The 103,595-nt window shown below is 50.4% G+C and overlaps 4 protein-coding genes, 1 long non-coding RNA gene and 1 pseudogene across 29 annotated transcripts; 5 read left to right on the plus strand and 1 right to left on the minus strand.

Annotated features, from left to right (window-relative positions):
- The first annotated feature begins 30,663 nt into the window (after positions 1–30,663).
- On the plus strand, positions 30,664–57,122 carry ASIC1 (acid sensing ion channel subunit 1). 16 transcript variants are annotated; one of them, XM_077952911.1, is made up of 13 exons: positions 30,664–31,210; positions 32,054–32,431; positions 33,057–33,252; positions 50,169–50,261; positions 50,412–50,562; positions 51,199–51,326; positions 51,620–51,776; positions 52,123–52,179; positions 53,396–53,549; positions 53,990–54,081; positions 54,607–54,686; positions 54,765–54,869; positions 55,051–57,122. In XM_077952911.1, exons 2-13 carry the CDS (start codon positions 32,070–32,072, stop codon positions 55,153–55,155), a joined length of 1,680 nt encoding a protein of 559 aa, XP_077809037.1. In that variant the 5' UTR covers positions 30,664–31,210; positions 32,054–32,069; the 3' UTR covers positions 55,156–57,122.
- Positions 57,123–58,387: 1,265 nt separating this feature from the next.
- On the plus strand, positions 58,388–73,605 carry SMARCD1 (SWI/SNF related, matrix associated, actin dependent regulator of chromatin, subfamily d, member 1). Of its 4 annotated transcripts, XM_001111275.5 has the most exons (13): positions 58,388–58,721; positions 59,343–59,530; positions 59,819–59,861; positions 59,951–60,073; positions 60,558–60,680; positions 61,721–61,837; positions 63,110–63,211; positions 63,468–63,629; positions 63,720–63,817; positions 67,385–67,520; positions 69,802–69,924; positions 71,658–71,759; positions 71,890–73,605. In XM_001111275.5, the coding sequence occupies exons 1-13, from the start codon at positions 58,545–58,547 to the stop codon at positions 71,941–71,943; spliced, it is 1,548 nt and encodes a 515-aa protein (XP_001111275.4). In that variant the 5' UTR covers positions 58,388–58,544; the 3' UTR covers positions 71,944–73,605. The 4 variants fall into 4 exon arrangements, with proteins under 4 accessions (XP_001111275.4, XP_001111207.4, XP_001111166.4 ...); XM_001111207.5 differs by lacking the exon at positions 69,802–69,924; XM_001111166.5 differs by lacking the exon at positions 60,558–60,680.
- A 502-nt stretch (positions 73,606–74,107) lies between these two features.
- On the minus strand, positions 74,108–79,079 carry LOC144332870 (uncharacterized). The gene is made up of 2 exons (XR_013401066.1): positions 75,553–79,079; positions 74,108–74,215 (listed from the first exon to the last, which is right to left on the minus strand). It is a non-coding gene; the product is annotated as an uncharacterized LOC144332870 (long non-coding RNA).
- GPD1 (glycerol-3-phosphate dehydrogenase 1) lies at positions 77,462–84,749 on the plus strand. Of its 2 annotated transcripts, none has more exons than XM_077954173.1 (8): positions 77,462–77,545; positions 78,005–78,182; positions 78,975–79,115; positions 79,710–79,848; positions 80,225–80,337; positions 80,980–81,213; positions 81,437–81,543; positions 82,856–84,749. In XM_077954173.1, the coding sequence occupies exons 1-8, from the start codon at positions 77,505–77,507 to the stop codon at positions 82,950–82,952; spliced, it is 1,050 nt and encodes a 349-aa protein (XP_077810299.1). In that variant the 5' UTR covers positions 77,462–77,504; the 3' UTR covers positions 82,953–84,749. The 2 variants fall into 2 exon arrangements, with proteins under 2 accessions (XP_077810299.1, XP_077810300.1); XM_077954174.1 differs by having other exon boundaries at positions 79,044–79,115.
- Positions 84,750–85,544: 795 nt separating this feature from the next.
- COX14 (cytochrome c oxidase assembly factor COX14) lies at positions 85,545–95,115 on the plus strand. Of its 6 annotated transcripts, none has more exons than XM_077952273.1 (3): positions 85,642–85,738; positions 93,122–93,181; positions 94,688–95,115. In XM_077952273.1, the coding sequence occupies exon 3, from the start codon at positions 94,696–94,698 to the stop codon at positions 94,867–94,869; it is 174 nt and encodes a 57-aa protein (XP_077808399.1). In that variant the 5' UTR covers positions 85,642–85,738; positions 93,122–93,181; positions 94,688–94,695; the 3' UTR covers positions 94,870–95,115.
- Positions 95,116–95,540: 425 nt separating this feature from the next.
- Positions 95,541–96,496, plus strand: LOC712263 (developmental pluripotency-associated protein 3; annotated as a pseudogene).
- The last annotated feature ends 7,099 nt before the right edge of the window (positions 96,497–103,595 follow it).

The raw sequence follows: 103,595 nt of genomic DNA on the forward strand, positions 1-103,595 counted from the left end.
GACTTTTATTTGACACATATTAAGTGAGCCCACATCATCACAGGCACTCCACTGGGAATCGGAAAAATAAATATGGTATGGTCTCTGCTGTCCAGTAGCTACGAATGGAGGCGATAGCTCGAGGAAACAAAAATAAATACAAAATGAAAATAAAATACTATAATTCCATTTAATAAACGTTATTTAGAACTTGGCATTGTGCTAGCACAGGAGCTTTCATGCTTTTTAAAAAATCTGGACCCACAGTGAGAAATACATTTTACATTACAACCGGGTAATGAAAACTCTGCTCATCCTTACTATATGCAACGTACTCAGAACTTACTACTCAACAACGTATGGCTACCCGCAATTTGGAAAAATACTGGCTGGAGCATACGAGAAGCGCTGTGGTTTAAAGGAAAGAGCACTTAGTGTCACATTGGTCCTTAAGCAAAAAAAAAAAAAAAAAAAAGAAAGAAAGATCACAGATTTGGAGGAAGGAGATTAGGGAGATATTGGTCAAGAGATATAAAATTTCGGTTAGAGGAAAATTTAGATCTATTGTACAACACGGTGACTGTGGTTAATAACAATGTATAATACATTTGAAAAATTGCTAACAGTAGATCTTAAATGCTCTAACCACACACCCCAAAAAAGTATGTGAGGTAATGGGTATGTTAATTTGCTTGATTTAGTCATTCCACAGCGTATACATATATCAAAACATCACCATAAATATATAAAATTGTATTTTATCAAAAAACACATCACAAATTTTGTAACCCAAAAACTTGACTCCACTTTTATTTTAGAGACAGGGTCTGTCTTACTCTGTCACCCAGGCTGGAGTGCAGTGGCACAATCATAGCTCACTGCAAATACGAACTCCTAGGCTCAAGGGATCCTCCCTTATACCTAGGACTACAGGCACATGCTCAAGGTAATTCTGTTTGCTTGTTTATCTTTTGTACAGAAGGATCTCACTATATTGTCTAGACTAGTCTTGAGCTCCTGGCCTTAGGTGATCCTTCCACCTGAGCCTCCCAAAGCACTGGGATTACAGGCACTAGCACTCTACCTGGCCTTGAACAATAGCAGGCATTCCACTGACCCACCCATATTATCACTTTTTAATGCTTCTGTACTTCACTACCTCCAAGTATAAAATAGAAATAATAATCCCATCTCTATCTCACAGGTTTATTCCCAGATCAACTGAAACACAGTGTGGTACATTATCGAAGTTTATACCTGGTAAATTGTAATGCAGATTATTATTAATATTATTATGAAAGGGATGAAGAAAGAAAATATGAACTGTAATTTGTTATCCCATTTAATCCTCCTAACAACCTTTCAAGGTCAGGAGCATTCATTGATTGCATTAGCCTGTGCCTCCTTAGATACCTATAATACAATGAAATAAGTACTAGGACAAAGACATGTATAAAGTGCTTTAGGAACACAGACAAGGAAGCAATTAATCCTATCTGGGGAGTGGGAGTGTTAAAAAAGCCTAGGGAGACTTGATATCTGAGCTGGGTCTTGAAGTGTGAATAGGAATTTACAGGAGAGAAGGGAGTGGAAAATTACTAGCAATAGGAAGATCACGTGACCTCTGAAGAATGAGGCAAGCATATATTTAATAAATACACAAGGCCAGGCGCGGTGGCTCATGCCTGTAATCCTGGCACTTTGGGAGGCTGAGGCGGGTGGATCATGAGGTCAGGAGTTTGAGACCAGCCTGGCCAACATAGTGAAATCCCATCTCTACTAAAAATACAAAAATTAGCCAGGTGTGGTGGCAGATACCTGTAATCCCAGCTACTTGGGAGGCTGAGGCAGGAAAATCGTTTGAACCCGGGAGGCAGAGGTTGCAGTGAGCCGAGATCGCGCCATTGCACTTCAGCCAGGGCAACAGGGTGTGACTCTGTCTCAAATCAATCAATCAATCAATCAATCAATACACAAGAAAGCATTTATGAAGGTTTAGGCTGCGAAGGAACATTTACTTCAACTTTCAGGTGATGTTGAGGGTTCAGTGAGTATGATGCTTCTTGAGTAGCTTTGGCCTGATAATGAAAAGGAGAGACTGGCAAAGTAGGATGAGACCACACTAGGAAGGGATTGGACTTGATCCTGTAATAGACACAGTGACAAGACAATGGGACTTAGACTGACTTAACTGATTTGTCTTTGGATAGAACATACACTAAAATGGCAAGCAGGATTGTCTGGAAAGGGGAAAATGTAAAGGTAGACTATTTAGGCCAGTGGCAGTGGGGATGACAAGGAGGGGACAGGTGGGAAAGATATTTAGTAAATCAATCAATGAAATGAAATGGATGTATTAAATGATCGGACCTCAGGGGTGAGAGAGAGAAGCATGGGAGTGTAGAATGCCTCAGCTTTCCCTCTTTTCCTTACACCTCAATTACTGAGTGAAACTCCTAAGTACTGATCTCTTGTGTGTGCCCACTTTTCTCCTTCCTCCTGTCACCACCCTTGCCCAATTTGGTAGTCCAACCCCAATGAAACTGTTCGCCCTCCCTTGCATTCTTTACTCTTCAAGTGATCTTTTAAAAATGCAATTATGGGCCGGGCGCAGTGGCTCACTCCTGTAATCCCAGCACTTTGGGAGGCCGAGGCGGGCAGATCACGAGGTCAGGAGATCGAGACCATCCTGGCTAACACGGTGAAACCCCGTCTCTACTAAAACTTCAAAAAATGAGCCGGGAGTGGTGGCGGGTGCCTGTAGTCCCAGCTACTCAGGAGGCTGAGGCAGGAGAATGCTGTGAATCCAGGACGCGGAGCTTGCAGTGAGCCGAGATTGCACCACTGCACTCCAGCCTGGGCGACAGAGCAAGACTCTGACTCAAAAAAAAAAAAAAAAAAGCAATTTTGGCTGGGCGAGGTGGCTCACGCCTATAATCCCAGCACTTTGGGAGGCCGAGGCCTGCGGATCTCCTGTGGTCAGGAGTTCGAGACCAGCCTGGCCAACATGGTGAAAACCCATCTCTACTAAAAATACAAAAAAATTAGCCGGGCGTGCTGGCAGGCGCCTGTAATCCCAGCTACTTGGGAGGCTGAAGCAGGAGAATTGGTTGAACCTGGGAGGCAGAGGTCGCAGTGAGCTGAGATCGTGCCATTGCACCCCAGCCTGGGTGACAGAGCAAGACTCTGTCTCAAAAAATAAAAATAAAAATGCAATTATGGCTGGGCACAGTGGCTCACACTTGTAATCTCAGCACTTTGGGAGGCCAGGGCAGGCAGATCACCTGAGGTCAGGAGTTCAAGACCAGCCTGGCTAACATGGCAAAACCCTGTCTCTACTAACAACACAAAAGTTAGGCCGGACACGGTGGCTCATGCTTGTATTCCCAGCACTTTGGGAGGCCGAGGTGGGTGGATCACGAGGTCAAGAGATTGAGACCATCCTGGCCAACATGGTAAAACCCTGTCTGTACTAAAATACAAAAAATTATCCTGGCGTGGCGGCGTGTGCCTGTAGTCCCAGCTACTCGCGAGGCTGAGGCAGAAGAATTGCTTGAACCTGGGTGGCAAAGGTTGCAGTAACCCGAGATCGTGCCACTGCACTCCAGCCTGGGCAACAGAGTGAGATTTCGTCTCAAAAAAAAAAAAATTAAAAATTAAAGTGCAATTCTACCACAGAAATGATAATTATGTGAAGTAATGCATAGCTTAATTAATGAGCTAGATTTGGCCAGACATGCTGTGGCTCACGCCTGTAATCCCAGTGCTTTGGGAGGCTGAGATGACAGGATCACTAGAGGCCAGGAGTTCAAGACCATCCTGGGCAATATATTGAGACCTCCTCACTACAAAAAACTGAAAAATTAGGCTCCTGTGCCTATGGAGTAGCCATTCATTTATTCCTTTACTTTCTTAATAAACTTGCTTTCATTTAAAACAAACAAACTAGCTGAATGTAGTGGGCTTGCCTGTAGTCCAGCTACTTGGAAGCCTGAGGCAGGAAGATCATTTGAGTCCAGGGGTTCAAGGCTGCAGTGAGCTATGATTGTACCACTGCACTTCAGCCTGAGTGACATAGCAAGATCTTGTCTCAAAAAAAAGAAAGAAAGAAAAGGAAAAGAAAAAGAAGCTATATTTAATCATTCCATAATATATATACAGGCCGGGCACACACGGTAGCTCATGCCTATAATCACTTTGGGAGGTTGAGGAGGGTGGATCACTTAAGGCCAGGAGTTTGAGAACAGCCTGGCCAATATGGTGAAGCCCTGTCTCTACTAAAAATACAAAAATTAGTCAGGCGTGGTAGCACATGCCTATAATCCCAGCTACTCGGGAGGCTGAGGCAGGAGAATTGCTTGAACTCGGAAGGCAGAGGTTGCAGTAACCCGCGATCGCGCCACTGCACTCCAGACTGGGCGACAGAGTGAGACTCTGTCTCAGAAACAAAACAAAACAAAAACCATAATATATACACATTATACTTCAAAACATCATGTTGTACATGATAAATACATACAATTTTATGTCTTTTTTTTTTTTTTTTTTTGAGATGGAGTTTTGCTCTTTCGCCCAGGCTGGAGTGCAATGGCGCGATCTCTGCTCACTGCAACCTCCGCCTCCCAGGTTCAAGAGATTCTCCTGCCTCAGCCTCCAGAGTAGCTGGGATTTCAGGCACCCGCCACCATGCCCGGCTACTTTTTCTATTTTTAGTAGAGATGGGCTTTCGCCACATTGGCCAGGCTGGTCTCAAACTTGGTGACCTCAGGTGATCCATCTGCCTTGACCTTCCAAAGTGCTAGGATTACAGACGACACTGCGTCCAGCCAATTTTTAAAAATAAACTTGAAAAAAAAATGTTTAAAGTAAAAATGTTATTCTAATCATATATCTCCCTTACTTAAAATCCTTAATGACTTCAACTTGCCTTTTAATAAAGACCAAAATTCTGCTGTGCTCAGTGGCTCATGCCTGTGATCCCAACACTTTGGGAGGCCGAGGCGGGCGGATCATTTGAGGTCAGGAGATCGAGACCATCCTGGCTAACACCGTGAAACCCCGTCTCTACTAAAAAATACAAAAAAAACTAGCCGGGCGAGGTGGCGGGCGCCTGTAGTCCCAGCTACTAGGGAGGCTGAGGCAGGAGAATGGCGTAAACCTGGGAGGCGGAGCTTGCAGTGAGCTGAGATCCGGCCACTGCACTCCAGCCTGGGTGACAGAGCGAGACTCCGTCTCAAAAATAAATAAATAAATAAATAAAAATAAATAATAACAATAATAATACCTATTTCCTGGGGTTGTCAAGAGAAATAAATGAGTTATCCTTATAAAACATTTAGCATAGTTCCTGGCCCACCCTAAGCACTCTGCAGTGCCTATTTTCTCTACTAGACTATGAACTTCCAGAGAAGAAGGGATGGTACTCCTTCCATGTACTAGTCTTGCTTTTGCAGCTCCAATAAATAGCTGTGTAATGGAGGTGAGTTAAGTTCAGTAGGACGGTGTCCCAAATAATGGATGGGGGTTGGAGACGTTGTCTCTCTTACACCTCCCTCTCCCCCAAATACCACCCACCCTTCCAATTCCTCTCAATCTCCTTCCCTGCTGCACCCGCAGCAAAGGAAAAGGTGAGTGTGTGTGGCATCTGGGGGCGGGGTCGCGGGTTCCTAACTCCCTTTCTTCCCAAACTGTAGCCCCCAGGGTAGGGAGGGATCCTGGGGCTGCACTTGTAACCGAAGAAGCTTGAGAGCTTTGAGAGCTGGTGCCAGAAAGCTTGGGTTCGACTCCCGGCTCTGCCACTTAGGAGAGGTGCACTCTCAGGTTATTTAATCTCTCGCGTCTGGCGAGACCGGCGCTCTGGGTGCTTCCGAGGTGCGGGAGAGGTCAGGCTGGAACGCGCCTGTTATCCCGTGCGGGGACAGCAAGCGGGGGCGCCCCCCTCCCACCTGCTCCCCAGCGCCCTGGCACCAATGATGGGGTTGGTGCTAATAGGTGTTTGCGGGTGACCTCCCGAGGGCGCCAGTGCCCCACCGGCCCCCACCTCCCTAGGGGCGGCCGCCTGATCCGATGTCCTGACTGTCATCGTTGATCCCTGGACGCGGGCGTCCCGGGGCAGAGAGGCTCGGTTTGGTCCCTGGCTGCCACCCGTCTGGCCACAGCCCGATGCATGTCTTCATTCGCTGGGTTCCGCCTCCCATGGCCTTCTCACTTGCCTTCTGGAGGTCTGGCTCCCTACCTCCCATCCGGGATTATCGTTCCCCTGTGAATTACACCAAGAAGCTTTGAGCCCTTCTGCTTTCCAGGCTGTGCGCTAAGCCCAGGGTCGGGGATGGGGCGACGGGGAGTGCAAGGCCAGGGCCTGCAGCGCAGAGTGCGGAAGTTGGGACTGTGTTCTGGGGGTCTAGGGAGGGCGGGCCCACCTCTGGCTGGGACTCAAGACTGTCAAAGAAGAGACCTCTGAGTTGAGCTTTGAAGGATGAATAGGACCCCAACAGGCAGGAAGCTGGGGACTGAAGTTGGCAGGAAGTGCTGAGAGAAATGGGGAAGTCAGTCCAGCCTGACTGGAGTGAAAGGATCTTTTGGTTGGGGGGCGGGTAAGGCTGGAAGGACTTTTTTTTTTTTTTTTTTTTTTTTTTTGAGACAGAGTCTCGCTCTGTTGCCCAGCCTGGAGTGCAGTGGCGAGATCTCAGTTTTCTGGAACCTCCACCTCCCAGGTTCAAGCAATTTTCCCACCTCAGCCTCCTGAGTAGTTGAGATTACAGGCGCGCACCATCATGCCCAGCTAATTTTTGTATTTTTAGTAGAAATGGACTTTCACCATGTTGACCAGGTTGGTCTCGAACTCCTGACCTCAGGTGATCCTCCCACCTCAGCCTCCCAAAGTGCTGGGATTACAGGCCTGAGCCACCACAGCCCACCAGCTGGAAGGACTTTTGAGAGCAGAGCTGAGGTACCTTGAATGCCAGGCCAGATAAATTCAGTGTAATTCCTGAGGCGCTAGTGAGCCATTGAAGGTTTTCTTCCTATTTCTCTAAGAGAAGCGGTAAGCATAGTGGGTAGACACACAGGTCTGGAGTCATTTTGGCCCTGGGTGAAGGTCTACTTCCACCACTTATGACCTGTGTAGTGGGCAACTTAACTTCTCTGTCCCTCCATTTCCACATCTATTAAATGGGGGATGACAATAATAGTGTAAAGCACTGTTGGGAGCAATAAATGAGAGAGTGTTTGCAAACCTCTTAGCATAGTGTCTGCCACATTGTAACTCCATGAGTATTACTTATAATTATTTTGCATCCCTCTGTCTTCCTCTCTGTAGAAAGTAAAAAGTTCCTCTTCAAAGTTTTGCTTCTTGTTAAAAAAATAAATCATAAGTGTTAGAAATAATAGTTTCTTTTAAAGACTAACTTCCTTTAAGCCTCCTTACTTTATGGTAATAACTCTTTGTTGGGCCCTATCCTATCCAATGTAGCTGTTAAACATGCTCACAGGCATATAGTACATTCTATGTCCTTGTACTTTAACCAAAATATTTGTGCTGGATGTGCTCACAGGCAGGTACCAGCTCGTAGCCTATGCCCCTTCCCTATTTGGCATAAGCAACTTCCTCTTTTCCTTTATCCTTCCATTACTTTCACCTATTTAGAAAAGTTTTAAACTGTTAGACAATCAGGTTTTAAATTGTGCAGTCTGGCTCCAGCCAATGGAGACAGGACACAGTAGCAGGAAAAAACTGCGTAAGGAATAAAAATTGCTTCCCTCCTTTGTTCAAATGTGCTCTCGCCATTGTTCCATCTGCGATGAGCACCCTTTCTGCAGAAAGTAAAAATGGCTTTGCTAAGAGACTTAAATTTATGTTTAAGTGCTATTTCTTTGTGGCACCAGGGAACAAGCATTTTATTTCTAAATAAGCATTTACATATAACACTCTCTGTTTCTTTCCTCTTTCTTTTGATGTTCTCTCTCTCTCTCATCAAAAAAAAAACAAAAACAAAAAAACAAAAACAATGTTTCCCTGCCCCATGCCTAGGAATCACCCTCTCACACTCAATAAAGTATTGAACTAAATCAAACTGTAATAGACAAAGCAAGACTCTGTTTCAAAAAATACAAAACAAAACAAACCACCGACAAAACAACAATAACAACAAAACTCTAATAGGAACAAATAGAAACAAGTCCCCCTTTAGAAACACACCTGTGTCTCTCCTGGGTGTCCAGGCTCTGGGGAGCCCTGCTTGGAGGAGGGGGTGTAGTTACTGACATGCTGAACTCATCTCTGCTGAAGTCCAACCTCTTTAAGAACAGAGACCGCCGGGAGCGATGGCTTACGCGTGTAGTCCCAACAATTTATGAGGCCGAGGCAGGTGGATCACCTGAGGTCGGGAGTTTGAGACCAGCCTGTCCAACATGGAGAAACCCTGTCTCCACTAAAAATACAAAATTAGCTGGGGGTGGTGGTGCATGCCTGTAATCCCAGCTACTCAGGAGGCTGAGGCAGGAGAATCTCTTGCACCCAGGAGGCAGAGGTTGCGGTGAGCTGAGATTGCGCCATTGCACTCCAGCCTGAGCAGCAAGAGCAAAACTCCATCTCAAAAGAGAAAATAAAATAAAATAACAAAAATAGAGACCATAGGCCAGGCATGGTGGCTCACACCTGTTATTTCAGCACTTTGGGAGGCCAAGGTGGGCAGATTACCTGAGGTCAGGAGCTCGAGACCAGCCTGGCCAACATGGCGAAACTCCGTCTCTACTAAAAACACAAAAATTAGCTGGGCCTGGTGGCATAAGCCTGTAATCCTAGCTACTCAGGAGGCTGAGGCAGAAAAATCACTTGAACCTGGGGGGCGGAGGTTGCAGTGAGCCGAGATCCCCCACTGCACTTCAGCCTGGATGACAGAGCAAGACTCCGTCTCAAAAAAAAACAAAAAACAAAAAAACCAGAGACGGTAGCTTATTCACCCCAGCCTGTCCCCTGCCTAACAATGTGTCTGATTCACAGTAAGTCCCTGTTCTACACCAGTGCTTCTCAAACCTTAGCATGCATCAGAATCCCCTGGAGAGCTTGGTAACATACAGATTACTGGGGCCCATCATGGAGTTCCTCATTCCATCTGTCTTCCATGGGCCCCTAGGAATTTCAAACGCATTCCTAGATGATGCTGATGCTGCAGATCTGGGAACCACATTTGGAACCACCGCTCTATAACAACAGGTTGAATGGCTGTATGTAAGACGGTAAAGTGGCCTCACCGACCCCTTCCCAAACTCAGCTGGTCATCAGCATTGAAAATACAGGTCCAAAGCTGAGGTGTAGGACTAAGGGATTTTCCAAAAATCATCTTCCCAGGTGTTGTGTGCAAATAGGTTTGGCATTCTACTGCCACACACAGTCCTGTACTCTGCCCACCTCAGCTAACTCCTGCCTCAAGCAAAGGCCACTGCCTGTCTGCACTTTATTCAGGACACACCTTGCTGCTCTGGGTTCAAGATGGCTGGAACTATAGAGGAATGGGCAGCCAAGAGTGACAGGAAAGTAGCTGGTTCTAAAAAGCAGACCAGAGATTTATATAAATTGTAACAAGTGCCACTTCTAACTGTTAACTCTGAAAGACAAGCTAGGAGTTAGTTCTCCCCAGTCTGACCTGGAGTCAAATTCAGCTTTCTTCCTATTCAACTTCTCTCCGTTTCTGAGTTACACTCTGCTTCTCTTACCTCCAGTGTGAAATGAAAATAACATAACCTACTTCACAGGGTTGAGCTGAAGATTACATAAGAGGTTATGGGGCCAGGCACGGTGGCTCACGCCTATAATCCCAGCACTTTGGGAGGCCAAGGCAGGCAGATCACCTGAGGTTGGGGGTTCGAGACCAGCCTGACCAACATGGAGAACTCCTGTCTCGACTAAAAATACAAAATTAGCCAGGCATGGTAGCACATTCCTGTAATCCCAGTTACTCAGGAGACTGAGGCAGGAGAATCACTTGAACCCATGAGGCGGAGGTTGCAGTGAGCTGAGATCATGGCACTGCACTCAGGAGAATTGCTTGAGCCTGGGAGGCAGAGGTTGCAGTGAGCTGAGATTGCGCCACTGCCCTCCAGCTTGGGCGACAGAGCGAGACTCCATCTCAAATAAATAAATACATAAATAAACAAATAAAAAATAGCAAAGTGACTGGGGAAAGGAACTTGGCATCCATAACCTTTTTTTTCTTTTCTTTTCTTTTTTTTTTTTTGAGACGGAGTCTTGCTCCATCGCCCAGGCTGTGGTGCGATCTCAGCTCACCGCAACCTCCGCCTCCCGGGTTCAAGCGATTCTCCAGCCTCAGCCTATCAAGTAGCTGGGATTACAGGCATGCGCCACCACGCCCAGCTAATTTTTGTATTTTTAGTAGAGATGGGGTTTCATGATGTTGACCAGGCTGGTCTCAAACTCCTGACCTCATGATTCACCCGCCTCAGCCTCCCAAAGTGCTGGGATTATAGGCATGAGCCACCACACCCAGCCGTCACTTTGCTATTTACCAAAACTTCCATACATATTTAATTGGGTTTTCACAACAGTCATGAGGAGTAAGAAAGACATTATGATTCAGTCTCATTTTGCCATTGAGAAAGCTGAGTCTCAGACAGGTAAAGTGACTTGCCTAGACGGGTGGATCACCTGAGGTCAGGAGTTCGAGACCAGCCTGACCAACATGGTGAAACTCCGTCTCTACTAAAAATACAAAATTAGCTGGGCATGAGGGCGGGCACCTGTAATCCCAGCTACTTGGGAGGCTGAGGCAAGAGAATCGCTTGAAACTGGGAGGCGGAGGTTGCAGTGAGTCAAGGTCCTGCCACTGCACTCCAGCCTGGGCAACAGAGCAAGACTCTGTCTCAAAAAAAAAAAAAAATTACTTGCCTAGAGGTTAAATGACTCTTTTTTTTTTGGACAGAGTCTTACTCTGTTGCTCAGGCTGGAGTGCAGTGGCGCAATCTCAGCTCACTGCAATCTCCGCCTCCTGGGTTCAAGTGATTTTCCTGCCTCAGCCTCTTGAGTAACTGGGATTACAGGCGCCCACCACTACGCCCAGCTAATTTTTTGTATTTTTAGTAGAGATGGGGTTTCACCATGTTGGCCAGGCTTGTCTCAAACTCCTAACCTTGTGATTCGCCCGCCTCAGCCTCCCAAAGTGCTGGCATTACAGGCGTGAGCCACTGCGCCCAGCCGAGGTTAAATAACTCTTAACCTAGAGGTTAAATGACCTGCACAGTCTGGGTATGTAGGGGAAGGGGCTTTAAGCAGAGCTGGTTGCTCCTCTCCACTCATCCCTGTATTTGTTCTTTTGACATCTCCTTCCATAGGTCATTTTTTTATGGGCATATCTTACCTGAATCTAAGTGGTAAGGAAATAAGGTGAGGGTTCCCTGCCCCTATTGGAGACAGCCCTGTTCTGCTGCCCCCTCCTCCGAGCCCTGTCTGCTTCCTCCCTATTTAAGCCCCTGTGGTCCCTTTGACAAACATCTATCTTGAATTCAAATTCTGGCGCAACTTCTGTAGCTGTGTGAATTTTATCAGGTCTCTTCCTCTTTCTAGGCCTCATCTGTGACATAAGAAGAATATAGATCTGTGGTTCCCAAACTGTAGTAACCTTGGAGTGAACATGAGAGACTCAACCCCTGGCCTCCACAAAGACTGAGTAGCCCATCTGTGTGTAACTGACTGTGTAACTGTGTGATTGCTGGGAGATGAGATCCAAATGAGCTTTCATGATGCGATCCAGAACTCAATCATTCTATATTTTCTCAGTCAAAAGATAACAAAAGTACAACTATTCCCATATGGTCATGGTCAGGGAAATTTTTTTGGAAATAGCAAGGTTAGGCTGGGTTCTGTAAGTTACCTAGAATAATAAAAAATAAAAAATAAAAAAAAAATTTAAAAGGTTGGGCCAGGCATGGTGGCTCACGTCTGTAATCCGAGCGCTTTCAGAGGCTGAGGCAGGAGGATTGCTTGAGGCCAGGTGTTCCATGGCAACATAGTGAGACCCCAACACTGCAAAAAAAAAAAAAAAATTAAAATTATTATTATGAATTATTATTATTGAGACAGAGTCTTGCTCTGTCACCCAGGTTGAAGTGCAATGGCGGTATCTCAGCTCACTGCAACCCCTGCCTCCCGGGTTCAAGTGATTCTCCTGCCTCAGCCTCCTGAGGAGCTCAGATTACAGGCGAGTGCTACCATGCCCAGCAAATTTTGTGTTTTTAGTAGAGATGGGTTTTACCATGTTGACCAAGCTGGTCTGGAACTCCTCAGCTCAAGCGATCCGCCTGCCTCAGCCTCCCAAAGTGCTGGGATTACAGGAGTGAGCCACTGCTCCCCACTTAAGTTAAAAAAATAAAAGAATAAAAAGGTTGGAAGCCTCTGGTGTACTCTCTAAAGGCCTTATCAGCCACATGGGAGAAAGGGCTTTGGGCCACCAGGGGGCGCTGCAGCCCTTGTGCAACGTGGAAGCTGAGGCCCATGGTGAACAGGCTACTCTAAAGGGAGAGAGAGGTGGGGTCAAGGTTCATGGCCCAGGCTGTGTAGACCACAGTTGAGACCTGTTAGACCTAAGCACTCTGTAAGAGAGGTGTTGCTCCAGAGCTGGAGGAGGTAAGGGGCCCCAGGTGGGGTGACCTGTCCTAGGTCGGAAGCACTGGACTCACACCTGCATGGGGGCCCCTGTGGCAGCCGGTGGTCATTCCTGTCTGGTTGAACCTTGGAGGCATAGAAACAGAGAATTTCTCAAATTCCACTTCAGCTGTCCTCAGACAAGAAGGGACTATGAGGAGGAAAGTTTCCTAACAGGGCACGATGACCATCCCAAGTAAGTGGCTTCCCATGAACTTCGCAAGTGCAGGGAATGGATGGAGACCTATGGAGTCAGGGAAGCTGTTCTGAAGGTGGAGCTGGGGACAATCAGAGGAGAGAAGGAAGATCATGCCAGGCAGGAAGGTCTGTCTAGAAAGGTAATAATTCTGAGATCTTTGCTGACATGCAGGGCCTGCGTTGCCCAGCAGTAGAAGGCAGCAGCTTACTGCCAGAAGGGAGGACTGGGACACAGAACCCTCCTTCCATTCCCTTCCCTCCCCTGCTGAACCCTGGGCAGAGCTCCACCCAGCTCTGCTGCTCCAGCCAGGACTTTCTCCCTGGGAGGGGCCAGAGAGCCTCAAAGGGAAAAGGCAGCTCACACCTACCCACTGCCAGAGGCTGAGGCCTTCTCCACTCATAAACCGTTAGGATCCAGAAAACTTTCTGGCCCAACCCGAAGATACACTCAGACAGAGGGATGCCCACCATGATGGGGCACAGGGACTCTACCGTCCCCTGGGAGAGACAGACAGACACACACACACACAAACACACACACACACATATACACACGCTCAGGGCTGATTTTAGCAGAACAAATGAAGTAGGATCCAGGGCCTCTGGCCTCCCAGCTTCTCAGGCCAGAGCACTGGATTCTGCCTGCCTCACTCTTCTCTAGAGGTGCCACCCTTCCCCTTCCCAGCCAAGCCCCACTCATCTGCTCTTCCCTTCTCATGGACCCCAGCTGACTCTGAGCTGCTAATTCTTTCCCACAACCCCTCTGCCCTATCTGCCCCTCCACCCCTTGCCTGGGCTCTGGGCACAATCCCTGTCCCTCAGGCTGAGTGCCTCCCAGGACTCTTTCTCCCACCCTCCCACACCTCTGATTCTCCTACAATGCCTGTCTGAGGTTTGCCAAGTGAGTGCTTCTCAGCAGAGAAGGCCATAAGGAGAGGCAGGCAAAAGAGCAGGGCCATTCATGTTGGCAAGGCTTCCTGGGTGGCAGAGGACAGCGGGACAGGCAGGCAGGCCAGCCACTCTGGAGAGGGTGCACACACACAACCTACCCCCTTCTCAATAGGACAGTCCCCCAAGCTTGGAATTTTGGCTCCAGCATCCACCCCCACACGCCCACACACACCCAGCCTCCTCTGTTTCTCCAGGGCCCCAGGGCCTGCTTCCTTACTGCCTACCAAGCTTTTCCCATCTGCTTTCCCTGGGAAACCCTCAGTCAGGGAACGCAGAGGAACTGACTTCCTCCAAATTCGAAGTATCTTCCAGCCTTCTAGAGACAGGCCATATGAAACCTGGTGCGGCTGCCCCATTTACAGCCCGAGCCCTGCTCCTCCCTCCTATCTCGTTCCTCCTGCTCCCCCGTGCCTCCCTCCTGCCTCTGTGAAGCCTTCAAGGCTGGGAGGGAGGTCAGAATGGAGCCCATCCTGGCAAAATGAGAAAAGATTAGAGCAATACATTTGCTGTCAATGGCAATAAGCCTGCCTGAGCAGGGGAGGAGGAATATTTGATTTCAGACTCTCCGGGGGTCTTGATGGAAGAGCACTGGCAGCCTGCAGCCCCAAGCCTGACAGAGTGAGGAGGGCTGGTCCCAGGCCCTGCCACCTGGGGACCCTGGTGTCCCAACCCTCCCATTTCTATATCGACCCCATCCTCCGCTGTCACCAGCAGGACCCAAGCTCCCTCCTCCTCCCCTCCCCTCCTTTCTCCCTCTCGACTGCCACACTTGTTTCCCCGCAGCAGTTTTTCTAGCCAGTGCAGGGTGATGGAGCAGAAGGAACACTGCTCTGGGGGCTGGAGAGGAGGCCTGGGTTCTAACCCCCCTACTGCTTCCAAGTGCAGAGATTTTGTGCAAGTCACTGAGCCTCTCTAAGCCTTGGGTCAGTGCGGGCGAGGGACAGAACAAAGGCATTCAGCATCCCTAGACCCTAGCGGATGCTCAGCCACTCGCTGCTTCACTGGTCTTGGGCAACATCATTTAACCTCTCTGAGCTCTGGTGTATTCATCTATAAAATGTGGGTGACTCAAATATAAGGCCTGCGTCCTAAGGTGATAGTGAGTATCAACAAAACCGGAGATAGGAAAGTTGTAAACAATTGTGCCGAAAGCATTGTCCTGTTACAAGACAATGGGATTCCTGGTGTGTTCCCTGGCTGAAGGCTGGGCCTGGACATGGCTCCACAGGGTTCCTTCTTGTCTTAAGATCCCAGTTCTGGGCCCTGCCCTCCCAAAGTGGGGTGAGGGCACAGTCTGTCTAGGAAAGGAGATAAGGCAATTTCTTGGACAAACAATCCTGAACTGAGAGGAGTAGCTGTCAACTCTCCTCAGACCAATGCGGAATGACATTCTGGAAGGGGAGGTTTGAGAGTTAGTTGGTCAATAGTATCTCCCTCCTAACTCCTCCTACCCTCATGTCCCCCTGTGAATGGTGCCCCCCGGAGTGGTGAAGGGTGGCAGGCCTGCCTGGATGCAGAACGAGACAACTTCCACCCAGCCTCCAGTGAGTGGACATCTCCATCAGGGAGAGGAGACAGTGGAGGGAGGCTAGGGGATGGATTAATATTTATTACCAGGCTGCCATGTGCCAAGCGCCATGCAGATATAGGAAGTGTTTTCATATATCTGGCCCATACTACAGCCTGAGAAGTAGGTATAGTTGATGTGGCCATTGAATAATTGCCCGTTGTTACCAGCTGGAAGGAACTGAGACACAGGTTGGATGGACCCCATCACTCCACATTGCCTCCTATTGGAGCAGAGGGTTGGAGGCCTCAGCCCCAGGCCTGTCTCCCCATGCCTGAGCTAGAAACTGGACAGATCTTTAAATTGCTCTAAACCACAGTTTTCTCATCTGTTAAAGAGGATGGCACAGAGAATGCTCTGGAAAGTATAGAGTCATGCACAAACTTACAATGCATTATACCTTCATATGCTTCTTTTCTGGTTCCAACCTCATCTCTCACTGCTCTCCTGCTTGGCCTTCCCTTTGGCTAGATCTCCTCACTTCATTTTTCACATGAACCATCAGGCTGACTCATGTCTTCCCCTTCCTCGTCTGCCTATCCAGATCTCTTTGATTCCCTGGATTTGAGGTCCCCTCCTCCATGAAGCCTTCCCTCCCACTCTGACACACAGTGGCAGTAAGCATAGGCTTTCTTGACTTACCATTCACTTTTTTTTTTTTTTTTGAGACAGAGTCTCGCTCTGTTGCCCAGGCTGGAGTGCAGTGGCATGATCTCGGCTCACTGCAGCCTCCACCTCCTGGTTTCAAGTGATTTTCCTGTCTCAGCCTTCCAAGTAGCTGGGATTACAGGCACCTGCCACCATGCCTGGCTAATTTTTTTGTATTTTTGGTAGACACGGTTTTCACCACGTTGTCCAGGCTGGTCTCAAACTCCTGACTTTAAGTAATCTGCCTGCCTTGGCCTCCCAAAGTGCTGGGATCACAGGCATAAGCCACTTTTCATGAATGTGTTTTAATCTCTTAACTAGAGTCCCCAGCTGATTCTCTGAGGGCACAGACTATGTCTTTTGCCTCTTCATAACCTTGGGGCTTACATAACTGGCACATATTAGATACTAGGATGAAGTTTGCAGCTAGTGATGATGATTGTGGTCATGATGCTCATGATAGAATCCATATTTGAGTATGAAGTAGTGGTGGTGATGGCTGTGATGGCAGTTTTGTTGGTGAGTTTGAGAGCATGGTAGTGTTGGGAGTGGTGATGGTGATACTGATGATGTGAATTTGAAGATAGCCGTGGTGATGGTGGCTGTATTAGTTACCTATTGCTGCATAACAAATCACCCCCAAAACTTAGGAGCTCAAAACAACATATATTTATTGCCTCATAGTTCACATAGGTTAGAAATTGGAGCATGGCTTAGGGCTGGGTGCCTCTGGCTCAGGGGCTCTCACAAAGCTGCTACCAAGGTGTCAGCAGGGGCTGCAGCCTCATCTGTTGTCTCAACTGGAAGCAGCCTTCTTCCAAGTTCACACACATGATTATTGGCAGGATTCAGTTCATTTGAGGCTCTTGGACCTTGATGAGTGTTGGCCTGGGGTCTTCCTCAGTTCCTTGCCATGTGGGCTTCTCCATGGGGTAGCTGACAACATGGCAGCTGACTTTCCTCAGTGCAAGTGAGAGAGTAACCAAGACGGAAGCCACAGTGTTTTTGTAGCCTAATCATGAAGTGACATCCCATCACCTCTGCTGAAGTCTATTCACTAGAAGTGAGTCATTAAATACAACCCACACTCAAAGGGATAGGATTGCATGAATACAATGCAATGAAGGGCATGAATGCCAGGAGGCAGGGGTCACTGGGAGCCATCTTAGAGGCTGCCTACCACAATGGCGATGGTGGTGATAACGACAGTAGAGAAGTTGGAGAGTGGTGATTAGATCAGGGATGCTAGGGTATTTGAGAGTGAAAGCATTGGTGGCCTATTAGAATTGAAAAGTGGTTCCTTCACACTGGATCTGAGCAGGGTATTCAGTTGGCCCGAGCCAGATGTACAAGACCCACTTTCCCCCATAATGTTCTAGTCCCATTCTAGGTCCAGGCCCACATCCATTCCCCTAGAGTCCTCGCTACCCATTGCTTTCTCTGCCAACCACTCTCACTCCAGGCTGCTCTTCTCCTTTACACAATTAATGAGCTAAGTAATGGCCAAATGGAGAGCAATTATCTCCAGTAGTCCAAGGGGGGATGGGGAAAGGGTGGTCAGAGGCCCAGAGGGGATGAAGAGGTGCTGCCAGTTTTGGGGCTGGACTGTGGTTCTTTCAACTTGGATAAAGCCATCTACCCTATTCTATACTGAACCCCATGTCCTTGGTCTACCATGACGCTGTAGACACCACCCACCCCACCATCACTTTATCTTCCCTCTCTCAGTCCTTCACATGGGGTTTAGATCAGAGCTTCCCTGAGCCCAAGGGAGCCCATCCACTCTAGCTCCAGCCTCTATCTCCTACCTCTAATCTCTCCCTACTTCTGATGATCTACTATTTCTTGAAATTCCCCAACACCCTTGCTGTTTTTGTTGTTGTTGTTGTTGTTTGTTTTTTGAGACAGAGTCTTGCTGTGTTGCCCAGGCTGGGGCTGGAGTGTAGTGGTGTGATCTTGGCTCACTGCAACCTTCGCCTCCTGGATTCAAGCGATTCTTCTGCCTCAGCCTCCCAAGTAGCTGGGATTACAGGGACCCACCACCACGCCCAGCTAATTTTTGTATTTTTGGTAGAAACAGGGTTTCACCATGTTGGCCAAGCTGGTCTCAAACTCCTGACCTCAAACGATCTGCCTGCCTCAGCCTCCCAAAGTGCTGGGATTACAGGCATGAGCCATTGGGCCTGGCCCACCCCTGTTTTTGATAAGCACAGAAAGCGGTCATCTTTTCTTTTCTTTTCCTTTTTTTTTTTTTTTTAGATGGAGTTTCGCTCTTCTTGCCCAGGCTGGAGTGCAGTGTTGCAATCTTGGCTGTCCGCAACCTCTGCCCCCAGGGTTCTAGCAATTCTCCTACCTGAGCCTCCTGACTAGCTGGGATTACAGGCACCCGCCACCATGCCTGGCTAATTTTTTTGTATTTTTACTAGAGACGGGTTTTACCACGTTGGCTAGGTTGGTCTCCAACTCCCGACCTCAGGAGATTCGCCTGCCTCGGCCTCCCAAAGTGCAGGGATTACAGGTGTGAGCCACCATGCACAGCCAGGGCTCATCTTTTCTGAAGGCTTATCCCTGCAATGATCACCACGAGCCCCTAATAAGACCCCAGTGCCAGGGCTTTTAGGCCTGGCAAGCCATAATAAGGACTAATTATGTAGAAAAATCTCTTCAGGCAGCCAGGTGATAATGGGTAATACGGGGGCCAAGTTCTCTTGCAGTAGAGTCACCGGGGGAAAAGATATTAGACAAGGAGTCAAGAGAACAGGATTCTAATCCCAGTTTTGTCACTAATCATGCCTGTGATGCTCTCTGGCCTCAGTATCCTTGTCTGTTAAATGATAAAGGTGAAAGATGGATTAGACCATTTCTTTCTATCTTTTTTTTTTTTTTTAGATGTAGTCTCGCTCTGTCACCCAGGCTGGAGTGCACTGGTGTGATCTCGGCTCACTGCAAGCTCCACCTCCCGGGTTCACACCATTCTCCTGCCTCAGCCTCCCAAGTAGCTGGGACTACAGGCGCCCGCCACCACGCCCGGCTAATTTTTTGTATTTTTGGTAGAGACGGGGTTTCACCATGTTAGCCAGGATGGTCTCAGTCTCCTGACCTCATGATCCGCCCACCTTGGCCTCCCAAAGTGATGGGATTACAGGCATGAGCCACTGCGCCCGGCCTGGATTAGACCATTTCTAAAGACCCTGCCAGTTCCATAAACACATGCCTGTAATCCCAGCTACTCAGGAGGCTGAGGTGAGAGGATCTCTTGAGCCCAGGAGTTCAAGTCCAGCCTGGGCAACATAGAGAGACCCTGTCTCAAATACATACATAAATAAAGGGAGGAAGGAAAAAAGGTTAATACTTACATAGATAACCTTGCAATTTATACCAATTTTTTGTTTGTTTGTTTTGTTTTTGAGATGGAGACTCGCTCTGTTGCCCAGGCTGGAGTGCAGTGGTGCGATCTTGGCTCACTGCAGCCTCTACCTCCCAAGTTCAAGTGATTCTCCTGCCTCAGCCTCCTGAGTAGCAGGAATTTACAGGCATGCACTACCACACCCGGCTAATTTTTGTATTTTTAATAGAGACAGGGTTTTACCATGTTGGTCAGGCTGGTCTCAAACTCCTGACCTCAGGTGATCCTCCTCCCTCAGCCTCCCAAAGTGCTAGGATTATAGGCATGAACCACCGTGCCTGGCTAAAAATTTTAAGACAAATATTATACTAGAAAAAAAAAATAGATCGGGCACGATGGCTCATGCCTAAAATCCCAACACTTTACGAAGCCAAGGCAGGCAGATCACTTGAGCTCAGGAGTTCAAGACCAGCCTAGACAACAGGGCGAAAGCCCGTCTCTACAAAAAATACAAAAATTAACCAGGTGTGGTGGCATGTGCTCGTAGTTCCAGCTACTCAGGAGGCTGAGATGAAAGGATCACCTGAGTCTGGCAGGTTGAGGCTGCAGTGAACCATGATTGTGCCCCTGCACTCCAGCCTGTGTGTCAGTGTGAGATTCTATCTCACAAGGAAAAAAAGGAAAAAAGAAAGAAAAAGAAAAAAAAAAATAAACTTCTATTATTCTACTTCCCAGGAAAAGGGTGGAGGTTAAGCAGAAGGTGCTAGCTACACTAGAAGGCTGAGGGCCACATGGTTGAGACAGTAGTTTCTGTTTGCAAAGGAGAGTCAAGCCTAGTCACAATAGGGTGCCTTTTTGTCTGTGCATTGTAGGAACCTAGGGCCACCCCAACCTTCTTTTTCTGTGCCTGGCCAGGCCCCAGGTACATGAACTTACAATTGCCAGCTTCCCCTCACACTCATCAATGCGTCTAGTCAGCCACCATCTGCAATTCCCCCTCAGATATCCCTTTGTTTCATCAACTGCTAAGACCAACAGCCCAGGTGTGTCCCAGGAGACATCCTAACACACCCAGATGGTTCCCACCTAGCTCAGGCCTTCACCACCTTCCTCCTGGGCCTCTGTAACTATTCCCTTGCCTCCCACCCTCTTGGCCTAAGGGACATTCCTCCCCTCCTGTTTTTCTCACATGTCTTTGGTCAATCTTTCTCAGGTCCCTTTGTCTTTCAGCCTGTTACCTGCCTCCCCTTTCTGTTTACCCCTTAAATTTGGATGAAGCCCTGATGGTTTCCTCCTTGACCATCTATGTAATAGTAACATAACAAAAGTGGAAACAACTAGGACTTAATGGCGCTTATAAGGTACAAAGGACTTCACATGTGTTTTCATTTGATTCTATGAGGTAAGCTATTATCCCCCATTTAATAGAAGTCAATGTTGCCTTCATGGAGTGTCTGAAAACTGTCATTTCCTTTTTATTTCCATTGCCACTGCCCTAATTCGAGCTCTTAATACCGCGTCTTAGACCCTTGCTTCAGCACCCTAGCTGACAATATTGTAGGTCTTAGCGGTTGATGAGAAGGAAGGGATGTAGTTCCAGTTAACCAATTGACCAAGGGCTTTTGACTTAAGTGAACCAGACCAGGCTCCACTCAGAACAGTGGTTACGTGGTGGGCTGTGCTGTAAAGATAAGGTACTCAAAACTAGAATTATTTGGAGAAAAGATTAGGGTCACATGCACACAAAACTAAAACCTATGATTGGTCTGAGCATAAAGAGGACAATTTCTGATGAAATAGGTGAAGAGCTGCATAATGAACTCCCTGAGAGTCTCCTTGGAAGCCCCACCCTGCCAGGATTTGTGTGCCCGGTTCCCAAACCATCTCCAATCAACCCCTTCTGCAGCCTCAGCCTGTTGGAGAAGGTAAACCTGTACTCCCTAGTTTAAGTCACAAAAAAGTCCTATCTCTGAAAAGAAAAAAGAATAAAAATAAAGAACGTAATATTAGAAATATTAAACAGAGAGGGCCGGGCGCGGTGGCTCACGCCTGTAATCCCAGCACTTTGGGAGGCTGAGGCAGGTGGATCACGAGGTCAGGAGTTCAAGACCAGCCTGGCCAATATGGTGAAACCCTGTCTCTACTTAAAATACAAAAATTAGCTGGGCGTGGAGGTGTGCACCTATAATCCCAAGTACTCTGGAGGCTGAGGCAGGAGAATTGCTTGAACCCAGGAGGTGGAGGTTGCAGTGGGCTGAGATCACGCCACTGCACTCCAGCCTGGGTGACAGGGTGAGACTTCATCTCAAAAAAAAAAAAAAAGAAAAAGAAAGAAAGAAAAGAAAAGAAATATTAAACAGATAAATTTAAATTCATAGTGGGTGGGGTGGATTTTTTTGCAATAATTGTATGTTTTGTAAAGCTTATAAGCAAAACTGACACAGGAGGATTGCTTGAGGCCAGGAGTTTGGGCAATATAGCAAGACCTGTATTGCTCGATTAACCTGTACTGACCGACCTGTATCGGGCAATACAGCAAGACTAACTTGGGCAATACAGCAAGACCTGGTCTCTACAAAACACACTAAAATTAGCCAAGAGTAGTGGCACACGTCTGTAACGCTAGCTACTTGGAAGGCTGAGGAGGAAGAGGAGGATGGCTTGAGCCCAGGAGCTTGAGGCTGCAGTGAACTATGATTGTGCCACTGCACTCCAGACAGGGCAACAGAGTAAGATCCTGTCTCTGAAAAAAAAAGAAGAGGCCGGGCACGGTGGCTCACACCTGTAATCCCAGCACTTTGGGAGGCCGAGGTGGGCGGATCACAAGGTCAGGAGATCGAGACCACAGTGAAACCCCGTCTCTATTAAAAATACAAAAAATTAGCCGGGCACAGTGGCGGGCACCTGTAGTCCCAGCTACTCAGGAGGCTGAGGCAGAAGAACGGCGTGAACCCGTGAGGTGGAGCTTGCAGTGAGCCGAGATTGCGCCACTGCACTCCAGCCTGGGGCACAGAGCAAGACTCTGTCTCAAAAAAAAAAAAAAAGAAAGAAAGAAAAAAAAAAAAGAAGAAAGAAAATAAAAACAGATAAATTTATGAAGAGTTTGATGTTTGATTTCATTTGCAATCAGTGTTTAAATATTTGAGGAAACATAACCTGGTAAATTTGTGAGTTTTTGATTTACTGGTTGTATAAATAGTATGGGAGTATTTGGGGAATATTACTTGAATAGAGATTAATAAATTGGACATCAAAGTACAAAAAGTAAATATTTTTTCCATACCCAAAAGCACCTGGGATGTTAAAGAATTTATCCTAAGCTTCCTGTCTCTGATTTCTGGGTCTTCAATTGATCCCCATTCTGTTGTTTGCATCTCTGTGACTCTATTTCCTTATCTATAAAATGGGATGATACTGCCTAAGAAGGTGGCTGTGAGGATTTAATAACTCCTTCTGAAGCACTTACTACAATGCCCGCACATACTTGCTATATAAATGTTGGCTGTCTTTATTTTATCCCAATATTACCTTGATTATGCCACCTCCTGCTCAAAACCCTTTAATTACTCTCCAGTGACCCCAGGGCAAATCCAAGTTCCTTTCACTTATGTCCTAACTTCTTCCTGCTTCCCAGCCTTGGCCCTCACTATTTATTCCCTGCCACCTCCAGCCCACCAGACAGATTAAATTCCTCCCTATGCTTCACCTGGTCCCCCATCATCATCATTTCTTTCATACTATTCCTCCACCTGAAATGCCTTGCCTCCCTCCCATGCCATTATGGCCAGTGCAAACTCCTATTATCCTTCAAAACCCATCTCAAATACTACTTCTTCCAATATGCTTTCATGGTCATCTCCAACTCTCTCCTGCCTCTGAACTCTTTATTAGTACCTCTTTCCCGGCAAGCATAACATTCTTTACTGCATCAGAGCCAGTCACCTACGTGTCTGGTCATCCCTGCTGACCCATAAGCTCCTTGAAGGCAGGACCCACTTCTGATTGATCTTGGGAAACACTAGGCTGCCTGGCCCAAGGCCTGGCATGTAATAGGTGCTCAGCTAACAGATGGTGGATTCTACTAGCTCTGGGTAGTTGTGTCATCTAAGCAGAAACAGCAGGAACCTGCAGGTTTCCCAGGCCACCCTCACTGACCTGTGTAGACTACGAGGGCACAGAAAACCAAGGAAGCCAGCAGTCTGCACATGCAGGGTCCACCGAGCAGATGGCAAGAAGACGGCAGAGCCAGATTCCAGCAGCATGTGGAGCTGTGTGTGCTCAGCTCATCAACATTCTCCCAGACATTTAGCCCCTCAGTCAGTCAACATTTATTTTATTTTATTTTATTTTTTGGTCTATTCTGTGCCAGGCACTGTGTGAGGTGCAGCAGACACCAGCCTGGTGTCAGTTCCCAAAGAGGTATGCCTATGTGCCCAGAGCTCCTGCGTGTGCACATACATGTACCCACGTGCACGCCCCACACGGCCTCGAGTTCCAGCTCCCGACAAGCTGAGCCGCCTGTGAGCCGAGGCTGAGAGGGCTGCCTATTACCCTGTTTCCAAACAACTCCCCTTTCTGCGCCAGCGCCGCTGCCTCTCCCGTCTGTTTGCCCCTCGCCGCCTCCTTCCTCTGTTGGGGCTGCCGCTGATGATGAAATTTGGCTTGCAACACCCTCTTCCTCCCCTTCCTGCAGGCCTGGGAGAGGATTAAGCCGCTGGAGTCTGAAATCGGAAAGATCCCAGCTTCTGCTCCCCAGCACCTCCCCTCGCCCCCTCCCCCTCCCCGCCCATGCAAAACCAGAAAATTAATCTCCCCTTCTGCCTGTGATATGGCGGGCTGCATTACAAGCTGGGCGTCGAGATAAAGCGGGGAGCCGCGGGACGACGGCCCAGTGCCGGGGCCCCGGGTGGGGCCGGCCAGGGAGATAAGGGCCTCCCAGCCCCATGAATTATTCACCGGCGCTGCCTCCTCCGGCTCAGCGGCCGCCCTGGGCGCTGAGATTGCGCCTTCCAGAGGGGCCTGGGTAGGGTGGGAGGGGGGTCCGTGGGGAAGGATAGCAGGCTATAGAGGGGTCTTCCTATGGGGGATGGGGAGAGAGGAAGACCGTACTTAGCTGGGGGACAACTCAGAGACACAAGCGCTTTGAAGAGCCAACTGATGCAGGGGAAGAAGGTGTCCCCAGGCCTTGGGAAGCCCAGACTCAGCCAGAACCTCCGCAGATGTGCTCCTTATTTTACAACTCATTAAACGCTATTGAGAGGCTACAATTGCCAGACTCAGGCCAGGTCCCAGCACCCCAGAGCTAGAGAGCCAGTCCCACCTGAGGGCGCCCTCAATACAATGCACCTACCGAATGGGGGCTGTGTTTGGACCTGGGCGCATTCCACTCACAGGGTCTGTCTCAGCCACATTCCTCCCCCCTCCCCTCCTCTGGTAGTCAAGACAGCCGCTGCTTGCTCTGGGGGAGCACCCCGACTTGAGGGGGTACAAGAGGAGGAGAGAGGACAGATCTGCTCCCAGGCCAGCCAGAGCTCCCCAAACAGAGAAGCCAGGGCAGGTGGTATAGGGGGAAAGTGGTGGTGTAGGGGGAAAGTGGGGGTCAATGCTAGGATAGGGAGATAACCAGGGAAGTTTCCTGCGAGAGGAAATAACCCCAGGCACTATGTGAACCTTTTGTTTCTCTCCTTTCTTGCTTGTTCTCAAAGACCCAGAATTTGAAAGCAGGGAAGGACCTTAACAGTCTCTTCCCTATCTCGAAGTCTCTATCTTTCCGCCTTCTCCCTACCTTCTCTCTTCTCTCTCCTCTCAATCTCTGTCTCCAATCCTCCCTCTCACTGCATATTGTGTGTCCATCTGCCCTTTGAAGTTCTGCCTTGGCCCCGATGTCTCCACCTCTCTTCTCACTGTATATTCTCTCTCTCTCTCTCACTGTATATTCTCTCTCTCTCTCTCTGTATATTCTCTCTCTCTCTCTTTCTCTGTATTTTCTCTCTCTCTCTCTTTGAGATGCAGTCTCGCTCTGTCTCCCAGGCTGGAGTGCAGTGGCACCATCTCGGCTCACTGCAAACCCCGCTTCCCGGGTTCAAGCAGTTCTCCCTGCCTTGGCCTCCTGAGTAGCTGGGATTACAGGTGCCCACTACCATGCCTGGTTAATTTTTGTATTTTAAGTAGAGATGGGGTTTCGCCATGTTGGCCAATTCCTGCCCTCAAGTGATCCACCTGCCTTAGCCTCCCAAAATGCTTGGATTACAGGCATGAGCCACTGTGCCCAGCCTATTGTCTCTTTAATGATCCCTCCCTTCTGAAGTATTGACTCCCCCAAATGATATGTTGACACACAAATTGTAATGTGTCATAGAGGGAAGGTGGCTATCTGCTGTACCCCACCCCCCTAACTGGGGAGAAAAAAGAAGGGTTCAACATGGTCCTGGATGTTCAGACAAACTGCTGAGACCCAGACAGAGGCAGCAGTATGGGAAGAGAGCCCCCCAGAGATGCACTGGCACAAGAAAGAGAGCCTGAGACACCTAGAGAGCCAGGAATGAGAGGTGCTGGGGGACAGTGAGGACCAGAGGTCACTCCTTCAGGATTGCAGAGGCAGACACCTGCCTGACAGGCAACCTGGAACTCGTGGACTCCTGTAGCAGATACAGAGCCCCATGTTCATGAACCAGTGGACAAGGCACATTTGTTGAGACCCATATTCAAGTTGGAGAGGGAAAGGTGATGAATAGGAGAGGAAGAAGAGATGGAGAGTGAAGAGGGGGCTAGATTAGAAGGAGGAAGTGGGGAGGAGGGAAGGGTGAGTCCCAGAAGGATGGAGAAGACAGAGACTTGAGTGGGAAAAGGGAGAAAAGTTGAGTGGAGGAGAGAGGAGATTAGAGAGAGGAATGAGAGAAAAGAGACAGGATAGCATAGGGCGGGGAGAAAGGGTGAGAATAGCAGATAAGTGTGGGAGTGGGGTAAGAGGAGCATTTGGACCAGTAAAAAGAGAAAGCAGTGGAGAAGATGAGGGTTATTGGTGGAAGGGGGGGGCCCGCAACGTTGAATGTGGAGGGTGGGGGAGGCTGTGTTGCTGGGTCCCGTCAGCCTTAGGTCCCCAGCCCCTTCCCAATGCGTGCTAATTAACTCCTTAATTGTCTCTGCATTTGCTGAGCTGGCAGATGAAGTGCATGCAGACAGATTGGGGCGCGTGTGATTTCACGCACGGGGGAGCGGAGAAGAGCTGCCTGGAAATCCCAGAGGGCCTTGTCCCCCCCTTTACCCTCCCTCTTCACCCATCTCTGAGAGGCTGGAGGGCGCTTCTGCACCTAGAGCAGATGGGGCCATCTGCAAGGGAAGCATCCATGGGGAATTTGCCCCCATCAGCCTTTCAGGGATGATCATAATGCTTGCCACTATTGATGGAACACCCCCTACTGTTTTCAAGACACACATTGTTTCAACAGCATGGGCATTAGCTGGGTTTTATGGTTTCTGGAGAAAAGTGAGACTCAGGCTAGGTTACTTGCCCAGGACCACACAGCACTAGTGTGACAGCTGAGATTTGAACCCAGGTGAGCACAAGGCCAAAGTCCTAAGTGGGTCCTGGCTAGATGCCTCCAGCCAGCAGAGGGAGGAATATCTTCAGGCCTATTTCCCTCTCAGTCCCTGGTGGGGATAAAGGGTACTGAGGTCTAAGGACCGCAGGGGCCAGAGAAAATGAAGCATGGAGAAGAAGCTGGGAGGATGCTGAAGGAGCCAGTATCCTCTGTCAGGACTTGGACAAGGGGTGGGTGGGCCAGAGAAGCAGAAAGAAGTAATGAGACACTAATCACAGCCCTTGGATCCCTCAAGTGTTATCTTACTGAGGCCCTGCCAACATCAACTTCCTCTTTTCCTCATCCCTGTCCCACAAACCCCTGTCAGAGTGACTGCCCCCCTGCCTCTCCCTGCTGGCAGCCCTGGCTCAGCCCTCTATTTCACTCCCGGCCCTTGCACTAGAGTCACTGCTCAACATGTTTGTCTCTCTTTTCACACTGGGATATTTTGAGGGCAAGAACTCCGCCAGTCCTCACCATGTCCACAGGGCCAATCTTGGGGCTTCATCCAGGAAAAGCCGCGGTGAAGGTTTGCTGTGATGTACAGGGTAAGGATGAGGGGATATGCATGTGCAAGGATCCATCACTTCTCAAATGAAGAAGCAGCAACAGCATGAGGGATTTAGGTTGTATGTAAGAAAGAACTTCCTAAGACTGGGGCCTGTGACGCTATGAAACCATAATTCAGACCCATAGGTTCTGAAGAGCAAGGTTGCTCAAGATTGGCTACATGTTAAAGGCCTCAAAAAATTGGGCAATTGGCCAGGCACAGTGGCTCACGCCTGTGATCCCAGCACTTTGGGAGGCCAAGGTGGGTGGATGAGCTGAGGTTGGGAGTTCGAGACCAGCCTGGCCTACATGGTGAAACCGCAACTCTACAAAAGATACAAAAAAATTAGCCGGGCATGGTGGCGTGCACCTGTAATACCAGCTACTCGGGAGGCTGAGGCAGAAGAACCTCTTGAACCGGGAAGGCAGAGGTTGCGGGAAGTGCAGTGAGCCGAGATCGTGCCATTGCACTCCAGCCTGGGCGACAGGGTGAGACTCTGTCTTAAAAAAAAAAAAAACACAGTTGGGTGATCTGGGCCCCAGCCCCAGAGATTCTGATTTCATTGGTCTAAAGTGGAGCTATGGCATTGCAGTGTTTGTTTGTTTGTTTGTTTGTTTTTTGAGACCGAGTCTCGCTCTGTTGTCCAGGCTGGAGTGCAGTGGCACTATCTCTGATCACTGCAACCTCTGTCTCCTGGGTTCAAGCGCTTCTCCTGCCTCAGCCTCCTGAGTAGCTGGGATTATGGGTGCGTGCCACCACGCCTGACTAATTTTTGTATTTTCTGTTGAGATGGGGTTTCACCACATTGGTCAGGTTGGTCTCCTGACCTAAGTGATTCACCAGCCCCGGCCTCCCAAAGTGCTGGGATTCCGGTCTCCCAAAGTGCTGGGATTGCAGGCGTGAGCCACCACACCTGGCCGGCATTGTAGTTTTATCTTATTATTTTTATTTTTTGAAATCGAGTTTCGCTCTTGTGCTCCGGCTAGAGTGCAATAGCACAATCTCGGCTCACTGTAACTTCTGTCTTTCGGGTTCAAACAATTCTCCTGCCTCAGCCTCCTGAGTAGCTGGGATTACAGGTGCCTGCCACCACGCCCAGCTAGTTTTTGCATTTTTACTAGAGACGGGTTTCACCATGTTGGCCAGGCTGGTCTCAAACTCCTGACCTCAGGTGATCCACCCTCCTCAGCCTCCCAAAGTGCTGGGATTACAGGAGTGAGCCACCGCGCCCAGCTGGCATTTTTAAAGCTCCCCAGGTGATTCAGATGTGCAGCCTGGGTTAAGAACCAGTGCCTTAGATTCTGCCCTGGTTTGGCTGCACTGGTGGTTTTACCACTGGATCCAAATGCTACTGCTATTGATAGTTATTTACTTATTGGGGGATTTACTAGGTACATGCCAATGTACTAAGCATTTTCCATGCATTAGCTCACGTAATCCTCAAAAATATCCTGTGAAATATCTCTGCCTTACAGATGAGGAATATTATCTCTGCCTTACAGATGAGGAAACCGAGGCCCAGAGAAGTCAAGGGACCTGCCTATGCTAATGAATGGCAGGGCCAGGTCTGGAAGCTGATTCTCCTGATTCATACCTTCTGTCTTCCCCCAGACTCCTCCTGAGGCTGCTCCTTGGCCTCAATCAGTCCTCGCCTGCCTCCACCTCACCTCATCACCTTCCCTCCACCCCCGCTGCTCCCTCAGTAACATTCCAGGTGACTGAAGCAATTTGCAGCCATTTGAAGAGGCTCCACGTGTCAGTCAGCCTGCGAGCGTGGGGAGGTGGGGAAATTACAGATGCTCCAAGATGGTGTTCCCCTCCCCCTGAGGATATTTGGAATTCAGGAATCAGACTCTGCCTGATGCTTCCTCAGGTCTCTGGGACCCTCCCAGGTGATTTCCCACTCCCAAATGCCCCCACGAGTTGATTCTAAGTATCTGGGAGAGGGCTGCCACCCAGTGGCTGCCCGGGGGCATGGCAACCTTCCAGCACTGCCTGGTTCCGCTGAACAGCTCCCCAACCAAAGACCTGAATCCAAGATCCTCTCTTCCTTTTGGCAGCTCCGTGTCCAGTCCCCTAGTAAATGGATCTCGACCTCCCTCCTCCACAGTCTTAAGTCCACCCTCCCACTAGGGATCTCCAGACCCCTTCTCTGGTTTCCTACATGTCTACTACTCCCAACGCCTCACAACTTCTCATCCAACTTCTTTCCAATGTGCCATCCCCTTCTCATTACAGGTTCTTTCTTCCAACTTAAAGCCCGGCACCATGTCCTAGGAATACACCTCTCACTGTCCTTCTCCCAGAGTCGCACCAGCCTGCAAGTAGAGCAAAGGAGCCACTAGAGACAGGATTCTGGTCCCCCGCACCCTCCTCCTCATCATCTGACACCATCAGACCTCAACAGCCTCTGTGCTAAGAGCCCCTAATGAGCATCAGCAAATTAACAACTTCCCCTTGATTGCTCCTTCTCTGTTAATTGGATAGGGAGGGCCCCCCAAGGCCTCTCAGAGAAGAGGAGGGAGGCAGGGAAGGAGAAAGGTGAGAGCCACAGGAGCAGTCCCCAGGCCTGGGTTCTCTGCTGAGACTTCTGCTCCATCCCTGAGCATAGCTCCCTGTTCCAACCCTTCCTCACCCTGTCCCCCTCACTCCCTTTGCCCCCTTCCTTCTGTCCAAATTCCCTTGACCTCTGGCTATTTTTCCTTCCTTTTCTCTGCTCCTTCTTTGGAGATTTGGCAGTAAGGGGTTGCGACGATGCCCCCCACAAGCCCAAAGCTACAAGGATGGGATCTAAGTGGTCAAGGCTGCGTGTTGGCTGACATATGTGCACGTGTATATATGTCACATGTAGGTGGGGAGCAGGGATAAAAGCAGGTGAGTGCTTGCCATGTGGATCAGGCCCCCGGGATACGTGGACATCTGTTGGTGGGGGGTGTGGTTGTGAATGGTGTGCTGTGACTCTGGTCGGTATGTGTGTCTGTCTCCATATGGGCTAAGTGCTTGAATTAGTCAAGTGTGACTCGGAGTGTGTGTGTGTGTGTGTGTGTGTGTGTACGAGCGTGTGTGCCACCAGAGGAAGCAGCAGCAAGAGGCAAGAGCATCGATCCGAAGGAGACAGCGCGGGGAGGGGGACGCTAGGGGCAGACACCCTCCCTCCTGCGCGCACACACGCGCGCGCGCACACACACCACACACCGAGTCACACACACAAGCCATAGGGCCTCGCAGGCAGGGAGACGGCTCCGGGACTGGAGAGAGGCAGCTCCGCCGAAAGCTGCCGCGAGGAGGGGCGAGGCTGCGCGGGGAGTCCTGGGTCCCGCTCCCCGGTCCGGAGCCCCGCGTGCACACCGGCCCAGGGACAGCCTCGCAGACACTCGTAGGCGCGCACGCGCACCCTCTTCCCTCCCCCTCCCCTCCCCCTCCCCTCCCGCCGCCTCCCGGCCGGACGATGGATCCCTGCAGATCCCAGGGCTGAGAGCACAGCGCACCGCGCCGAGCCCGGGCGGACCGAGCCGAGGCGAGCGAGAGAGCGAGCTAGCGCGCGCGGGCGGGCGGACAGATCGGAGCCGAGCGGGGCCGGGCGGGCCGCTCCCTGCAGGGCTCTGCGCGGCGTGCCGCGGCGGCCCCGGGCTCCGGCCCCGGGCCATGAGCTCCTCCGCGACTCGGCGCTGAGCCCGCGACCGGTCCAGCGCCCCAGGACCCGCCGCCGGCTGCCGGCTTCCCGAAGCCCCCTCAGGTGGGTTTCCGATCCCCCTGCCTTTGGCTGCGGGGCTCCTCGGCACCCCGAAGCCAGGACTCTCCTCCCTCTGGATTTCCCTTGCTGCTGGGGCGGCTCGGTGGCTGGGGAGGGGGGCGGGGGCCGAGCAGGGGATCTGACTGCGACGAGAAGCTGGACTGGGGGGGGGGTGCGTCCGGGGCGGGGACAGCTCGCTGTCATAGGGAACCGCGCCCCCCCTCCATACATCCACCTCGGGCAGCCCGCCACCCCCCACTCCCAACATACACACACACAGCCTGCTCTTATTTCAGAACTGGAGACACCCGCAGGTGAGGACTCAGGCTGGGCCCCTCCCCAGAGGTAGCCACCTCCCTGGGGGTTTTTTGGCCCCAGTTTAGCTCTTAGGACCACAGCCCCGTCCTGTGAATACCCATGAGCAGGAGAGGAGCTCCTTACCCCGGGGTCAGCCCATCTGGGCCAGTTTTCATCTCCAGGATGGGGTGGACATTCTTGTCCCAGAGTGACCCCACATCTGGAGGGAACTCCTGCGCCTGCCTATGGGTGCATCAGGACTTCCCCGTCAATCTTGGATGACTGTATCTGGGGTCTCCCCGGGCCTGGGAAGCTTCTCTGGGAGAGCATTCTCTTGGCCTGACCTGACCCCCTGTTCCTGTGTATTTGGAGGAACCCTGGATGTGTCCCTTGGTCAGCCACCTCTGGGCTTGCCAAGCAGGGAAGTCTTCTGCCTGAGGAGTGGTGACCTCTGGAGATGAGGATTGTGGATGGGCACATGTGGAGGGGGGGCCCCATGTGTACTTCCATCCCAGGACAATGACAGACTGTCCCTCTCCCCTCCCCCAGAATCCCCTCAACAAGGATGGAACTGAAGGCCGAGGAGGAGGAGGTGGGTGGCGTCCAGCCGGTGAGCATCCAGGCCTTCGCCAGCAGCTCCACGCTGCACGGCCTGGCCCACATCTTCTCCTACGAGCGGCTGTCTCTGAAGCGGGCATTGTGGGCCCTGTGCTTCCTGGGCTCGCTGGCTGTGCTGCTGTGTGTGTGCACGGAGCGTGTGCAGTACTACTTCCACTACCACCATGTCACCAAGCTCGACGAGGTGGCTGCCTCTCAGCTTACTTTCCCTGCTGTCACGCTGTGCAACCTCAACGAGTTCCGCTTTAGCCAAGTCTCCAAGAATGACCTGTATCATGCCGGGGAGCTTCTGGCCCTGCTCAACAACAGGTGGGTGGCTCCCACCCTCCCTCAGCTCTGCTCCTGGAGTTGTGTGAGTTCCAGTCAGGGTGTCTGCCTCCCTAACCCACCATAGAGGCCAGTCAAGCCTGCCCTTTAACCCACCCCCACCCCGAAACCTGCCACTCACAGCAGAGGAGTTAGGGTGCTGCTGAGCACCCAATTAAGGACACCTAGCCTCTGATCCCAGCATAGTCCAGAACAGCTTGACCCCTACCCAGCCTGAGATATGAGACATTGTCACCCTCTCTGGAGTGAGCTTTACCCTTATTCTGGCCACTCTGTCTTGACCTTCTCGTCAGCTGGCGGATGGGCACAGACCATCTTTAAAGGGTAGAGACTATAGTATAAAAGCCACAGTCCCTGCCTTGTCTCTCTGCCCACCTTATCCATGCTTCCTTTCACCCATATACTGGGATGCCCTGCCCCTGGGCAGCCACTACAGATCCTTCTGTCATTTCAGACCCATGTGGTAGATCCTCTGCATGCCCAGCTCTCCTTCCTTGCCTATACCTGGGCCTGATCCCCAGGGCTGGAGGCTGCCCCCATCACCCAAGTTGGGTGTGGGACACTGATGGCTGTACTGACCCGTGTGCCACTCACCCCCGGGCCCCAGGTATGAGATACCAGACACACAGATGGCAGACGAAAAGCAGCTGGAGATATTGCAGGACAAAGCCAACTTCCGCAGCTTCAAACCCAAACCCTTCAACATGCGTGAGTTCTATGACCGAGCTGGGCACGACATTCGAGACATGCTGCTGTCCTGCCACTTCCGGGGAGAGGTCTGTAGCGCTGAAGACTTCAAGGTGGTGAGTCCCCTGGTGTGGGGAGTGAGTCAGCCTGGCCCACAGAGGAGGAGGAGGAGACAAGGAGCAGGCTGGGCCTCTCCAGGTGCTTGCTACTCTGGGAGAGGAAGTTGTGTGTCCTGGGGTTTGCTTCTGGTAGAAGGGGAGTTTGTTCAGCATAGGGACACATTTACACTCACTGAGGGCCTGAGTCTCAGCCTTGCAGCCATGATGGCAGGAAAGAGAGCCTACAGTGCACAACACACACATATATGCACAAACGTGGCCTGACATAGCCACAAACCCACCAAGCTTACCTTCTAGGCCACAGGTGTCAGAGCTGAGCAGAGAGGTGGGTAAGCTACAGCCTTGTTACTTATAGTGAGGTCCAGGACCATCATTTGGGAGCTTGAAAGGAATGCAGGACTTTGCCACCCCACTTCCCAGACCTACTGAACCAGAATCTGCATCTAATAAGATCCTCAGGTGATTGGAGTGTACACTAAAGTTTGAGAAGCACCGTGAAGGACAAGTAAGGGAAACCTTCTCTTAAATAGCCTGACAGTAACTCCCTCTGTGCCATCTGCACCCCATACATAGACACATACACTGGTTAGGTTCCCTGCTTACCAGGAAGAGCCACAGAGCCAGGGTCTGAGGAAAGGAAGGCCATCAGGACACCCAGTCATGGCTGCCCTGGAGGCTTCCTTTGCATCTTAAAATGGAGATACCCCACAGATGTGGCTGCCTCAGGCCAGCACCTCAGGGAGGGTGTAGGGAAACTGATTTTGGCATCTGATGTGCTGGGCGACCCTGGGCAAGTCACACAGATTCCTGAGGGTTAAGACCTGGACCCGGATGGCAAAGAGACCAGAGGCTCTGGAGCCGTGTAGAAACAATAACACCAAATGAATGGACAATGTTCATAACTCCTTCACGTGCTTTCTAGGCTCCCCTCAATTGCCTTGATACATAATCACGTTAGCTCTATTTTACAAATGCATGAACTGAGACACAGAAAGGCAGAATGATTTACCTAAGCTCACACAGTTAGTGACAGGTGACAGGTTCAGGATTAGAACTCATGTCTCCTTAAGCTGAAAATGTCCTTTACTCTTTTAATTAATATTATGGACCCTGGAGTTATTGTGTCCACTTCACATTCTTTTCCAGGACCCTTTTCTCTCCATGCCTACTCAGCTCTCAGATCCTCTCCCTTTTTCCTGCCCATTTTCTCCCTGTTTGCTTGCTTCCTCCTGCAGTATGGGAACATGAACTGTATTTGTGCAGAAAGGATGGCACCATGGTCACGTTTAGTGTTTCTTGCTGTGCAAGACTTCCCAGTCTCTTTAAGCCTTGCTCTGCAGACCAGTTTCATGGGCCTTTGTCAATCCTGCTGGACAAAGTTTACCTGATCGCACTTTTTACTGAGCCAAGCTGATGGGGAGCTTAGCCAAGATGTAAGAACCACTTCCTTCCCTCTCTTACTTCTTCATAGCAGGAGAGTCTTGGATTCCCCAGAGCTCGAGACCAGAGGGTTCCCAGTCTCACAAGTGATGCTCCCAAGAGTAATAGGACTGTAGGTGAAGGTGGAAGCAAAAGTCAGAGCCCCCTGTCTCCAACACACCCAACATACAAGCAGGAGGGACCCCTGAGAAAGATGGAGAAAATGTATTTGTTTGAGTGGTTTGTAGTGTTGAATGAGGGAGGGAAGTGCTTGGCTCAATCTGAGGAGGTGCTAAGATATAAATCTGGGCACAGTTAGTCCATAGAAAGTGTTCAGTTGAGGCTCCATCTGTCCATCATGTCCAGAAAGATTCCAAGTGGTGATGCTAAGATAACGTTTGGTCAATAATGGAGATGTTGAGATGTGATTGGTCCATGCCGTCTGAGGGGACCATTCTAAGTAGTCAGATGGAGATGTGATTGGCTCACAAAGTTCTGGAGCAGTCTGAGTTGTTCCTCTTACTCTGGGGGAGAGACACACAGGCTAGCACCCTGCAGCCCCAGCTGTGCCCCTTCTTGCTTCTGGGTTGTCAGGGAAGACCAGGTTTTTGCTGTTTTGCAGCCCGTATCAAAGACCTGACCCTGAATTTTGCTGGACCCGAAACTCTCACCCCTCCCTCTGCTCTCTTTAGTTGATTTCATTGCCAGCCCCTCTCCATGTCAAGAGCTCTACCCATAGGGATGTTCCCACACAGATGGGCATCTGGCCGGAGTCCATGTCTGACACCTCCCCACTGGAGAAGGGCCTGGCAGGCTCTCTCCTCCAGCTCCCCAGTCCTAAGGGCTCCCACACTCCTTGCCTGATGCTCCACCCTCTCCCTTCTCTCCTCAGTCTTGTGATTAACATCCTTGACATTCTCTGCTAGGCTCAGAGGAGTGTTGGGAGTGTGTCTCCAGCCCTGGGCAGATGTAGCACTGACAGAAAACAGCTGTCTATAGGGTCAGGGTCTAAGGGAAACCATCTTGGCATCTTCTGCAGCCTTCAGAGCAGAGGTTCTTCACTGAGGAAAGGAGGTAGTGACGGAAGAGAGGCTTTGTGGTTAGGGCTTTGGTTGCTCTTTCAGTGGCTCAGGAAGAAGCTGCTGGGGCCCATCCAACAGGATTGCTGTGGGGATACCACCCCCCACTGTCCAAGACCTTGCTCAACACGTTTGCAAAATATAGTGTGTGGGAGCACGTGTGGACTCTTTTGTAGATTTCTAAGGGCAACCCTCATCTCAACAATAAGAACCCTGTTTCTAAAGGCTGGTTGGGGGAGGCATAAGAAGACAATTCAGGGAGGCTGCTCTGGTCACTCAAAGACCCCAGCTCCCCTGATGAGGATCTGCAGTAACAGGCATATCTCCAGATGTGCTCCTGGATCCAGCTCAACCCCAGGGAGTAGTTGGTGGTCACAGAGCATTTGGCCAGGGTCCATCCCCCAGGTGTGGCTGAGTCAGCTTGGGAGGGTGGGGGTGAATATGGGGAGCCTGAGCTGAATCTGGGAGGGACTGGTTTGGAAATCTTTCAGGATTGAAGAGACAGAAGGGCAGGGCAGGGAGTATCCCCACAGCAACCTGGCTGGGAAGGTCTCAATAGCTGCCTCCTGAGCAACCATAGTGACCCAACTACAAGGCCCCCTCTTCCCGGCCACCTCCTTTTCTTCCTGGTAGGGTGCTTTGTTGCCAAGGCAACGGGGTCTGCGGCTCCTCTCTCCTGCCCCACCTTGAGGCCAGTCAGGCCAAGGCAGGGCAGGGGTTCCATGGAGGGGGGCTGGGGTGCAGCTGTCTGCTGGTGTCTGGGTGGGGGCCAGGGGAGTGAGCACAGTCGCAGCTGGTGCCAGCCTCCAGCTGCACCTTATCTGTCCCTGGCAGTGGGAGCAGCTGATGTGGCCGGAATGCTGAGCAGCAGCAAGGGGAGGGGGCTGGCAGATGGTCACCCAGTCTGCCCTATGCCACCCCCTCCTCCGCTGAGACCTAGACCCTTTGCCTAGGGGAGAGAGAAGCAGGAATTCATTTCTGGGGCCTGAAAGAGAAGGAAGAGGAGGGCAGAGAGTGGAAATGCTGGGGTGGGCGTGTGGTGTGGCTCATAATCTCTCTCAGGAGGGTGAAACTGGGGGACAAGAATCCCTGGGAGGGGTCCACAAGAGTACTTCTCAGGACCCTGGATTGGAGACCAGAATCTCCCAGGGAAGAGGTGGAGTGAATGAGCACAGAAGCCTCCCCCGCAACCCACTGCAAGGTTCCGAAGGGGCCTGGGCATCCCCTGGAGCACCTAGGGAAGTAAGATCCTGCAATGAGAGGTGGCTGTGGGTGGCTGATCCTGGGACCCAAAGTGGGGAGAGAGAGGTCGTCTAAAAGCAGGAGAGCCAGGGATGGCAGCGCCTGGCAAGAGCCAGGACTAGCACGGAGCTTCTTCATCTCCAGGTTTCACCCCTCATCCCCACACCCCATGCTGCCCCATAGAAGCTCAGACCAGAAGTCCCTTGGAAGGGCCTGACCTTACTGCCAGGGTCTGCACCCTCCAGCTAGGCAGGGAGTGGAGGGGCTGCTGAGGGGAGAGGCTGCCCAGACTGCTGTGCAGAGAGGGGAAGAGGGGTCTTGGGCAGCCCCACCCAGGGGCCTGGTGGTCTTCAGGGGTGGGAAGGGGGAACATGCACAGATTGCAGAAGGATAGAAGAGGCTGACCTGGAGACAGTAACTTTGGAGGAGGGGTTCATGGGCTTCATGAACTTTGGGGGAAGGGTTCCTGCCCTAGGTGTTCGTGGCTACTGCCTCCTACCTTATCCTTCTCATCTGTTCCTCCCTCCCAGAAAGTGCCTAATCTGAACACAGGCGGGTGGAGAGAGGAGACGGGAGCAGAGCCCATTGCAGTTGCAGGAATCCAGTGGGTGGGCCCTGGGTTGGGGTCTCAGATGGCTCCTTTTCCCTCTGTCTCAGACACAGATACACACAAACATCCTTCAGGTAGCCCAGTTTTCTCTCTCACCTCTTCCCCTTCTCCCCAGACCCCAGCCATTTCTGACTCCACCCCTCTCTCAGACTGGCTATCAGCTGAGAGCTACTCTAAGCTAATTGATCTCTGGGCTGCTGGCTAAAGTAATAGGGAATTCAGTAACTAAGTGCCTCTGGGGGCCAAGCCTGGAAGTGGAGGGCTGGTCTTGTGCCTTTGTCACTGCCCAGCCAGTGGAGAACTGGGGTGGCCACTGCATGCCCAGTGTGTCCTGGAGACAGAGGGGGAGGCCCACAGAGAAGCTTGGAATGTTCTGCTGTGGGTGGAGGTTGCTTCTGAGTGTGCTTCGGTTTTGTGGAAAGTAATTTCAAATCTCAGGGGATGGCGAGGGAGACAGAATATTCAGAATGAGAAGCTGGGATTAGGGGAGTGTTAAGCTCCACTGGATTCATTCCCATAGCAGACAGTGCCACTTCCGTGTGCCAGGTCCTGCACTGGGGCAGTGAAGTGCAGCGTGGGAGGTTCAGGGCTGAGAGCCATGGGGGTGATACTAAAGGAGGCCAGGTGGGGTGGGCTTCAGAACAAGGGGGAACATGCTGGGGATGAGCAGACTCTCAACATCCAAGGGGAGTCCTCCCAATCTCCCCAGCCAAACTCAGCCTCTCGGAGAACGCCAGGTTCATAGAATGTGTTGGTGTCTCCCCAGCTAACTAAATCAACCGGCCAATTCTCTCCGGCAAGGGCCATTCTTCAGAGCCTTGGCCAGCCCCTGCCCACCCCCACCCCCAAGCTTTCCCTCACTTGTATGTTTGAGGTGGCCAATCTAGAAGCCTCTACCTTCTGACCTATGACGTCCCAGTCAGGACCCTTGGGTGCACATTCTGGGAGGCAAAGCTGGAAGGAGACAGCAAGAATGAGAAGGGGTGCCTAGCTAGGTGGAGGATGGGACTGGGCATTAGGGCTCCTGGTCTCTATTTTGGGCAAAGTTCCACCTGGCCCCACTTCTTAGCTTCTAAGCCCAATCTCCTTTAAGGAGGTTGTAAGAGTATTCTCTATCGAGGGGCAGCCCTTCCTCTGGGACTCTCTGGCCAAGTGCACACTGCCCCATGTGTAATGGATGTGCAGCGCCAGCCTACCTGGACACAGGAATTGGACATCTTCCTCACAGAATATTTAAAAATGAGCATGAAGCTGCTGTGTATTCACCTTAAAGGGAAGTTCCCTTAAGGAACTGTCAGGACAGACACTCTGCCACCCCAGGCTCTCCAAGGCCACTCTCCAGGGAGAGACAGGGCCAGTTGTGATCTTTCTGAGATCCCATGAGTTCTTGGATAGAAAATGCTTTCCCACCCTTCTGCATGCCCTCTGTGTGACTGACAGTCCTGTGGGCCCAGGAGGTTGGGCTGTGCAGCTTAGTGCTTTGTGTCTCTAGTTGGTGTCACACCAGTATGCCAGGCTGAGAACATCCCTGGGGGTGAGACTGCTGCAGTGGCCTTGGCCCTGGACAGCAGCCGTCTCAGACTTCCTCACAACACCCTCATCACATGTGCGCCCCAAGCGTGCAAGCACACATGTGCACCTCTGTGTGTGTCTGGGGTAGAGTGTGGATGTGCAGTGTGAAGCGGAAGCATGTGGAGATATATGGGGGCCCATGCAGCTTGGTGTGTGTGGCTGTGGGAGAAAGCTTTTGTGCAGGCAAACCTCTGGTTGCATGCAGAGCACATACCAGCAAAATTAATCATCTCTTTCAGTTGTGCTTTGCAATTTACAGATTCCCTTTACTTTAGCTCATGTGAGCTTCATAATTCTTGTAGGTAGGAAATTGTTAACATCTTCATTGGAAAGATGAGAAAAATGAGGCTCAGAGGAGTTGTGTGACTTGCCTGAGGTCACACAGCTGGGAAATGACAGAGTGGGACCCTGACTTCAGATCTTCTGAGTCCAGGTTCTTTGTGTATGACTGTAGGAGCAGAAACGTGTTTAGAAGAGGGTGCTCTGTTGAGAAGCAGTGTGGGGAGGCAGGAAGGGCAAGAAACGGTGCAGAGAAGAGACCTTAGGAATCCCGTTCCCAAGTTGAGTAGGCCTAGTTTTTTGATGCTTCTGTCTTTTCATTGCACCATCAGGCCAAGCGCCTATCTTAGGTGAACCCACCACTGGCTTTCCCCAGGGTCACACCAGGGCAGCCAGGACCTCCCTGAGGAACTCACATACCATTGCATTGCGTACATGCTCAACATCCTTAAATGGGCGTGCAGTGCTGCCTGGCAACCCCACTGCGTTTTCCTGGTCAACTTGCTCTCCCTGATGACTACTGCAAACTTCTCCACTCTTCTCAGTCACCCTTCCTAGCTCCTCTCACCCTCAGCAGATGACCTTGCCTCCCACTTACTTCACTGAGAAAATAGAAGCCTCAGACAAGATCTTGTCCTTCTTCTGGGTACCAAGCCCTAGAAGGGAACATTCATCTTATCTAGGATAAAGTCTCAACCTAGAATTTTCATCTTATTCCCTTCTGCCTTTTTAAGATCTTTCTCTTGCTAATTCTGTCTCTCCCTGCTCTACAGTTGGTCGCTCCTTCTCAAGTGGAACCCCATTGACAATGAAACATGCTGAAGATGCTCCTGTCTTAAAATACATAGCTGTAACGACAGCTAACATATACTGAGCACTTGCTATGTATTGGTCTTTGTGCTAAGATAAAAACTAAAACATATGTGTCTCTCAACTCCACAGCACCTGCCAGCTCCTATAGTGTCTCTGCTTCCCTTCACAAAGTTCCTAAAAGTGATGTGTTTATTTCACTGTTTTCATTTCCTCATCTCTAACTCACTTTCTGATCCAGGCTGCTTTCTTCCCCTGTCATTGCCATTCCTCCTAAATGGTTCTAGCTAAAGCCAGTGGTCACCTTCATGTTGCCAAATCCAGCAACTATATTTTTTTTTAATTCTTGATCTCTCAATAGCATTCAAAATAGTTGCCCACCACCTCTTTTTTTTTGAGACGGAGTTTTGCTCTTGTTGCTCAGGCTGGAGTGCAGTGGCACCATCTCGGCTCACTGCAACCTCCGCCTCCTAGGTTCAAGCAATTCTCCTGCCTCAGCTGCCTGAGTAGCTGGGATTACAGGTGCATGCCACCATGCGTGGCTTTTTTTTTTTTTTTTTTTTTTTTTTGTATTTTTAGTAGAGACAGGGTTTCTCCATGTTGGTCAGGCTGGTCTCAAACTCCCGCCTCAGGTGATCCGCCTGCCTTGGCGTCCCAAAGTGCTGGGATTACAGGTGTGAGCCACTGCGCCTGGCCCCCACCACCTCTTTTTTGAACTACTCCCTTTCCTGACGATCATACTCTTTGTTTTCCTTCTCTGTCTACCCACTCCTCTGTCTCTTTGCCAGTTCATTTTCTTCTGCTTGGCCATTTAGTGTCATCACTACTCAAGGCTCAGTCCCAAGCTTTAATCTTCTTTTAAATCACAAGAGTACAATGCACCGTATTGTAGCTTGAAGAATTTTTACACTGGTATGTCTTACAGTGTAGTATTTTGCATATTACACTGGTATGTATTTACATTGGTATAAAACATTTCCAGTAGCCCAGAAAGTTCCTTCAGGCTGTTTCCTAGTCAATGCTACCCCACAAGAGTTAACCACTATTCTATCAGTATAGACTAATTTCACTCGTTCTTGAACTTCCTGGAGTATATGTATCCTCCATACGGTGTATACTCTTTTGTGTGTGTTTGTTTTGTTTTGTTTTGCTTGTGATTATGTCTGTGAGATTTAGCCATGTTGTTGTGTGTGGCAGTGGTTGGTTCTTTTTTGATGCTATATAGTATCTCATTATATGAATATGCCACAATTGATCCATTCTACTGATGCTAGACATTTGGGTTGTTACTAGTTTTTGGCTCTTATCTATAAAGCTACTATGAACATTCTTGTTCATGTTTTTTAGTTGACATATACACTAATTTCTCCTGGGCATATGACTAGCTATGGAGCTATGGTTAAGTCATAGGGTATGATTCTGTTTAGCTTTAGTGGATACTGCCAAATCAGACCTTTTTTCTATTTTTTTTTTAACTTTATATTCTATTCTTGGGCAGTCTCATCTTCACTCATGACTTCAATTACCATCTACACACTGACAACTGCCAAATTTATGTCTCAGCCCAGCTCTCTCCTCTTAGCATCAGCTCCAGTCGCCAATTTTCCACTTAACGTCTCTACTTGGATGTCCCTAAGACTCCTCAAGACCAGCATGTGCAAAACCAAAGTCATCATCTTACCTCCCAAACTAGTTCTTTACCTGTGCGCCTGATCTAGTGAGCCACCCCACTGTTCACCCCATCATGCAAACCAGAAATCATCCCTGACACTCCATCTCCCTCACCTGCCTTGACAGGATCTACCAATTTTGCCTCATAAACATCTCCACTCTACCCCTGTTCCAGGCCGTCCCACCACTGCATGTCTCACTGGGCCACTGCAATGGCTCCTCCACAGGCCTCCCAGCAGTCCCTCTGTAGCCTTCACTCTGCAGCCATAGTTGTCTTTTCAAATCAAAGCTCTGATCACGTGAACTCCTTCCATGGGGAGTCTTTAATTGTCCCTGAGCCAGAATCCTCACTGTGGCCTTTAAGACCCTGAGTGACCTGGGTTCTCCCTGCCTTTACCCACCTCTCCAGCTACGCTTGCCCCTTCTCATCTCTGTCCTTCAGGGCCCTTGCACACACTCTGTTCTCTCTCTGGAATATCCTCCCTCCTCCACAGGGGCACGTGCGCACGCACACACACACACACCATTACCTAATTACTCCTCTTTATTTATTTATTTTTTATTTTATTTTATTTGTATTTATTTTTTTGAGACAGAATCTCCTTCTGTCACCTGGGCTGGAGTGCAGTGGTGCAATCTTAGCTCATTGCAACTTCCACGTCCTTGGTTCAAGCAAGTCTCGTGCCTCAGCCTCCTAAGTAGCTGAGATTACAGTCATGTGTCACCATGCCTGGCTAATTTTGTATTTTTAGTAGATATGGGGTTTTGCCATGGTGGCCAGGCTGGTCTTGAACTCCTGGCCTCAAGTGATCCACCCACCTCGGCCTTCCAAAGTGCTGGGATTACAGGTGTAAGCCACTGCGCCCAGCCTCCTCTCTATTCTTTAGACTGTAATTCAAACATCATTTCCTCAGAGAAAGCTTCCTTGATTCCCCAGTCTGGGTCAAGTCCCTCTGCCATTCACTCTGATAGAGCCATATTTTTTTTTATAGCACTTACCATGGTTTGTAGTTAGATATTTATTTTTTTCATTTTTGAATTGATGTCTGTCTCCCCTCTTCGACAGTAAGCTCCTTGAGGGCAGGTCCATGATGTGTTCTCCACTGTGGCAATGAGTAAATGAAAGAATGAAGAAGCAAGGGATTTGGAGACAGATGACCTCATTCCAGCCTCCAGCCCACTTCTTGCTCTCCCTGAGACTTGAATAGGCTGGTGTGGCTCAGTTTTCTCACTTGTCAGATGGGAATGAAGTTTCTCATACCTGCTTATTTCACTGGGTTGTATAAGGATCCCATGAGATAACAATTGAAAACCATGGGCCGAGCATGGTGGTTCACACCTGCAATCCCAGCACTTTGGGAGGCTGAGGCGGGTGGATCACCTGAGGTCAGGAGTTCGAGACCAGCCTCAACATGGAGAAACCCTGTCTCTACTAAAAATACAAAATTAGCCGGGTGTGGTAGTGTATGTCTGTAATCCCAGCTACTTGGGAGGCTGAGGCAGGAGAATTGCTTGAAACTGGGAGGCAGAGGTTGCGGTGAGCCGAGATCACCGCACCGTTGCACTCCAGCCTGGGCAACAAAGAGTGAAAAACTCTGTCAAAAAAACAAAACAAAACAAAACAAAAAACACCATGGAGCATTACACAGACGTAAGGGGTGGCTGGAATGAAGAAAGAGATACAGAAAAAGTCAGAAACCACTCAGCACACACTGCTGAAGAGAAGGTCTGGATGGGGAGGGCTGCATGTTTGGACAGAGGGTTCAGAACTGAGTGCAGCTCTGTGTGTGTGTCTGCTTGGGCACCTCTCCAGGGGCCCTCTGTGTATGCCCTTTGACATTTTCCTCATCCTCCAATTACTTGAACAAGATGAAGACGAGAAAGAACGTTAGAGGAATAAGCATTTGTTTGAACAAGCATACAGGTGATGGAGGAGAGAGGACGTGCAGTGGGGGGGTGTGTATGTGTGTTGGTGTGTGTGTGTGTGTTGGGGTGTATGTGTTGGGGTTTGTGTGTTGGGGTGTGTGTGTCGCCCCACACCAGGGCTGTGTGTCTGTGTGGTAATGTGCAAGTGTGCAGTGTGGTCTTGGTTGCTGTAAGGGAAGAGGTATTCAGTTGCACCCAACTTACTGTCCTTTGGCGCTGTCTGTGTATGCACACCCTTCTCTTTGCTGGGGCTCCCAAGCTGGAAGCTCTTATTGCCTTTGCTGCTTCCTTCTGGAAATCAATCTACTTCCCCTTCCAAAATATCTGAAGGAGAGGGACAGTGCCCTCTAGTGGGAATGCATGGGCAGCTGCAGCTTCCTCAGCCCAAGCCTCAGCCCACTCCACTCAAGTCTGGAAGTCCTCTCTGAAGCACTTCCTGGGGAATGCAAAGGAGGAGGCCCCTACCCTCTGAGAGCTCAAGATCTGGCAGGCAGGAAAAAGATGCACACAGGAGAGGACACACAGGTTCATGCAGGAGAAGCCTGAGGACAGCAGCTCAAGGTGGGGGGGGGTCTCTCCTCATCTCTGCAATGACTTATCTCTGGTTGCCCAGGGTGTTCCTGGCTTTCCTTGCTTCCTGTTCCCGCACATGGTCTCTTGGTCCTGCTCTTTTACTCTTGGTCTCATAGCTGTAGGGCCTTGAGCAGAACTGGACCCTTCAGTCTATTCCCTGGGTGGGCACTCACAGCGCTCTGTGGAGTTGGGGGAGGCTTCTTGGAGGAGGTAATATGTGAGTAGGGTCTTGAAAAATGAGTAGGAATTCTCCAGATGGAGTCCAGGGAAGGCACAGGACTGTGGATGAGCCTTGTGTGTCTGGGGATGGGTGGTGGCGGCTGGATGCTGGCCTGAGGTGGAGGGTACATTGCTTTCAGCTTTGTGGGGCCACAAGAGATGCCTAAATTTTCACAGGAGGCAGTGGGAAGTGAGAGAAGATCTTTACTTTTTTGAGACAAAGCCTTGCTCTGTCACCCAGGCTGGAGTGCAGTGGCACGATCTCGGCTCACTGCAATCTCCACCTCCCGGGTTCAAGCGATTCTTGTGCCTCAGCCTCCCAAGCAGCTGGAACTACAGGCATATGCCACCACGCCTGGCTAGAGAAAAGGTCTTTAAGCAGAAGAATGGTCAGAGTCACAAAACATGGACTAAAGGTGGGGAGAAACTGCAGGGAGGCAGGGAGACCAGTTGAGAGGCTGTTGTTTAGGCAAAAGAGCAGGGCAGTGGCAGAAAGAGGAGGGCAGTGGCTGTTGTTTAGCCCAATCTGAGGGCAGTGGCAGAAGGATGGAGGGGGCGAGAGGTCAAGACTCCGATTCTGGGGCCTCTTTGTCCCTGGCAGCAAAGCTGAGGCCAAAAGTTCCACATCACTCAGTTCTGCTAGAACCTGGCACTCTGCCTCCCATCCCCAACACACTCTAGGGTCTCTGCAAATGGAGAAGGGAAGATGGTGGGAGCAGCGAGGGAGAAGAGAGGAGGAGGAGGGGGAACACAGCCTGGGACTAGGGGATGCTTAAGGAATGGGGAGGCCCAAGCAGACCCACCTAGCCCCAGTCTAGCCCTACTGCTCCTCCTCTGGCCCTGCAGAGAAAGAGTTAATCTGCTACACCTCCCTCCCCAACCTTCCCCTCCTCCCCTCAGGTCACCTTCTTGGCCCTGGAGACTTGGCTGGTGGCTCAAGTTCCTCAACCAGTGTCCCTGAGTAATCAGAGCACATAGAGGGACCAGGGGCCTGGGGGCAGGGAATGGTAAATTAGGGGCAGGGGAGCCTCAGAGACTGAGGCCGGGAGTCTGCAAGGCTGAGGGTTTGGCAGGAACCCCAAGTTGGTTCCCAATACTGTCTACCTGACCCAGGTCCCCCTGCCCCACCCCCAGCACTGATCTCAATTTCTTCCATCCACCAGAGAATTCCTCGAACTCCTAAACTGTTGAGGGCTGCAGGGGGCAAGCTGAAAGGGGTAGTGGTGATCTGCCAGGAAGCTTTCCCACTGCAGGAGACAGGGTCCCTCCCCTTAGTGCCGGGAACTGGTCAGAAATGAGTCTGTGGTCAGTGAGAGACTGCTGCTAATGGAACCTGGGCTGGCCCACAAGCCACAGGAGAGTAGGGGAGAGGAAAGGAACCAAAATACAGCTCAGCATAGGGGGTGGGACTAGGGCTGGTAATGCTGTCCTGAAGTAGAGCTGGGGCCAGGGAGGGAGGGAAAGAGAAACAGGGTCGGGGACTGGAATTGGAGGTCTGAGAGAGTGCCTGGTGGTGGGGCACGGAGGGGTTAAGGTATCCCAGAGGAATAACTGGATGAAGGGAGAATAAGGGAGAGGACCCAGAATTGGGATGCGGGCACTGAGGGACATGATGAGGAACAGACTGGAGGATGACAGAGAGCATGAGTATGTGTTATGTGTGTCCTGGGGGGTGGGGACTGTTGTCACTGCGATCATCATGGCAGTGGGCGCAAAGGATGGTGCCGGGTCCCTCCTCACCGGCAGGGGTGGGTTCCAGGAGTCCCAGCCCTAGGCTTTTCCAGGGTTTCCACTCTGTCCTAAACCCTCTCTGTGCTGCTGGAGCGGGTGACAGGAAAGGGGCTCCAGCCCCCTGCTCTCCATCAGCCCTCCCTTTCCCACTGCCATCAATTATTCATCAGCCCAGACACCCGCCCTCCCTGGCAGGGCAGGCTGGTCCTCCTCCCATGCCCCGCCCCAGCCACACTGCCACAGAGGCCCTGGTGAGGAAGGACAGCCAGCCAGGCTGTGGATACCTGACTGACAAGCTGGGTGGCTAGCTCTGCCAGACTCTGCCTGGGGTCACATAGCCTTCCCCTCTGGCACCTTCCCCCTTCCTCCTGCCAATCCCTGGCACCAGGAAGCCCCTGGAGAAAATGCCCATTCGGATCTTCTGCTCTGTGTCATTCTCCTCTGGAGAGGAGGCCCCAGGGCCCTTGGGAGATATTTGGGGTCCCCACCACCATCAGCAGCAGCAGGACATCTCAGAATCAGAAGAGGAGGAAGAAGAGAAGGAAAAGGAGGCAGTGAGGAAGGAGGCCAGCAAGAGGCATTCACCCATGGACTTGGTGGCCTTTGCCAACAGCTGCACCCTCCACGGCACCAACCACATTTTTGTGGAGGGGGGTCCAGGACCAAGGCAGGCGCTGTGGGCGGTGGCCTTTGTCCTGGCACTGGGTGCCTTCCTGTGCCAGGTAGGGGACCGCGTTGCTTATTACCTCAGCTACCCACACGTGACCCTGCTAAACGAAGTGGCCACCACGGAGCTGGCCTTCCCGGCGGTCACCCTCTGCAACACTAATGCCGTGCGGCTGTCCCAGCTCAGCTACCCTGACTTGCTTTATCTGGCCCCCATGCTGGGACTGGATGAAAGTGATGACCCTGGGGTGCCCCTTGCTCCACCGGGCCCTGAGGCCTACTCTGGGGAGCCCTTTAACCTGCACCGCTTCTACAATCGCTCCTGCCACCGGCTGGAGGACATGCTGCTCTATTGCTCCTACCAAGGGGGGCCCTGTGGCCCTCACAACTTCTCAGTGGTGAGTGGGGCCCCATGCCTGCCACAGTACCCCAAGAGTGTCTGCCATGGCTCTCCCTGACTGTCACCTCCTGGGGTTGGGGCTGGGGCTGGGGCTGATGACTGTGCTGCCCCCTCCTCACCTGGCTGACCCAGGCCAGAGCTTACCCAGGAGTCCAGGGCCTGAAGCTAGGCTGATATTCCCAGGTCCATACCAGCACTGCTTTTCCCGTTAGAATCTTGAAACACATCTGTCTTAGTTGGTGTTTCCTCCCTACATGTCCTCCAGTCTCACCTGCCCTTCCCAAGACCTCCTCATGGTCCAGCAGGGCCTGGGACCTTGCTCCATCTGTGAGGTCAACCTTTGATCTGTGGTGGACACCAATGCCTGGCCAGTTGCTCACTATTTTGACTAGCACCCGCGGACTGAAGCTGGGGTGGGTGCTGCCTGGTTTCTGGTGGTACAAGAGAAGGGAGTGAGAGGGAGACAGTAGAGGGGTGGGGACATCCCCCACCACCCCCACCTCACCATGCTGCTTGTCAGCAGCTCCCACAGCAGGGACTTCAATGCATCTTTGCTTGGTCTTCCTGTGCCCTCCTACGGGTGCCCCACCCCCACCAGCTCTGTGTGTGTGTGTGTGTGTGTGTGTGTGTGTGTCTCTGAGGGTAAATAACAGGTCTTTAAGTCATATCCCTCTCCCCAGCTTTAAGTGGCCAGCGACCCTCTTCCTAGGGGAAGCTGTCACTGGGAACTGTCCTCCTGCTTGGCCCCCCACCCAGGGGTCTAGGGCCTTCCCTGCTGGAGGGTCACCTGGCACCCCACTGTCTCTCCTAAGTTCATCTTCCAGGTCTGTCTGGCCTGACTGCTCTCCTGCTCCACCAGCTCCCAGGTACCAGGCCTTCCCTGCCCCACACACCCATCCCTCAGTCCTCACCCCCTCTCTAGTGTAGGGGCAGGGGGTGTCATCATACCAGTGCATCATGGGATGACTGTAGGCATACAGGGGCCTGGGGGTTTGGACCACTGGGCCTCAGGGAGGCCAGGAGCCATAGGAACGTGGCTTCCTCTGGGCCTGAGGGTAGAGCAGACACTTCTCACCCAGGCCCACCAGGTGGCAGCAGCAATCCACTGTACAGCAGCCCAGTCCTCTGAGCCAGCGCAAGGTAGGGCTGCTAGCCGGCCTCAGACACCTCTAATCCCATACAGCTCTGGATGGAGTGTAGGCATGAGTGTATGTCCAGCCTGGAGCCTGTGGCTGGGTGCCGCAAGAACTGGTCGTGGGGCTGGGGATTAGGAGCCCTTGGAGTTCTCTCTTTGCCTCATCCCTAGACCTCACCCACAAAGTGGGGAGAGCAGTATGTTTCCTTTTCTGGAGGGCAATGGAGGAGGCTGTTCTAGGAAGGGGGAAGGGGACAAAGACCCTATTCCCTAGTAACCTACTGCCATTGCGGCTTCAGTCTGGCCTGAAACTCTTTTGTCTGTCCCCTGCTCTGGGCTGTGTTGACTCACCTTATGACTTGTTTTGTGGACTTTGTCACCATCCAGCAGTAGTAAAAGCACGGCCACCCCAACCTGGGGACATTCAAGGAGGCTGTGGGGAAAAGGCCAAGAATAACTGGTTTACTTTTCTCTTTGCAGCTTTTTAATCAGCACTGTGACCAGGGCTGCACTGGGGCATGGAGCGGGGAGAAGACTGGGGAGACAGCCCCCAGGGCTGAGATATCTCCTGAGGCCCTCCTAGTTTTGCAAAAGCATTAACACATGCACCATGCCCTGGGGGCTCAGTCCCAAGTGCTGGGAGAAGAGGTGCTGGTGCTTGGTTGAGCGTGGTCCTTGGCATGGCAACTGGGTCTACTTTCAGGTTCTGCTGATAATAGAATAATGATAGACCCAAGGGGCTAGGGGCTGAAGGAAACCAAAAAACTGAGTTTGGCTGGGCACGGTGGCTCACGCATATAATCCCAACACTTTGGAAGGCTGAGGCAGGCGGATCACCTGAGGTCAGGAGTTTGAGACCAGCCTGGCTAACATGGTGAAACCCCGTCTCTACTAAAAATACAAAAATTAGCCAGGTGTGATGTTGTGTGCTTGTAATCCCAGCTACTTGAGAGGCTGAGATGGAGGTTGCAGTGAGCCAAGATTGCACCATTGCACTCCAGCCTGGGCAACAGAGTAAGACTCCATCTCAAAAAAAAAAAAAAAAAAAAAAACAGACCGAAAAAAAACCAACAACAAAAAACTAAGTTTGAGTCTTGGGGAAAGCAGAATTTTAGATTCCCAGAGTGAAATCTAGGAGAAGAGAAGGTATGTCTCAGAGGCCTCAGGAGCTTGGGCCTGAGGAAAGGGTCCCAAGGAGGGGCCAGGGATCTGGCTATGTTGGGATCCTGGTGATGAAAATGCATATGTCAGGTTCCTGGCAGGAAAAAGACAGCTACCTGATGATTTAGTTGAAGACTTTAACAAAGGGACTGCTGACAGATCTGTGGGCAGGGTTAAGAAAACCAGTGAGAGGGGCTGAGGCAGCGAGCAGTACTATGAAATCGTTATCACTCCTAGGCCGAAGAAGCACAAAAGAAGACAGTGCTGTGTAGGGAGCCCTGACCGGATTTGTAATCATGGAGAGCGTAAGCCACTACTAGAGCTACAGAGGGGCGAGGGCTGGAGAAGGATTCATACCCCAATCTTTCCTCCTGCCTTCTGATCCATTACCAATACCTCCCAACTGTGAAACCCAACTAGAAGCCCATGCAGGTGGCAAAGGAGCTCAGGCTATGCACCCTACCAGGAACAGTTTTCCAGGGCACACAGAGGGCAAGGAAGGGCGGGAAACAGGTGGGAGAGGGGAGCAAATGGAGAACAGGCTGCACAGGAGGAACCGTTCCCAAAGGGTGTTGAGATTCCAACAGCTGGGGTGACTAGGAACAGCCCTTGGTGAGTAGAGGGTGCTGGCAGGACTCAGGCTCTCCACTCTACCCCCGCCAGGTCTTCACACGCTATGGAAAGTGCTACACGTTCAACTCAGGCCGAGATGGGCGGCCGCGGCTGAAGACCATGAAGGGTGGGACAGGCAATGGGCTGGAAATCATGCTGGACATCCAGCAGGACGAGTACCTGCCTGTGTGGGGGGAGACTGGTATGTCACCCGCTTCAGGGGCCCCTCTGCATGGCTCTAGGCCCCAGCCTCTGCCAGGGGATTCCTGGGCTTCTCTGTGAGACCCGGGCAGGGCCCGGGCTTTCCCCTCTCCCCCCAGCATCTCACCATCTCCATTGCTGACTCTACCTGACTTCCACACTCACATCTCTCTGGCTCCCCATTCCTGGCTCAGTTACTCTCCAAGGTAACCAGCCATCCTTTTCCATCAGCGCCACCACCACTCTATAAATAACTCCCTCTCTTCTCAGGCTGCCTGCCTGTCTGGTCTCGGGGGGCCTTGGGGCAGAGAGAGATGGGGGAAAAGGGAGAAAGGGAGGGGGAGAAATGGAGAGCATCTGAAACAGTGACACTCTGGGAGAAAGTATTTGAAACACCAAGATGCAGCGCAGAAGCCAGGTAAGAAAAGAAGTGTATAGGATGCAGGGGTCGTCAGAGCAGCTCAGAGCTGGTAAACCCAGAAGGAGGCTGGGGGATGGGCTAGGACCCTATAGACTTCCCCCACCCCAGTCCCAGTGTATGCTGTGCTTATTCCCAGGAGAGGTAGGATGCCCCCAGGTCTGAGGGGGGTTAGGGAGTCAGGAGTCCTCCCAACTCACACACCCCTCATTCCCCTAGACGAGACGTCCTTCGAAGCAGGCATCAAAGTACAGATCCATAGTCAGGATGAACCTCCTTTCATCGACCAGCTGGGCTTTGGCGTGGCCCCAGGCTTCCAGACCTTTGTGGCCTGCCAGGAGCAGCGGGTGAGAGGGCCATGGGAGGCTGGTCCTGGGGTGGGGTGTTGAGGGGTCCAGATGGAGTGGTGGGCAATCAAGCATGGGAAGGACAGGTGAGTGAGGACCTGGGTGGAAGTCTGGCTAGTCCGAAGCATGAGTGATCGAATGAACAAGAATGCTCTGTAAACTCTGAGACCTTCAGAGGCTACAGAGAGAGAGAGGGGCAGAACTCCAGAGATCTGTATCTTGTCAGAGGAGTCCATCAAGCTGATTTGGGGAGAAGTCCCTGCACTCCCCCAGCTCCCCGGCTTTCCCAGCAGCTCATCTACCTGCCCCCGCCCTGGGGCACCTGCAAAGCTGTTACCATGGACTCGGATTTGGATTTCTTCGACTCCTACAGCATCACCGCCTGCCGCATCGACTGTGAGACACGCTACCTGGTGGAGAACTGCAACTGCCGCATGGTGCACATGCCAGGTCAGGCCCAGGGCTCCAAGCATACTCCTGGGGTCCCTGGGCCTTTACTGCCCCTCACTAGCTCCCCATCCGTATCAATCTCCCAACCCCAGTTCCAGCCCACTCCATTCCACACCCATCTGGCTCTTGTCTCTCTGACCTCAGTTCCTGCCTGCACCTCCAGGGATGGGTGGGAAGGGTCTAGAAGGTATAGACTGGGAGTGAGTCACTTCTGGGGCAGCGTGGGGGCCCACCAGTCCTCCCCTCCCATCCTTTCCCAGCTTACACCTTCTAGGCCTTTGGTAATACCACCATCACCAGACCCCTTGAATCCCCATCCTGTATCATTGTCTTTTCTCCTCTGTAGGGGATGCCCCATACTGTACTCCAGAGCAGTACAAGGAGTGTGCAGATCCTGCTCTGGGTGAGCGCCCCTGGCCTGGGGCAGTCTGGGGGAGGGAAAAGGTGCTTCCAGCCATGTGCACAGGAGTTTCAGGTCAAGCTCCCAGAAGTCTCACATAACTCCTGGACTGGGCTGCACCCGCTCTTGTGTCTGATACTAAAGCTGAGAATGGTCAGGCATGGTGGCTCACACCTGTAATCCCAGCACTTTGGGAGGCCGAGGTGGGCAAATTGCTTGAGCTCAGGAGTTTGAGACCAGCCTGGGTAAGATGGTGAAACCCTGACTCTATGAAAAATACAAAACAAAAATTATGTGGGCATGGTGGCATGTGCCTCTAGTCCCAGCTACTCCGGAGGCTGAGGTGGGAGAATTGCTTGAACCTGGGAGATGAGGTTGCAGTGAGCCAAGATTGTACCACTGCACTCCAGCCTGGGTGACAGAGCAAGACCCTGTCTCAAATTAATAATCATAATCGGCCAGGCGCGGTGGCTCACGCTTGTAATCCCAGCACTTTGGGAGGCCGAGGTGGGTGGATCACGAGGCCAGGAGATCGAGACCATCCTGGCTAACACAGTGAAACCCCATCTCTACTAAAAATACAAAAAAATTAGCCGAGCATGGTGGCAGGCGCCTGTAGTCCCAGCTATTCAGGAGGCTGAGGCAGGAGAATGGCATGAACCTGGGAGGCGGAGCTTGCAGTGAGCCGAGATCGCGCCACTGCACTCCAGCCTGGGTGACAGCGAGACTCTGCCTCAAAAAAAAAATAATAATAATAATAAATAAAGTTGAGAAAAGCATCTTCAGAGGACCCTATGAAAAATGAACAGAGGTCACCTTGGAATGGCCTTCATCTTCTTTCATCAGCCCCTCAGCTGGTTGACCCTGGAGGGTCCTGAGGAAATGAGATATAAGAGTAAGAAATATCCATGGTGAGGCTTGGTGAGAATTAGCTCAAGGTGGACACAGCTGTGAGGGGGCAGCTGGGGTTCTCCTCACTCTTCTAGTTCTCTCCATCTACATCGTTGGTTCAGTGGCCTGCAGGGTTCAGCAGGTAAAGTCCTCAAACATGCCTCAGGCTGGATGGTGAGGTAGGATGTTGGCAGAGTTTGGCATCCAGGCAGGTCATGGAAAAAGAAAGGGGCCCAGGGTTTCTCTGGGCAGAGCTAGGATGTGCATGCGGGAAGGTGCTGGCAGAAGGGCACCACCCAACTGGGACCTCTCACCTGGCTGAGTGCAGACTTCCTGGTGGAGAAGGACCAGGAGTACTGCGTGTGTGAAATGCCTTGCAACCTGACCCGCTATGGCAAGGAGCTGTCCATGGTCAAGATCCCCAGCAAAGCCTCAGCCAAGTACCTGGCCAAGAAGTTCAACAAATCTGAGCAATACATAGGGTAAGGGCTCTGACTGGGTACAGCAAGGCCCTTGGGTTGGGACTGTGGAATGGATGAGTGGGGTTTGATGGGGGCGGGGGCTGGCAGGCAGGGGGAAGTTGAGATAACACGGGGAAGGTCCAAAAGGCAAGCAAAGAGTCTAGGGTGGGTATGCAGGGAAGATCAGGCCAGAATAAGCAGGAAAGCACCCCTTTCTCTTCCCTCTTCATCCTCATTGTTGTAACAGTAGTCACTTTATACTTAATACATACTGCATATGGTACAGAACATTTCTCCCTATATGCCATCTCATTTAATCCTAAAAGGCAGGTATCTCCATCAGCGTCTCATTTTATAGATATGGAAACAGATTCAGAGAGGCTGCCTTGCTAAGGTCACCTGGTTAGTAAGAGACAGAGATATGACTTGAACCTAGGTCTCCTCCCCCAACCCCTGTGCAGGGAGAACATCCTGGTGCTGGACATTTTCTTTGAAGTCCTCAACTATGAGACCATTGAACAGAAGAAGGCCTATGAGATTGCAGGGCTCCTGGGTGAGCTGCTGATGGCACCTGTCCCCTTCCCATGCCATGGGCATGGCATGGCTCCCTATCATCCAAAAGCAGGGTGCTCACTTCTGTCCCATGAGGGTCCTCCACCCCAGAGGCCCTTCCCTAAACCCTGTTGTCTTGGTAAGTGGTGAGGGAAGGGAACTGAGCCTTCTCTTAGGGCAAAGTGGAAAAGAGAAAAGACAGGACTGTGGTCATGAGGGAGGCGTAGGCATGGAAGTGGAGACTATTTTATACGCTCCTAAAATCGGCCCAGAAATTAAGAGTTTTGTGGTATTTTGTAAACGATTATTTTTCTTGAAAAGCACCTGCTCGTTTTAGAAAGGTAGAAAAACGCAGAAAAGCATAGAGAAGAAAATAAAACTTGCACCCGAATCTGGCTTTGCGATCCTTCTGTGCGAAGGCTGCCAATCTCTTTGAGAATACAACTTGCCTGCCCCAGTCCCAGTAAACCCTGCTGCCCCCACGGCGTCCTGACCCCACTGACCCCCCTGGCCCCTGCCCCCGCAGGTGACATCGGGGGCCAGATGGGGCTGTTCATCGGCGCCAGCATCCTCACGGTGCTGGAGCTCTTTGACTACGCCTACGAGGTAAGCGGGGGCGGGGCCCGGCGCAGGGCCACGTGGGGGCAGGGTCCAGCCCGCCCACCTGCCCCGTCCCGGTCCTAGGTCATTAAGCACAAGCTGTGCCGACGAGGAAAGTGCCAGAAGGAGGCCAAAAGAAGCAGTGCGGACAAGGGCGTGGCCCTCAGCCTGGACGACGTCAAAAGACACGTGAGGGAGCGATCGAGGGTGCCCTCCAGCCCGCCCCTGCCTCCACCGCCCCAGGAATCCCTGTCAACCCCCGCCCACCCGCCTCTGCCACCACCTTCTCTCCTTTGTCTCCTGAATGCCCCAGCACTACCGGAAGCCCTTCCGAGGGATAACCCATCCCTGTCCTGTGCCCTTCCCCTAGAACCCGTGCGAGAGCCTCCGGGGCCACCCTGCCGGGATGACATACGCTGCCAACATCCTACCTCACCATCCGGCCCGAGGCACGTTCGAGGACTTTACCTGCTGAGCCCCGCAGGCCGCTGAACCAAAGGCCTAGATGGGGAGGACTAGGAGAGCGAGGGGGCCCCCAGCTGCCTCCTCACATCTGCCCTGGGGACTCCCCACACTCCGGGGCAGATCTTTCCTCTTGTCTGTGGTAAGGAAGGAGTCTTGACCATAGAGTCCTCTCCCTGCCTCTATCCCATTCTTTTTACGTTTAACAAAACTAATCTAAGAAAGAACTAAAAAGGGAGAACGGGGCAAGGGACCTCAGGCTGCCCCTCTCTCCATGCTGCCTCCCCTAGCTCCCAGCCTGAATTCTGTCTGTCTAGCTGTCTGTCATCTGAGTGTCCACCTACATTCTGCTGCCACCAGTCACCAAAGGCCCTTCCCAGTGAGGGGTGGAAGGGATCCCTGGGGTCTGGAATTTGGCCCCAAACCAGAGAATGTACCTTAAGGGGGAGGGCTAGTGTGGGGGAGGGAGGCTTCCCCAGCCTTAAGAGACCCTCTCAGCCCAGTGACTGTCCCCAAACCCAAGTCTCCTGGCAGGAACTAAAACCTCTGCCCCACTCTTTCACACCATGTGGAATCTCGTGGGGGTCGGGGATCCCCTTAAGAAGTGGTAATGGGGTCAAGATGCGGCCCTGGTGCTGTAGGCGACATCCTGATACCTATAAGTTCACCCCCACCCCACAGCTGCTGGAGAGAAATCCCAAGAGGCAGCCCTCCCTCACCATCCCACAAAAGACCTGGCTGGTTAACATCCAGCTCAGGGAGAAGGGCACTGGTGCCTAACCTCACTAGTCCCTCTCCCGGAGGCCCTTGTAGAGGGCCACGTCCATAAATTTTCTTATGGAACTCTCCCACATCCTCTTCTCCAACTTCATTTGCTTCTCTCAACAACCTCATCTGCACTTTCTATTTCTATATGATACAGACTCTATATTGCTATATCTCTGTATATACTTTCCCCAGCCCTGTCTGTCTCCACCCCATCCCCTCTTGTCTCTGAGAACCATTCTCCCACCCCAAGTTCCACCTTCTATGTTTCTGCCCCCTCCCTGGTCTCTGAATGCCTTCGCCTGTATAAAGAGTTGGACTCTCTCCCCTGGTGTCTGTACTGTGTACACACATCCCTCTGAGAAGCACAAGGAGACGACACGCGCATTGTAACCTTTGCACTGTCTCAGTGGCGACAAAGGAAGCTGTGAATCACAAGCTCTGCCTCTTTCTGGCCTCACCCTCTCCCCCAACCCGGGCACCCTCGACCCTCCCTGCAGCCTTAACATTCTCTTCCCCTGCTCCTCCTATCCCATTGGCCCTTTGCCCAGCTGACAGTAGCATCCCCAGGGAAGGGGTTGCTGTAGAGATAGCCCCCACCCAGGGGATGGAGGTCTGCCCTGGACACTAAGCCAAGTGTGTCAGAGACAGAAGGGAGCTGGGGATTGGTGACTCCTAAAGCTGGGGCAGTGGGATGCTAACAGGCAGAAGCTGAGGTCCTCAGTCAGTGGCCTTTCCTCCTTCTGGGTGCCCAGCCCCCTTTCCTCACCTGATACCCAAGCCCACCACTTTTATTTTCTGGTGAGGTGGGTTTGGTAGGAAAGAGAGGCCTAGAGGAGGAGTTGAAAGCTCTGCTGTTGTCCCTCCCTATCTTAATGAGAGACAAGTGAGGTGGAGGGCCTGCCCCCTCCCTCCACCAGACACTCCTTCCAGGCCTAAGCCCCAGCCCCTCTCCAGGCCTTCCTTCCCCAGCTGTGTCTTGGTCTTCAATCCCAGAACAGGACCTGTGAGCAGGTCACCTGTGCATTGGCCTGGAGCTGGAGAGTAAGGCTATAGGATCTTTGGAATCTCTTGGTTCCTGGGAGTTCCTCAGAGATCATACCTCCCCAGAGGGAAGCAGGAATGAGGCCAAAAAGTGTGCATTGGATAGGGGAACAGCAGGCAGGGCTTTGGGTGACGCATGCCTCTGGTCTAATAAACTGGGTTTCAACCATCTCCTCTTCAGTGTTGTTCACTTATTTGAAAACATATTTAGGTATTCTCACTAAGTGCCTAGAGCTGAGCTTGGTTTTGGGGCCAAACAATTAGGGGATGAGTAAGGAGAAGGTTTGAGTAGGGAGACTGTGGTCCTCCTGGGATGGGACGGCTGACCATCGTATCAGGAATAGTTTGAACCACTGGGCAGGGAAAGAGGGAGGAGTCAAAGGCAACAAAGGTCCAAAACAGAATCCCCATCACAAACAATGCTTTAGAGAGAGAGCAGAGTCAAAATTCAAGATAAACTGGAACTTATTATAAAATCTGAAAGCAGGCTGGCACGGTGGCTCACGCCTGTAATCCCAACACTTTGGGAGGCTGAGACGGGCGGATCACTTGAGGCCAGGAGTTCGAGACCAGCCTACGCAACATAATGAAACCCCCATCCCTATTTTTTAATATTAAAAAAAAATCTGAGGCCAGGCACAATGGCTCACACCTGTAATCCCAGCATTTTGGGAGGCTGAGGCGCGCAGACCACTTGAGCTTAGGAGTTTGAAACCAACATGGGCAACATGGTGAAACCCTGTCTCTACCAAAAATACAAAACAGCCTGGCATGGTGGTGCATGCCTGTGATCCCAGCTACTCGGGAGGCTGAGGTGGGAGGATCACTTGAGCCTGGGAGGCGGAGGTTGCAGTGAGCTGAGATGGTGCCACTGTGACAAAGAGAGACCTCATGTCGAAAAAATAATAATAATAATAATCCGGAAGCAGGTTAGGTCGGAGACAAAGTTAGGTTGAAGTTCCCACGTGAGGTAGTTATTGAGGCACTTTATCTGTGGAATGAGTCCTGGGCTATGAGCAAGAAGACCTGGAATCTTGGCTTCGGCTTTATGACTAACTTGCTGGTTGACCTTTGCCAAGTCGTTCACCTGTGAGTTCAGCTTTCCTATTTGGAAAATGGAATAAACTGTGTTTCCCTCCTCAGCCCCTGATAGTTATAGCAGTAAGAAAATGAAACGAAAAGCAATCAAAGCGTTTTGGGAAGTTAATGCCATGCGCCAAGATGAAGCTATTACTCCAAGCACCTCATCATCAGCGGGCTGGAGTCGGGGTTGAGACTGGGGCTGAGGCTGTGGTCCGTCCCCCTTTCCAGGTCCTTGTCTACCTCCCGTCGGCCTGGGGGCGCCCGCTCACGGGGCCTCTCTATCCCAGAGTTCTTCTCTATGGTTTTCCCTCCAGGACCGTGAAGGCGGGAGGGCGTGGCCAGCACGCCTTTTCCGCTACTCGCTCCTCTCTAGGCGACAGTCTCGCTGCCCTGAGCCTCCCGTGCCGGCCAGCCGGCCGGGGGAACAGGCGGGCGCTCGGGGGGCGCTCAGGGGGCGGGGGGAGTTCCGGTTCCGGTTCTTTGTGCAGCTGCATCGGCGGCTCCGGGAAGATGGCGGCCCGGGCGGGTTTCCAGTCTGTGGCTCCGAGCGGCGGCGCCGGAGCCTCGGGAGGGGCGGGCGCGGCTGCTGCCCTGGGCCCGGGCGGAACTCCGGGGCCTCCCGTGCGAATGGGCCCGGCTCCGGGTCAAGGGCTGTACCGCTCCCCGATGCCCGGAGCGGCCTATCCGGTGAGTGGGGCAGGAGGAGGGACGCGCGGGCCGGGGGCGGGGCCGAGCGGGGACGTGGGAGTGACAGGGGTGGGGGGAGAAGTAGGAGGGACTCCCTTGGGAGGGGTTCGGGCTCTGGGTGGGGGTTGGGGGAGGCAGTGCGCAGGAAGAGAGGGGGAGGCAGTTGGCGTCCACACCTGCTCCTAGGGGCATTGTTTCCGTGGGGAGTCGGTAGAGAACCAGGGTGGGTGAAGTGGGTCCAGGGATACCTGTACGAGGGCCGGAGTGCAGAGGGGCTTGAGCAGCTCCATTGATCAAAGGAACACAGAACGTGTAGTTGACAAATTGAGGTCAGCTTCTAAAGAGATAGTAGCTAGCAGAGTAAATGTGGAACTGGCGATGTCCGATGTGTCCGATCCAAAATAGACCGATAATTTGAGTATAATCTGGCTCTCGCTTAGCTTTTGGACTCTTTATTTTTCTGTGGAGTCACTGCTGGAGCAGAGGGTTCTCGTCTCATTGTCCTCCATTCCATCCGTAAACCTTACTTCATTCAAAGAACTCAGGCGTTCCCTGCTTTTCTTTCTTGGTGGGGTTTAGCAGGTGAAACCATGACATCTCTGGGTCCTCTCCCCTCTGTAGAGACCAGGTATGTTGCCAGGCAGCCGAATGACACCTCAGGGACCTTCCATGGGACCCCCTGGCTATGGGGGGAACCCTTCAGTCCGACCTGGCCTGGCCCAGTCAGGGATGGATCAGTCCCGCAAGAGACCTGCCCCTCAGCAGATCCAGCAGGTCCAGCAGCAGGCTGTCCAAAATCGAAACCACAAGTAAGATGATCCTGGGGCAGAGGGAGGGAGGGAGGGAGCCTGGGAGTACACAGGTGGTGGGATTACCTGAACCAAGAAGTGGTGGTGCTGTGTCAGCAGATGGTGCTACAGGATGATTGAGAATGCTTGGTGGTGGTGGTGGTGGTGGTGGTGGTGGTGGTGGTAGTTCTTTGATTTGAGAGAAGCTTTGCAATCCCTTCACATTACTATAAATGGACATGCTGACAGCTTATTTTCACGTTCTGACTAGTTCTGTCCCAACCTGATAATAGTGTTTATTCCCAACAGTGCAAAGAAAAAGAAGATGGCTGACAAAATTCTACCTCAAAGGGTGAGTCCAGGCTGTTTTCTGGAAAGTGTGGTAGGTTTGAGTATAGAGATGAATCATCCTAGATTTCAATTAATTTTTCTGTTCCTAAGATTCGTGAACTGGTACCAGAATCCCAGGCCTATATGGATCTCTTGGCTTTTGAAAGGAAACTGGACCAGACTATCATGAGGAAACGACTAGATATCCAAGAGGCCTTGAAACGTCCCATCAAGGTAACACAGGAAGTTACTAAGCAGAGAGCCAAAGGAGAGGACCCAGGAACCTTCAGCAGGCTTAGGATGAGAAATCAAAGGCACAGCACAACTCTCCTTGGCATTTAAATTGTATCTTTCCCTTCCGCCTACAAACTGAGAATTACATTAGGAGGATAAGAACAGAATGGCAAAGGGGGAGGGGCTCTTGATGTCTCTTGCACTACAAATATACCCTTGTCCATGTTTTTGCTGTAACTGCTCTGCTACCTTGGGAACCTGGCACCTTGCATGACTTTGTCCACCTGGCATCCCACTGTATGCACTTGTACTTAGGCTGATGGCCAGTACTCCTCTTCTAAATGGAATCTTCATCCACCCACCCAAGGGACTGGGTAGACAGTAAGCCAGTCTGTTAGGAATAATTTTGGGGTTTGGGGAGACTCTTGTCTTCAACATTAGACCACTGAAGCCCCACGATCAATCCTGTTTCTGCCTTCCTCAGCAAAAACGGAAGCTGCGAATTTTCATTTCTAACACTTTCAATCCGGCTAAGTCAGATGCCGAGGATGGGGAAGGGACGGTGGCTTCCTGGGAGCTTCGGGTAGAAGGACGGCTCCTGGAGGATGTGAGTTCAAGGTCCACAGTGGTTGGCATCTAGGGTGGGAGCTGCTGGGAATGAACAGTGTTGTCTGGTCAGCAGGAAGCCTAACTGGTGCTCACAGCTCCTTTTGGGAGCAGTAGGGAGAGGGACACTGTTCCCTGCACTGAAAGACAATGGTCCTTTGTGTTTGCCCCCACACCTTTGGCCTTCACTGGTATCATATGGAGAACCTTATTGTCCTGGGATCTGATTTGTGATTTACCTTCCTCTTGGTGCTGCTGGCCATTGGATTTAGCCGTATCTGTAGATTATTTAGTTTTTGTTTTGTTTTGTTTTTAGTCGAGTTTGCACTTAATTTGAGGCCGTGTTTCCTCTCTGAGTTCTTGTGGTATCTCCATCTTCTCAACTTTCATTGGAGGCACCCCATAGTTTTAAGTAGGATAGATTTCTCTTGACAGGCTCTTTGTTGCTTCCTGGGGAGCATCAGCTGACAGGTGATAGCCCCCAAACTTCCCAACCCAGAAGCTCCTCGGGGAAGCTCACCTTTCTCTCATTCCCTTACATTCTCTTGCTCTATTTTTAGCTGCTCGCAGGAAGCTAATTGGAATGCACTTTTGCAGGAGAACCAGGGCTCAGTGTCAGAGCCTCCTTCTCTATATAGGTCCGGTCCATCTGCTGGTGGTGTCATTCTGTCCAAATAAAGCTGTTTTTGTTCTGGCTGCTTATTGCCTGTGATTCATTTCCCCTCTAGAGTCAGACTTTTCTCTGCTCAAACTCGCTTAGTTATATGCAATGGTTTGCTTAACTTGCCTCATTTCCCTTGGGCAAATGAGGTGGGTAAAACTGACCCTGTATGTGTTCTAGGCTGCTTCTTCAGGGTTCTGTTGTTACCATGACTGGTTTAATACCTGCAGCTGCCTACTTTGCCTATCTCTCCTAAGAGATATTCAGAAAATATTTTTTGAGTTTTTTCTCATTGTGTTGGGGTTCCTTTTTCATAGGATTTTGTCTTGGGAAGTTTCTTCTGGCCTTTCGTAACATGATTTTTCTTTTCTCTCCTCTAGTCAGCCTTGTCCAAATATGATGCCACTAAACAAAAGAGGAAGTTCTCTTCCTTTTTTAAGTCCTTGGTGATTGAACTGGACAAAGACCTGTATGGGCCCGACAACCATCTGGTAGAAGTGAGTAGTTCTGCCTTCTAGGCTTTGACTCTGATTGGAGGATGATGGACTTGGGAGCCATGTTTTAATGTCTAAGGAGAGGGGGAGGTATAAAGTGGTCACTCTAGGTGTACACAGTACCACTCCAGGTGTACAGTTTGCACATTGACCTCTAGATGGCACTAGCATGTTTAGTTAGGACCAAGGGCTCTTGTAATCTAACTTGTCCCATCTTTTTAATGTTACTATCCTGGTCACTGCCGCCTCTTTCAAGGGAAAGTCTACTGGTGGCCTCTTGTATGTGCCATGCCATCTCTGCATCTTGCTTGTTAATAATGGTGAGATGTAGTTACCCATGCACCAATCATACTTTTTCCTGGTAGCAGTTGCTGTAATTAGAGGGATTGACTGATAGGGTACCAGTACTTGCCAAGGTTACCATTATAGATCTGGGACTTCCTCTTGGTCTGTGCTCCATTTACATTTACATTCCAATTCAGCAAAAATCCTTTATTATGATGCCTGATTGCACACCATTTTGAAGCCCATGTTAGCAACAGTATTCTTTGGGATACAGGCAAAACCAGAATGACAGTCCAGCCAGCACGCCAAGTGAACTTAACCTGCTCCTTTCTTTGCCAGTGTAGCTGCAGCCCCTTAACCTCAACTACTAAGAGACATGGGAAGGTCTTTACCATCTAATAAGGGAAGTAAGTCATAGAATCAATAGAAACTTGTAAATATATTAATTTAATTTTATAGCAGTAGAATATAGTGGCTAAGAATGTGGACTATAGAATCAAACACACCAGAGCTCAAATGGTGGCTCCGCCACTTATTGGCTGTTTGACCTAGGCAAGTTACTCTATTCTGCTGAGCATCGTTTTCTCACCTGTAAAATAAGTATAATTGTGCCTATCTTGTGTAGATGTTTGGGAAGTGAGATAATCCAGGCAAATGTCTTAGAATACTCTCACACGTAGTTAAGTACTCAGTAAATGATAGCTATGTTATGTTACTGTTCACATGTGTATTATCCATTTTGTGGATAGAATTATCACTGGACATTCAGGCTTATTTAAATGCAACCACAAACAGAATTAAAAGGTTAATCTACTTATACACAGACAGTAATCCCAGAGCCATATGCAGTTTTTTAAAATGCCTCATGCTATTGCTCTTCTCCAGTAGCCTCAGTAATCAAAGTTGAATATTCAGTCATTACAGAAGCTCTTCCCTCCCACCCCAGCTCTTCCTCTGGGAGAGCACCCCCTGACATCTTCCTCTCTGTAGTGGCACAGGACCGCCACTACCCAGGAGACCGATGGCTTTCAGGTGAAGCGGCCGGGAGATGTGAATGTACGGTGTACTGTCCTACTGATGCTGGATTACCAGGTATTCTGTGGTGGTGTGAGGGGGTCCAGCTTTTACAGCCATATCCTGTCAGCGAGCTCACTTTAAAGGGTTTATGTCTAGTTGTGAATAATTTGCCACTTTGTCACAGAGATAGAGTCTTAGTCATCTCTGAGTTCTTCCTAGAATGTTTCTGTCCCAGAAAAAGCACTACATTGTTGTTGAATAGTTTGAATGTATTGCTGCATATAGACCCAGCTAACTAGCTTCATCCCCTATACCCTTTGGTTCCCTGCAGCCTCCCCAGTTTAAATTAGACCCCCGCCTAGCTCGGCTCTTGGGCATCCACACCCAGACTCGTCCAGTGATCATCCAAGCACTGTGGCAATATATTAAGACACATAAGCTCCAGGACCCTCATGAGCGGGAGTTTGTCATCTGTGACAAGTATCTGCAGCAGGTAAGTAATGGACCCATTCTTTTGCTAGAATCCATTAGAACACTAGCTACACTCAAAATGCTAACCTCGTGCTTCTCTCCTTTGCCACAGATCTTTGAGTCTCAACGTATGAAGTTTTCAGAGATCCCGCAGCGGCTCCATGCCTTGCTTATGCCACCAGAACCTATTATCATTAATCATGTCATCAGGTAGGCCTGTGTGTGGGAGGCAGTGCTGTGCCGGAGCTGCCTTGTACCAGTTTGCACAAGCTAGTTGTCAAATTTTCAGGAATTTTGCAAATAGGTTGTTAAACACAGCTGTTACTTACAATTAAATTACATAAACTTATAATTAAATATATTAGTCTAAAAGTGGGTAACATATACTCAAAATGTATTACTTTCTCATTATTACATTTTATTGTATTTGTGCTCTTGAGGTTATTTTTGCCTGTTGTATACATCTGGTGGAAATATGATATAATGATATGATGTGCTTATATGTTATTGTGCATCTCTTCTCATGAACAGTAATGTAATGTTGGTAGCTTGAAATCAGAATTTTTTTTTTTTTTTGAGATGAAGTTTCATTCTTGTTACCTATGCTGGAGTGCAGTGGCGCAATCTTGGCTCACCGCAACCTCTGCTTACTGGGTTCAAGTGATTCTTCTGCCGCAGCCTCCCACATAGCTGGGATTACAGGCATGTGTCACCATGCCTGGCTAATTTTGTATTTTTAGTAGAGATGGGGTTTCTTCATGTTGGTCAGGCTGGTGTTGAACTCCTGACCTCGGGTGATCCGCCCGCCTTGGCCTCCCAAAGTGCTGGGATTACAGGCGTGAGCCGCTGTGCCCAGCCTTTTGTTTTGTTTTGTTTTGAGATGGAGTTTCGCTCTTGTTGCCCAGGCTGGTGTGCAGTGTCATGATCTCACTGAAACCTCCACCTCCCGAGTTCAAGCTCACTGAAACCTCCACCTCCCGAGTTCAAGCGATTCTTCTACCGCAGCCTCCCATGTAGCTGGGATTACAGGCACCTGCCACCATGCCCAGCTAATTTTTTTATGTTTTTAGTAGTGATGGGATTTCACGATGTTTGCCAGGCTGATGTCAAACTCCTGACCTCAGGTGATCTGCCCGCCTTGGCCTCCCAAAGTGCTGGGATTTCAGGTGTCAGCCACTGAGCCCGGCCGAAATCAGATTATTTAAAGCCCAAAGATCAGCAAATGCACATATCTGGGCACTTCCTCCTGCTCTCCTTTGGAAGATCAGTTGTTAAACATTTACCAGCTCTTCACTGATGGAAGAGCTCAGTGGCCATCTTTTCTCTGGATGGTACAGCATTCTATTCTGAGCCTCCAATTCCATTACTTCTATTCACTTTTTTGTTTAGAGGATGGAGAGCAAGGCATCTCTAGGCAGATAGGAAGTGAAGAAAATTCCTTCTCAAAGAAGCATGTCTCTGTAGTTGGATATAGTCTCTTTGCCTTTCTTCCTTTATTCCATATTAATTCCAGTAAGGACTTTTTTTTTCTTTTTTTTTCTTTTCTTTTTTTTTTTTTTTTTTGAGACAGAATCTCATTCTGTCGCCAGGCTGGAGTGCAGCGGTGCAATCTCAGCTCACTGCAACCTCCACCTCCTGGGTTCAAGCGATTCTCCTGCCTCAGCCTCCTGAGTAGCTGGGATTACAGCATGCCAGTACGCCCCGGTGATTTTTTGTATTTGAGTAGAGATGGCGTTTCACAATGTTGGCCAGTATGGTCTCGATCTCCTAACTCTGTGATCCACCTGCCTCAAGCCTCCCAAAGTGCTGGGATTACAGGCATGAGCTACCACGCCTGGTGGGCTTTTTTTTTTTCTTTTGACCCTGAACCTACAAGATGACAGAGAGGGAGAGGGGAGAAAAAGAAGAAAGATAAGACCCTGAACCATTACTTACGCAGTAGTAACTCCTCGACCTATAAATTAGGTCAGTAGAAGTTGGTCTGTCCTGTATTCCTATGCTTAAAGTTAGACCACTTTTAATTTTGTGTTTGACTTTATTTTTGGGGTCAATTTTAGTTTAAAAGGGAGAAAGCCAGGCACAGTGGCACGTTCCTGTAGACCCAGCTACTCCAGAGGCGAAGGTGGGTAGATATTTGAGTCCTGGAGTTCGAGTCCGGCCTGGGCAACATAGCAAAATCCTGTCTCTGAAACAATGAAAAAAAGTTTGTTTGGTCAGGTGTAGTGGCTCATGTCTGTAATTCCAGCACTTCGGGAGGCCAAGGCGGGCGGATCACAAGGTCAGGAGTTCAAGACCAGTCTGGCCAATATGGTGAAACCCCATCTCTACTAAAAATACAAAACTTAGGTGGGTGTGGTGGTGGGCACCTGTAGTCCCAGCTACTTGGGAGGCTGAGGAAGGAGAATCACTTGAACTTGGGAGGCAGACGTTGCAGTGAGCCGAGATTGTGCCACTGCACTCCAGCCTGGGCAACAGAGCGAGACTCCATCTTAAAAAAAAAAAAAAAAAAGCTTCGTTTGTTTAAACATATATAGAGTCTCGCTCTGCCAGACTGGAATGCAGTGGCGTGATCTTTGCTCACTGTAACCGCTGCCTCCCAGGTTCAAGCAATTCTTGTGCCTCAGCCTCCCAAGTAGTTGTCATTACAGGCATGCGCCACTTTTTGTATTTTTAGTAGAGATGGAGTTTCACCATGTTCGCCACACTGGTGTTGAATTCCTGGCCTTGAGTGATCTGCCCGTGTTGGCCTCCCAGAGTGCTGGGGTTACAGGCATGAGCCACCACACTTGGCCAAAAAAGTTTTAAAAATTATTATTATTATTATTATTTTTTTTTTGAGACAGAGTCTCTCTCTGTTGCCCAGGCTGGAATGCAGTGGTGTAATCATGGCTCACTGCATCCTCGACCTCCTGGGCTCAAGTGATCCTCCCACCTCAGCCTCCTGAGTAGCTGGGATCACAGATGTGTGCCACCTAGCCCAGGAATTATTTTGAAATTTTTTGTAGAACCTGGGGTCTTACTGTGTAGTATAGGCTGGTCTCAAACTCGTGGGCTCAAGCAGTCCTCCTACTTCAGCCTCCCAAAGTGTTAGGAATTCAGGCATGAGCCACCATGGCTCGCCAAATTTTTTTTTTTTTTTTTGAGACCATCTCACTCTGTCACCCAGGCTGAAGTGTAGTGGCATGAACTTGGCTCACTATAACCTCTGCTTCCCAGGTTCAAGAGATTCTCCTGCCTCAGCTTCCCCAGTAGCTGGGATTACAGGCATAAGCTACCATGTCTGGCTAATTTTTAGTAAAAATGGGGTTTCACCATGTTCCTGACCTCAGGTGATCGCCCACCTTGGCCTCCCAAAGTGCTGGGATTACAGGCGTAAGCCACCATGCCTGGCTGCCAAAAATTTTTTTTAAAGGGAGAAAGATATATAGGAGACTGTAGCAGTCATTTCCTTTGGAGAGGAAGGAACTGCTTTTCACAGGATACCTTTTGTACTGCTTGAATTTTTACCATTGACTTTTTAAATAAATAACTTTATTGAAGTATAATTTATATATAACAGAGTATACCAATTGAAAGTGTAGTCTGAAGATTTTTGCCAGATCTGTATACCATGTAGCTGCCACAATAAAGTATAGAACATTTCTGTCACACCCAGAAGTTGTTGGGCCCTTTTGCAATTAGCCCCTTTTCTCTTCATCCTGGGTCATCTTTTTGACCCTGTGTAATTAGGTCTTAGGGGACAAGCTCTTTACCAGGCCCCTTTGGTTTCCTGTCCAGTGTTGACCCGAATGATCAGAAAAAGACAGCTTGTTATGACATTGATGTTGAAGTGGATGACACCTTGAAGACCCAGATGAATTCTTTTCTGCTGTCCACTGCCAGCCAACAGGAGATTGCTACTCTAGACAACAAGGTAGGGGTCTGTGCCCTGGACGGTTGGGTACCACCAGCCCCTATCACAGCTTCAAGGCCTCCTTTTGATTTTTAGTGTTCATTCAAAATATGGCGACACCCAGTATATGTCAGGTACTGTGCTTGGTGCTGGTTTGAGCCAGACTCAAATGAATTCTGATTGTGGGGATACTCTCAATAGCGCTGAGCCTCAGTTTCTGATTTGTGGAATAGAGACCATGGTACCTTTTTTTTTTTCTTTTTTCTTTTCAGGAGTCTCACTCTCTCGCCCAGGCTGGAGTGCAGTGGTGCAATCCTGCCTCACGGCAACCTCCACTTCTGGGTTCAAGTGATTCTCCTGCCTCAGCCTCCCAAGTAGCTGGGATTACAGGCACCCACCTTCACACCTGGCTAATTTTTGTATTTTTAGTAGAGACAGGGTTTCGCCATGTTGGCCAGGCTCTTCTCCAACTCCTGACCTCAAGTGATCTGCCAGCCTCGGCCTCCCAAAGTATTGGGATTACAAGCGTGAGCCACCATGCCCAGCCCATAGTACCTATTTTAATCAGGTTGCTATGACAATTAAATGAGGGAGTATATGTAAAGACTTGAGTCTGTATCTGGCACTTACAAAAACAACAAATGGTAACTTCTGCTACTATTATTGTTATCTGGATTGTTATTATTAGACACAGTCCTTGCAAATAAAGCCAAAAGTGCTTTGGGAACACAAAGGAAAAAGGGAGGCTTTGCTGGAAGAGTTGATGCCCCAACTAAATCTTGTTTTTTTTTTTTTTTTTTTTTTTTTTGAGATGGAGTCTTGCTCTGTCGCTTAGGCTGGAGTGCAATGGCGTGATCTTGGCTCACTGCAACCTCCGTCTCCTGGGTTCAAGTGATTCTCCTGTCTCAGCCTCCTGAGTAGCTGGGACTACAGGTGCCCGCCACCACGCCCAGCTAATTTTTGTATTTTTAGTAGAGACGGGGTTTCACCATATTAGTCAGACTGGTCTTGAACTCCTGACCTCAGGTGATCCACCCGCTTCGGCCTCCCAAAGTGCTGGTATCACAGGTGTGAGCCACCGCGCCCAGCCCTAATGAAATCTTGAAGGACAAAGTAGGTGTTAATGAAAGGGCAAAAAGGGTAGTGGTGCTGGGGGTATAGGAGGCAGAAGACATTCCAGAAAGAGGGAATAGGGCGTGTAAAGATCCAGAGAGGAGAGAGAGAGCCTGGTGTCTTAAAGAAGTACCAGCCATTTAGTGTGCTAGATACAGCATAGAGTGCCAGGGATGGGATGTTTTGGGAAGGAAAGCTAGATAGGGAGCCAGATGCCTAATCATGAAGAACCTTTGATTCAGGGAAGATTGGTTTATGTTTCATCCTGAAGACTTGTGTTGAGAGATCATTACCAGTGGAGGGACTGATGCTATTTGTATGTAGAATCATCATTGCAGGAAGGTGGAGAATAATTTGTCAGAGGGCAGGGCTGGAGGCAGGAAGCCCAGTTAGGAGGCTGGTGCAGTAATCCATGTGAGACATGTTGAGGCCCTACATTTACAGTCCCGACAGTCAGGGTGGAGATAAGTAGATAGATTTGAGAGGTGTCAAAGTGCAATTGAAGGAATTTGGCCACTGTTGGGATTAGAGTGAGGGGTGAATGAGAAGGAAATGTTATGATGCCTCCCAGGTCTCTAGCTTGGGTGGATAGTAGTATTTACTATGACTGGGAAGAGGGGAGGAGGAGGAGCAGGTATTGGAGAAAGGGTAGTGAATTTAATTTTAGAGATGTCAAGTTTAAGCAGTCGGTTTGGTTGGAGTATAGAAAATAGACTCTGGGCTGCAGACTGGGGACTCATTATACTGTCAGTGGTAGTGGAAGACATACAAGTCAAAGAAATTGCTGGGAGGAGTATGTAGAATGAGAAAAGAGTTGAGAACAAAACCCAGAGATGAGAGCTTATGAGACAGCCCCATATGCCAGTCCTTTTCTTCCTGAGAACACTTTTGGACCCATTTGGGCTGTGGAGTAAGTATTCATCATGTAGCTTTGCCCATAGTGGGCACTGAGGAGACCAAAAGGAAAACTTTCCTCACACGGGGTGTACAGAGAGACACAAACAAGGGCAAATTACCTGCTGAAAGAATGCCAAGGGTCGGAGCAGTTGGAACTTTATATGATGGTACCAGCTGTGGGCAGCACTGTGACTAGGTTGGGAGTGGCATGTGGAGTTGTCAGGCACCACCTGCCATTTAACTTCTCATTTTTCTAGTTTGAAAATGGTATGGGCTTCGTTCTTCCTTTCAGATCCATGAGACAATAGAAACCATCAACCAGCTGAAGACTCAGCGGGAGTTCATGCTGAGCTTTGCCAGAGACCCTCAGGGTTTCATCAATGACTGGCTTCAGTCCCAGTGCAGGGACCTCAAGGTAAAGAACCTAGGAGAGGTCTGAAGGGACTTAGGTCAGTGAGGCACACACCTGCTTTATTTATGTAGCAGCTGGTAGAAGACCCAGAGGAAGGAGTAAGGGGCCAGATTTTTCTTTAGCATGTTCCAGGGTCCATTTTGCAATTAAGCAGGGAAATGGGGGCAGACCCATCACGTGTTGATTTAGTACTTACTTTGTCTGTCACTGTGCTTCATCTTGTCAGGGATACAGAGTGGAAGACCTGATCTCTGCTTTCAAAGCAGCCTACGTTCTGTCTGAAGAAACTAGGCTAGTATAGCCGGGCACTGTGGCTCACACCTGTAATCCCAGCACTTTGGGAGGCTGAAGCCGACAGAACGCTTGAAGTCAGGAGTTTGAGACGAGCCTGGCCAACATGGTGAAACCCTGTCTCCACTAAAAATACAAAAATTTAGCCGGGCGTGGTGGTGTGCACCTGTAATCCCAGCTACTTGGGAGGCTGAGGCAGGAGAATCACTTGAACCCAGGAAGCAGATGTTGCAGTGAGCCAAGATCGTGCCACTGCACTCCAGCCTGGGTGACAGAGCGAGACTCCGTCTCAAAAAAAAAAGAGAAACTAGGCTAGTGTGATACAAAGTAGTAAACCATGTAAGACATTATCAGGCCAGGCGTGGTGGCTTACGCCTGTAATCCCAGTACTTTGGGAGGCTGAGGAGGGCAGATCACCTGAGGTCAGGAGTTTGAGACTAGCCTGGCCAACACAGTGAAACCCCATCTCTACTAAAATACAAAAATCAGCCAGACATGGTGGCAGGTGCCTGTAATCCCAGTTACCCAGGAGGCTGAGGCAGGAGAATCGCTTGAACCCGGGAGACGGAGGCTGCAGTGAGCCGAGATCGCGCCACTGCACTCCAGCATGGCTGACAGAGTAAGACTCCATCTCAAAAAAAAAAAACAGACATTATCAGACTGACCAGGATCAATAAGGTAATTCAGAGAAGGGAGATCAGTGAAACTAGAATCTCTGGGGAAGGCTTCATGGAAAATTTGGGATTTGAAGACATTTCTCAGAAAGGGGAGCACAGTAAGCTCAGTCTAGTAGATAGGAATGGGCACAGAGTATGAACCCATCAGTTCTCACCCCTCCTGTGCTGACTGTGACTAGTTAGGCTGAGCAGAGGAGCAAGGGAAAAGGGATGCCAGGAAAGATCCCTGAACAAGGCAATGACTTGTTGATTGCAGAGGTGACTGGGTGTTGTATCAGTTTGCTGAGGCTGCTGTAGCAAACTACCACAAACTACCACAAACTGGGCAGTTTTAAACAACAGGTTTGTCTCACAGTTGTGGAGGCTGGAAGTCCAAAATTAGCGTGGGCAGTGCTGCTTCCTTCCGTGAGCTGGGAGGGAGACTCTGTTCTGTGCATCGCTCAGCTCCTGGTACCGCAGGTGTTCCTTGGCTTGTAGGTGGTGGTCTCTGTGTGACTTAACGTCATCTTCCTTCTGTACGTGTCTGTCTCCGTGTCCAAATTTCCCCTCTTTATAAGGGAACCTACCAGTCATATTAGGGGGTACCCTAGTGACCTCATCTTAACTTGATCATCTGCAGAGACCCTATTTCCAAATAAGGTCATTCACAGGTACTAGGGGGTTAGACTTCAACATTTTGGGGGAGGATACAATTTACGCAATAATGGGTGTGAAGGAAGGAAACAAGCCTTTTCTCCTCTCTCTTCCCTCTCCCTGCATCTCCCTCAGACAATGACTGATGTGGTGGGTAACCCAGAGGAGGAGCGCCGAGCTGAGTTCTACTTCCAGCCCTGGGCTCAGGAGGCTGTGTGCCGATACTTCTACTCCAAGGTAAGTACATGGGGTGCATGGGGAAATTGATAAAAGGCACAGGGTTTTCACCCCTGATAGGGGTCAGTGGTGTTAGACACAAACTTCTGGTTTGTCTCATCTTCTACTCCCGTCACTATTTTCTCCTTAGGTGCAGCAGAGACGACAAGAATTAGAGCAAGCCCTGGGAATCCGGAATACATAGGGCGTCTCCCACAGCCCTGATTCGGCTGCACCAATTTTCGATTTGGGCCCTGTGCTGCCTGCCTCATAGCACCTGCCTTGGTCTTGCTTGGGGCGTTCCAGGGGATGCTGTTGGTTCAAGGACAACACCAGAATGAAGAGGGTCTCACATTTCTGTCTCATAAGACACCTGTTACCCTCTTCTTTCACCCCATCCCTTCCCACCCCCAGCTTCCCTTTGACCCACAAAGTTCCCATGTGCCTCTACCCTCCCCTGGTCTACATAGGACCTCTAGATAGTGTTAGAGAGAGAACCTGTAGTGGTAATGAGTGCTTGGAATGGATTGGGCGGGCCTAAGGCCAGGTGGTCTTCAAGGGGACCAGCTACACTGATCCTGCCCTTCAGAGACCCAGGAGTTGGGAGCTTTAGCTCCTTCTCCAAGACTCAGGCCTGGGGGCACTCTATAAGCTAGTTGATCTTGGCTCTCCTGATAACAGAATCCAATTTCCTTCCTTCCCTCCACAGGTTTGGAACAAACTCTCCCTTCACTTGTTGCCCCATAGCACTAAAGAAACCCTGGTTCTTGGGCTCCACTGAGCCCCAGGTCAGTCCCCAGCCCTCTGGATTGGCCTGCTCTCTCAGTGCTTCTCTCACTCCTTAGTGGGGGTCCACATCAGTATTGGAGTTTGTTCTTTAACTGTTGCTCTCTCCCAGACACTCCCTGTGGCTGCCCTTTGTAATTCCCTCAGATCTGCCCTAACCCCGGGCATTTGGGTGGGGAAATCTTGCCTTTCCCTTTTAGAGCCCCAGGGATCTCATCTGGGGAACTGTCATTGCCAGCAGAGGCTGTTCCTTCCTGCTGCTGTTTGGAGATGTGATTCATTCACTCCACCCTGCCTCCCCATCCCTTAATGGAGAAACAGGCCTAAAACCAAACGGGTAAAAAGCCCTGGGCCATCCCTGTCTTCCTGTCCCTTGTCTGCCCAGTTGACACCTACTGGTGACTTCTAGGGCACTGAGGAGTGAAAGCGCCTAGGGCTGGAGAATAGCGCTGAGTTGGGTTTGTGACTCTTCCCTCTCCCTGCCTCACAGGATTGTGACTCCCCAGCCCCTGCCCTCAAAGCTTCAGACCCCTCAGGTAGCAGCAGGACCTTGTGATCTTGGCCCCTTGGAACTGAGATGGTTTTTGCATCTTTCCAGGAGGGCCTCACATTCTTCTTCCAGGTTGTATTACCCCCGAGTTAGCGTATCCCAGGCTCGCAGACTCAACACAGCAAGGGTGGGAGACAGCTGGGCACAGAGGGGGAATTCCGTTCAGCATGGGCTCTAAACCCACAGAACTGACAAAGCCCCTGCTTCCCCACCCCCTCCTCAGGCTCCTGCGAGCACACCCCCACCCTCAAATCCCTGCCTGTTCTATACTGGGGACAGCAGAGTTTTCTCCCAATCTTCCCCTTCCTGCCACTTTCCCTCCCTTGAAAGGTTGACACTGGACAACCTTGGGGCAGCTGAGCCCTGGCCCGCCTCCTGGCTGGAACCATGAGAAGGAAGTTCAGTACTTCCATAGTGTCCCTGTTGATAACTGTTTTTATTAACTGAATTATGTTTTTTTCATGGACCAAAATTTTTTTTGTACTGTCCCCTTATTGATGTTACCCAGTTTTAATAAAAGAATCTTCTGAAGGATGGGTCCTCTTACCTACTGTGAGAGAGCTCTTCCCTGAGCTCTTCTTCCTTCAATACCATTAGCCATGCTCGTAGTGTTTGTTCATTTTATCTGACAAGTATTTATTGAGCACCTGCTGTGTGCTAGTTGTGATGCTAGACACGGGAGATAAAGTGGAAAATGAGATTTCTACTTTTGTGGACCTCAGGGTCTTACCTTAAGAGATTGGTGTCTGCCCCAGTGGTCCAAGCAGGCTAGTTGCTGGTTGGGATTATTGGGTTTCACCACTGGATCTTAAGAGCCCTTTCCCGACTTTCCTTGTTACGCAGGTACTAACAGGTCAGTGGCAGTCATCTTCCTCCTTGTCCATCTGAGCTCCCCAGAGCACCTGTTGGCTGGAGTGAGCCATAGATGCCCGTGATCCCCTTACGTTTGACAAACCTAAGCCTTTGGAGGAGTTTCACTTCTTCCCCCAGGGCTTCTGTCTAGATGTGGGCAGGAACTGGACAACCAAAGACATTTTTGCTTTTTGTGCCTGCTACTCTAATGTTTAAGGTTCCACTTTCATGGTTCAAGTAAGAGTTCAGTTTTGTGTTTTGAGACGGAGTTTTGCTCTTGTTGCCCAGGCTGGAGTGCAATGGCGCGTTCTTGGCTCACTACAACCTCCGCCTCCCAGGTTCAAGTGATTCTTCTGCCTCAGCTTCCCAAGTAGCTGGGATTACAGGCACGCACCACCATGCCCGGCTAATTTTGTATTTTTAGTAGAGATGGGGTTTCTCCATGTTGATCAGACTGGTCTCAAAACTCCCAACCTCAGGTGATCCGCCTGCCTCGGCCTCCCAAAGTGCCGGGATTACAGGCGTGAGCCGCCGCGCCCGGGTAAGAGTTCAGTTCTTTTTTTTTTTTGAGACGGAGTCTCGCTCTGTCGCCCAGGCTGGAGTGCAGTGGCCGGATCTCAGCTCACTGCAAGCTCCGCCTCCCGGGTTCACGCCATTCTCCTGCCTCAGCCTCCCGAGTAGCTGGGACTACAGGCGCCCGCCACCTCGCCCGGCTAGTTTTTTGTATTTTTTAGTAGAGATGGGGTTTCACCGTGCTAGCCAGGATGGTCTCGATCTCCTGACCTCGTGATCCGCCCGTCTCGGCCTCCCAAAGTGCTGGGATTACAGGCGTGAGCCACCGCGCCCGGCCAAGAGTTCAGTTCTTAAGAGCACCATGGAAGTTCTGTGTTGTCATCCTCATACTGTAGACAACTAGCCCCTCCTTGGCAGAGTTTGGAAGACAGCTCAGGAGAGATTCTCATTAGCAATCACTTGAAACTCGCCTGCAGTTCTACCTGCTTCCCACTTGGGGGCTCATGACTTTTTCCTTTGTCATTATGCAAGAATGGGGTTTGGAATATAGGATCAGAGTGCAACCACTTTCCAAAGTTGTAGTTTAAAAATTATCCTTTGCGGCCGGGCGCGGTGGCTCAAGCCTGTAATCCCAGCACTTTGGGAGGCCGAGACGGGCGGATCACGAGGTCAGGAGATCGAGACCATCCTGGCTAACACAATGAAACCCCGTCTCCACTAAAAATACAAAAAAATTAGCCGGGCGTGGTGGCGGCGCCTGTAGTCCCAGCTACTCGGGAGGCTGAGGCAGGAGAATGGCGGGAACCCGGGAGGCGGAGCTTGCAGTGAGCCGAGATCGCGCCACTGCACTCCAGCCTGGGCGACAGAGGGAGACTCCGCCTCAAAAAAAAAAAAAAAAAAAAAAATTATCCTTTGCATCTTTGGATGGGAACATTCTAGCATTGCCTGTTCAATATATGTAATCAAACCCACCAAAAAATCCAACCACTGTTCCTTCTCCGGAACTTGGGGTTTATCAGACTTGAGAAGGGAAAGCAGAGAGGAGTGGTTGGGCCGATAACTAGGAGTGGAGAAAATTGATGTCAAGGACATTGAAATGGCATCTGTTTTTACCCAGGCTAATTACATGTGTAATGAATGGCTGATGAACCATTATTAATTTCAACCAAATAATCTACAGTTTGCTCTTGGGAAAAGAGCTCTAGTGATACAGATAACTTCCTGTGATGAGCCAGTTCTGAATCTCTGCACCCTCTTTATTCCCATGTAAATGAGCACATTCTTAGTCTCTACACTACCTAAAATGATTGTAGGGGCAAAATGAGAGAGGGAAGCATTTAGGCAAAAACAAGGGGGTTATTTTATGCATAAACATCCATTCTTTGGGGCTCTCATCATTTGTGCCAGGGACAGAAGCATCCTTTCTCTTCCATCACCCGTAATCAGTGCTCCCAGCTGGCAGCCTGGCACTGGAGCCTTCATCTCAGTGCCAGTGCAATAAAGGAGTGGTCTGTGGGAGGCTGTCTCCGTATTAGGTATAACATTGTGCAAAGAAAAACAGCCAACTACTGATTTCATGTCCGTTTCCCTATGGGAACTCACTGGCCATGGAAGGAGAATATGGTTGGTTTTTCCTGGGCAGTCCCTGGAACTAGAAAGCCATTTCTTCCCAGTCTTGACCTCCTGCCTGCTTACCCCTACCCACAGGTTGTGCCCAGACTTCCCTCTAGCCCAGTGCTTGTTACCAGTTGCTGGCCAGCAGCAGCCCAGGGGGATGGCAACACCCACCTAAATGTCTGCCAAGCCAGGAGGACAGCACGTGAGCACACGGTGGTGTCTGCCCTCTAGGCCAAGGTGCACAGTGTTAGGAGCCTCTTGCTCCACTCTCCAGATCAGCCTGGAAACCAGAGCTTCCCTCGTCTTAGACAAACAGATGGCTGTGGGCGATACAGAGCCCTGAACTGCTGACTATGTTCCTTCCATCTCGCCCTTCCCCAAAAAACATATACCAAACTTACCCCCAGTGACGGCATCTGAGACCACAAAGCCCCACGGACACAGCTGCCCCGGGTCCTGCCTCCCTTCCCCTTTTCTGGCCTCTGCAGACTAGCCATTCACCTGAGGAAGCCCCTGGGGCAGTACCTTGGAAACCCCTGAGAGGAGGAGTTGAAGGAGGCTCAAAGCCTCTCAAGGACAGTGTGCACTCTGCCTGCCTCCTATTTCCTCCTCTTAAGCCCACAGTCTACAACAAAATTGTGTGCCGCAATTCTCAGAGCCCTCTAACTTTGACCTTTCCCACTTTCCCTAGAACACATTTTTGGGTGGGGATCATCTGAGGTGAGAGGCCCATGGATGAGTCCCCAAGATGGCCTCTGTGAGTGACCAAGACAACCTTGTCTTTTGAGGCTCCTGGGGCCTCATCCTTTTTTGAGCTGAGCTGTCCTCAAAACAGGCCCTTACCTCTTAATGTGGCCTCATCTTTAGAGGCGGGAAGTGGGCCCACATCCCCCACCCCAGCCCTGCAGTGCAGCTAGCGTGGGCCTGCTAGAGGACAGAATTGTGGAACAGGGTCCTGCGAGGGTATGTGGCAGGGTGTGGGATAGGGAGTCATGGAGGAGCCTACCTCTGAAAGGCATTCCCCTAGCTGCTACTGAAGCTAAATACAATTTATTTTATGCTGGGAGACAGAAGGGAGTGAGGGAGACCAGTCACCTGCTCCTTATCTGGGCTATTTTCTTGGCAGACCTCAAAATGAGACCATGGTGGGGAGGGGGTGGGAAGCTGGGCTGGGACCAAGGGAAGAAGCTTGCCAGCACTGTCAGCCGATGAGCCCAGGAGGAAAAGCAGGGCCTAGTCTCTGCCCCATTCCTGTTCCCCACCTGTCTGTACCCTGTCTCTCCTTTCCCTGGCTCTGCCAGACTCTATCTCCCTGGGCGCCAGCCTCCCCACCCACCCCTGGAGGGCGGGGCTTGGCTGCACCCACGTGTGGTGGAGTTAAATGCTCCTAGCCGGCAGAGGAGCTAGGGAGTGTGGCACTGAGCCGGCTCAGGCAGAGACGCGGCACCATGGCTAGCAAGAAAGTCTGCATTGTAGGCTCCGGGAACTGGTAAGCAGCTCTGTCAAGCGATATGGGGGAAGGGTAGGCCCCCCAGGACAGAGGTGGGTAGGAGGCAGAATGGGTGGGAAAAGCCCCTACTGCTATCTTCTATCACAGCAGCACAGGACAGAGGGTGCCCGGCCCTCTCCTGGCCCCCGCCCGCCTGGGCAGCTGCACCTGTTCACCATGGGAAGGCGTCTCCAGAGCGCTCCGTGTGAAGAGCTGCTTGAGTTTGGGGGTGGGAAGATGGGAAGGGGGGCTCCCTTCTCTAGTAGCAAAGGGTGAGGAGACTAAGTCTCCCTTCTACTGCCAGGTCACTGGGGACATGTTTGACATGGGAGTGGAGGTGATAAGGAAGGTAGGGGTGAACAGCCTGGGGGGCTGCTGTGAGATCCTGAGGTGGGGCGCTGCCCCAACTCTTGCCATGTTCCCTCCTCCTGTACTTTCCCGGGCTCCCCCTCCTGCCAGGGGCTCAGCCATCGCCAAGATCGTGGGTGGCAATGCAGCCCAGCTGGCACAGTTTGACCCACGGGTGACCATGTGGGTGTTTGAGGAAGACATTGGAGGCAAAAAGCTGACTGAGATCATCAACACGCAGCATGAGAATGTCAAATACCTGCCAGGGCACAAGCTGCCCCCAAATGTGGTGAGCCCCAACACCCTGCAAGGAACGGGGAGAGGAAGGGAGGGCCAGGAGTCGGAGCCGACCTTACTCAACAGGTGTCTCCTGCTGAGGGGGCCACTTCAGGTGCGGCAGGACTTGGGAAGGTCTCAGGAGGGCTGCTCTGGGCCCTTTCCTGAGGACTGAGGAGAACCTGTGCTTTCCCCTCACAGGCTGCCAGGCGGGTGGGTGGGGAAGGGATGGGAGAACAAATTGGTCTCCATGGCAGCCAAAGACTGGGCTCCCAGACTTGGGGTCCGGTAGTGCCTGCCTCAGGCACTAATCCTGTTACTCATTCACTGAGTGATTAGCCGACTTGGAGGCTGCTCCTTGGACTTACGGTCTTTGGTCAAACCCACGTGGTTCTCCCCACCTGGAAAGGGGAAGCAGGGAAGAGAGCAGAAAAGCTGAGGCTCCCCCTTCCAGCTGGGGTCCCTGAGGAGCTGGGTGATGAAATCTTATTTGAGCTCTTTCTTCTGCCAAGCCCAGTTTGCTTTTGGCCTCCCGCACTGTCCCTTAGCCAAGGGATAGGAGAGTGCTGGGATGAGGTTTCCAGGAGTCCTCAAGAGCCCAGGACAGCTGGAGGGAGAGAGCGTGGTGGCTGGGGCGAGGGAGTAGAGTGTCATTCCTCCAAGTTCAGTCCTTCTAGATTCAGTCTCAAACAAGCCTTCCTGCCCCCTACCAGCCTCACTCTTTGGCTCCCAGATCTCCTGAATGGGGTTCCACAGTGGCTAGGGGAGGTCTGCCAGGCCCGCGAGCACTTGGTCACTCCCACAGGTGGCTGTCCCAGATGTGGTCCAGGCTGCAGCGGATGCTGACATCCTGATCTTTGTGGTGCCCCATCAGTTCATCCGCAAGATCTGTGACCAGCTCAAGGGCCACCTGAAGGCAAACACCATTGGCATGTCTCTTATTAAGGTGCCAGGGACACCTTCATGTGGATGGGGGAGGGTGCGGCTCACCGTTGTGGGGTTCAGGGTGGGTGAAGCAAGAACAGAAATGGCAGACGGAGGTCAAGAGTTTGCCGGAGAAGAGAGGAAGTTGACTCTGGAGAGGCTTAGGAAAGCAGTGAGGTGCTGGGGGTCACTGGAAGGGAGGCTGAAGGGAGGAGACAAGAGATTGGTTTGGAGGTCCTGTCTCTCAGGGAGTTTGGGAGGTGTAAAGGAATGCCTGGGGAATATGAGAAGCAGGCTGGTTTGAGAAGTGTGAAGAGTAGCTGGTTTGGAGCACTGACTGGTCACTGAATGGCAGTTTGTTAGGGCAGTCAGGCGAAGTTGCCTAGGGATGTGGAGGGGACCTGTTGCCTTGGAGAGAGAGATTGGTTGAGGGTATGTGGCAGGGCAGTTTGTCACATGCTGTCTGGCCTCCTCACAGCAAACTTGAGCTAGGAATGGGGCAGGACCTGTGGGGAGGGACACAGATGAGCAATGGATTTGGAAAGGACAGAATTTCTGGGCGGAAGCCCGCAGATGGGCACAAAGGGCACCTGGCCTGAGCTCTATCCTTGCTCAGGGGGTAGACGAGGGCCCCAATGGGCTGAAGCTCATCTCCGAAGTGATTGGGGAGCGCCTCGGCATCCCCATGAGTGTGCTGATGGGGGCCAACATTGCCAGCGAGGTGGCTGATGAGAAGTTCTGTGAGACAACCATTGGTGAGAGCCCCCTGCCACCCACATACAGAGTGCATCTAGTTGCATCCCCTCCCCAAACTGCCCCAACCCCACTTAGCCATCTCCTTCCCATAAGGCAGAGAAAGGAAGATCCAAGCATCAGAGGTGAAGGAGGCTGGGACAGCCCCAGGGAAGGGGCTGCAGGGCCTGCTTAGGGAAGTACAGTGATGAGCCCTCCCTGAGAGCCGGTGCAGTGGCACAGCTGTGGTCCCAACTACTCAAGAGGCTGAGGCGAGAGGATCGCTTAAGCCCAGGAGTTTGAGTCTAGCCTGGGCAACAGAGAGATAACCCCATCTCTATAAAATAAATAGTTTTTACAGAGTCCTTCCCTCAAAGCCTTGCCCCCTCCTCACTTTAGGCTGCAAGGACCCGGCCCAGGGACAACTTCTGAAAGAGCTGATGCAGACACCCAATTTCCGTATCACAGTGGTGCAAGAGGTGGACACAGTAGAGATCTGTGGAGCCTTAAAGGTGAGAGGGGCACAGAGGCAGCTATGGGGTGAGGAGAAGGCCCCAAAGGAGGCCTAGCTGAGCTCTGCCTGCAGGCACTCCAGGCTCTCACTATTGAGCAGTGGTTCCCCTTTCCTACCATGTCCCATCCATACAGGAGGAGCTGCAGAAGCAAGGCCAGGGCCATTCAGGCCGGCTGATTGTTCATCATCAGACCGTGGACCCCCTTGCTCCTTTCCCACTTTAGCCCTGTGTGGGACTCCCTATCCTCTGGCTCCAGGAGGTGGTCTAGGGGGACAAGGAGATGCCCGGGTTAATGGGAGACAAGACATCCATGACACCCAGACAGACAAATGGCCAGAACTATGAATCCTGGACAGCTGTTGACTTGAGGGCTATACAATGGAATGGTCATAGATGTGAAGGTCAATTAGAGAGAAGAGTGGTTTTCAGAAAATGTCCTCAAGGAGGGAGTATGGGGCAGGGCTTAAGAAAGGGGGTGCAGCAAGGGGGAACCAAGAGGCGGAAGTAGCTTCTAAAAGCCCACACACTATACCTCACTTATGCAGTGGGTGTCCTGGCTGATGAAAAGAGCATGAGGGGGCGCCACATGGGGCCTACAGGAGGGGGTCTTTTCTCACCTATGACCTCCATTCCTTCAAGAATGTAGTGGCCGTGGGTGCTGGCTTCTGTGATGGCCTGGGCTTTGGCGACAACACCAAGGCGGCAGTGATCCGGCTGGGACTCATGGAGATGATAGCCTTCGCCAAGCTCTTCTGCAGTGGCCCTGTGTCCTCTGCCACCTTCTTGGAGAGCTGTGGTGTTGCTGACCTGATCACTACCTGTTATGGAGGGCGGAACCGGAAAGTGGCTGAGGCCTTTGCGCGTACAGGAAAGGTGGGCCCTGGGAGAAGGGAGAACAGAGCGGGGGCCCTGTAGGTATCCAGGTAGAGGTGCTTGGCAGGAGGCATCTCTGGAGCACAAACATTAACACTGTTGTGAACATCCCCATCCCTCTTTTCCTCCCAAGACCCCACTCTCATCTGAGCTCCAGTCTCTCCACCCCCTACTGACAACTCTTCTCTCCCCTTTCCATCCACTCATCCTGTTTTCTGCACAGTCCATTGAGCAGCTGGAGAAAGAGATGCTGAATGGGCAGAAACTGCAGGGGCCCGAGACAGCCCGGGAGCTACATAGCATCCTCCAGCACAAGGGCCTGGTGGACAAGTAAGTGTTGGCCACAGCCCCACTGATTAAGGGAGCCATGGCCAGAAGTGCTCGCCCTGTTCATCATCTTCCTGAACCTGCCACAAATCTGTGAAGTGGACAGAGAGGGGAGTGTTACCTTATGTTTCAGACAGAGTCCAGAGCTTGCAGAATCTGGCATGCCCACTGTCCCCCAGCTAGTTCACGGTATTTGAACTCCTTCCAGTCTAGTGCTCTTCACACTACATTACCTGGATCCCTTTGTGCCCCTCTTTCCTTGTCCTCTGCTCTGGGGTTGGAGCTCTGGGGCAGCAGGAATAAGCTCATCCCACTTCTGTCCATCACCCCGTTTGAGTCTCTCCCCCAAGGCCAACCCATCTGTTCCCTGAATCCTGTTCTGGGTGCTGAGGTGTAAGGAGAAGGATGGGCTCTGCTTCAAGGTGCTCCTTTTCAGAAAGACAGCGGGGGTGACTGGGCTGATCAGAGCAGAGCTGTGCTGGTCTGAGAAAGACTCCTAGAAGAAAAGAGTATGAAACAGGTTCAGAAGATCCACTCATGACTGGTCAGGGTAAAGTCTAGAAAAGGGAGCAGCTGGGCAAAAGGACAGGAAGAAGGAAATGGGTATTTATTGAGCACTTTCACATCATACCTAATTACATCTTTACATCTTTACATACACAATCATATCTTCACTCCTTTGTTATACTGGCCCCATTTTACAGTCGGTGACACTGAGGCTCAGAGAGGTTAAGTGCGTTGCTCAAGGCTGGGCATGGTGGCTCACATCTGTAATCCCAGCACTTTGGGAGGCCAAGGTGGGTGGATCACGAGGTCAGGAGTTCGAGCTCAGCCTGACCAACATGGCGAAACCCCATCTCTACTAAAAGTACAAAAATTAGTCAGGCATGGTGGTGCGCGCCTGTAATCCCAGCTACTCAGGAGGCTGAGGCAGGAGAATCGCTTGAACCTGGGAGGTGGAGGTTGCAGTGAGCTGAGATCACGCCACTGCACTCCAGCCTGGGTGACAGAGCAAGACTCTGTGTCAACAACAACAACAACAACAACAAAAGTGCATTGCCGAATTGGCACAAAAAATCCAAGCCAGAGAATCATGCAGGCCAGTTCAACACGGTAGGGAGCAGGGCAATCAGCAATCTGAGGTTAAACCCAGGGCTAGGAAGTTCACATTCTCAGCAGGTAGAAATTCAGAGCCAGCCTCCCTGAGCTCCAAGGTGGGAGGGCAGGGGACAGGAAGGTTAGGTAGTGAGTGGGGGTGGGGGTAGAGTGGACTAGGAGTGGGAGGCTAAGCTGAGCCTTTGCCTCTCCAATCTAGGTTTCCCTTGTTCATGGCTGTGTACAAGGTGTGCTACGAGGGCCAGCCAGTGGGTGAATTCATCCGCTGCCTGCAGAATCATCCAGAACATATGTGAGTAGGGCCAGGGCCCAGGCCAGGCCACTTCTTTACCCCAGTGGAGACCAGCAGAAGCCTGCGGTACCTAGTCACCAGGATCTCCAGGACTCCCAGGGAGCAGACTCTTTGCATCTTTTCACTGGAGGATAGGAGCCTATGGGGCCCAGCTACACACCTGGAGATTCTGAACTGTCAAGCCTCTGGCAGCCTCTTGCCACCACATTTGCCAGACATGCAGTTGCCCTGTCCCTCTCCTGATGTGGGGCTTTCTCCGTGTCCTCTGGGAGGGATGGAATCAAGCTCCAGCGCTGCCTGCTTGGCGGCGGGGGTGATGTATGAGGGGAAGGGTTGGGGGAGAGGCCAGCAGGGCAGGGGCTGCCAGTGGCTGTCTCACACAGACCAGGAATCCTGTTAAAGGGCTGAAGAAGTATCTCAGCCACAGGAGGGATGAGGCAAGGATTGTCAGGGAGGAGTCTGGGCTTCTGAGCTGATGCAGACCCCAGGGACCCCTTTGCTGACCTCTGCCAGGACCCACACAGCTTCAATGGATCTCAGTGTTTGTTAACAAAATACAAAGATCTCAAACAAACCCCTTCTAGCTTCTCCTAGCAACATCTGTGTTCTCAGAAACCTCTGGTCCTCCCCTTTCCCCCTCCCCCAGGCTGCCCTGGCACCCGAGTTGCTGCCATGCTGGCATCTCTAGCCCAGTGGCTTGACATTCTCCCCAGGGACTTCCCGGTTCCTAGTTCATTGCCAGCTCCTCCCCACTCTGTGTGACCTTTCCAAGCCTTCCCTCACCCTCCCCACCAGCACCCTCTTTGGGGAGCAGGAACTTAATCTGCTGACAGAGCTATACCTTTCACAGCAGGCTCAGATCACTCGGCTCCCTGTGACCTTTGTATTCACCCAGCCTCCCTTCTCAGTAGTTCCAGCTGGGTGAGGTGTCAGCTGAGCCCCTCCTGTGCTATCTCCCCAGAGGACATCCCTGACTCCACCCTTTTCTTCCTCCCAAACCCTGCACCTCTTCCTCAGCTGCTCCAGACCGGCCAGGGTAACCAGCTAACCCATGCCTGGCATCTGGAAGCCAGCAGGCCAAAGGGTGGCCCAAAGGCTGATGAACGGTAGGGAAGGGTGAGCAGGTTCCTATGTTGGTGGGCACCAATATTCCAAGGGCAGCTCTCTTTGCTGAATGAGGGCCTTCTCGTGAGGTACTGACCACACCAGCAACTCCGGAGCTAGGTAACTCAAGGAGGAGGAAGAAAATCAAAACCACCCTACTCCCTGGGGTGAGGGAAGAACAGGAGGGGAGGAGGAGGAGTGTGCTCTGCACTGGCCTTGCTCCAGGATGGGGTGGCAGCAGGGGAATGTCACAAGTCAGCAGCCTAGGCCTCTAGCTATAAATAGTCCGGAGGGCCCGAGAGGCTCCCGCCCCGTCCAGCAGGGGTCTCGGCTTCCTGTGTGGAAGCACCTGGCACACTGGCTCTGGCCAGCATTATGCTAAAACCCTCTTACTCTCCAACGAACCACGGAGGCGGGCTCCTCTCTGCGCCTAGCCCTTGAGAATGCTGTCTTACCAGTGAAGGGTGGCGCTGCCCAGATCAGGCAGCAGGAGTGAGGGGCACAGTCACCCCAGGCCTGGCTGAGCCCAGGTCTGGACACTGAGTGTCCAGAGCTGCCTCCCCAGGAGATTAAGGTGGGGGCAAAGGGGAAGCTTCAAACACTTTGCCTACTTTTGTTCACTACCCTAGTCCACTGTGACTCAGGTCTTCCCATCAGGCCTATTTGTCTACCCAATAAAGTGTGTTTTTTCCAGAAACAGGAAGAGTTGGGAGAGGGAGCTTCAGTGCATATGGCAGTGCGTGTGCTGGTGTGTATCATTGCACGTATGTTTCCCTTCTTACCGTAGGAAAAATGAAAAAAAGAAATCCCTCCTCCATAATCGCAGCCACTCCAGGGGTCAGCGGCGGTGCCCACTCAGTCCCCTCCTCTCTCTCCCCTCTCCCGCCAGCTCCCCCTCCCGCCCTCGCCGCAAGCTGACCCCAGCCTTCCTGGCGCTTCTTAGGGGCTTTATCATGCCTCCTGAAAGAAGAGAGGTCACACACGGGGCAGAAACGTTAGACACTCATCCCTCGTGCCCATTCCTTGGTCACGGCCCAAGCTGCCGCATCCTTGGCGGTCCGGGCCTCGCGGTGCCCCTTGGGTCCCTACCTGGACTCGGCCCACAGCCTGGCTCTAGGGGGCGCGCGGTTCACCTCCAGAGGGCCGGCTCCGAGAATCTACCCAGCTACTGGAGACGTCACCGCGCCGTAGGCTGAGGATTGGCTGACTCTGATTTAGCATCCTAAAACTTCCGGTTCCAGAGCTTGGCTCGTCAAAGACCCTCCCTCGAGGGAGCGAAACCACAGCCCCCAGAATTCAGCGGGCCTCTCCGAGACCACAGCGCGTCTGAGGATGCGTAGTAAGGATAACGGGCCCGGAAGCCGGAAGTTCAATGCCGGCCTTCAGCTGGACTGACGGCCGGCGCTGACTCCCGCCTTAGTGGGCGGAGTTGTGCCGCGTCTGATGCGCAGTTCCCTTTCTAGCGCTGCAAGCCGAATCCTAGAGGCTAACCCGGCAGGTGGGCGGGAGAAAGTCGGTTTCCGCACCAATAGCTGAGGCGTTCAGGGTTGTCCAGGGACGCTATCCTCACGTGTCTGGTTCCGAGTGCTGCGTTTGGCTGTGCTGGGAAGTTGAATAGACAGTGGCCTCGAGACCCTGCCTGCCTGAGGAGGCCTCGGTTGGTCGCGAAGGAGCTGCAGCATCCAGGTACGCCGCCGGCTAGGGCCGAGCAGGGGCTGCCAGTCCCGCTGCCTGCGCGCCCACCTGAGTCAGCCTCCGCTTGCCGCGTCCTCCCATCCCCCAGTCTTCAGGCCTGGTGCCCTTGAATTCAGTCACCCGCGTCTGTTGTGTCGCGGACCGCGAGCCGCACTGCTTCCTGCCCAAGCCCAAGCCCAAGCCCAAACTCCTCGCAGCAGTAGGTCCGCCTTGCTAGAGCTCAGCACTAATCTTGTCAAACCTCGACTCCTGCCTGGACCCTCCACGCTCCGACTACTCCAAATGTCCCTTCCTTTATAGACCTCTGCGTCCTGATAAGTGGCTCTCCGGGGCACCCTTCCTGCATATCGGCTATCCAGCTCCACCTCTTGACCGCATTCACTTCCTGGAATGCTCTCCCTGCTTTTCTCCAGCCCGCCCTTCTAAAAAGACAGTTCTACTCCCACCCCGATTCCCACCCCTACCCTTTTCTGCTAAGTTTTCTCAAGCCCCCACCGTGTCTCTGAGCTCTTGTCTGAACTCTCACAGTGCCTCTCCCATCAGACCATAAGCTCCTGTATGACAGAAGCCATGTTCTTTTTAGCGGCCTCGGTAGCATTATGTATTGTATTGTATTGTATTGTATTTATTGTATATTTTATTTTATTTATATCATACAGGGTCTTGCTTTGTCGCTCAGGCTGCATGTGTGCCCCACCAAGCCCGGGCATTAAAAAAAAAAAAAAAGATTTTTCTTTTTTAAAAAAGGTCTCGCTATGAGTGCAAGCCATCCTCCTGCCTCGGCCTCCCAAAGTGTTGAGATTATCGCCGTGAGCCGCCGCACCAGGCCGATACTACTCTCTAAGTGCCGAATAAAAAGTAGATAAATGATGATGGATAGATACCCTAAAAGCCCTGAGTTGACCACTGTGCAATGTATGCATGTAACAAAATCGCACCTCTACCCATACATTTATACAAATTTTTAAAAACGGGCGAATCTAAGCCGAGATGATAGATGCATTTGAGGGAATGAGTTTTCCAGGGGAGAAACCTGAGTCTTGAGGTCCCCTGTGTTTAGAAGGCAGAACAAGAGAAAAGCCATAACCCTTGCAAATTGCACCCCTAAGACATTTTCTGTAATGATTTTATGTTTTTTCCCATTTTTCTGAAACCTGCAGCCCAACCCTATCACTCCATAACTGAGACCCAGTGTTTTGTGCTTTATTGAGAAAATGGATGCCCCTCAGATGAAAGTGTTCCTCTGCTAACCTCAAAAGTTTCCCTTATTTCCAAGATTAATCCTTCTACTCATGCATGTAACCTCCCTCCCTCCCTCCCTCCCTCCCTCCCTCCCTCCCTCCCTTCCTTCCTTCCTTCCTTCCTTCCTTCCTTCCTTCCTTCCTTCCTTCCTTCTTTCCTGCCTCCCTCCCTCCCTCCCTTCCCTCCCTCCCCTCCCTCCCTTCCCTCCCTCCCCTCCCTCCCTTCCCTCCCTCCCCTCCCTCCCTTCCCTCCCTACCTTTTCTGATGGAGTTTTGCTCTTGTTGCCCAGGCTGGGGTGCAGTGGCGCGATCTCCACAGCGCGATCTCTGCTCACCGCAACCTCTGCCTCCTGGGTTCGTGATTCTCATGCCTCAGCCTCTGGAGTAGCTGGGATTACAGGCATTCGCCACCATGCTCAGCTAATTTTGTATTTTTAGTAGAGATGGGGTTTCTCCATGTTGGTCAGGCTGGCCTCGAACTGCCGATCTCAGGTGATCTGCCTGTCTTGGCCTCCCAAAGTCCTGGGATTACAGGCCTGAGCCACTGCACCCGGCCTGGGCATATCATATTTTCCTAGGCCATCGCCTATCTGGTTCTATCCTGCCCACCTCACTTCTTGCATCCTCAGTTTAGCCACCACCTTCATCCCCTTTGAAACATATTCTGGGCCGGGCACGCTGGCACATGCCTATATTCCCAGCACTTTGGGAGTCTGAGGCGGGTAGATCACTTGAGGTCAGGAGTTTGAGACCAGCCTGGCCAACATGGTGGTGAAACCCCATCTCAACTAAAAATACAAAAAATTAGCTGGGCGTGGTGGCACATGCCTGTAATCCCAGCTACTGGGGAGGCTGAGGCAGGAGAATCTCTTGAACCTGGGAGGCGAAAGTTGCAGTAAGCCAAGATTGTGCCACTACACTCCAGCCTGGGTGCAAACGAAATTCCATCTCAAAAACAAAACAAAACAAAAACCAAAACAAAAGCATATTCAGGTCTTTCTCATTAATAAGCATAACAAAAGTAGAATTTTCTTAATCTTGTTACCTTCTGAAGCTGCTGTCCTGTCACTCCCATCAGTACTTATCTTTGGGGTAAGAGGATTGTGATTCTTGTAAAAATGTTTCTCTGTCCTGGAAAACTGGTAGACACGTGAATCTTGCGGGGTTCATAGGCCTGCTGGGGCTCTGCCTAAGAATCTGTGCTCTTGATGTCTATATTGCTCTTTACTTGATGTTTATACTACCTATTCCACTTCAGTGCAGTCAGCTGACTGGAATCCTAGGCTTACTGGTGACCTCGTCACCCGTTCCCACCCAGTGTTCCTATCTGACCAGTCTTCATAGTAGTTAACTTTGCAGTAGTGGTGCCCAATTTCTTTTCTTTTCTTTAATTTTTGAGACGAAGTCTTGCTCTGTTGCCCAGGCTGAAGTGCAGTGGTGCGATCTCAGCTCACTGCAACCTCCGCCTCCTGGGTTCAAGTGATTCTCCTGTGTCAGTCTCCTGAGTAGCTGGGATTACAGGCATGTGCCACCATGCCCGGCTAATTTTTGTATTTTTAGTCGAGACGGGGTTTCATCGTATTGGTCAGGCTTGTCTCGAACTCCTGACCTCAGGTTATCCGCCCACTTCTGCCTCCCAAAGTACTGGGATTATAGGCGTGAGCCACCACGGCCAGCCTTTTTTTTTTTTTTTTTTTTCTTCTTTACTATCATTATTATATTAGAGACACAGTCTTGCTCTGCGAGTACAGGGCCGTGATCACAGCTCACTGCAGCCCCAAACTCGTGGACTCCCACCCAAACCTTCCTAGTAGCTGGGACTGCAGGTGCATGCCACCACACCCAGCTATGGTTCTCAATTTTTATTCTAGCCTAACACACTGGAAAGGTACAGTACACCTCCATCAGTGGCAGTGACTTGATACAGCAGTGATTTTCAACCAGGAAGGGGGATGTAGTTAAATGAAAAACAAAACAAAACAAAACAAAACAAAAAAAAACCCAGGTGTTTCTGGAATTTTTTTTTTTTTTTTTTGAGAGGTGGAGTTTTGCTTGTTGCCTAGGCTGGAGTGCAGTGGCTCTATCTCAGCTCACCACAACCTCTGCCTCCTGGGTTCAAGCGATTCTCCTGCCTCAGCTTCCTGAATAGCTGGGATTACAGGCATGTGCCACAATGCTTGGCTAATGTTTGTATTTTTAGTAGGGATGGGGTTTTTCCGTGTTGGTCAGGCTGGTCTTGAACTCCTGACCTCAGGAGATCCGCCTGCCTTGGCCTGTCAAAGTGCTGGGACTACAGGAGTGAGCCACTGTGCCCGGCCTTGGAATTTCCTACCTGCCTTTTTTCCTTAATTGTTGCCTTCTTCAAACTGTTGCTCCCTTGGCCTCTCTCTTTCTGTCCTTATCCTCTGCTTTGGTTTTGCTCTTTACCTCCATATATATCTGAAACATAGCTTCCCTTCTAAGATCTATCTAAATTTGTGTTTCCATCTGCCTGATAGACATCATCACAGGAATGTTGTGTTGAGCATCTTAATTTTTTTTTTTTTTTTTGAGACGGAGTCTCGCTCTGTCGCCTGGCTGGAGTACAGCGGCTGCAACTTCTGCCTTCTGGGTTCAAGCGATTCTTCTGCCTCAGCCTCCCAAGTAGCTAGGACTACAGGTGCGCGCCACCATGCCCGGCTTATTTTTGTATTTTTAGTAGAGACAGGGTTTCACCATGTTGGCTAGGATGGTCTCGATCTCTTGACCTCGTGATCTGCCTACCTTGTACTCCCAAAGTGCTGGAATTACAGGCGTGAGCCACCGTGCCCGGCCATTTTTTTGTTTGTTTGTTTTTGTTTTTTTTAAATAGAGATGGAGTCTTGCTGTGTTGCCTAGGCTTAGTCTTGAACTCCTGGGCTAAAGCGATTTCTCCTGCCTCAGCCTCCCAAAGTGCTGGGATTACCGGTGTGAACCACCATGCCTGGCTGAGCATCTTAATTTTAACATGTTCAAACCCAGCTCATGATCCTCTTTTTTTTTTTTGAGACAGGGTCTCTCTGTCACCCAGACTGGAGTGTCATGGCATGATCTTGGCTCACTGCACCTCTACCTCCTGGGCTCAAGCGATCCTCCCACCTCAGCTTCCTGAGTAGCTGGGACTACAGGTGCATGCTGCTACACCGCACTAATTTTTGTTATTTTTTGTAGAGACAGGGTTTCACCATGTTGCCCAGGCTGGTCTCAAAGTTGTGGGCTCAAGCAATCCATCTGCCTTTGCCTCCCAAAGTGCTGGCATTACAGGCCACTGCACCGGCCACATGATCTTCTTAATGGACACTGCCACCACCCTGTATATACAGTGATACATACCTCTTCTCTCATTTCTTATTTCTGTTAATAGTATCCCAATCTATAAAGTTTCCTAACTTGGAGGTATTAATATTTTCAGCTTTGCCCTAATCCATTCCATTGATAAATCTTTTTCTACTTCCAAAGTAACTTCTGCATCTGTCCTTTCCATTTCTACTGCTACCACTGCTTTAGCTCAGAATCTGAAGAAGTTTTTTTGTTTTTTTTTTTTTTGAGATGGAGTCTTGCTCTGTCCCCCATGCTGGAGTGCAGTGGTTCTCTCTTGGCTCACTGCAACCTCTGCCTCCCATGTTCAAGTGATTCTCTTACCTCAGCCTCCTGAGTAGCTGGGGCTACAGGCATCACCACCACGCCCGGCTAATTTGTGTATTTTTAGTAGAGACAGGGTTTTGCCATGTTGGCCAGGCTGGTCTCGAACTCCGGACCTCAGGTGATCTGCCCACCTCGGCCTCCCAAAGTGTTGGGATTATAGGTGTGAGCCACTGCGCCCAGCCTGAAGAGTTGTTGCTAATTGGGTATTAGGGAAGACCATAGGATGGATTAAGATGAGAGAGGGAAGGTAAGGTTGTAGACAGCAGGATTATGTCTGTTAGTTGGTTTTATGTCACTTTTCTAGCCAAGCTGTACCATCCTGTTTTTGTTGGTTGGTGAATGCTTCCAGCTCTTTTCCTCCAGCCCTTGGAAGAGGTGGTCCTATAATTGTTAAGCATCTAGCTAGGGTGATGAGTGGGAATAGGAATAATAAGTGACAGGGAAGTTGAAGGCTGCAGGGGGCTTAGTATTCAGCTCCATGGTGTGTGTGTTTTCTACCTTAATGTCCAACTTCGTGGGTGTGTGTTTTGTTCACTGTTGCATGCACAGCTTGGGGCCATTTCAAACCTCAGAACCTCAGATTTCAAACCTGAACACAGTCATTTCTTATCTTGAACTTGTGTCACTTACTATTCTTCCTCTGACCTTACTTAATATCAGTTTCCATAGTGGGATTATATTTCAAAGAAGCTGTGCCTCAGCTCAGCTTGGGGTCCGCACTCAAGGCCTGCCTCAAAGGCAATGTTCAGCCCTTAGGGTTTACTCTGAGAAGCATTTACATGTCTGTACCTATGTCTGACCCCTCTAAACCAGCGAATCCTGAGCTTTACTTTCATATTTTTTTGTTTTTTGATACAGGGTCTCACTCTGTCACCCAGGCTGGAATGCAGTGGTACGATCACAGCTCACTGCAGCCTCGACCTCCTGGGCTCAAGCAATCCTCCCACCTCAGCCTCCTGAGTAGCTGGGACTACAGCCACATGCCACCATGCCTGGCTAATGTAAAAAATTTTTTTTGTGGGGATGGGGTCTCACTATGTTGCCCAGGCTGGTCTCAAACTCCTGGCCTCAAGTGATCCTCCTGACTCGGCCTCCCAAAGCATGGGATTACAAGTGTGAGCCACCGTGCCCTGCCCAGGTTCTCGACTTTGTTTTGTTTGTGTGTATGCTTTGGCATGTATGTGCACATGGCTGTGGTAAGGGGCGGGATTTTAAGTGTCTCTGCCTACAGTGCTGAGAGCCAGTAAGTGGAGAGCAAGCTGCCAAAACTAAAAATAGAGTCCTCTTAGGCCTCACTGGCAGGCTTATTGGAGCCCAGTTCTCTCGAGGCTCCTCAGGACTGGTCCGAAGGTCCCTGCTGTGTTGGCGTCTGCTCGAGCGTGTCATCAGCTGATTAGCAGGAAGGATATGATTCCTACGCCCTCCCAACCAATGAAGAGTTGGAAAAGGTTGTTGGCAGTAACTAGAATTAGTATGGCAGCGAGAAAAACAAGGAAGTATTTGAAGAATTGGTTGATGTTTGGGTCCTCCCCTCTTGGCTTCCACCCTGGCTCTTTTTTTTTTTTTTTTTTTTTTTTTTGAGACGGTATCTTGCTCTGTTGCCCAGGCTGGGTGCAATGATGCAATCTTGGCTCAACTGCAACCTCTGCCTCCTGGGTTCAAGAGATTCTCCTGTCTCAGCCTCTGAGTAGCAGGGACGCAGCTGTGCACCACCATGCTGGGCTAATTTTTTTTTTTTTTTTTGAGATGGAGTCTTGCTCTGTCACCAGGCTGGAGTGCAACAGCGCGATCTCGGCTCACTGTGGCCTCTGCCTCCCGGGTTCAAGCGATTCTCCTGCCTCAGCCTCCCAAGTAGCTGGGATTACAGGCGTGCGCTGCCACGCCCAGCTAATTATTTGTATTTTTAGTAGAGACAGGGTTTCACCCTGTTGGCCAGGATGGTCTTGATCTCCTGACCTTGTGATCTGCCCGCCTCAGCCTCCCAAAGTGCTAGGATTACAGGCGTGAGCCACCATACCCTAACCTTTTTTTTTTTTTTTTGAGATGGAGTCTCACTCTGTCATCCAGGCTAGAGTGCACTGGCGCAATCTCACTTCACTGCAACCTCCGCCTCCCAGGTTCAAGCAGTTCTCGTGCCTTACTCTCCTGAGGAGCTGGGATTACAGGCGAGCGCCTCCATGCCCAGCTAATTTTTGTATTTTTAGTAGAGACAGGGTTTCACCATGTTTGCCAGGCTGCTCTCGAACTCCTGACCTCAGGTGTTCCGCTCGCCTCGGCCTTCCAAAGTGCTGAGATTACAGGCATGAGCCACTGCGCCCGGTCCCACCTTGGCATTCTGAACACAGTCTTGCCTTTCGCTGCTATTTCTGTCGGTCTTCATGCAGCTTGCACATACCCCCACCCCGTCCTTGACGGAAACCATGCTCTGGTTGTTGTTTCTTTAAATATATATATATGTATTTTTGGCCAGGCGCGGTGGCTCATGCCGTAATCCCAGTACTTTGGGAGGCTAAGGCGGGTGGATCACGAGGTGAGAAGATCGAGACCATCCTGGCTAACATGATGAAACCCCGTCTCTACTAAAAATACAAAAAATTAGCCGGGTGTGGTGGCAGGTGCCTGTAGTCCCAGCTACTGGGGAGGCTGAGGCAGGAGAATGGCATGAACCTGGGAGGCGGAGGTTGCAGTGAGCCGAGATCACACCACTGCACTCCAGCCTGGGGGACAGAGTGAGACTCTGTCTCAATAAAAAAAATATATATGATATAAAATATATATTATATATATAACATATATAAAATACATTTTTTTTTATTGAGGTAGTGTTCTTGACTTTTAAGAAACCTATCTCACTGATTTCAGTCAATCTTTTATTTTCAATTCCCTCAACAGAGTAGCACCTACGAACACATTCATGGACCCAAATTGAGGGACATTTTGTTCCAGGTAAGGGATTCTCTACTAAACTTTCTCGTTTCCTAGCTTGGAATATCCAGGGAACAGTTAAATTAGAGGTAATTTATCTCATGCAAATGTGAGTTAACAATTTGCTGGGGACTCAGTAAGTTTCTTTTTAGCCTGTGGGATAGGTTCTTAGTGTTGAGTTTAGAACGTAGAATTAATGCTGTAGAAGGTTAAGTATAATTGAAATAATATAAAAGTACTTTTGACACTATTTCAGTTATATTATGGCTTAAACAAGCTTTAATGTTGACTTGGAAAGCTAACCACCATGAATAAGATCGTTTTTATGGGGAAACAAATTGGATATTGCCTGAAAGATTCCCGTTTGATCTTCCTAGAGAGAATAATTCACTGCAAATATTTCATTTCTGCTACCTCCATTAGTTCCCTCCTAGCTAGACAAACTGATGCTTGCTGAATATTACCAGTTAGAGCAGCCCTGGCTGGTGCAGTGGCTCACGCCTGTACAGAATCCCAGCACTTTGGGAGGCCAAGGTGGGAGGATCACTTGAACCCAGGAGTTCAAGACCAGCCCTGGCAACATACATAGCAAGACTCTGTCTCTACAAAAAAATAGAAAAACTGGCGGGTGTGGTGGTACACACCTGTAGCTTCAGCTACTTGGAAGGCTGAGGTGGGAGGGTGGGCTTGAGCCCAGGAGATCGAAGCTGCAATGAGCCATGCTCACGCCACTGCACTCCAGCCTGGGCAACAGAGTGAGAACTTGTCTCAAAACAAAACAAACCCCAGCAGTCCAGGCTGGTCCATGCCCGTTACTTCTCTCCGCAGGCATGGAAGGCCAAGTGTTGGCTTTGATGACATTCAGAGGCACCTGGTTCCAGGCTTGTTTCTATATCTTGTACGCAGATTTTATTTGTCCTTTTGAATCATAGAGTTCCTAAGTGATATCTTCCAGTATCCTTATGAGACTTTACTTAGATATAGGGGCTATTCAGTGTAGAGTGCAGACAGACCAAGAAGGGTGCAGAAGATATGGAATGGCTTTAAACAGGGAGATGGGCCGTGCAGATGAGGCCTTATCCTCAGGTCTAAATTCAATCTGTCTTTGTAGGAGACAAGATGCCAACTGGCAAGCAGCTAGCTGACCTTGGCTATAAGACCTTCTCTGCCTCCATGATGCTCCTTACTGTGTATGGGGGGTACCTCTGCAGTGTCGGAATCTACCACTATTTCCAGCAGCGCAGGGCCCAGCGCCAGGCGGCAGAAGAACAGAAGACCTCAGGAATCCTGTAGATCTGGGGGGCTTTTTCTCCTGAGCAGAGAGGCCCAAGGCATGCTGTGGAGAGACTTCACCTGCCACCATTTCCAGGTCAACAGGACTAGAGCGTTGATGGTTTTCAAACTCTGTTGGAAGAAAGTGTCTGTAATTTCTCTGGTTCTGCCAGTCTGTGCCAGTTTGACAGTTTATGGAGGCTGTTGAATCGTAATAGCAATGTGAGTGTGAGGTACACCTACAGACATTAAATATTTTGCCATGTCTGTGTCTTGGTGTTTTTTGTTTACCCAAATAGTGTATGAACCACAAAAGGGGAGCCTTGTCTACCAGTTTTCTGGGTTTAGACTGGATTACCATATCTCGAGCCCTTAGCACCCGTGAAGTGGGTGATATACAGCTCCAGGGGTAGTATCTACCCTCATGATCTCAGAGGAAAGATTGTCCCAGGATTTATATAAATCCCCTGAAAGAATTCTGTAAGAAGCTTTTCTCTGGGTAGTGCCCATTCCTGGGCTGATTACTGGATCTAGGTATTTGGTTACTCTGGCCAGCATGGCCACATGTGCACCTCTACATCGAGGAGGGTAGAGGCCCTTGTTTGACAACTGTAATCAAACTGCATGCAGCAAAGGAGGATAGTTCCCGGTTTCAAAGATCCAGGAGAAGCTTAGTGTTGTTCAAGACGCAGATGGACCCATCACAGCAGTTTAATCCAACCTCCATCCCAGAGTCTTCACAAATGCTGACCCAAGAAAATTCTCGGGACGATTCAGGGGCCTCTGAAATCTGTTCCGAGATGTTGATAAAGAACCTTAGTAACTTGACTATCAACGCCAGTAACGAATCCCCTTCCCCTCTATCAGAAGATTCACTCCATCGAGTGATAGATGGAATTGCCGCAAGAGCACCAGTCCTCAGGGAAATCAGAGATGACTTGATTTACAGGAGGAGAGGAGTAAGAACATTGCTGTCTGTGCAGAGAGAAAGGATGGCAAGATTCAGATACATGTTACTCGGCAGAGTTCGTACGCGTGAAAGAATACTAACAAACACTGGGCTTAAGGGAGTTAGGAAGGAATCAAGACCATTCAGATGTCCCTGCAGTTTCTGCGTGTCCAACGGATGGGATCCTTCTGAGAATGCTAGAATAGGGAATTATGACACCAAGCCACTTCAGCCATAAGACTTATTCTTGCACCTTTTTCTTCTTGCTGGTAATTTTATATAGCAGGTTGTGAAAGCTACTCTATGCTAGTATAGACTATACACCAACAATATTAATGAGTTCTAGGATGTATTTTTCTTCTTGTATCTTTTTCTTCCTACTGTGATACTAGTAATTTGTAAGGGATCTGTGTCATTTGAATGTATTTGAATAACTTTAGCTCTACTGTTTGATTTGACCCAAAGACGACATAAGTATTCCCATGTGTCTTAGAAGCCCAAAGTCAGTGAGATGAAACCCAACATCAAGAAATTGAAGCAGAGTTACTTGTGGATAAAGAAAGCATTAGGTAGTTTGGCTATAGCATAATAACTAGATTTTCTGGCTTTCAAAAATTTGGATTGCAATCACAGCAAACTTTGTTATTTTTATGGTTTTCAGTACAAAAAGGTGTTTATATAGAAATAATAAAGTTGACATTTGAGTACCTTTTTTAAAAAAAAAAAAAAAGGAGGATAGTTCCCAAGAGGAAGGGCCATTGGGCAGCGTATGGTAAAACAGTTCACCTCCTTAAGCTCAGTGGGTGTAGTAGAGCATAAGGATAGATTCACTGTGCTACTGCACAGGAAACCTACCTGGAGGTTTTATTGCAGAGACGTGAAAAGGCTTTGAAAGAAAACAAAATGCTTTCAAGACCTCATTAGGAAGTGAGAGATCCTTGCCACCATTCCATTTTGAGCTTTGAGGCTCAGCTGGTTCACCTCATTCTTGGTGATTGACCAGAATATCAGCCCCTCTGGACACCTGTCCTCTCCCATACACTCATGTGCAGACTGCGCTGACCTTTGCCCCTGCTCATAAACCTCTTCTATAATTTTAAAACACCAACTTTCGGCTGGGCACAGTGGCTCACACCTATAAGCCCACCACTTTGGGAGGCTGAAGCAGGAGGATCCCTTGAGCCCAGGAGTTTGAGACCAGCCTGGGCAACATGGTTGAAACCCTGTCTCTACAAAAAAATTTGAAAAATTTGCCAGGCATGGTGATGCATACCTGTAGTCCGGTTGGAGGATCACTTGAGCCCAAGAGGCTGAGGCTGCAGTAAGCTATGGTCGTGCCAGTGCAGTCTAGCTCAGGTGACAGAGACCCTGCCAACCAAAATCCATCCATGCATATATGCATACCAACTTTCCTATATCCTCAACCCCTCTACTCCCATCTCCTCTGTGTCACCAAGGGCTCTCCTGCCTGCTCTGCTTTCCCACAGTAGGGTCATCATTCTCCCAGATCCTCAGTGCCACTTTCAAATATTACCTTTCCTACCCCAGCATCAAATTAGTCCTTTTTGACAAACTTTCTTATATTCTCATTTCTACTTCTCTAGACCTTGGAGACTTCAGGTCTCTTGATTCCATTTTTCCCCCATCCGTCAGCCCCCTTTGCCTGCACTGCTTCCTTGTCCAGCATATGCCCATAGCTGATCCCCTGAACAACTCACCAGCACCTGCAGTCTCTGCCTTCATCTGTCTTGTTACCAAGCTTGGACCTTGGTCCTTTAATTACCTTTTCTAATTCACCCTCTTCTTTTGAGTATGTAAACTTGCTTAAGGCCCTCCATCCCACACCAAAACAGCTATTCAGGTTTGGTTGTTGTTGTTGTTTAGACGGAGTCTCGCTCTTTCACCTAGGTTGGAGTGTAGTGACGTCGCTGCAACCTCCACCTCCCAGGTTCAAGCAATTCTCCCACCTCAGCCTCCTGAGTAGCTGGGACTACAGGCGCACGCCACTGTGCCCGGCTACTTTTTGTATTTTTAGTAGAGACAGGGCTTCACCATGTTGGCCAGGCTGGTCTTGAACTCCTGACTTCAGGTGATCCTTCCGCTTTGGCCTCCCAAAGTGATGGGATTACAAGCGTGAGCCACTATACCTGGCCCCTGAGGTAGTCTTGTACAACGAATTGTGCTAAGTCCTGCACAACTGTCAGATGTCCTAGATATTTGGTAGGTGAAAAAAGTTTATATAATAATTATCTGAGCATATAACCTAACTCCCTTTTACATAAAAACAAAGTATTTTTTGTGCAGTTCTGCAGGCATGCAACTAAATGGAGGCAAGACTGTACAGTAGTTTGTTCACCATTTCAGAAAATCGTGCCATTAATGGCTGAGACAGCTGCTAGTGTTTGAGTCTTTGATACAACAGAATATATATCAGTCTGCACAGGATAGTAGAGTGTTGTAAGGCCACACACAGTGGCTTACGCCTGTAATCCCAACACTTTGGGAGGCTGAGGTGGGAGGATTGCCTGAGCCAAGGAGTTAGAGGTTACCATGAGCCATGATTGCACGACTGCACTCCAGCCTGGCAACAGAGTGAGACCTTGTCTTTTTTTTCTTTTTTTGAGACAGTCTCCCTCTGTTACCCAGGCTGCAGTACAGTGGCACAATCTCAGCTCACTGCAACCTCTGCCTCCCAGGTTCAAGCGGTTCTCCTGCCTCAGCCTTCTGAGTAGCTGGGACTATGTGTGTGTGCCACCACACCTGGCTAATTTTTGTATTTTTAGTAGAGATGGGGTTTCACCATGTTGGCCAGGCTGGTTAACTCGAACTCCTGGCCTCAAGTGATTCACCCGTCTTGACTTCCCAAAGTGCTGGGATTACAGGTGTGAGCCATGGCACCTAGCCAAGACCCTGTCTCAGTTTAAAAAAAAAAAAAAAAAAAAAGGTAGGGGGTGTGTTGTAAATACAGAAAGTAGCCCAAAGGCTGGGTACCATGGGACATGCCTGTAATCCCAGCTACTTGGGAGTCTGAGATGGGATGATCACTTGATCCCACCCAGGAGTTTGAATCAGGCCTGGACATCATAATGGGACTATTGTCTCAAAAAAACAAAAACAAAACAAAAAACCAAACAAAAACCCAAAAACCAAAAAATGCAAAAGGTATTGGGCTTTATAGATGAGAACCACTGGCTACTGGGTCAAGGTCAGTGTCTTGGTTTGGGTGGCTGAAGCAAATTACCATAGATGGTAATAGCAACTTATTTCTCATAGTTCTAGAGGCTGGGAAGTCCAGGATCAAGATGCCAGCAGATCCAGTGTATCATGAGGACACTCCTCCTGGTTTGCAGATGGTCATCTTGCTGTGTCCTCACATGGCAGAAAGAGGAAGCAAGCTCTCCTTGTTTGTCTTATAAGGGCACTAATCCCATCACGAGAGGTCCACCCTCAGAACCTAATGACCCCCTAAAGAGCCCACCTAATGCTGTCCCATAATGCTGTCCCACTGGGGGTTAGGATTTTGACATTGGAATTTTGAGGAGGACACAAACGTGCAGTCCATAACAGATTCCCTATCATGATATGCAAGACCTCTTTTTTTGAGATAGGGTCTCCTCTCCATTGCCCAGGCTGGAGGGCAGTGGCCTGATCGTAGCTCACTGCAGCCTCAACCTCCTCTGCTCAAGTGATCCTGCTGCCTCACCCTCCTGAGTAGCTGGGCTACAGGCACATACCACCACACCTGGTTACTTTTATTATTTTTGTAGAGATGAGGTCTCACTGTTGCCCAGGCTGGTCTCAAACTCTTTGCCTCAAGCAATCCTCCCACCTTGGCCTCTTAAAGTGCTGGGATTACAGGCATGAGCCACCACACCTGGCTATGATGGTTAATTTTACATGTCAACCTGACTGGGTCATAGGGAACCCACATATTTGGTCTTACTCTAGGTGTATCTATCAGGATATTTCTGGGCCTCATTCAATCCATCAAAGGCCTGCCTGTACAGAACACGAAGGCTGATTAAGAGAGAATCTCTGTCTTTAAGGTGGAAAATCAGCCTTCTGCCTTGTGACATGGACTCAGACTGGAACTCATATCGTCAGCTCTCTTGGCTTTCAGGCCTTTGGAACTGGACTGGAACTATACCATTGGCTCTCATGGGTCTTCAGCTCATCACCTGCACATCTGGGGACATCTCAGCCTCCAGAACCATAGAAGCCAATTCCATATAGTAAAGCTGTTTCTCTCATCTATATATCTTACCGGTTCTGTTTCTCTGGAGAACCAGACTAATGCATCCATGTTGACAGGAAAACAGTTCATTCATTGTAATTGCTGTATAATATGCCGCTGAATGAGCATATCAGTTTGTTCCATTACCCTAGTGAAGGGTTATTGGGTTGTTCCCACTTTTTCCCTCTTATAAATCAATAGCAATGCAGTGAGTATTTTGTATGTTTACTTGGGCCTATGTGTTAATTTCTCCAAAGGAGGAAATATTACTGGTATTTAGCTTTACCAGTTGTTAAGTTGCTTTTCCAAAGTGGTTATGTGAATTTCACTCTTACCAGCATTTCCCTATTCTGTTAGTGTTGAGTGGTTCTATTAATTTTAATTTACCTATCATTGATATCTCATAAGCTTGAGGACTTTTTTATTGATTTATTGGCCATTAGTATGTTTACCTGCTGGGATTTTCCTATTTATATCCTCCCCTCACCCCTACTTTTTTTTCCAAGATACTCTGTCGCCCATGCTGAAGTGCAGTGGTGCGATCTCGGCTCACTGCAACCTCCACCTCCCGGGTTCAATTCTCCTCTCAGCCTCCCGAGTAGCTGAGACTACAGGCACATGCCACTGTGCCAGGCTGATTTTTGTATTTTTAGTAGAGACGGGGTTTCACCATGTTGGTCAAGCTGGTCTCGAACTCCTGACCTAAGGTGATTCACCCACCTCAGCCTCCCAAAGTACTCCCAAAGTGAGCTACTGTGCCTGGCCCCACTTCTCTTTCTATTGAGTTGTCTTCTTTGAAAAAACAATTTGTAGGCAGTACCTTATGTATTCTGGATACTAGTATTTTATTAGTTACGTGGGTTGCAGGTTTGACTGAAACAATCTTTTGGAGTTTTTATAGGGTGTGGGTGGCTGTAGAGTTCCATGTTGCCTGCATCACATGTCTCCCCAGAGCAAACCTGTGGACAGTGGATCCGAGACCAGTTTTTATGCACCTTCTTGGCTGGGGATTTGGTGGGGGTGGTGATGTTTTCCAGACCATACAGGAAGTGCACTCATTGAGAAAGATTCTAAAATTCACATAAGGTGCAGGCCCAGGATTCAGAATTTTTAAGAATCTCCTGATCCCACAAGGCTAGGCATTCAAACTTCCTTGCTTCTTCCTTTTACCACCTGGGTGGGTTTTTGATGGTTTCCCTCTTTCAGTAAGGCTGTCGCTCTTTCAGGGTCCCAGCTTTAACTGGGGGTTTCAGTTTCCTACCTGGAGCCAGTCTTGTCTTTAGTTGTATTAAAACAAGTCCTTAAGGTACATTTCCCTTATCCCCTCAGTAACTGCATTGGCTATTTTCCTGTCCACTCTAGTTTTCAGTCCCTTTGTCTTTAGTCTTTCTTGGAAGCTCTGCTATGCATTTTAAAAAAACAGCTTAGAAAATACTTCATCTATCATTTCTACATGTTTGTCTCAGTTTATTTTAGTCTGCATTAAGCTAGAACTGATATCTTTCATATACTCTCATGTCTCTTCTAAACATAATACCCTTCCCTTCCATTGCTTTTTTGCCTGGCAAAACTCCACCTAACTCTAATGGCCCAGCTTTACTTTAAAGTTTTCCTCCACCTTGCCAAGAATAATTTAGAATAGTTCTTATCACATTGTATTTTATTTCCCCCTTACTGGAGTGTGAGCACTTGGAGGCTAGAAACCAGATCTTGTTCATCTTTGTGTCTACAGCTCCTGCCATAGTGCCTAATATAAAGTAGGTACTTAATGACTATGTTACTGAACTGAAAATATTTTCCTGCATGAATACTGGATTTTTTAATGTATTTTTTGGAGACAGGGTCTCACTCTGTCACTCAGGCTGGAGTTCAGTGGTGCGATCTTGGCTCACTGCAATCTCCTCCACCTCCAGGGTTCAAGTGATTCTCCTACCTCAGCCTCCCTAGTAGCTGGGATTACAGGTGGCAACCACTGTGCCTGGCTAATTTTTGTATTTTTAGTAGAGATGGGGTTTCGCCATGTTGGCCAGTCTGGTCTTGAACTCCAGACCTCAGGTGATCTGCCTGCTTCTGCCTCCCAGAGTGCTGAGATTACAGATGTGAGCCACTGTGCCTGGCTATGAATATTGGATTTAAAGTCTGAAGAACTTCATTTATCACCCACTAACTAAACTTATGTAATTATGTTTAGGATTAGGATGGACAGTCTAGTTTTTTGTTTTTGTTTTGTTTGAGACAGGGTTTCACTCTGTCACCTAGGCTGGAGTGCAGTGGTGTAATCACGGCTCACTGCAGTTTTGACCTCCAGGCTCAGAAGATTCTCCCACTTTAGCCTGCTGAGTAGCTGGACCACAGGTGCACGGCACCACTTGTGGCTAATTTAAAATATTATTTGTAGAGATGGGGTCTCCCTTTGTTGCCCAGGCTGGTCTTAAACTCCTGGCCTCAAGCAGTCCTCCTGCCTCAGCCTCCCAAAGTGCTGGGATTACAGGCGTTAAGCCACCACACCTGGCCTTTTTGTTTTTAAACAACTTCTGAGACTAGGTTTCCTCATTGTGGCATATTGAATCTTTCATAGATGACTGCAGCAATGTCTCCCATTCCACTGCTCTTCAATGACCTTGTCACTTCTTCATCGAGAAGTAGAGTCTGTCTTACCACCCTGCCTTGCATCTGGGCAGTCCCTGTGACTACTTTGATCAGTAGCATACAGTGGAAGTGATGGGTGCCACTACTAGACAACACTGTTTTTTTGAGACAGGGTCTCATTCTGTCGCCCAGGCTGCAGTGCAGTGGTGTAGTCATCGCTCACTGTAACTTCAAACTCTGAGCTCAAGTAATCCTCCCACCTGATTCTCCAGAGTAGCTGGGATTACAGGTGTGCACCACAACACTTGGCTACTTTTTTAAATTTTTTGTAGAGATGGGGTCTCGCCTTGTGCCCAGGCTGGTCCCAAACTCTTGGCCTCAAGCAATCCTTCTGCCTTGGCCTCCTCAAGTGTTGGGATTACAGGCTCGAGCCACCATGCCCAGCCTAGACAACACTCCTAACTGGCCTAGCAGCTTCTGCTTCCTGCCTCTTGGAACCTAGCCACCTGTGCAAAGCCCAAGATAATGGAGAGGCATGTACAGGCACTTCAGTTGACAGCCCTGACTGAGCTCCTAGCGAAAATCCAGCATCGACTGATAGCCAGGCAAAACCAGGTAAGTAAATCATCTTGGATGTCCAGTGCAGCTGCGTCTTCATTCAAATAAGTAACTCCATTCCCAGCTACAATCTGACTACAACCACATGAGATCCCTCCAACTGAGCTCAATCAACCAACCACATCATGAGCAATAATAATCTGTTAAACCACTATTTTAGGGTGGTTTGTTACATATTAATAGATAATCACAACACTCATTTATGGAATGGGGATAATCCTATTTCTACAGAAGTATTTTCTTTCTTTTTTTTTTTTTTTTTAACATACTTGGCTCAGCCAGTTTTTCCCCCTCCCCTCCCCTCTCCTCCCCTTCCCTCCCCTCCTTCTTCTGCCCTGCCCGCCCTTCCCTTCCCTG

This window comes from Macaca mulatta, chromosome 11, assembly GCF_049350105.2.
Source record: "Macaca mulatta isolate MMU2019108-1 chromosome 11, T2T-MMU8v2.0, whole genome shotgun sequence".
In the NCBI taxonomy this organism is placed as follows: domain Eukaryota; kingdom Metazoa; phylum Chordata; class Mammalia; order Primates; family Cercopithecidae; genus Macaca; species Macaca mulatta.

Bases quoted from the DNA above. Each gene is read 5' to 3' on its own strand.
- ASIC1 (XM_077952910.1), top strand. From the start codon at position 32,070: ATGGAACTGAAGGCCGAGGAGGAGGAGGTGGGTGGCGTCCAGCCGGTG. The intron at 52,180-53,395 runs GTGAGCGCCCCT...GGCTGAGTGCAG, and splicing joins GTGTGCAGATCCTGCTCTGG to ACTTCCTGGTGGAGAAGGAC. The intron at 54,687-54,764 runs GTAAGCGGGGGC...TCCCGGTCCTAG, and splicing joins TCTTTGACTACGCCTACGAG to GTCATTAAGCACAAGCTGTG.
- SMARCD1 (XM_001111275.5), top strand. From the start codon at position 58,545: ATGGCGGCCCGGGCGGGTTTCCAGTCTGTGGCTCCGAGCGGCGGCGCC. The intron at 59,862-59,950 runs GTGAGTCCAGGC...TCTGTTCCTAAG, and splicing joins ACAAAATTCTACCTCAAAGG to ATTCGTGAACTGGTACCAGA. The intron at 69,925-71,657 runs GTAAAGAACCTA...CATCTCCCTCAG, and splicing joins CCCAGTGCAGGGACCTCAAG to ACAATGACTGATGTGGTGGG.
- GPD1 (XM_077954173.1), top strand. From the start codon at position 77,505: ATGGCTAGCAAGAAAGTCTGCATTGTAGGCTCCGGGAACTG. The intron at 78,183-78,974 runs GTGAGCCCCAAC...TCACTCCCACAG, and splicing joins ACAAGCTGCCCCCAAATGTG to GTGGCTGTCCCAGATGTGGT. The intron at 80,338-80,979 runs GTGAGAGGGGCA...CATTCCTTCAAG, and splicing joins AGATCTGTGGAGCCTTAAAG to AATGTAGTGGCCGTGGGTGC.
- COX14 (XM_077952274.1), top strand. From the start codon at position 94,696: ATGCCAACTGGCAAGCAGCTAGCTGACCTTGGCTATAAGACCTTCTCT.